Here is a 144,179-nt window from a genome sequence, read left to right on the forward strand (position 1 = left end):
CCCCTTCCCCCTCCCCAGCTATTATCCATGGTATTAACTATAGTCAGTATCAGGAATTCACATTCTTATATGCTGTCAATCTTTGGCCAAATATATGTGGTGTTTTAGTTTTCAGGTATATAATGCACAAAGAGCAAAGGGTAGCTAACAGGAAACTGTAGAGCATTTATTCAATCTAAGACTTCTGATGACGTCACAAAACAACAAGAACAAGCCTTAAATAAAAACAGAAAGTGCTGGAAAGACTCAGCAGGTCTGACAGCATCTATGGAGAGAAAAACGGAGTTAACATTTCAGCTCTATCTTTCTTTAGGTCACTGACCTGAAATGTTAACTCTGTTTCTCTCTCCACAGATGCTGTCTGGGTATTGCTAGCATTTTCTCTTTTTATTTCAGATTTTCAGCACCTGCAGTATTTTGCTTCTATATTAGACAGCAAACCTTAAGTAGCTTGTGAATGTCAGCTCAGCTTATCTGGGGTTTTCTTACCTGGGGTTCATATTCTATGCGTAGTAGAGGTTTTGCGATGTATATTAAACATAGTGAAAAACTGAAAATGCTTGAAATATACTGCAGGCCCATCAATATGTGAAAGAGAAAAGTTAATTCTGATGAAAGTTTACATCCCAAATGCTAATCTACATAACAAGGCACTCCTTAAAGGATATATTTTTGACCAAGCTTTTGGTCATCTGGCTTAATATCTTTTTATGTGGCTTAGTCAAATTTTGGTTTATAACATTCCTGCGAAACACCTTTGGACATTTTACTACATTAAAGGCTCTATATAAATACAAGTAGTTGTTGAATGGTGGAACAGGCTTGAGGGACCTTATGGCCTACTTCTGCTCCTATTTCTTATGGTTACAGTTAGAGTTCTTATGTTGTGCTGTTTTGAGCTCCACATTAGAGAATGGATGATAAAGCTGTAGCGCCCGTACAGCATAGATTCATCAGGATGTTAGGTGGATGGGAGCAGGAAGTTACAAATGGATGTAGACAGAATAAACGAGTGGGCGAAACTGTGGCAGATTGAGTTCATTGTGGGGAAGTGTAAGGTATTCCACTTTGGATGCAAGAAAGACAAATTTTAATATTTTCTTAATGGTGAGAGACTAGGTCCATGTACACAAATCACTAGTTAGCACATGATTATCAAGAGTAATCAAAACATTTAATGGAATGTTACCCTTTATTTGAAGGGTCTGGAATATAAAAGGGAAGAAGTTATGCTTCAATTGTACAGAGCCTTAGTCAGACCCCATCTGGACTAATGTATTCGGTTTTAGAAACTGAACCTCAGAAAGGATATATTAGCCTTGGATGAGGCCAGAATGACACCAGGGCTTAAAGACTTAAAATATTGAGGACAGGCTGCATACACTTAGGTTGTATTCCCCTGGGTTTGGAAGGTTGAGGGATGATCTAATTGAGGCATTTAAAATGATAAAAGGATTTAATAAGAGAAACTATTTCCCCTGATAGGGAAATTCCTAATGTTTGTAATAAATTGGTATTTCATGTCCAAATCTTAACAGTGCAGCTACCAAGGGAGATGACACTTAAGAGCACTTAACTTCTCATAACTAATTTATCTTTAACTGCCACTTCCAAATTAGAGCATTCAAGTCTGAAACTTGAAATCTTTCAGCAAAAGTGCAGGGAAAATTCCTGAAAAACAAGAGTCTCTCAGCATCTGGAACATGTCACAAACTTACTTACACTGCACCCAGAAGAAATCATCCCCACAAATCTCCATCATCTGCACAATCCCAACAGCTGTGAATATTTCTGGTATAGCACCACCACTAAATCTCCTAGATGTTGCTAAGTGCTATAGGACTGTTCAAAAGTCCTGAGGCAGTTGGCAGAACCTTTGTTTCCCCACTTTCGTCCTTATCCCTATTTATTCCCTTTGTTGTATACTTATAATATGGGTTCTTAAACCAAAGCTTGGCATCACCTAACTATTATTACTGGTTTACATAATCTTTCCTTCTATCCTTTTCAACCTTAGGTTTCTCAATATATATAGATGAAATTTCTTTTTATTTGTTTTTGGCATGTGATTGATGCCGGAAGCGTTGCAATTATTGGCCATTCCTAGTTGCCTAGTTGAGGTGATGGGCCTTCTCCTTGATCCTCAAAATGTATCATTTTTTGTGATATGATTTAACTGCTTATTTTCTGGCTAGTAGCACTGTACTCTTGGTATTTCTGCATTGTGCTCTGCTGAAACATTGAATATTAAATGCCCCAAATACATTTCTTTCAGTAAATAAACTATTCTGGATTCACTTGGGATCCTCAGCCATAATAGTACTAACCCAGTCTTTGTCATTTAATTGCCTTAATTTTCTGTTTCTTCGGGTTAATGGTTATTCATTCACCATACATTACATAAGCTTGTGTAAGGATACTGCCTTTCTCTCAGAAGAGTCATTCATTTCAGACGGTTCCCAAATATTTAATAATCCTCATTAACTCACAGTTTGTATTTGCCTTCAAATTTTATCCTGATCCTGTTTAAATAATGAAGGAATAGATTGTTGAGAGCATTTGGAGATTTCTTTTATAATTACATGTCATTGTAACTTTGTGGCTTGCTCACCAGAAGCTGAATGCGGGATGGGGAGGGACAAATGTGAGGTTTTGTTTCTGTGGTAATGCTGAGTATTCCCATCCTGCACTACTTGAACATTTTATTAAAATGTACTGCCATAAATTTTCATATTTGTTGATTCGGCACAGAAAGGAAATAGCCTAACTGAGTGGAGGGACATTAAAGAGACACCTTGGCATCAAATTTTTTTCTGAAAATGAGAAAAGACAAGTAAATAAAATGGAATGTAAATAAGAGCCAAGCCCTGCAGTGAGTGAACCTGGTGTTTCACAGCATGATAAAGTGTTAATAAGAACAAATACATTGAAAATGGCTAAACAGGCTGGAATATTATATTGAGAATAACAATCTGAGATTTTTTTTACATTTGGGATAACATAAAGGCTGAAGAGGACAACACACAGTTGGAAAATGTTAAAGGGGACAACATAAAGGATAAAAAGGTCTTATTTCACACCTGTAGAAAAAACTCTTAAAGTTTACACATTTCTGTTCATGAATTACATTTGTCCATTAAACTGGCAGGTAGACCTGAATTTCCTGTACTTAGATTAAATTTTTCATGATTTTGAAAATCTTGTCTGATAAACAGGCCAATCAGTGGGTACCTACACTGATTCGCATTTTCACATTTGTCAAGCAGTTAACAGACTGTCTAATCACTGGTAATATAGCTCTGCTGTGAGGAAATCAGAATGGAGCAATCCCCATTTTTCTGATTGGGATCTCAACAGCCTTTTTTTAAATAGTCTGCATGACAAATAAGATGACTTTTGCAGAATCAGATGTTTCAGATGCACCAACCAAATTAAGGTCCAAACTGCCTGGATGAAAATAATGAAGTATGTCAAAGCTGGCTCAGAAACCCAAAGGCATGAAGGATGTGGGGCAGAAGCAGCAGGACTTGAGGACAGATACCAAGGTAATGCAGAAATTAAACTGCAAACACTGCAGCATGGACTGCATTGTATTCATTGTGTTCTGACAATTTAAAAGTATTGGAAATTTTTTCAGCAAAAGCCACATTTAGCTTTGTACTGACATAGATATAATTCTGCTAAGACTTGGGAAGTATATTATCCTCCAAATGTACAATGAAAATGTAACTGTTGAACCAAACTGCCATTGATTTGTACAAGTTAATAAAATACTTTTCTCCTTAACTTTATACAAGAAGGAAAGACAGCCACATGTCTGTTCAAAAACTACATTCAGCTCTTAATTACTTCTACTGTTCCTTTCCAGGCACTAACTTGACATTAGTAAGTGCAAAGCAATTGTTTCCCATTTCCTTGCTTTTGCTATTTACATACTGTCATGCAGACCCCCACCTGCCAAGAATGAGGCACATTAATTTCACCACATGGACATTAAATTTCAAATTGTTTCTGGGAAGATGAGAAGGACTGTTAGAAGTGGTTTCCAGGCCCCCTGGATGGAAAGGCATTTTTGCATATTAGCAGACAGTGTTGGAAGAAGGAGCTATCCCCTGCTCCCAATACACAGAACAGACCTGGTCAAACCAGTCGGTCACGTGACTACCCTGTTGGTCAACTTGGGGAGTTTTAAATTGTAGAGACAGTGTTTGAACTGGAAGAAAGCTCTTTGCTCCTGGATTTAAAAAGATCTCCTCTCCTCCTGTCTGCTCCCATCTCTTTCTCACAGAACTCTGAAACCCACTGAAGACAAGTGAACTCCAAGAGAGAGAAAAGTCTCCTACAGTGAACAAAGTTTAAGAAGAATACTGGGCCCCAACGAAAAGCAAGATCATATCTTTAATCAAGGACTCTACAGTGAGCTCGAAGCACAGTAACAAAAACCCTCCTCAGAGATTGTCTCAAACTTTTCCACTTTATTTTTTCTTCTGCTCTTTTCTGTCCCTATCTGCATGTATGTATCGTATATGCATGCTAGCATGAGCGCATCATGTATCTGTAAGCCATTAACCGAGTTAGAGTTTAAGTTTAAGTTTTAATAATTTTCACTTTTCTTCTTTAAACCTAAGAAAGCCTGTTTGTGCTCGTTTCTTTGCCTTATAATTGGAAAGCAGTGAATAAGGATTCACCAAGGAGGAGCTCAAAACACAGTGTGTTTAAAAAATTAAACCCTGTTACAGTAAGACCAGGTGAAGGCTGAGAGGGACCCCTAGACGCCTTTCTCATCTGGTTGTAACAATGCCATAATTTCATGACTAGAAGAAAATCACCTTTAGGTGATAATAATATGGGAATGGTAGCACAGTGGGAACATTACTGGACTAGTAATTCAGAGGCCCAGACTAATTCTTCAGAGATGAGGGTTCAAATCCCACCATAGCAGCTGGAGGAATTTAAATTCAATTAATTAATAAATTGCTACTCTCATGAATAATGATCATGAAACCATCAGATTGTTGTAAAAACCCATCTGGTTCACTAATAACCTACTGGGGAGGAAATTTGCCATCCTGACCCAGTCTGGAGATGACTGCAGATCCACAGCAATGTGATTGACTCTTAACTGCACTCTGAAATGGCATAGCAAGCCACTCAGTTGCATTAAACCAGTACAGAACAGCACTGTGGGTGTACCTACACCACACGGACTGCAGCAGTTCAAGGGGCGGCTCACAACCACCTTCCCAAGGACAATTAGTGATGGGCAATAAATGCTGGCTTTGCCAGCAATGCTCATATCCCAAGAACAAATTTTTAAAAATATACTTTAAAGAGAATTTGCAAAAACAGATACATTTCCTCACCAGTTTGATCAGTATATTTATTTCATAACGGTGTATATCATCAGAAAAGTATGGACCTATGTTTTTCTTATGAGTATTTGGCTAATCTAGAATGGGTTTTCAGAGGACAGTGCCAGTTTTAATGTAACATGACAATGACAGGCACAGCATATGTTGGAAAGCCTTGCTTACTTCCCATGATGTAGCAGGAGGAGCATTGACAAAGAGCATACACCAAGTGTATTTAAACATGACTTTTCCTCAATATATTCTAATCTATCACAAATGCACTCTTTTCACTGGTGATATTAGATCCTGCCTCATTTCTGAAGAAAACTAATTGCTGTAGCAAGTTACAGATTTAACAATTGCAGTGACAGCTATTTCTGTTTGATACAGGAGGATATGTTGTACAAGTCATAACTATCACTTCTGCAGTTAAGGAACCATGGTCAACAAATGAGGTAAGGGACAGTATCAAGCTAAAAGAAAAGGCTTACACAAGTACAAAGAAATGTGGGAATCCAGAGGACTGAGAGAGCTAATAAAAAAAAACAAAGGGACGGAAAGAACGTATTGAGCAGTGAAAAAAAAGATTATAAAAAAGCTTGCAAGAGACATCACAGCTAACAATTTTTAAAATAAATATATAAAGAAAAAGAGAGTGGTAAAAGGGAATATGAGCCTATTAATGACTGATACAGGTGAGATTATAATGGACAATAAGGAAATGGAAGACTTGTTAATGAGTACTATGCATCCATTTTCACAGTGAAGCAAGAGGATTAAATACAAACAGTACAAGGGAACCTAAAATAAGTCAAGGGCAGGAATTTAGTGGATTTAATCTAACTTTTAAAATAGTAATGAAGAAAATAATAGAACATAAGATAGGCAAATCTTCAGGACCTGCTGGTTTCCACCCTTGTTCCATGCGAAATGAACTTTTAAAATTAGTTAATTGCAAACATTGCTTGTTACAGACTCTTAAGGCCTTGTGAACCCAATAGAATTACTCCATTGAGGGAGGCTGGGATTGAAGATAAAACTGAGTTTTTAATTCACTTCAGACCAGTTAGTTATGATGAAAGGAGGGTGAGATTTCAAAATATCAGCACATTTAGTACTTAATGTCTAAAAATAATCTAAATATATATATAGCACTGCCAGATGACTACACACAAAAAAGAATTTAACAAGGGACTGTTGAATATTTGAATAATTGATATAAAAATACAATGACCATTTGGAATTAAAAACCTAGTATGTAGAATAAAACCATATAATGCGTAAAGATATTTCCAATAAATTCCACTTGATTGTAATGTAAAAGTAGCAGCACTTTTGTAAAATTCAAATGTAATAATATTCTATTTTTTCACTGAGAATTAACTTTCTATTAAATATATTAGTAATCAGGAAATCTCTGGCTTATGGTTATTTTTGGCTAAGAGCTGCATTTTGTTCTACTTTTGAAAAAACATTGGGATTGATTTTGACTTTGTGCGTTGGTGTATAATGGCTGTTAACGACTCAACAGCCATTTTTACATCTCTCCCAAATTTTCTTTTGACTGAAGTCAATGGAAATAGAAACCGGGGAGAGATGTAAAAAGGGCTGTCGAGTCGCTATCACCTGTTTTACTCTGTTACGCAAAGTCAAAATATACCCCATTTTCTCTTTGGCACAATAAAAGAATCATAGACTACAAGATATATTAATCGTGGCAGATTTTATTATTGACTGAATACATGGGGTGTTTGAGTGCACATAATATTTGAGTACTTGTGGTAATTGCGTGCATGCAGTATTTGAGGGCTTGTGGTGTTGATAGCATGTGGCATAAGGACCCGAGATGCTTTGCTGAGGTGTTTTAAATTGCCCCTTGTGATTCATGTACAGTAAAAGCTTTGTTATCCAGCATGTGCCGGACCTGAGAGATGGCTGATAATCAAAAATTCCAATTAATCAACAGTTGTACTTACCAAGGCGGGTTGAGATCCAATGTTCCGTTCCAAAGTTATTGCCGGAAGACTGAAGGATACCCACGACTCAGCATTGAGAAAGCTGATTTTAAATTTTTCCTTAATCCTTCGCAGTTGGTGCACCAATATACCTGTAGTTCGAGTGGGAGACAGCCCTTTCCAACGAGCATCACTAACTAATGCCGAGAACAATCGATTGTACTCAGGAAAACTCAGCCAGGACAGCTTTGGGAGATTTTGGAAATTCCAGATAATAGACTTGCCGGTTGGTGAAATGCTGGATAACAAAGCTTTTACTGTCGTTTTATATGTTGTTTCTGCTCCATTCCTAAGTGCTCCCCCACTGAGGTAAAGCAGTGATGCTTGTCTGCTGAGTCACTGACGAGCTGGCTATGATTCAGAAGCCATGTTACTTGCATCTGAGAACAACTGTGATGCATGTGCAGTAATGCCATATATTTTGTATTCCAGTTACCGGAGGTGCAATGCTTTCTTAAACAGTGCCTGTAATCAATTGTACAGGACAACATGATGGCCCAGAAATGCCACTACCTCTGTCAGTTGAATGCTCCTTGGCTTTTTAAAACTATTTGAGGGCATTTCCTCATGAGGCACATATCTGTCTGAGAGTAGAACAGTAAATCTCTACAATGGGCTGAAGAACCCTAAAATGCCTCATCCTCGTTGACAAGTAATGGATGCTAAGTGTCTGATTCAACTGCAGCTGATGATGGTTCATATGCACTGTAACCTGATGGCCAACACGTTTTCTGAACTCTGTGAAGACAGCAGATGGGATATTATTAGTACCTAAGCACATTTCTCCATTTGAATACTGTACTTTCATTCATTCAACTATAAAGTACTTGTACAGAATGAGTATGGCACACAATACACAGTATGAAATATATAATATAATACATACCAGCACTCAACCCACTGAGAGTTTCCATTCCAACTGCACCATGTGCTAATCATGTTTTGACAAAGGCTCCTACCAGACAAACCTGCAGATATATTGCCCTAGTATTTTGGACAGGTTGGCCTTCAATCATAAGAACAATGTGAATTAGCATTCATTCATTTTACTGTGTGAGGACTGCTTTTCATAGTCATAGAGTCATTTATGGCACAGAAGGAGGCCATTCAGCCCATCGAGTCCATGCATTAGGACTCATGGCATTGCATTCATTTATTTGACTGATGTCGGTATTTATTTAACTCAATTTTTAACAAAAGACACCAAAAAGAATCCTTAATCTATATCCTTCAATGTATATTAAAATATGGTAATACTCTTGCATTACCTTTGTGCTTTTATCATGTTGTAAAACCTTTTCTGATTTCTGTCCAGACCCTGGTGCGCTCTTTGGATGCAGTGAAATCTTGTGGGTGTCCCACTCCTACCCTGAGCACCTTCAGCCTCGGCCTAAAAAGTTCAACCCTTTTTTCCCAGAAAGTTACCAATCATGACCTTGAAGTCCTGGTCCATGCAACAGTTTGTCAATACCTATTTTGCCCTAGTTGTACAGGGCTCTGTGCATTTTACAACTGGATGTGCCGAATTCTCACCGATTGTACAAATACCCTGACCTTGCAGATGCTTCTAAAGTGTGAATACAGTCATGATTGGTCACTTTTATTTTCGTCTCACAGTTGCATTCAGATGACACGGAAATGTTGAGCAAAAAATGGTCAACTGCCTCAAATGCAGCTCTAACTGGCACTAAATTAGCAATCTCTGTTCGAGCACATAGGTCAGATGGTGCAGGAAATATCATACCAATGAAGTAGGGGTGCTCTTCTGAGGTTAAGGCTAAAACACATCGCAAGGCAGAGATTTCTTCTACATCCAAACCTTTTAAAGGCAAGCTGAGAAAAACTACACAATATTCATTCAGCCTCATATTCTCCACTCTTCATTCCTGACTGGTTACTTTTTTTTATTCATACTCTTAGCACCACCATGTTCCATACATTGTTACATCGTCTCTGTATTTATCTCCTTATTTCTCAGCTCTGTTCTAATTCAGAAATTTGGCTGGATCGTTTTAATTACAAAACTATGGAGGTTATTTCAAATGCAACTATTGGAAAATTCCTACTAATTCTGAAAGTGGTGAAATACTTAATAATAGTTCACTTTTAATTTGTTTACATAACACTTCAGGGTCCAGCTGCCTTTTCCTCATGCAAGTCGTAAGCGAGTGGCAGTTCAAAATCATCCCTTTTGGGTCTGCTGAGGCCCTAACAAGGCTGTCGTTTAGTTCTCAGTTATTATCTAACAATACAATACAGTGCCCTATCCATATCACTTCTGCTCTTCTGCAGCAACAGTGTTTGTATTCTAAATGCAGACTGGCCAATTACTCATAAATTACTAGTAGACTTGGATCATATTGGATTTTACATGGGTTGAGCTGACCCCAGTGGAGATATGAGGAAGATCCTCAAAAAACTGTAAGTTGGATGGAGTGATAGGTGAGATTTGTTTTAGCGAGACGGGGTCTGGTTGAGAAATTTAAATTTTGTTACAATTTTAGTACAATGCAAATAGTTGGCCAGAATCCAAACCAACCATTTAATCTGTTCCGGTTATCTCTTTGCAAGTCTGATTGTGATTCATTGACCTATTCATTGGACAGTTGTTCACACAAGTCTTCTTACATTGCTTTTCAGGGTACAGAACATATCAATATTTTCTGCTGCATTTTCCTGATTTCCTGATCATTGATATAATTAGAATATGAATAATATATCATTCCCAATGCTACCAAGGCTTTGCAAACCTGACCAATGCCGATTTGTAAATAAAACAAGTACAATGCTTTCTTTGTGGTGTGTATCTGGGTTCCAGAGATTGCAAGGACACGCAATGTGTTACAGCTTATTTTAAATATGAGAAGAGTTTTCTCAGCAGGCACATTTTCTGTCATAAGGGAAAAGTCAGATGATGAAGGTTTGGAGAGCTTTTGAACAATATGGTGCAATCTTGATCTTGCTCTGAATCGTCACCTATTGGAAAGAACTATATAAACCTACCAGGAAAGACTGCAAACAACAAAAAACATGGGAAGAGGGAAGTACCTTTTAAACTGGGAGAAAAACTCTGGTAATAATAGATGCTTCCTCAGAAATGTATATATTTTAAGGTGACTCCTGCAGACCTTGAGACTCTATGTGGAGTGAGATGTAATGAATCACTCTGGGTATAATGGAGGTGAGCTGTAGAAGACACCAGGATGAGTAATCAGCCTTGGTACTCATTGTACATTTTCTGAATAAAATCAGACTGCCCTGATTGCCACTAAAGCTTTTTATTTATTACCTACTTTCACTGGTTTCTGCTAACCTGTTATTCATAATGGCTAAAGCACCCACCCCACCTGAGAAACCATTCTGCCTTGTGTTGACGCAAACTGTCCGAGGATAACCATTGGCAGTTTCTGAAAGCTGCTTCTGCAGGATGGCGAGTGACACCTTGTTGGAGGCAGTGAGGTCTCTCATGGAGATCATTTCCCCAGAGAGCCGCCTTCCCTCTCCATCACTGTCACATGGCCCATCTGTATCTGCCAAGACGTGGTTCCTACGGATACGAGATTGTCCTGGCGTGATAGCATTGCGCCGCCCAGTGCGCATCTTTCCTCGCCGGCACCTTGGGCAGCACCTACATTCTAGTTTCTTCAGTAGCCAATTGAGGAACTGTTTGATCACGATGGAGATGACATTGAAGAGCGAATAGATACAACACACCCCCAAGAGTATGAATACAAAATTAGCAAATCTGTACAATCCCTGATTTGTATAGGCTGCGTTCTGACTGCTGACCAGATCCCCAAAGCCAATAGTACTAAACGTGACAAAGCAGAAGTACAATGAGTCGGTGTAATTCCATCCTTCCACTGGCGTGTACATTGCGGAAGCACAGCAGGAGATTATAATCGCTGCAATGCCGAGGATCAGCATGACGTAGTACACAGACGGCTTCCATCCAGTCAAGCTAGCCGTGTCCGTGATGGCAGATTGCTGGCAAATGATGGGAGGCAGCAGGCCTTTACTCCGCAGCTGCCTCTGGTAGCATGCCTTCATGATAAAAGCCAGCAGGGTAATGGTGCGCTCCAGGAAGAGGTTAAAAAACAGAATGGTCCCTGCACATCCGAGTAGGCCATAAAATATCAGAAACACTTTTCCTGCCACAGTTGCTGGAGTTGTCATGCCAAAACCTAAAACAAAACAAAGAAAAAGGGTGGGTTACCAAAGCAAAATACTGCGGATGCTGGAAATCTGAAATAGAAAGAGAAAATGCTGGAAATACTCAGCAGGTCAGGTAGTATCTGTGGAGAGAAAAACAGAGTTAACATTTCAGATCTGTGATGTTTGAAAAAGAGTGGGTTTTATGACTTTGTCATTCATATGAACAACCCTTAAACATGTACTGGGGAACCATTTACCTGATATCCTAGCTGACCAATTATGTAAACCAAATGGACCTTCCAGCATGTCTTGTGTGGCTAATTTGTCTGTTGTACTGACTAACAGCTTCGATGCTGAATTAATATAACTTAAGGCAGTTCAGCACTTAATATATGTTCAGTTCTATAAATTATTCATTTATACAAACAAGGCTGTTTTCCAAACTGAGAACAAATTGCTTTCCATCATGTATTGTTTTCAGCTTTAACTGCCAAATAGGTTTATTAAACATTAAAAATGCCATTAATTCAAAATATATTTTTCACAGAAATAATTAAGCTTATTTGGCTCATCATTGTATAAAATAATTAATTACTCGCACCTTCTATGCTAAGCTGAATTTGAATTACGTTCTATGCTGTTGTTGTTCTTTTTATTTTCTCACGAATCATAGAAGTTTCTTACCAGCTAATGGTCTTTTCAAATTTCTGACAGATTTGCTTCAAAGATCGGGGCGGGATTTTCCTGAGGGCTTCAGGACATCGCTGTCAGGCCTCAAATGGGGGTCAGAAGCCCTCACAGAGTTGGGAACAGTCAATCACTTGTGATTTCTCCCGAATTGGCCACTTAGTGGCCATAGGGTGGGCTTGCCATCCAATTAAGAATGGTGGGTTGGTTCTCGAAGCTGGTGAACCAATAAGAGGTCCTCTAGTTTGAAAACAGCAGCAGGATGCCATGGCAGGTACATGAGTGAGACTACACTCCAAACTGGAGGGGCCCTCCCTCCAACTTTGTCAAAGGGATAGTAAAAAATAGATTCAGCTGCCTGGCCACCATTGTGGGGGTGTAGCCCTCCACAGGATGGCTTGCATCTGTAGCTGAAGGCAGCCAGGCAGGCAAGGCCTCTAAGCCAGACTGGAGCACTGGTCCCCCAGCAGGCCACCAGGAGGTCGCCTCAAGGCAGCTAAACTGTCCCTTGCTACCTGCGGGGATCTGGAGGCCGACTGGAAAATCCCATTTGGTCTCCGACAATTGGCCTTGGTGGCCACTACCTAGGTGAATTGGCTACCCACCTCCAAAAAAATGGCCTGAGGGACATATGGTGCCAGGGAAACTGGCGCACAGGTCAGCGGCGCAAAATTCTGTGCCTACCTGCCTCCATTCTCACCCCCAGCAGAGGCAAAAATCAGTGCCAGATGTCAGCTGTGGCTCAGTTGGTAGTACACTTGCCCTGAGTCAGAGGGTTTCAGGTTCAAGTCCCACTCCACGACTTGAGCCCACCATTCAAGGCTGACACTTCAATGGCAGTACTGAGGAAGTGCTGCACTGTCCAAGGTACTGCCTTTTGGATGGGATGTTTAACAAAGGCCCCATCTGCCCTCATTGATGGACATAAAAGAACCCATGGCACTGTTTTGAAGAAGAACAGTGGAGTTATCCCCAGTGCCATCAATCACCAGCATTATCACATTGCTGTTTGTGGGAACTAGCTGTGCATTTTATACATTTCAACAGTTACAACACTTCAAAAATACTTCACTGGCTGTAAAGCGCTTTGGGATGTCCTGTGGTCATGAAAGGCACGATATAAATGTAAGTCTATTTTCTTCTTTTTATTACAGGTAACCTCTTGCCTCTTTAAAAGTCTCATATAGACTTAGTAATTTGAAAAAAAACAGACTGATTTATCCTCTTATAAACAGTAACTACGGCCAAATAGAATTTAAATAGCTATTTATTAAATTGAAAAAGCTGATCAGAAATGTATTTGAACATATCACACAGCATGTTTATATTTGAATTGAATAGCTTGCCTCCTCCTTCAATCAAAATGCCTGACAGCAGACGAATTGTCACAATGATGCAGTCAAAGAGTCATAGAGTCGCACAGCATAGAAACAGGCCCTTTGGCCCACCAGGTCCTTGCCGACCATAATGTCTATCTATACTAATCCCACCTGTCTGCATTAATTCCATATCCCTCTATGTCTTGCTCATTCAAGTACCTGTCCAGATGCCTCTTAAATGTCGCTACTGTTCCTGCCTCCACCACCTCCTCAGGCAGCTCATTCCAGATACCCACTATTCTTTGTGTGAAAAATTTACCCCTTTGATCCCCTTTAAACTTCCTCCCTCTCACCTTAAATCTGTGCTCTCTAGTTTTAGTCACCCCTACCATGGGAGACAGACTCTCGCTATCTACCCTATCTATGCCTCTCATAATTTTATATACCTCTATCATGTCCCCTCTCAGCCTCCTTCGCTCCAGGGAAAAGAGACCCAGCCTAAACAATTTCTCTTTATAACTCAAGCCCTCCAAACCAGGCAACCTCCTAGTGAATCCTTTCTGCACCCTCTCTAGCTTAATCACATCTTTCCTGTAGTGCGGTGACCAAAACTGCACACAGTATTCCAAATGCGGTCTCACCAACGTTATGTACAATTGTAACATGATGTCCCAACTCTTGTATTCAATGCCTCGGCTGATGAAGGCAAGCATGCCATATGCCTTCTTCACCACCCTGTCTACCTGTGTTGCCACTTTCAGAGAACTATGTACTTGCACCCCAAGATCTCTCTGCTCAACAACACTCCCCAGGGCCCTGCCATTCACTGTATATGTGCTGCCCTGGTTTAATTGCCCAAAATGCAACACTTCGCACTTGTCTGCATTAAATTCCATTTGCCAATCCCTTGCCCACTTTCCCAGTTGCTCTATATCCTGTTGTAACCTTAGACAACCTTCTTCACTGTCCACTATACTAACAATTTTGGTGTCATCTGCAAACTTACTAATCATGCCCCCTACATTCTCATTCAAGTCATTAATATATATGACAAACAACAGAGGGCCCAGCACCGATCCCTACGACACACCACTGGTCACCGGCCTCCAATCTGAAAAACAACCCTCCACTACCACCTTCTGCCTCCTATCACCAAGCCAATTTTGCATCCAATTGGCTAGCTCACCCTGCATCCCATGTGTTCGAACCTTCCGGACTAGCCTACCATGCGGGACCATGTCAAAGGCCTTGCTAAAGTCCATGTAGACAACGTCCACCGCCCTGCCCTCGTCAATCCTCTTGGTCATCTCCTCAAAAATCTCAATCAAATTCGTGAGACATGATTTCCCATGCACACAGCCATGCTGACTATCCCTAATCAGACCTTGCCTTTCCAAATGCATATAAATCCTGTTTCTCAGAATCCCTTCCAATAACTTTCCCACCACTGATGTAAGGCTCACCGGCCTGTAGTTCCCTGGCTTATCCCTGCTGCCCTTCTTAAATAAAGACACAACATTAGCTATCCTTCAGTCTTCCAGTACCTCACCCATGGCTAATGATGATACAAAAATCTCTGCCAGGGCCCCAGCATTCTCCTCCCTTGCTTCCCAGAGCATCCTAGGTCAGGCCCTGGGGATTTATCCACCTTAATGTGCTTCAAAACCTCCAACACCTCCTCCTTTGTAATGTTGATATGCTCCAGGATATCGGTGTTCCCTCCCTTGTACTCACTAGCTTCCATGACCTTCTCCATGGTAAATACAGAAGAGAAGTATTCATTTAAGACCTCGCCCATTTCCTGTGGCTGCACACATAGATTACCACACTGATCCTTAAGGGGACCTACTCTCTCCCTAGCTACCCTTTTACTCTTAATATACTTATAGAATCTTTTAGGATTCTCCTTTATCTTATCTGCCAGGGAAATATCATGGCCCCTTTACGCCCTCCTAATTTCCTTAAGTGTAATCCTACATCCCCTATACTCCTCGAGGGACTCGCTTGATCCCAGCTGCCTATACCTGACATATGCCTCCTTCTTTGTCCTGACCAGACCTTCAATATGCCTCGTCAACCAAGGTTCCCTAAACTTGCTAGCCTTGCCCTTCAATCTAACAGGAACATGCCAGCCCTGAACTCTTCCTATCTCACTTTTAAAAGCCTCCCACTTGTCAGACGTCCCTTTACCTGTAAACAGCCTCTCCCAATCAACTTTTGAGAGTTCCTGTCTGAAGCCATCGAAATTAGCCTACCCCAATTAAGGACTTCAACTTCAGGACCAGTCCTATCCTTTTCCATAACTATCTTGAAGCTAATAGAGTTATGGTCATTGGTCCCAAAGTGCTCCCCACTGACACATCAACCACCTGCCAAACCTCATTTCCTAAGAGGAGGTCGAGTGCAGCCCCTTGTCTAGGAGGGCCATCCACATACTGCTTCAGAAAACTATCCTGGACACACTTAACAAATGCTTCCCCATCTGATCCCTTAGCACTAAGGCAGTCCCAGTCAATATTAGGGAAGTTAAAATCACCTACTATAACAACCCTATAATTCCTACACCTATCTGTGATTTCCCTTCATATATGCTCCTCCAATTCCCTCTGACTATTGGGGGGCTATAGCATAATCCCATCAAAGTGATCACCCCTTTCTTATTTCTAAGTTCTACCTATATGGCCTCACTGGACGTAATGAATGAACCTGTGACATGATATCTGTGAGTGAAGTTGATTTTCAAGTTTTTTGCGTACTGTGACAGAATTAAAGCCAATATGAACTGAATCTTAGACAGAAAAGGAATGAAACTGGATGCACCACCCGGCATTGACCTAGGCACTGGAAATGACAATGGTAAACCTAGTCTTGTCGATCCTGCAAAGCTCTCCTTACCAACATCTGGGGCTTATGCCAACATTGGGAGAGCTGTCCCACAGACTAGTCAAGCAACAGCCTGATATAGTTATACTCATGGAATCATACCTTACAGACAATGTCCCAGACATCACCATCCCTGGGTATGTCAGGATGGACCACCAGAGGTGGCGGCACAGTGGTATACAGTGGGAGGGAGTTGCCCTGGGGGTCCTCAACATTGACTCCGGACCTCATGAAGTCTCATGGCTTCAGGTCAAACATGGGCAAGGAAACCTCCTGCTGATTACCACCTATCGTAACCCCCCACCCCCCACCACACCATCACCCCCCCCCCACTCAGCTCGGCTGATGAATCAGTACTCCTCCATGTTGAACACTAATTGGAAGAAGCACTGGGGTTAGCAAGGGCACAGAATGTATTCTTGTGGGGGACTTCAATGTCCATCACCAAAAATGGCTCGGTAGCACCACTACTGACCGAGCTTGCCGAGTCCTAAAAGACATAGCCGCTAGACTGGATCTGCGGCAGGTGGTGAGGGAACCAACACGAGGGAAAAACCTACTTGACCTCATCCTCACCAATCTACCTGTTGCAGATGTAATCTGTCCATGACAGTATTGGTAGGAGTGACCACCGCACAGTCCTTGTGGAGATGAAGTCCAATCTTCATACTGAGGATACCCACCATCGTGTTGTGTAACACTACCACTGTGCTAAATGAGATAGATTTCGAACAGATCTAGCAACTCAAAACTGGGCTGCCAAGAGGCACTGTGGGCCATCATCAGCAGCAGAATTGTATTCAACCACAATCTGTAACCTAATGGTGCAGCATATCCCCCACTCTACCATTACCATCAAGCCTCGTTCAGTGAAGAGTACAGGAGGGCATGCCAGGAGCAGCACCAGGCATACCTCAAAATGAGGTGTAAACCTGGTGAAGCTACAACGCATGACTACTTGTATGCCAAACAATGGAAGCAGCATGCGATACACTGGGCTAAGAGATCCCATATCCAACAGATCAGATCTAAGCTCTGTAGTCCTACCACATCCAGTTGTGAATGGTAGTGGACAGTGAAACAACAAACAGGAGGAGGAGGCTCCATAAATATCCCTGTCCTCAATGATGGGGGAGCCCAGCACATAATTGAAAAAGATAAGGCTGAAGCATTTGCATCCATCTTCAGCCAGAAGTGCCAAGTGGATGATCCATCTCGGCCTCTTCCTGAGGTCCCCACCATCACAGATGCCAGTCTTCAGTCAATCCGATTCTCTCCACGTGAAATGAAGAAATGGCTGAAGGCACTGAATACTGCAAAGGCTATTGGCCCTGACAACATTCCGGCAATAGTACTGAAGACCTATGCTCCAGAACTTGCCGCGCCCCTGGACAAGCTGTTCCAGGACAGCTACAACACTGTAATCTACCTGGCAATTTGGAAAATTGCCCAGGTATGTCCTGTCCACAAAAAGCAGGATGTATGCAACCTGGCCAACTGCCGTCCTATCAGTCTACTCTTGATCATCAGTAAAGTGATGGAAGGGGTCGTCGACAGTGCTATCAAGCAACACTTGCTCCGCAATGACCTGCTCACTGACCCTTAGTTTGGGTTCCGCCAGGGCCACTCAGCTCCTGACCTCATTACAGCCTTGGCCCAAACATAGACAAAAGAGCTTAATTCAAGAGGTGAGGTGAGAGAGATTGCCCTTGATATCAAGGCAGCATTTGACCGAGTATGGCATCAAGGAGCAAAACTGGAGTCAATGGGAATCAGGGGAAAAATCTCCGCTGCTTGGAGTCATACCTAGCACAAAAGAAAATGGTCGTGGCTGTTGGAGATCAATCATCTCAGTCCAAGGACATCACTGCAGGAGTTCCTCAGCATAGTGTCCTAGGCTCAACCATCTTCAACTGCTTCATCAATGACCTTCCCTCCGTCATAAAGTCAGAAGTGGGGATGTTCGCTGATGATTGCACAATGTTCAGCATCATTCATGACTTCTCAAATACCGAAGCAGTCTGTGTCCAGATGCAGTAAGACCTGGACAACATTCAGGCTTGGGCTGATAAGTGCCAAATTACAATTGCGCCACACAAGTGCCAGACAATGACCATCTCAAACAACAGAGAATCTAACCATCTCCCCTTGATGTTCAATTGCATTACTATTGCTGAATCCCCCACTATCAACATCCTGGGGGTTACCATTGACAAGAAACTGAACTAGACCAGCCACGTAAATGATGTGGCCACAAGAGCAGGTCAGAGGCTAGGAATTCTGTGGCGAGTAACTCACCTTCTGTCTCCCCAATGCCTGTCCACCATCTACAAGGCACAAGTCAGGAGTGTGATGCAATATTCTCCACTTGCCTGGGTGGGTGCAGCTCCAACAATACTCAAGAAACATGACACCATCCAGGACAAAGCAGCCCACTTGATTGGCACCCCCTCCACCACCTTCAACATTCACTCCCTTCACCACTGACGCATGGTGGCAGCAGTGTGTACCATCTACAAGATGCACTGCAGCAACTCGCCAAGACATCTTCGACAGTACCTTCCAAACCCATGACCTCTACCACCTAGAAGGACAAGGGCAGCAGATGCATGGGAACATCACCACCTGCAAGTTCCCCTCTAAGCCACACACCATCCTGACTTGGAACTATATCGCCATTCCTTCATTGTCGCTGAGTCAATATCCTGGAACTCCCTTCCTAACAGCACTGTTGGTGTACCTACACCCCAAGGATGGCAGCTCACCACCACCTTCTCAAGGGCAGTTAGGGGTGGGCAATAAATGCTGGCGATGAACGAATATAAAAAAACATTCCTAACAGAGATTTTACATAGAAACTAAAGCACAGAAACAGGATATTTGGCCCAACGGGTCTCTTTATATTCTGCATAAGTCTTCCCCCACTCTAATTATCTTTTCCCACCTCACTCACATATCCCTCTATTCCACTGTCTGTATGTATACAAGCCTCCCCTTATATTTATCAATGCTTTGACCACTCCATGTTCTCACTACTCTCTGTAAGAAAACTCCTCTTAAATTCCTTATTCCATCTGTTCACTTTTTACCTTTAGTTAAAATTGAATTTCTGTCATTGATTTTTGTAGTGAAACACAGTTTTTCTTTAATATTAATTTTATCTCTACACCTCTCCCTAAATCATCATTGCAGTAATTATTCAGTCATAATGTTGAGAAGTGCTTCCTGACATTGGTTTTGTACTTGCCTTCTACAAGTTTGTATCTATGTTCCCTTGTCCTGCAGTTGTGGTTTGACATGAAAATTTGCTGAGAACTAATGCTTTAAGAGTAGCCTTATTGCTGTAATATTATGGTTTGTTTCACACTGTGAGTGAGCTGAAAACTTACAAAACTGATTTGTCCAGGGAGCCATGAATTTCCTTCAACCTGCCAACAGTCTAAGAGTTGATTGCATAATTTGTATAAAAAAATCCTCTTTTACATGATGGCTGAAGTCACATCAATTATTAAAGAGTATTTGCATTCTTGTTCAAGAATCCATGCTCTTTAATTGAGGCTCAGGGGTTGTGGGCATTGCTAAATGACAATAACTATTCTTAAGCATAATTGTATATTAAGGTAAGTCCAAAGCAGAACTACTGCCATGATACTGTATACATTACCTTCATGTTAAGTATGTAGTCATGGTCCTGTAGTATTTTTTTCCGAAATATGCGGTTTGCCTTTAAGGTTTGCAGAGGATCAGTATTGCTTTAAGAGCCGGCAAGCCCTAGGAGTTATAGGAAGGTGCATTTTCATTGCCTTAGAAACAGCCATTTGGAGACTGCGATTCAAAGGGTGCATTCTCGATACCATGGAAAGAGCCACTGGGAGTGAGCCTGATGCAATACATTTGTTTCAATTCAGTTTGAACTGGCTTTTAGCGAGACAGTTTGTACGAACAGAACACACAGACAGAAGGCACAGACAGCTGTGATGAGCACACCTGAAAAAGAGCTCTCAACCATTTAAACTGAAGGAATAGGAATTTAGTCTGTTTAATTATGATCTCTCAAAATTCTAAGAAAAAGTCAAGCCAAAACAGAGATCTCTGGTAATTTAAATTGAAGAAACAGAAGTTAGACTGAGGCAATCTTTGATCCCTCAAAAACTCTAAAGTCAGATTGATTCCATTTGCAAGTCATTAATTGTTGAAATTCGCTGGAGAATATTGAATTTGAATTAGAGATACAGCACTGAAACAGGTCCTTCGGCCCACCGAGTCTATGCCAACCCTTAACCACCCATTTATACTAATCCTACACTAATCCCATATTCCTACCACATCCTCACCTGTCCCTATATTCCCCTACCACCTACCTATACTAGGGGCAATTTATAATGGCCAATTTACCTACCAACCTGCAAGTCTTTTGGCTGTGGGAGGAAACCGGAGCACCCGGAGGAAACCCACACAGACACAGGGAGAACTTGCAAACTCCACACAGGCAGTACCCAGAATTGAACCCAGGTCACTGGAGCTGTGAGGCTGCGGTGCTAACCACTGCGCCACTGTGCTGACTTGGAGCAACATCCTGTGAGGACTTCAAGCAACATTGGACTGTAAATTTGCAAGGACTCTATTTTTTCTATTTTATATCTTTATAGTGTTTAAGAATTTAGTTCTTCTAATTGAAGAGTTAATTTGTTGATTTAAAGACACCTGGTTTGGTTAGCCTCATTCAGAGGGTTAATAGATGGTACAATTTGGCTGGGTCTTTCTTTAATTTGGAAAGTTTTCAATGATATGTTAGCTGATCTGTGGAATGACAGGATTGAATTAACAGTGCGTTGGTCCCACCACAATCAGAATCGTATATTGTGATTGGGGGCTTTGACAGGAGCAGTCGATCGTAACAATGTGCTAGCAAGTTTATTAGACTGGCACATTCCAAGGTCCAGGACTATGTGCTGAGGGACGCACTAAAAGTTGGAGCAGCTGCCGCAAAGGCTCGGTGGGGAAAGACACTGTGTAAGGTCCTTGCGCCATAGTATACCAAGGGTCTGGAACCCGTTGAAAACCCCTCGGGCTGTATGCACCAAAATATGTTTTTGCTGTGTAATATAAATGTTCGTTGCATGTAAAATGGAATGGCAGGAGTTGTGAGGAAACTCACGTTCTGTATTGAAGGAATCTGATCTCTATTGCACATTCTAAAATGTCAAGTTTGAACTGTTTTGTAATGTATTTTTTACATTTATGAATGAAGTATATTTTAGGGAAAAAAATTATTTGATATATTGGAGTACATGGTTGCAAAAGTCAATGGCCTGGATTTTGTGGGGGATTTTGATCGCAGATTGTCAGTGTTTACTGTCATTATCCCTCTGAAACTGACCACAACTTCAGGATTTAGCGCAAGGGCAGATTAACGGGGCAATCCTGAAGTAGCAGTCAGATATTCACTGCTCTGCCACAGGCCCCAACGCACCCAGCCCCAGTGCGGTTAGACGCTCACTGCTCTGCCACAGGCCCCAACGCACCCCAGCCCCAGTGCGGTTAGACGCTCACTGCTCTGCCACAGGCCCCAACGCACCCAGCCCCAGTGCGGTCAGACACTCACTGCTCTGCCACAGGGCCCAACGCACCCCAGTCCCAGTGCGGTCAGACATTCACTGCTCTTCCACAGGCCCCAACGCACCCCAGCCCCTGAACGGTCAGACATTCACTGCTCTGCCACTGGCCCCAACGCACCCCAGCCCCAGAATGGTCAGACACTCATTGCTCTGCCACAGGCACCAACGCACCCCAGCCCCAGAACGGTCAGACATTCACTGCTCTGCCACAGGCCCCAACGCCCCCCAGCCCCAGAACGGTCAGACATTCACTGCTCTGCCACAGGTCCCAACGCACCCCAGCCCCAGAACAGTCAGACATTCACTGCTCTGCCACAGGCCCCAACGCACCCCAGCTCAGTGCGGTCAGACACTCTCTGCTCTGCCACAGGCCCCAACGCACCCCAGCCCCAGAACAGTCAGAGATTCACTGCTCTGCCACAGGCCCCAACGCACCCCAGCCCCAGAACAGTCAGACATTCACTGCTCTGCCACAGGCCCCAACGCACCCCAGCCCCAGAACAGTCAGACATTCACTGCTCTGCCACAGGCCCCAACGCACCCCAGCCCCAGAACGGTCAGACATTCACTGCTCTGCCACTGGCCCCAACGCACCCAGCCCCAGAGCTGTCAGACATTCACTGCTCTGCCACAGGCCCCAACGCACCCCAGCCCCAGAACAGTCAGACATTCACTGCTCTGCCACAGGCCCCAATGCACCCCAGCCCCAGAATGGTCAGACATTCACTGCTCTGCCACAGGCCCCAACGCACCCCAGCCCCAGAACAGTCAGACATTCTCTGCTCTGCCACAGGCCCCAATGCACCCCAGCCCCAGAACAGTCAGACACTCACTGCTCTGCCACAGGCCCCAACGCACCCCAGAACGGTCAGACACTCACTGCTCTGCCACAGGCCCCAACACACCCTAGCCCCAGAACAGTCAGACACTCACTGCTCTGCCACAGGCCCCAACGTACCTCAGCCCCAGAACGGTCAGACACTCACTGCTCTGCCACAGGCTCCAACGCACCCCAGCCCCAGAACGGTCAGACACTCTCTGCTCTGCCACAGGCCCCAATGCACCCCAGCCCCAGAACGGTCAGACACTCACTGCTCTGCCACAGGCCCCAACGTACCTCAACCCCAGAACGGTCAGACATTCACTGCTCTGCCACAGGCCCCAAAGCACCCCAGCCCCAGAATGGTCAGACACTCTCTGCTCTGCCACAGGCCCCAACGCACCCCAGCCCCAGAATGGTCAGACACTCTCTGCTCTGCCACAGGCCCCAATGCCCCCCAGCCCCAGAGCCAGCAATCAGTAAAATCAGTTGTTGTGGCGAAAACATATCCTCTTCCGCTCTTACATTGCTGTTAGAAACTGCAAAGAAAATTGTACTGTTTGCTCAGGTGTAACTGGGATTTTAACAGCTGCCATTGCTGCATAACAGGCCTGGCCCTGAAAAAAATAATTCTGTATTTGTGGAGTATTGTTAAATGTTTCCATTATGATTAATTACTAGATTTTTAAACTAATTTTTTAAAATAATTATTTTTTAAAGTTTTTTTCATGATTTTTCAGCTTCTACTGTTACTCTGTGTTTATGTCCCAATCTTTATTTTGCTGTATGTAAATTTTTTTTAAAAGTGATTTGATTTTTGGTGCTTTTCATTTCCTGGTCTGTGAGAATTCTTTAATGTGATTGGCTGTTTGGACAGTTTGATGACATCACTGCAGCTCCACGCTGGGAATCCCAATTAAAGAACGCTACAATCAATGGCACAGAGGGAGGGGTAAAGTTCTTGCTACAGAGACTGCTAGTTCTTTTCAGCGAGGCTTTCTTCAAGGTTCGTGGTAAGTGCCCTTGCTGTGCTGCTGCCTGCAAAATCCAGGCCATTATACTTTAATGGGGTTAATACTCTTCTTGTGCAATACTCTTGCAAAAGGTCATGGATGTGAGAAGGCAGCAGAGTGATTACAAGGAGCTTGGCATGAACTGGAGTTCAGCACTGAAGTACAGTTGGCTTTCGGTTATATAATTATTTGAATCATTTTTGTAAATTTATTATAGCAGGACAGTGAAAAATGTACATGATGTGGGAATTTTTAGAAACTACAAGTGTTGAGGGAAGCTACAAGTGTAAGAAATGTTTCCAGGTGGATTTCTCAAGCTCAAAGTGACTGAGTTTGAGGAACAGTCGGAGATGCTCTACACAAAAAAGGATGAAGAAAGGTTTCTGGAGCACAAATTGTGAGAAGTGGTGATTGTACAGCTAGAGAAGAATAGTGAAGCAGAGAAAGGGAGCGAGGAGAGGAAGGAGAACACAGGTAGAGGCAGTGCAAGGAAACTCTTGGTGGTCTATAACTGCCTGATAGTAATGAAAATCACAAGCATTGTGGAACAAGATAGAATCTTCTGGAATTTGTGGTAATCTACTGCATAGGCTTGAGAATTGACAAAAAACCCACAGGCAGAAAATGGTTGTCAATGGATTTGGATCTGCTTGGAGACCAGTCACCAGTGATGTCCCACATCATTAGAACTTTTGCTATTTACTATTTTCATTAATGATCTAGATATTATGTTGGGTGAATTGTCTGCAGCTTTGCTGATGATACCAAGATATGTGCGAGAGTTAGGACTGTACAGGATTCTTGACCATTACAAACTGATTTAGATGCGCTGGAGGACTGGGCCCACGACTTGCAAATGACATTTAACTTAGAAGAGAGGATGTGGACAGGTCAGGCGGAACACACATACACCCTTCAGGGAAAAGAATTAAAGCCAGTGGGGAAAGAGAGATCTGGCGATTTTAGTGCATCAATCTCTAAAGGTTCAGGAACAATGCTGTGAAGTAATAGCTAAAGCAAATAGGGTGTTGGGTGTATTTACAGGATAATTCACCATAAAACAAAGCATACCATTACCTCTGGTGTTCCCCAAAGATCTATCCTTGGCCCCCTCCTATTTCTTATTTACATGCTGCCCCTTGGCGACATCATCCAAAAGCAGAGCGTTAGTTTTTACAATGGGCGGCACAGTGGCGCAGTGGTTAGCACTGCAGCCTCACTGCTCCAGGGACCCGGGTTCGATTCTGGGTACTGCCTGTGTGGAGTTTGAAAGTTCTCCCTGTGTCTGTGTGGGTTTTTGCCGGGTGCTCCAGTTTTCTCCCACATCCAAAAGACTTGCAGGTGATAGGTAAATTGGCCGTTGTAAATTGCCCCTAGTGTAGGGAGGTGATAGGGAATATGGGATTACTGTAGGGTTAGTATAAATGGGAGGTTGTTGGTCGGCACAGACTCCGTGGGCCGAAGGGCCTGTTTCAGTGCTGTATCTCTAAATAAAAAAATAAATAAATGTATGCTGATGACTCCTCCACTGTTGCTAAATTGTCAGACTGCTTATCTGACATGCAGTCCTGGATGAAAAGAAATTTCCTCCAATTAAATATTGGGAAGACTGAAGCTGTTGTTTTCGGTCCCCACTCCAAACTCCATTCCCTAGCTACCGACACCCTCCCTCTCCCTGGCAACAGACTGAGATTAAGCCAACCTGTTCACAACCTTGGTGTCACATTTGACTCTGAGATGAGCTTCCGACCTCATATTCACACCATAACTAAGACAACCTATTTTCACTGCTGTAACATTGCCCTTGTCTCAGCTCATCTGCTGCTGAAATCCTTATTCATACCTTCATTACCCCTAGCTTGACTATTCCAAAGCACTCCTGGCTGGGCTCCCACATTCTACTCTCCATAAACTTGAGGTCATCCAAAAGTCTGCTGTCTGCGTCCTAACTGGCACCTAGTCCAATTCCCCTATCACCCCTGTGCTCGCTGACCTACATTGGCTCCTGGTCAAGCAACATCTTGATTTCAAAATTCTCATATTTGTTTTCAAATCCCTCCATGGCCTCATCCCTCCCTATGTCTGTAATCTCTTCAGCCCCTCAACCCTCCAAGATATCTGCGCTTGTCTAATTCTGGCCTCTTGAGATTGCTGACTTTAATCGCTGCATCATGCCTTCAGTTGCCTAGGCCCTAAGTTCTGGAATAGCCTCCATATACCTCTCTGCCTCGCTTTCCTCCTTTAAGACACTCTTTAAAATCTACCTCTTTGACCAAGCCTTTGGTCATCTGACCTCATAGGCTGGGTTTTATTTTGGCAGAGGGGGTCCCGGCAATGGGCCAGAAGGCAGGCAATGACCCCGCCTCAGCCATTTGTCGGACCCCCAGGCGAATTCAACAGCAGGTCATGTAACTAACTGCCTGCCGTCGGCGATGCCGTCTTCTTTAGGAAACAAGATCTCCCCCCAAGATCTGCTGGCCAATCAGAGGGTCGGCAGCTCAGCAGGCTCAGCAACACCCCTCGGAGTGGTGGCCACTGCTGGTACTGTAGGAGGCCCTGGAAGACAGGTGAGTGGGATCGGGCTCACTGAGGCCACTCAGGCAGTGAGGGGGGGGGGGGGGGGGGAATGACGTTACTGAGGGCAAGGCAGGGTCTTTTAGTGGGGTGGGGGGGGGGTGGATCTTGCAATCGGGGGAGCCCTCCTTGGGTCACAGGATGCACGATCAGGAGGGCTTCCCCCACACCCACCCCCCCCACCCCAGCTTGCAGGGAGGCTGCCAGATACCCTACTGCTGTTAAAATAACAGTGGCAGTGGAAAGAGACCCTTAAGTGGCCCTTAACTGACCACTTAAGGGCTTCAATTGGCCTCTGGGCGGGAAGGCTGTCCTCGACCTTCCCCGCCCATGGTAAAATTCCATAGCATCAAGAAAGCAATGAGCACTTCACTCCGCGCCTTCCCTTGCTATTTTTGCTCTCCCTGCCTCCCAAACCATCCTTCGAAGGCTGATAAAATCCAGCCCAATATCTCCTATGTGGCTCGGTGTCATATTTTGTTTTATAATGATCCTGGTAAGCGCCTTGGGACGTTTTATTAGATTAAAGGTGCTGTATAAATATAAAACAAAAACAAGAAATGCTGGATTCACTCAGCAGGTCTGGCAGCATCTGTGGAAAGAGAAGCAGAGTTAACGTTTCGGGTCAGTGACCCTTCTTTGCTTCTCTTTCCACAGATGCTGCCAGACCTGCTGAGTGAATCCAGCATTTCTTGTTTTTGTTTCAGATTTCCAGCATCCGCAGTATATTGCTTTTATTTTACTGTATAAATATAAGTTGTTTTGTCCTTGTACAAGACATTGGCTAGGCCTCAATCCATATATTGTGTTCAGTTTTGGTCTTTGAGGCTTTGGAAAGGATCTGCATCAAGATCCTGCCACTGCCACAAGATTAATTCCCATATTAAAGCATCTTTAGTGATTCAGATAGGCTGAAAAGAGCTGGGTCTCTGTATCTTAGAGAAGTTCAGACTTGGAAGCAATTTGCTTAAGATTTATATAATGGAGGGACTAGATTGTGATGATGTGGTGCAATTGTTTCTACTGAATAGGTTATGGAAGACCATGGGTCACTCTTACAAGTTATGTAAGAGCAGAACTAGGTTGGATGTTAGGAGGTTCTTCTTTTCCCAGAGAATAGTGGACCTGTTGAACATTACTGGCTTGTGTGGTGTGAATGCCGATTCACTGAATTCCTTCAAGCAAGAGATGGGTCTATTTCTTGCTGGAACAGAGATCACCTCATACAAGATGTTAATGGGGTGATAAGTGTACTGAAATAAGACAGAAAGTGCTGGAAATACTCAGCAGGTCTGGCAGCATCAGTGGAGAGAGAAACAGAGTTAACGTTTCAGGTCAATGACCCTTTGTCAGAGCTGATAAGTCTACTGACCCCAGTTTCAGGCTGGTAGTGCCTTGTTAATGCCAATATGACCATTCAAAACTTCCCCTATGATTCTTTATTTAACATCTCAAGTCTCTCCTAACAGTGATAGATCAGTAACTAAATAAGCATAACCACTAACAAAATGATGGTAGCGACACCGTGGGCAGGATTTTGACTCCGGGGTCAAGAACCAGAGTCAGAACTATATCCAGGTCCTGACCCCACACCGGGGTGGGAGGGCTGCAGTTTTGTCAAGCCCGCAGTTTTGGCAGAGGCAGGTTGCTAATTGCCTTGAGGATGCCTTTTGCGGCCAATTAGCAGCGGTGGGTATGGGATGGAGGCAGGACTTTCGAAGTGTGGGCCCGATTTAAAGGCATCACAGCAGCCATTACTGTGGCAGCTGTTTCGAAGCAGTACCCACGATCCAGTGCAACAGGAGGAGAGGCAGAAACCTGGCACCCGGAGCAGGGCTGCACCTCACTTCACGGATACAGACCTTGAGGTACTACTGGAGGCTGGGAGAGAGAAGAGGGAGGAACTATTTCCAGAGAGTGGCAGGAGAAGGCCACCCAGCCAAACTAAGCAGGACTGGCTGGAGGTGACAGAAACTAAGCAGCAGAAGTGTTGTGTGGGGGAATTGGGTACAGTGCCACAAGTGGTTTAATGATCTTCTTTGCTGTGCCAAGGTGAGTGCAAAACAAGACCTTGATGACAGGCCTCTAGGTATGCAACCTCCAGCAGACACAGCAGCTGAGCAGCCTGAGAGTGCATGATGCTCCTTAACAATGGGAGGAATGTATCCATGAAGTGAGGTGCAGCCCTGCTCCGGGTGCCAGACCTCTGCCTCTCCTCCTGTTGCACTGGATCTTGCCTACTGCCCAGGGTACTTACTGACCCCTCAATAAGCGCCCTAGCACTGTCGAGGACCTGGCAACAATGATACATGCAGTTTTTTACGTAAATAAGCCACTGGCATTTGTCAGAGAGGGCAGCAGAGAGCTCTTTTGTCCTTGCAGGAGAAGAGGGCACATAATTCACAGGAGAGGGCTCACACTGGAGGAAGAGTGCCCCAGCTTGCTATCATGACTGGCGTGGAAATCGCCAGGGTGGCCCCTGGAAACCAAGTGGGGGACGGAGAGATAGGAACACCTGGATGAGAGGGTGAAAAGATATTGTGATCTGTAGATGAAGGGGATGAATGCACTCCTCCCCATCCAACAGCATGCCAGAGACTCAGCTCTGCAGAGATTTCTGCTCTCCAAGGCTGGTTCTCATGATCTCCTTCTTGTGTCTCCAACAGGGCCAGTTGTGGAGGGCGAGCGCCAGAGTACTTTCACATCACTGAGAGCATCTCAATCTTCCGAAACAACAGAGCCAGCACCATCACATCATACAAGCGTACCCTCCAGCAGCACAAATATACTCACATTGGTGGGTCCTCGCCTGCTGTTAGAAAGGGTGAAGAGCATGACACTAGTGTGCAGAAGGAGGTGAGAGAGGCAGAAGCAGCTGTGGACAGTTCTTTTCAGAGGATGGAGGACAGACACAGCCATGGTCAGCTGGGCACAGATGCAGGTTCTCGGGAGTCACAAGAAAGATGGCTCTACTTTGACCAGCAGAATGCAATGTGTGCCCACATGTTAAAGTTCCCTGAGGCAGTGTGGGGTCATGGGCTGAGAATGGAGGAGTCCATTCAGCACATGTGCACCACCAGGGCTTTGAACGCATGAGCTCCTCCATTGAGAGAGCGACCAACCTCATGGAGAGCCATTTGCGGCAGCACTCGGAGGGGATTCAGGAGCAGTGCACTGACATGCACAGAATACATGCAACACTCTGTAGTATTGACCAGTCAGTGGAGCTGCTGGAGCAAAGATACATGGAGTGGATGCCAGTTGCACTCCGGCTGGTGATTACCTGCAGCTATCCAGAGTGCCATCCAAGGGCTGAGGCTGTCGCGGAGGAGGATGAGGGTGCCACCCCTTCACGGCACATCATCATCATCCACCTCCTTGGCTCCTTTGACTGAGGGACCATTTGTGCAGCAGGGTCCAGTGATGGAGGCTGCCCCTGCATTGGTGCTGGCGGAGCAGTCTCTGGAGGTGCCCCCACTGGCCTCCACGATGAGGATGACCGCCACGGGCATCTCAGCCACAAGCAGACACAAGTGAGCAGGCTGCCTCCACCTCATCCGTGGCCACAAGGGGAGCAGCACATAGAAGTGGCCCAGAGTGGAGACCACCCCGCTGGTCAGAGCACTGAGTGGTTCACTGGGGTTTCTTTGACTTGTTAATGTGCACTTTGTTCCTTTTTGCTAACAGTGTATATATTGATACATGACTCCAGACATGTGAACTTCTATTCTTTAATGACAAAACTCGAAAAGAGGGATGAAGTGGTGAAAAGAAGCAAAGGACTTTGAACAGGGACACTGAACAGATGTGCATCATTCATTGGCGGTAAGAGTGGATCCATTCAAGGCTGCGTCTTCAGTGGAAATGTTCTCACAGGCAGCTCAAAGTGAGGGGTTAGAAGCGCTCAGGTGAAATATGCCTGGATCAGATCTTCTCTGGCATTGATGCCATCCTAATGAGACCTTTGACTCCTGTGCCTGCCCGGGCCATCTCCCTGGACAACTCTCTGCTCTGTATCTTCCTCTTCATTCTCCTCCACTTCGACCTCCTGCTTCTCTTCCTCCTCCTCTGAGCTGTGTCGTTCCAGGGCCTCATCCTCTTCAAGGTCCACTCCTCTCCAGAGGGCCATGTTATGGAGTGCGCAGCAGACCACCGCAACGCACGAGACCCTTGCAGAGGAATACTGCAGGGCACCACCCAACCGGTCCAGGCAACAGAATTGTATCTTCGGAAGCCCGATGGCCTGCTCAATGGTTGTCCTAGTGAGCAGGTGACTTTGGTTGTATCACCTCTGTGGTTGTGTCTCGGGGTCACATAAAGGGGTGAGTGGCCATCTCTTCAAGGGATTTCCCTTGTCCCCTATAATCTACCCACGTAGTTTGGGAATGGAAGGAAGAACTGCAGCACCCTGGACTGCAGGAGGAAGAAGGTGTCATGACAGCTGCTAGGAAAGCGCGTATAAATCTCTTGTGTGGTCACAGACCAGCTGAACATTGAGTGGAAGCCCTTCCTGTTGATGAATTCTCACTGGCAACTCACTCAGAGCCTTGATGGTCACATGGATGCAATCGATGATGCCCTGTGCCTGCGATGGAGATGAATCCCACTGCCCTTTGTACCTGCGAGGCCCCATCTGTTTGAAATTGTATGTACTGCCCAGCTTTCGCAAATAGGGCACCAGTGACCTGTGAGATACAATGTTTGCTGCTACTTGAGAGATGCCATTATGGTCTGTGCTGATCCTTGGAACGAGCCAGAGGGCATGACGTGCAGTACTGCGAGGTGTGAGGTCTTCCTAAACAAGGGCACAAATCTCAGTAACCATCTGCACAGTCTCCTGTGACACTGATTCTCTGACATGTCCGGGTAGCTTCTTCTTCGGCGGTACACATGATGCTACAGGCATAGCCTCCATTGCCTTCCTGGCCCTCATGCCTCTCCTCTGCTCCCCTCATGCCCAGGGCTCTGCAACTGCTCCTCAGGATGTTGATCCTCATTGCTACTCAACCCATCTCTGAAACCCTTAATCCCATGTCCTGCTGTTGCCTTGCTTACGTACAGTTTCACTCACAGTGATTTCTGGACCCTTCCTCCCCTTTTTTGGCCCCATGATCGCTGGAGGTCACGACGTGCTCCACTGCCCGAGTACGTAAAGACCACTCGCTCCTCTACCTCTGCTCACCCGATGGCATTTTTGTGAAAATGGCTGAGTGCCCCTCAGCCATGCTTCCTTTTATGGGTCCACCGAATTTCATGGTGCGGCCGTGTCTGGTTCCCTGCAGTGTTGCCACCTCCTTGCACCTGTACTGTTCCAGTTCCATCGCGTAACCCATGCACCCCTACAAAAATTCCAAACTGGCCCTCGACGAGCCGACAACATGCTTGTTAACAAGAATAATTGGCCACTTATCCAAATTGGGCGGACTGCCGGGTCCCGCCTTACCCTGTCCTGAGCAAAATTGCCAGCGGCAGGAACGGCAACGTCAAAGGGGCACTGCCAGCGCTAATTTTCACGCCCGCCTGCCTCCGCACTTGCCCCCATCAGAGCCTAAAAATCCTGCCCCATGTGTTCAATTTAATGGCGTTAGTAAATCAGATTTTTTGATTCACTTCTTTCACTAAATGGACTGATCAAGGTTTTACACTTTGAAAGGTGAATTCAATGGAGGATATCATATTTATACAGTTGAAGAGATTGCTCATTTCTCCCACCTCAAATAGTTCACACGGAGCAGAGGTGTCTTTACTTCCCTTCCTGCTTGAACAGCACCAATAGATTTCTGTACTTTTGAGACAGGTGAGTCAATAACTCCCAACAGCATTTCCAACACCTAACTGCATTATTTGTAACATTTCTAGTAATTGCAAGATACACAATGAAGCAGCTCCTCTGTTGAGCTGATGTGCCTTTGTAGCCTGCGGCACTATAAGGCACTTTGATCTTATAGGCAGGTCAGGCTAATTTATGACTCACTGCTGCTTGCTAACATTAGTCTGGCCTAATAGCTGAGGTATAAGAAAAAGCAAAAGAGAGACAGCCTTGCAATTCCGAAGAAGGGTCACTGACCCGAAACGTTAACTCTGCTTCTCTTTCCACAGATGCTGCTAGACCTGCTGAGTGGTTCCAGCATTTCTTGTTTTTATTTCAGCCTTGCACTTATATGTGGCTTGACTTCAGGACATCCCAAAATGCTTTACAGCCAATGAAATACTTTATTGAAATTTATTCACTGTTGTGATGTAGGAAACGTGGCAGCCAATTTGCACACAGTAAGCTCCCAAAAACAGCAATGTGATAATGACCAGATAATCTGTTTTCAGAGATGTTGGTTGAAGGATAAATAATGGCCGGGACATCAGGGAGAGTTCCCCTGCTCTTCTTCCAACAGTGCCCTAGGATCTCGAACGGTTGAATGTTTCATTTAATTAATAAAGGGACAAACATGGCTGAACCTTAAGTTTAAAGGGTGAGTCTCGTCATCAGGAGCTCCTTTTAAAGAGAGGCTCCCCATCCAAAACCTTTGTTTAAACATAGAGCAGGCAATTTTATCCCGTCCTGCTTGAACAGGGTGCCATGAAGTTAAAATCATCTTGGTAAATGTGAACGCTCTGTTCCTGCCCACTGCCTCTTTAACTGGGCCCTTTTATTAGGCTAAGTAATAGAGAAAACACATTACTACATGTGAAACCTGTCCCAGTGGGGGGGAAAAGCAGAGGGTCTAAAAGATAACTTATAACTGGGCCTTACAAGGAAAATCTGGGCCCCTAATGTCCGGGGGTTCCTCATCCACAAGATCCTGCTGTCACTCCCACACCCACTGGTGTTCTGGTGGACGGCCTCCAGGTCTCCTAATCGTCATTCGCCAGCAACTGGCCAGCTGCCTCTTTGCACCTATTTTGGGTGGGCAGCTGCCCAGAAAGATATAAATGATGCCCGGCAGTTAAAATGGCCCTGGCCTCAAATTGAAAGTGTTGGGGAAGGAAGGTTGACACCTGCCCTTGCCCACCTGAAACCCGCTCACAGTAAAAATTCCCCTAGTGCTCATCATTAGAGAAGAAATAACTACAAAATAGTCCAACTAAGTTTTATATCTTTTTTCCTGCATAATTCTGCAGCTTTTAAAAATTATTTGTTTTCAAAATCTGTGCTGTTGACATCATTGGGGAACTGATTTAAACAAATTCATGATAACAGTTGTGCTAATCAGCTAAATTAATGTTCATAGCTGAAGCAGCTCCTGGTTGGAGTTGTCCTTTGTGCTGTAAGTTGGTTACTTTGTTAAATCAATGGAAAATAGTTTCCTTGGGGTTGTAGGGGAACAAATCTACTATAAGCATCATGGGGTAGAGTTTCTGCTTTGGGCATAATTGGGAAATTGTGCCCAAAATGCGCTCAAAATTGTGCTGTTTAGGTTACAGTTAAAGTTTCCAATAAAATTAATTTGCATAATCACGAATTTAACTTTTTCCATGAACCAGTGCAATCGGGCACTGCAATAAAATGTAATAGTTTATTTTGTTTCCATTATGAAGTATTCCTTGATGTATTTAAGAGTGGTACCTGGTGTAGTTTTACTAGTACAGCTGAAAATGGGTTTATCATCAAAAATAAGCATTTCTACTCAGTTTCCAGTTCTCCACCTGCGAGTACCCTGATTAAAAATCACTGAAAATAACTTTAAAATCGATATTGAACCATGCACTAGTTTTGTAGTATAAGGTTATCAAAGGGTTAATCTTGAGAGAATGTAAAGATTACCGCCCACCATGATGAGGTAAGAGATCAAGTGGGAGAGACTCAGGAACTGTTACAGCGTGGCTTTTGAAGGAGTTACACAGGCTAGTGTGGAGTGTATATAGTTACTATACAACAAAGATTAAAGTTTAAATAATACAGTCTAAGAACTTCTCTGGCTAAACTTTATACAGTGGCCAGCATAAAGAACCAAATATATAACATGGTGAACAACGCTGGTATCGAAGTCCTCTCCCCAGAAGAGAAAATCTGAAGCAACAATCAACCTTCAGCCAGAAGAGAAGAAACTTTAAAACAAGTAGCTGAAGAGAAAAAACAAACTACATACCTCAAAAAACGAGAGCCATTAGCCAATTTCCAAGTCCTCCTTCGACCCATGATCGTCAACGGTTTCTTGGTATGGTCAACCAGTTGGCAAAATTTCTACCTAACTTAGCCCAAATTACTGAACCTTTGCGGCAAATACTGAGGAGAGCTCAGGCATGGTGCTGGGATGTACATCAGAAACAAACATTCCAACTTATCAAGGAGATGCTGATTTCACCGGATGTTTGAGCCCATTATAACCCTTCATTTCCAACTATGATTGCGGCTGACGACTCGTCCACAGGGATAGGGGCAGTCCTTTTTCAGGATCAGCCTGATAGAAGTCAAAGACCTGTTTATTATGTGTCCCGAGCACTACCTGACACTGAGATGAGATACGCCGTGATAGAGAAGGAAGTTCTTGCAGTCACTTGGGCTTGTGAGAAATTTTCAAACTATGTTATTGGCCTAAAGGTCATCATTGAGACAGACCACAAACCCCTTGTTCCCTTACTCAATGAAAAGGAACTCGCTCGGATGCCTCCATGGATCTAGAGATTCTGGTTGCAGCTCACGAGGTTCACCTAAGAAACAGTATGCGTACAGGGCAAGCAACAAACAATAGCACTAAAATAAAAGCAAAATACTGCAGATGCTGGAAATCTGAAATTAAAACAAGAAATGTTGGAAATACACAGCAGGTCTGGCAGCATCTGTGGAGAGAGAAGCAGAATTAACGTTTCAGGTCAGTGACCCTTCATCAGAACTGACAAATATTAGAAATGTACAAGGTTTTAAGCAAGTAAAGTGGGGGTGGGGCAAGAGATAACAAAAGAGAAGGTGCTGATAGGACAAGATCACAGAGAATAACTGACCAGAAGGTCATGGAACAAAGGCAAACAATCTGTTAACGGTGTGCTGAAAGACATAGCGTTAGTACAGAGAGGGTGTCAATTGACTGTAAAATGAACGGCCCTGGCTCCTAGCACAAACATTAAAAAAAAGTGGGTAGGCACAGTAGAAACAAACTAAACAAACTAAAATAAAATAAACAAAGAAAAAATAACGAAAAATAAAAAGGGGGGCCCGTCACGCTCTGAAATTATTGAACTCAATGTTCAGTCCAGCAGGCTGTAGCATGCCTAATTGGTAAATGAGGTGCTGTTCCTCGAGCTTGCGTTGACAATAGCAGATGCATTGTCTTGAGTGACAGTCCCCCATCCTACTCAACAGGATGTTAACTTTATTAATGAAATTGAGTCATTTTCGCAGGTCATTACATCACAGTGGCTGACAAGTTCAAATAGACTCCAACAAATTTGTTAGACGCAGATGCAAGATGACGAATGCATCTATGTCTGCCAAAATTGCAAACAACGAAGTCCCAAAGATAAGAGGATGAAAATCTTCTTCGAACACAGAAGACACTTTACCATAGTGGATGCTTTGCTGGTATATGATGAGAGCTTGTTAATTCCAGATTCACTCAGAGTAGAGATCTTGGACAAAATACACCAGCGTCATATGGGAATAACTAAATGTAGAGCACGGGCTCAGGCGTCCATGTGGTGGCCAAGAATCTCAAAGGATATTGAAGAACTGATTTCGAATTGTGACATATGTGCAGTTCACAGACAAGATCAAAGGGAACGTCTAATTTTTACCCAATTCCCAACTAGACTGCAGGAACGGTTGGCGATGGATTTATTCTTCTTTGAGGGAAGATCCTATCTAATTATAGTTGATTTCTTCTCAAGATGGATCAAGGTTAAACGGATGTACACAACAATAACTGAGCAGTCATCAGAGTTTCATAAGACGTTTTCGCAACACATGGAATACCTGATCAGATAGTATCTGATAGTGGACACAATTTGCAAACGATTACTTCACGCACTTTGCAGAAGAATGTGGATTTGTTCACCTAACAAGCACTCCTAAGTATCCACAATCAAATGGAGAAGCTGAGCGAGCACTCAGAACCATTAACTATGTTGATGAAAAATCAAGATTTCCAATTAGCACGACTGACATACAGAACTACTCCAACATTAAGCGGATTAGCGCCATCAGAACTCTTAATGACGAGAAAACTTCGAATACAACTTCCAATTCTACCCAAGAAATTACTTCCAGGATTGCAAAGCAAGGATTATCAGAGAGAACAAGACAAAGAAAAGCTGGATCGAAACAAACAGACCCATAATTATAACAGAAGATACCGTACAAGAAACCTACCAAAGTTGTCAGAAGGGCAAAAGGTATGGGTACGAGACCAAAATAGGGAAGGGGTAATTTTCCAGAAAGACGAGAATCAACAGCGATCTTATCTAGTATGAATTCAAGAAGGTTCTATATGAAGAAATAGAAAGAATCTTATTCCTTTATATCACAGATGTCAATCGGTCATACATTTAGACGACTCAGATGATGAACCGAAAATTCAAAAAGCATCGAATGCTACAAACCTCAACGAAGGCCATCCAAATCAAGACACATGGGATCAGAGAAAGACTACCAGTCTTTCAGATCTGACCACGACAAGATCAGGGAGAGATGTGAAGCCTCCTGATAGGTTGAATCTATGAAGTCAGAGACTTGGGGGGAGATTGGATAGCATGTAAATAAAAAAGTGAATGTATGTCAATATATATATTGGGATAAAGACTTGGGGGGGGGGGGCGGTAAGATGCAGTATAAGGTTATCAAAGGGTTAATCTCGAGAGAATGTAAAGATTACTGCCCACCATGATGATGTAAGAGATCATGTGGGAGAGACTTGAGAACTGTTACAGCGTGGCTTTTGAAGGAGTCACACAGGTTAGTGTGGAGTGTATATAGTTACTGTACAATAAAGATTAATGTTTAAACAAAACAGTCTAAGAACTTCTCTGGCTAGACTCTATATGGTGGCAGCATAAAAATATATATAACATGTTTCATTGGTGTAAACTGGTCAGTTTCTTAACAAATGAAAACATTTTTATATGAAAACTTTTTAAAACATGCCTACTGGTGCCCATGTGCCTAAGAAAATGAGCTCAATTTGAACCCGCGGAATCTCACAATGGCGATCTGGGGGAGCGGGGCCAGTTTTGTGGGCGGGGCCTGTAGGGGCCAATTGAATCTTAAATCAGCATGAAAGATCACAGAAAACACAAGCGTGAGTGGTTGTGGGCGCAACGCACATTTCAAATCTTTTCTGCTGCTTCTGCCAATTTCATTGGAATCCGGATGCAAAACTGGTGAAAACAAGCAGAAACTCTACCCCCATGGCACTCGTTGCATTTTGCACTATTAAACAGAGTTAAACATTGGTACCAGTGTAGAAGATTGCCAATACACTCCACTACTTATCATTTGAAGCGGCTTCATCAAATTATCTGTTTTCTTGCACTGCAGCCAGGTTCTGTAGACATTTTGCTTTGCTTCCTCTCTCCATATCTGCTAATTGGTCTGTGCTCCTATTGCCCGGGAGAGGGGGGGGGGGGGTGCTGGGGGGTGGTGCTGGTGAGGGTTGGGGCAAGGGTGAGAGGATTCCTTCCTGCTGCTTACTTGGCCATTGAGCACTCCACTAGTGCAATCAAGAGTCTGGGGGCCTGGTCGAAATAAGCCTGCCTACTGCTACACACTATCATTGTCTGCTATTCACCACTGAAAAAAGCAACTCCACATCAGGCTGCCTTTAAAGAGCAGCTGCAACATCAGATTTCCCACTGTCCCGATCAATGAGTTGCCCAAAGGGATTGCACTGGGCATGGGCTGCTTGCTGATTGAATTCAATTGAGGCCCCACCACAAAAATAACTCAGGCCCTATTCATACATCTTTAGGCACACACCGCACCCACTGCCTGATTAATACTGGAACCCACAAATCCCTACGATGAGTCAATCTAAGGTAACAATCCAATCTCAAAGTTCAAAGAAAATGACATACTTGAGTGTCACATTTCTGTGATGAGTGTCATCTGAAGTCCACAACTGGATTAATGGCCTGCAGTTCATAGGGATGAAACCATTATCCCCATAGCACTTACATTAGGAACCAGCCCTGCAAACAGCAAAGAGCAAGAAACTCAGAGTCTCAGAGCTCAAGCCAATTAACCAATACTTCAAGGTAGACCGAGGAAATTGGAAGAAAGCTCTTTCGAATACTGACACGTTACATTGCCTTTTCACAGCGTGACTTATACAGTTCAAGCTTCCTGATCACCCAGAACGGCTCCCATTTATCTCCCACATGCAGCACTGCATTGGGATTAAATAGACCATGTGTTTTTTTTGGGGTGTTACTTATCTGTAAGTCATTGCTCTATTTTTCTTTCCTTGCAGAAACTAGCAGGAAGCTGGGAACAAAGGTTAGGAATGGAAATGAAATCATATAACACAATCCAGGAATTATGGCCAGCTAAACAGCAGTAGTTTTACTCATGAATTCTTGGGGTGTATCAGTGGAAAGCACTGAAAAGTCATTACTTTAGATCAATCCTTTAACTGGTTAGGAGCAAACAGCTCGGTGAATATACTGTGGCAGTGGGGCCAATTGGAAGCAGCAGCACGCATCTTAGACTATCTGAATATGGCAGTAGGGGTCTGAGATTGCAGTTAGAGGTTTAGGGTTGGCATTTGTACTATGGACAGTGAATGTACACTGAGTTCTTAGCACAGGCACCTCAAGGACAGTTGGCACAAAGACGTGGTTCATTTGGTTTAGATGAAAAATCGACATTTAAAAATAAAATTCAGGTAATTTTGAATGCACTTTTTTTTTGGAATATAAGCAGTTTGAATAAAGCTTCCTTTACACTTCAATTCTCCTTCAATATTCACATGTCATATATTGTGGCTAGGATTCTTCTCTTCAGACCAGGGATCTGGTTGATACAGTGTCAGTCTTGCACTATGGGCCAAATTTTCCGGCCTCCCCCGAGTTGCACCCCCAAAAACGGTGGGGCAATGACCTACAATCCTGTCACCACCGTCGCTGTAGTCATGGCGATGTTCCTCTGGGCCTACCACCTGACTCACAGGCTGCTCTGGCAGCCCAGCGGTAGGCCCATTTATACTGCTACTTGGGGTCCGATGACGAACAGAGGGCCCCAATTGCAATTTTTGATCTGAACTGGGTGGAATGTGTGCAGTCCACACTCTAACCAGTATTAGCTGGTGGCCCTGTCAAAGAGGATCCCTTTCCATATTTGAGGAACCGTAGGAGCAAGACTGGACCGCTCCGGCTCTGTCATTGGTACGGGCACAGATCTTGCCTCAAATATCTGATAATCCCATTGCTGGGATTTGGGACTGGGTCAGTTGCAAGATAAAGGGGTGGGCAGAGGTTCCCCACCCCCACTGCATTTCTGCCCCCTTAAAAGGGTCCTTGGAATTTCTACCCTTTATTCTTTAGCGTATTACAAGACTTAAAGTTGTGGATGAGGTGCAATTTTCTTTAGCTGAAGGTCAGAAAAAACTGAAACCATCATGTTTGATTCCAGTAGCAGGACAATTGGTGCTGGTGCCATCAACTTCCTGACATTCTGATAAATTGAACCAGATGGTGTGCAACCTCAGCACTCCGCGCAACCTTCAGCTATCCTTCCCACCCATTGGTCATCTGCCAACAGTGCATTTTTCTACATCTGCTCCTGATCACCTCAAGCATAGATTTCTCTAATCCTCTGCTCACTAGCCCTCATCTTCCTTTCAACAAACAACAACAAAGAACAAAGAACAAAGAGCAGTACAGCACAGGAACAGGCCATTCGGCCCTCCAAGCCTGCGCCGATCTTGATGCCTGCCTAAACTAAAACCTTCTGCACTTCCGGGGACCGGATCCCTCTATTCCCATCCTATTCATGTATTTGTCAAGATGCGTCTTAAACATCAACATCGTACCTGCTTCCACCACCTCCCCCAGCAGCATGTTCCAGGCACTCACCACCCTCTGTGTAAAGAACTTGCCTTGCACATCCCCTCTAAACTTTGCCCCTCTCACCTTAAACCTATGTCCCCTTGTAACTGACTCTTCCACCCTGGGAAAAAGCTTCTGACTATCCACTCTGTCCAGGCCGCTCATAACTCTGTAAACCTCTATCATGTCGCCCCTCCACCTCCGTCGTTCCAGTGTAAACAATCCGAATTTATCCAACCTCTCCTCATAGCTAATGCCCTCCAGACCAGGCAACATCCTGGTAAACCTCTTCTGTACCCTCTCCAAAGCCTCCACGTCCTTCTGGTAGTGTGGCGACCAGAATTGCACGCAATATTCTAAGTGTGGCCTAACTAAAGTTCTGTACAGCTGCAGCATGACTTGCCAATTCTTATACTCTATGCCCCGACCGATGATGGCAAGCATGCTGTAAGCCTTCTTGACTACCTTATCCACCTACGTTGCCACTTTCAGTGACCTGTGGACCTGTATGCCCATATTTCTCTGCCTGTCAATACTCCTAAGGGTTCTGCCATTTACTGTATACTTCCCACCTGCATTAGACCTTCCAAAATGCATTACCTCACATTTGTCCGGATTAAACTCCATCTGCCATTTCTCCGCCCAAGTCTCCAACCGATCTATATCCTGCTGTATCCTCTGACAATCCTCAACACTATCCGCAACTCCCCCAACCTTTGTGTCGTCCGCAAACTTACTGATCAGACCAGCTACATTTTCCTCCAAATCATTTATAGATACTACAAACAGCAAAGGTCCCAGCACTGATCCCTGCGGAACACCACTAGTCACATCCCTCCATTCAGAAAAGCACCCTTCCACTGCTACCCTCTGTCTTCTATGACTGAGCCAGTTCTGTATCCATCTTGCCAGCTCATCTCTGATCCTGTGTGACTTCACCTTTTGTACCAGTCTGCCATGAGGGACCTTGTCAAAGGCTTTACTGAAGTCCATATAGATAACATCCACTGCCCTTCCTTCATCAATCATCTTCGTCACTTCCTCAAAAAACTCAATCAAATTAGTGAGACATGACCTCCCCTTCACAAAACCATGCTGCCTCTCGCTAATAAGTTTGTTTGTTTCCAAATGGGAGTAAATCCTGTCCCGAAGAATCCTCTCTAATAATTTCCCTACCACTGACGTAAGGCTCACCGGCCTATAATTTCCGGGATTATCCTTGCTACCCTTCTTAAACAAAGGAACAACATTGGCTATTCTCCAGTCCTCTGGGACCTCACCTGTAGCCAATGAGGATGCAAAGATTTCTGTCAAGGCCCCAGCAATTTCTTCCCTTGCCTCCCTCAGTATTCTGGGGTAGATCCCATCAGGCCCTGGGGACTTATCTACCTTAATGCTTTGCAAGACACCCAACACCTCCTCCTTTTTGATAATGAGGTGACTGAGACTACCTACACTCCCTTCCCTAAGCTCATCATCCACCAAGTCCTTCTCTTTGGTAAATACTGATGCAAAGTACTCATTTAGTACCTCGCCCATTTCCTCTGGCTCCACACGTAGATTCCCTTCTCTTTCCTTGAGTGGCCTATCCCGAGTTATCCTGCTGCTCTTTATATACGTATAAAAAGCCTTGGGATACTTCTTATTCCTGTTTGCCAATGACTTTTCCTGACCCCTTTTAGCCCTCCTGACTGCTTGCTTAAGTTCCTTCCTACTGTCTTTATATTCCTCAAGGGATTTGTCTGTTCCTAGCCTTCCAGCCCTTACTAATGCTTCCTTTTTCTGTTTGACTAGGCTCACAATATCCCGCCTTATCCAATGTTCCCGAAACTTGCCAAACTTATCCTTCTTCCTCACAGGAACATGCTGGTCCTGGATTCTAATCAACTGACATTTGAAAGACTCCCACATGTCAGATGTTGATTTACCCTCAAACAGCTGCCCCCAATCTAAATTCTTCAGTTCCTGCCTAATATTGTTATAATGAGCCTTCCCCCAATTTAGAGCCTTCCCCCAATTTAGCACCTTCACCCGAGGACTACACTTATCCTTATCTACAAGTACCTTAAAACTTTCCTTCCAGTTAATCCAGAATATTTTTAGCTACAAATCTGTTCCATCCAACCAACACGCTTGTTGATGCAAAATTTCTTTGGCTCCCTGTCCAACAGTGCATCAACGTCAAGATCCTTATCCTCATTTTAAAATCTCTGCACATTTTCAGCCTGCCTTCTAGGGTCATGGGCTGGGATTTTGTGTGGCCCCCTGAAGTGGGATTGGAGCTTAGGGGGGCATGGAGTATTGTGATGGGTGGTGGGAGGTGGCGGGGGGTTGGATGGCCTGTTACCTCCCCATCGCCAAGTGATCATCCCAGTGATGGGATAGGTCAACGACGGCCTTCCTGCCCAGAGGCCAATTGAGGCTCTTAAGTGGCCTATTTACAGCCAATTAAGGGCCTCTTCACCCCGCCGCTGTGATCTTCCCTACGGGCTTGGCGGGGGGGTCCCTCCTCTGTGGGCAAGCTGTGGCCCACAGAGGACCCCTGCCAGTTTACCACCCGGGACCCCTCCCCCTGGGCTACACGACCACCCCCCACCCCCTCTCACGGGTTCTTTCGGACTGGCCCAAGCGACTGCACATCACTTACCTTGGGTCCATGGTTTCAGCACTGGGCTTGGGTCCAAGGCCTCTGCAATACCGGCTATGGCCACTGCTCCCAGTGGCGCTGCCAATACTGTTGAGCTGCTGGCCCTCTAATTGGCTGGCAGCTCTTGGAGGCGGGATCCCCATCTTTAAAGGTATGTGGATCCTGGCTCCTGAAACTTTGATTTAAAAAGATCGGAAGGTCGCTTTTGGGGGGGGGGGCACAAAAATGCAGAGGCGGGCTTTCCCCCGCCTTTTCGTCCTGGCACCACAAGCCCTGCCTCCAGCACAAAGTCCAGCCCATAGAATTATTTATGGCATAGAAGAAGTCCATGCCGGCTCTCCGTGGACCAATCCAGTCAGTCCCACTCCCCCACTTGATCTGCGTAGCCCTGCAAGTTTATTTCCTTCAAGTGCCCATTCAATTTCCCTTTGAAATCATTGATTGTCTCCACTGCCAGCACCCTCGTGGTCAGAGAGTTCCAGGTCATTACCACCCACTGCATAAAAAAAGTTCTTCCTCACATTCCCCTTGCATCTCTTGCCCAAAACCTTCAATCTGTGTCCCCTAGTCCTTGTATCATCAGTTAATGGGAACAGTTTTTCCTTGTCTAACTTAGCCAAGCCTGTCATAATCTTGTACCCCTCTATCAAATCTCCCCTCAACCTCCTTTGCTCCAGGGAGAAAATCCCAGCTTTCCAACCTAACCTGTAACTAAAATCCTTGATTCCAGGAACCATTCTGGTAAATCTCCTCTGCAACCTCTCAAGGACCCTTCCTAAAGTGTGACCAGAACTGTACGCAATACTCTAGTTGGGTCATAACGAGAGCTTTATAAAGGTTGAGCATAACTTCCCTGCTTTTGTACTCTATGCCTCTCTTTATGAAGTCCAAAATCCCGTATGCTTTGCTAACCACTCTCTCAATATGTCCTCCCACCCTCAAAGATTGATGCACATGCACCCCCAGGTCTCTCTGTTCCTGCACACTCTTTAGAACTGCACCATTAAGTCTATACTGCTCACCCTATCCCTTCTGCCAAAATGCATCACCTCACACTTGTCTGTATTAAATTCCATCTGCCATTTGTCTGCCCATTCTGCTAGTCTATCTATGTCCTGTTGCAGTCGATTGGTATCATCCTCTCTGTTTGCAACGCCACCAAATTTGTTATCATTGGCAAATTTTGAAATTCTACTCTGTATTCCAATATCCAAGTCATTTATATATAGCAAAAAAAAACAGCGGTCCTAGCACTGACCCTTGGGGAACACCAGTCTCCACCATCCTCCAGTTTGAAAAACAGCCATGTACCAAGACTCATTGTTTTCTGTCCTTAAGCCATTTTTTAATCCAATTGGACACTGAGCCTCCTATTCCATGAGCCTCAGGTTTGTTAACCAACCTTTTATGTGGTACTTTATCCACCGCTTTCTTAAAATCCATATAGACAACATCCACTGCATTCCTTTCATCAACCTTCTCTGTTACTTCATCAAAAAATTCAATTAGATTCGTCAAGCATGATCTGCCTTTTATAAATCTGTGCTGGCTCTCCTTAATTAACTCAAATCTCTCCAAGTGTCTGCTGATTTTTTCCCTGATTATTGTTTCTAAAACCTTACCCACGCCCGATGTTCAACTGACTGGCCTATAGTTGCTAGGATGGTCCTTACACTCTTTCTTGAATAAGGGTGTCACATTTGCCACTCTCCAATCCTTTGGCATCTCCCCTGTATCTAGGGAAGATTGGAAGATTATGGTAAGCCCTTCTGCTATCTCCAACCCCACTTCCTTTAGCAACCTGGGATGCAAGCCATCAGAACCAGGTGACCTATCTACCCTAAGCATAGCCATCCTTTCCAGTACATGCTCCCTCTCAATTTTTACCCTATCCATTGCCTCTACTCTCTCCACTTCTACTGATATTTTATCAGGTTCCTCTTCCTTAGTAAACGCCGATACAAAGTACTCCTTGTGTATTCTAACCTTGCCCTGTGCCTCTAAGCATATATTACCCTGTTTGTCTCTCATAGGCCCCACTCCACCTTTTAATACCCGCTTACTATTTACACGAGGTAGATTTTTGGGTTTCCTTTTATATTGGCTGCCATTCTATTCTCTTATTGTCTCTTTGCCAGTCTGATTTTCCTCTTCACCTCCCCTCTCAACTTATTGTATTTGGCCTGGTTCTCACTTGAAGAATTCACCTGACATGCATCATACACCCTCTTGTTTAATTTCATCATAATCTCTATCTCCCTCATCGTCCAGGGAGCCCTGTTTTTGGTTCCCCTGCCTTTTGCCCTTATTGGAATGCACCTAGCCTGTACCTGAAACATCTCTTCCTTAAAGATAACCCATTGTTCTGTTACAGTTTTGCCTGTTTGTTTTGGTTCCATTTTATCCTGACTAGATCCCTTCTCATCACATTGAAATTAGCCTTCTTCCAATCTGGTCATTTTACCTTATCTCGTTCTTTGCTTTCTGCATTAGTAGTTTGAACCTTATGATACGATGATCACTCTTATCCAAGTGCTCCCCCACAGACTCTTGGTCCACTTGGTCCACCTCATTTCCCAGCATCAGATCCAGCAATGCCTCCTTACTAGTTGGGCTGAGAACATATTGATCAAGTAAATTCTCATGAACACAATCCAGAAATTCCTCCCCCTCCTTTCCCATTTCTCTAAAATTATCCCAATTGATATTTGGGTAATTAAAGTCCCCAACATCACCACTCTATAGTTCTTGCACATCTCTGTGATTTCCCTGCTCTTCTATCTCTCTCTCTTTCACAATTTGGAGGCCTGCCGAATACCCCCAGTAGCATGATCATACCCATTCTGCGTCTCAACTCTAACCAAATGGATTCTGTCCTTGCCCCCTCAAGGAAATCCCCTCTTTCCAACTCTACAATGTCTTCCCTTATCAGTACTGCCACCCCACCTCCCTTTTTTCCTCCTCTATCTTTGCTGAACACTTGCTGATCCTCGTATATTAAGCGCCCAGTCCTCACCATTTTTAAGCCACGTTTCTGCTATTGCCACTACATCATATTTCTATACTGTTATTTGTGTTTATAGCTCACTAACCTTCTTCACCACACTTTGTGCATTTACATACATGCATTGTAATCCTGTCTTTGCATTCCTCATAACGCTTCTCAGTCTGCTCCTATCTAATATGGAACTACTCCTTTCTATAGTACTGTCCAACACTTTCACATTATGCACCTTATTCCTCTTTTCTACTTCTATATGCTGGTGCCCATTCCCCTACCAATTTAGTTTAAACCTTCACCAACCACACTAATGAACCTCCCCACGAGGACATTGGTCCCAGTCCTGTTGAGGTGCAACCTGTCCCTTTTGAATAGGTACCATCTGCCCCAGAATTGGTCCCAAGACCCCAAGAATCTGAAGCCCTCCCTCCTGCACTATGCTTCAAGCCATGCATTGATCCTCCCTATCTTCCTATTTCTACTCTCACTAGCACGTGGCACTGGGAGTAATCCAGAGATTATTTTAGTGATCTCCAGCTAAATGTCCCGGCCTGCACCTTCCCCTCCACAATTAATTACTGCTCCCCAGAGTTGAGCATTCAGCCACTACCCTTTGAAACGCTCTCCCTAAAAGTACTTCAGCTTTTTACCTTTCTTCATATTCCTTTTAAGAACCAATCAGCTTGATTGTGCTTTGTGTTTGCAGTTTAATCCTTCTCATATCCCTATTTGTGCCTCCTGTAAAATACTTTGAGGTGGTCTATGTGGAGGCACTATAAAAATGCAACTTCTTGTTATACCAAACATGTAAAATATAATTTTCTCTCCTCACCTCACCTGACCACCAGGAACTGTTCCTGCGGGTTCCTAAGGGTGGCCTCCTGCCGCTCAAATTCCCATTCCCACCCACCAGCCAGAAAGTGATTTCTGCTGGTTTCGGGCTGGAATTGGAGCCTGAATACTAAAACGTGGCTCAGGAGCTAAAATCTCTCTAGGTCTTGACATGTGAGCTTTTGTTCGCCCAGGCCCATTGTACAGAACTGTGGGAACAGAATTTTCGAGAACAGAATAATATGGGGACATTTAAGGTGAAATAATTAATCAATCATGTATTACTAACAAACTAACCTTGGAGCTGCAGAGACAGTTTATCAGAAATAACTCATAGCTTCAGGGCTGCACAGACAGCTTATCAGTAGAAATAGACTAACAAGCAAAAACTAACAGGACAGCTGCAGCCTGCCGAATAGTAGCCTATTGTACAACAATCAGCCTAATGGTTCACAAGGAGATAAGGGGATGGGAAACTGGAGTAAGAAGTTAAAACAAATTGACAAGGCAGTACCCCAATCAGGCCCCGACACCAAGAAACTGCAGAAGTTTGTAGACCAATTGGGAACAAAGAGTAGGTGTTACTGATTTGTATGAATAACTATAATAAGGCTTGATTTGGCGCGAAGGGTTAGTTCGGGGGGGGGGGTAGTTCAGGGGTTAGTTTAGTGTGTGTGTTGCTATTAGTTTCAGTGTTAGTTCAGTGTATGTGTTGCTTTTAGTTTTAGTTCAGTTCATTGTGAAGTTTTCTGAAGATGTAACAATTAAGTACTGCAATAAAGTTTCTTAAAGCTACAGTCGGACTTCGTCTCTCTTTGTGCAACTAATGGGATCCAACAACTTGGCGTAGTCGGCAGGATCGCTGGAGGATAAAGACCAAAGCCCTGGACATCGGATCCATGATTCATATCGGGCCCCGGAGGTAAGGACTCCTCTTTGTTTTAACATCCTTGGCCGTTGTCTAGGCTTGATACTCCACCACGTGATCCCGAACCTTTCTGTTCCACAACTCGAGTCCCCTCGGGGGAAAACGGAAACCCCCTATATATTCAGGTGCCTTATTCGGCGGTATTTGGCGTAACACTGACCCACGGGCTTCGAAGGAAGCCCCCTCGGCTCGAGTTTATCTGTAAAAATACCCAGTTATACTGACCCTACAGCATTGATAAAATGACCGAAGAAGGCAACCGACAGTTACCAACTACCGTCAAAGGTGGGCGGGCCCCACTTGACGTTCCCGAAGATGAAATCCTTCGGCAGTTAAAAGAATATATAGAGCAACAGTTTGATTTGGCTAAAACATACACTGAAATTGGGCAAAAATATGGCACCACCATGGGACAGTGGTCCCTCGAAGATATAAAGAGAGTTTGGGTAATGATAAAGAATTGACCCAATGGTCCTTGGCTGCTAAAGGCCAGAGGGCTCCATGACAAAGTTTATGGCAGAGTGACATAAAAGACTATGTTTTAGAGTAAAAACAAGTTACTGTGTCTTTGATTTGAATGTGTGAATGTTGGAAGCTTCCAAGAATGAATTGAACGTGCCTGGGATGTACAGCTTGTGTTCTGTACAACTTGTGTTCTGTAGAACTGACTGTTGTTAACTCTTTGTTGTCTGGCTTTGATGTTGAAAGCATGGGTCTATTAAGTTGTTTGGAATTGAATGGGTGAGAAAAGTGATTGTTGAGTGTATTAATTTCGATTTAAGATTGTGCACCCAGGAATGGGATATAAAATTGAATTATATTTTAAGTTAAAGTTTTATTTTTATTTTAAAAGTTGGTTTTGCAACTGTGAAAAGGCAATGAACAATTTTCTAAGAGATAAGCTTCAGCCTTGAAGGTCTGAAGATGTCTGGCAAAAATCCAATTTGAAGTTTAAAACACTGCTTTAATTGGAAACTCTGCTATTGCTTTATTTTGCAGTCTAAACTTGAAGACATGTTTTACTGACTGTGTTTAAGTTGCAAATGTCAGGAATTGGATATTGGTTTAAGGGAGAGAAGGATAAACAAAGGAGATATAGGAAAGAAATCCTGTTTAAAGTTTGTGTAAGGAGTTGGTGTTAAATCTTTTGTGTTAAGAATGTTAAATAACTTTTCCTTTAGTTTTTGGTTTATTACAGGCCTTTGAAAAGGCACCTGAAGAAAGAACAAGAAAAATTACATAATTTACCATCTTAAAAACAAAGCACGTGCTATTCTGTTCTGTGTGTAGTTAATAAGTATTATAAGTTAATAAGTCTGAGTTAAGTTTATACGATTAAGGTTAATTGACCTGTTAAGTTGAAAAACTGGAAATTTCATTTGTGGCCACAATGAACTTTCAAGTTTATTATGTCAAGTATTGGAGGAGTCTTCAGTTCCGGACACAAGACTCATTCATATAACATTGGCAGTTTTGGTTTTTAAATATTTATTGCAGTGAATTGGAATTTGGAATCATCTTTGTTATAAAAAAAATCCCGGCATTAGAAACCTCTTACAAAAGATGTTAAAAGTTTGGTAATAATTGGACTTTAATCTAAAATGCTGTCTTTCCTGATGGAGATGCTTTCCTTTGAAGTTGATAATGTTACTAATGATTTTGTTGTTTTCAAACCCTAAGGATACCAAAAGGATTGAAAAAAGTTTAAAGTGGAGAGTAGTTCTTTTCGATCAGAAAAAAGGTTTCGTAAAGTGACGCAGCTGAGAATGTTTTGCTCCGCCCCCTTGGAGACAAACAAAGAACTTAACCCTGCTGCAGTTTTTTGCATTGCTGAGAGTAAAATTTATACATATTGGACATTGTTAAATTTTAAATTTCTAAATTGACAGATATAAGTGGACAAATTCACCCATTGGGCTTATGGGCAGAGCCACAATGGATTCTTTGTGTTTTTTTAAGCAGGTGACGGCAGGTTCCAAGGCCATGTGAAAACTGATGCCACAGCAAGAGATCCAGCAGCTTTGAGAATTTAAGAACTGAATTGCAGACATCAAATGTCACAGCATCTTTATCAATGAGGCAAAGTGCTTGAGAAGGAGAGATAGCTGCAAGCACTTCTGTCTTTAATGTACAATAAATACCACCAAGTCTGGGCATAAGAAATTGGAATCAATAAACAAAATTTAATTGATATGAGTGGTTATTTAAAGCACTCAAAGGGAAATCTATCTGATATTTAAGAGGACAATCCCAAAGTTTTAGAAAGTAAAAAACAAAACAGTCTAAGTGGTTTACTGTGTTGGACATTAGCAATGGGTTCTGGTCCATACCACTAAAATTGTATATGATAATATAAAGCTTGAGTTGGTACCGGTAATATTGAATATCTCAGATATCCAGCTACCTGGCTGGTGCCCTGAGAAGACCCGAAGGTTGTACAAGGTATTACTGTAACAATTGCTAAGACAAGAATTTGGTGATGAGGGAATATTAAAGGGAAAGAGACATAAACGTAGTTTAGTGAATGACGCAGCCACAGTCCTTAATACGGGAACTTCAAATGTCAATACTATAGATTTGGAAAATGTGGACCAGAAGGTTAGAACTGTTAGTGAGCTAGTAAAGGATATTTTGAAAAAGGAACAAAAGGGACAGAGTGGTGTAGCTAAAGTAGGAAAGGAGTTGATGAATACGGTGATAGGAAGGGTGATTTGTGAAGGAGCTGTGCAGGCAACTGTATGAGCTGAGGCAGGAGATTCTATAGAAACAGACATGAAAGAGGAACAGACAAAGGTGCCTGTTGTGGGAGACAAAGTAATGGTAAAGGGAAGGGCCGATGGAAACACTGGTCCCAACTGAAGGTATATAAAGTCAACAGCAAATGACAGACTCCAAAATAAACACCACCTGGTATGCAAAGAGATACCGGGAATGGAAGAAAATGTGATTTGTTACATGCAGAGCAACTGAACCAATTACAGGACTGATGAGAGTACTAGAAGGTCATGCTCATACTATTAACGATATCATAGAAAAGGTAAAGGAGGTCCACGATATTTCAAATAATGAAAGTGCATGTGATACATACAGTTCATGAATGTTAGAACAAACGAAGGAAAATTTGAGGCAAATTGATGCGGGACAGGTGCCAGTTTGGATAAATGACACCCAGTCGGAGGACTTAACTCGTCACACGAATGATACCAGGTGTCAAATCAGAAAATTTAAAGTATGGAAAGGTCAGGAATGTGTAAATACAGGATCTATGAGTATTGGAGTAGTGTTGGGAATACCTGTAATTCTGAGAGATAAGTTAGGGATGCAATTATACAAAGTAGAAAATATATGGGTGATAAGGGGAAAAGATTACATAAAATACTATGATATATTGCCCTATGTTATGGAAATGTTGTGGAAATTGGAAAAGAGGTAATTGGAACAACATTGTCCATTGTCTGAGTGTAGTCTGGAAAACCAGGTGGTCATATGTCCTCATCCTATATATAAAATGGCTGAATCAAAATGTGGATTTAATGCCACTGTAAATTGCACCATGGAAACTAGGAAAGCATTGTCAGGGCTAACCCATGTGGCCTATATGGGAAAGGGGAGATATTGCTTAACCACCACAGCGAAGGAGTACCAGTATGGACATAAACAGACTTGGCCGGTGAGCAACAGTACATTTTGGTTCAACCCACAAATACCAACCCGAGTAGGGAAGATGGAGTTGGTAGAGATACATAAACAAAAGACAGAAACGATAACTGTGACAGAAAGTATTAAGGAGGATTTGACAAATTACCTCCGGGAATATGAATATACTATTCAGCCATTGCCCACAGGCTTGGGTAAAGCGAGACAGCAGCTAGAAGTCATTGCTGTAGTGTACTACAATCTGGAACAACAGTCGAAGATGCTACAAGATGAGATTGACGAGATAAATGATTCTACCTGGCAGGAGGACTTATGGAATTGGGGGTCAAACGTGCAGATACACCCCTGGTTTAGAATTATCTCCCATGTCCTGATAGTGGTTTTGGGTATCATGGTGTTATATGTGACCTACTTAATTTGGCAACTTAAGAAATTAATTAGGCGATGTAAGAGGATGTATGAATACAGGTTGGACAGCTACACGAAAAGCAATTAGTGTTCGAACTTGCTCTAGAGAAGGAGAGAGAATTAGTTATGCCATAAAGGGGTAATTGTACAACCTATTCATATATACTTAAAATGAATTAGTGAATGATTAATGTACTTTAAGAATGGAATCGTATTATGTTTGTACAATCGATTATGTAATAGTGATGCTTAAATGAAATTGTAATTGTACAAGTGTACCACCTTTTATGTTGTAAACAAGTAACTGAAGCCCCTGCAATACTTATGCCTTTAAAGAGCTCCCGCGGGCCCCTCCTGTGGCACAAGCAGGCAACGTATTGAGTGTGACTCCTCCGGGTGTTGAAGGCTGTTTCTAAACAAGTAGAGACCATTAAAGGCAACTAGGGAATGATTCTTAAAAGTGTTTTGAAGAATCAAAGGGGGGACTGTGAGAACAGAATTTTCGAGAACAGAATAATATGGGGACATTTAAGGTGAAATAATTAATCAATCATGTATTACTAACAAACTAATCTTGGAGCTGCAGAGATAGCTTATCAGAAATAACTTCATAGCTTCAGGGCTGCACAGACAGCTTATCAGTAGAAATAGACTAACAAGCAAAAACTAACAGGACAGCTGCAGCCTGCCGAATAGTAGCCTATTGTACAACAATCAGCCTAATGGTTCACAAGGAGATAAGGGGATGGGAAACTGGAGTAAGAAGTTAAAACAAATTGACAAGGCAGTGCCCCAATCAGGCCCCGACACCAAGAAACTGCAGAAGTTTGTAGACCAATTGGGAACAAAGAGTAGGTGTTACTGATTTGTATGAATAACTATAATAAGGCTTGATTTGGCGCGAAGGGTTAGTTCGTGGGGGTGGTGGGGGGTGGGTAGTTCGGAAGTTAGTTTAGTGTGTGTGTTGCTATTAGTTTCAGTGTTAGTTCTGTGTATGTGTTGCTTTTAGTTTTAGTTCAGTTCATTGTGAAGTTTTCTGAAGATGTAACAATTAAGTACCGTAATAAAGTTTCTTAAAGCTACAGTCGGACTTCGTCTCTCTTTGTGCAACTAATGGGATCCAACAAGAACCATCCCACCATGTGATAAAATCAGGACTATGGATACTTGAAAGCTTCTTAAACAGTCAAATAGCCACTTTCCTGTTTAAGAAGCTTTAATGTATCGACGATACACCTCGAAGTGTTCCAGAGTTCATTAGTCTAACTGTGGAGTGTGTAATTTTGCTGGTAAATGGCACAATAAAAAGAAGGAAATCCACAATTTACCGACAAGGTCCTTCATGTGCCTAGGACCATATTGTCAATTCTGAGTTTCCTCCTTCAGCATGATTTGAATGACAATAAGCCATTGCCGCATTACAAGAGTCAGTCCAGCCTCTGATATAACAAAGATATCATGGGATACATTCTGCAGGTCTGCACTGGCACTGAAATAGCTTGCCTGCTGCTAGCTATATTGGAAAAATGTGGGCTATACACAGAGCTAATCAATCCCACAACCAATGAATCAAAACAAAGCTCTGTAGTTCTAGCACATTCTGTCGAGAATAGTGAAGCCTGGTAACTTCCCTTACATGCCCCTTTGATGTTGGGGGAGAGAAGTGAAGGCAGTCAGTTGAACCAATAGAATGAAAGTTGTATAAAGAACTCCAACTGGAAGCATGATAGCAATTATAATTTGAAACTTTTATCTTTTAATTTGTAATTAAAGTTTACTTTCTATTGTTATGTTAGGTTTTAAAAAAATACTCTGTCCAGTGGTCCCCAGTTCATCTCTTTAATTGAATACATAGCATCATAGCTACTAGTATATGGATTTTTACGGGACCACTGACTGGAATTTCTGGGATCTGTTCAAAATGTGGCTGAATCATGGTGTTAATGGTACTATTGGCAGTATTATGATCATGGATGCAAGATTACCATGAAAGTTTTCAATGTACTGTGTCATACTCATGTGAAGTGCAGCGATTGAAAATACAGAACCCAAACTGAAGAGTTATAAAAATAGACTTTTTCTTTAAAAAAGTGAATAAGGTGCCTCAAAAATGGCTGCCAAAGGTCAAATAACCTGGCCCTGTATATTCAAACTGTCTTACTGTCTGTTAAGGACAAAAGGATACATTACAAGCTAAGAGGTGCCAATTACACCCATCCTGAACCCATCAAGAGACATTTTTGAATTGAATGGGCTCTTCCGAAAAAAAGGTGTGATGTAGCCATATCCCGGTCCATTGCTGGTTACCACAGGGAGGGAGATCAGCGTCTCCCAACAGAGGCAACATGTGAGAGATTTTTGATCTTATAAAGTAGCTCTCTGGAGGGAGAGAAAAAAGAATCAGAACAACATCACCAAAAGCCTATCCAGCCAAGAGCTGAGAGATCCAGCAAAACCCAAGGAAGATGCCCTGCTGTGAACTCTACGCTTCAACTTGTGCAGTAGATTGAAGTGTCAACCACCAGGGAAATCTACAAACAACCCAGGCCTGCAACTTTAAAAGAGAAATTGTGAACCCCAAAAACCTATCTCACTTCAAACCACTTACCCTTTTCCTCTCTATCTTTCTATTCTTGTGTGTGTGTGTATGCGCGAGTGAATGCATATGTGGGTGCAGTTGTGGCAATTACGGGAATGAATATTGCTCAATAAATAATTAATCTGTTTTAAACCCACAAGAAAACCGGTCGCTGTCTGTTTATTTGCCAAATAAAACACAAGGGGTTAAAACCCTAGTAACAAAAACACTTGCTGTTGTCAATTAGGAGGTGAACAGTGGGAACCACCCACATCCTTTACCACCTGGCCTAACAACTGAATTTAATATATAACTAGCCTTCTCTGATGGGGTTGCATATAGTAAGTGGCACAGTCTCACTGTTTTTGTGTGTCAGATTCTGTCTTGCTTCTTCTGACTCTCTCCTTTCTCTGCTGCTTCTGACTCTCCCCTTCTGCTTCACTCTGCCTTTACCTTTGTTCTTTCATTCTGAATGGGAGGAAGTGGGTGATTTGGTGGTGTGTCATGGAAAGGAGGCATCGATGACTGCAAGCTGCATTTGGCGTGGACTAAATGTGGTCCCCAGCAGGTCCTTTCACATCTCTTCCTCAACATTCAAATTTCTCCCCACCTGCTGTCATTGTATCCCCATTCATGTTCCATTACCCAGTCTCCTTCCTATCACTTCCTTCACTCCAATCGTTGAATGAACCACTCAACCCCTGGATCCTCAGTTCCATCTTGCTCCACTATCTCACTTTACCACACCATCCACACCAAACCCTCTCACTCCCTCCCTCCTCCCAAGGATAGGTACTAAGAGGCCAAGGGCTCGATTGCCTGTTACCAGTTTCCTTCTTACCATTTCTACCTGCTTCCCTCAGAGCCTTTGTTGGCTTTCAAAACATAACCTCTTTTTAAAAAAAAAATCATATTAGAATAAGGAAGGAATCCCTGTCTGCCGTTCTAGCCATCTCTCTTCCCTTTTGTCTTAGAGGTGTTAAAAAGTAGAAACTGCAGGTGTATGTGGAAGGTGAAGATAATTGGTTTGTTACAAAACGTAACTAATTTTTCAAAACTGAAGTAACATTAAAATGAAGAAAGCACACTCTTTTTCCTGAAGCCCAGTCTCTTCCTTTCCCTTTCCATTATTATAATACACTTTTTAAAATTTATGGAACATAAACTACAACAGATGTGCATTTAGGGCACTGTCATTTCTTTTTCACTCAGCCAGACACATGTTGCCTCATTATTAAAAGAAAACGCAATGTAAATTTTACCTCGATAAAGCTTTTGAAATTTGTCCTCTTGTTTCTCAAACTTATTTGAAGAAAAACTACTGGGCAGAAAGCGCTAGGAGGTAAAGAAAAATATTCCATCAGTACAGCTGACTGAACAGTACTGATGCATCCTGTGAAATTAGGTATACTGCACAATGCTCAGACTGCAAAAATCCAAATTTAGCTCAAGAGTCACAGCACTAGGTAAAAATATCATCCCGGAATTTCCTGCAAGATGCGACACATGGTGTAAATCAGGCATTTTTAGGCAGGATTTGTGTTTTGGGTTGGGCCACGACATTGGGATCAATTGGGCGTCACAACCCTGCACTGTTTCGTGAACAGTCGCCCAGCAGTAGTTTTCCCTGAACTGGCCAATTAGTGGGCTTGCCGTCCAAATAAGGATGCAAGTGGGCTTTCAAAGCTGGAGGCCCAATAAGAGGCCCTCCAGTTCAGAAGAACCAGTAGGCTGCTGTTTCAGGTAAGAGATGCCTCAAGACGCAGGTGCCCTTTCTCCAACTTGTTAAATTCTTAAATATAAAACAGACTCAGCAGCCGGGCCACCAACAGGGCAAGCTGTGGCTCCAGCTGAAATCAGGCAGGCAGGGAGGGCCTCCAAGCCTGCCTGGAGCACTGACCTCCCGGTCTGCCACAGGGAGGCCTTCTCCAGGCAGCTGGCCTAGTCCTCAACACCTTGGGGTCCCGGAATTTTCCAGTCAGCCTCTGACAATAGGCCTTAAATGGCCTTTAACGACCCTTAATTGACTACCTGGTCACTTGATAGGGCCACCCCCTATCCGGCCTCTGGGAAAATGGCCTGGGGGTGGGATGATACCAGGAAACTGGCACACCATCTGGTGGTGTGAACCTCCATGCCTGCCCACCTCTGTTCTTGCCCCTACTGGGGACTAAAAATCCAGCCGGTGTTCTCTAATCTTGCACCGTACCTAAGTCACAATTTCCTCAAAAATTGATTGAACTTCAGTGCGGTGTGCTTAATGGTGAAGCAAGGACTTAACGGCGCAACCCATGGCTTACCCTGCAGATCTACCACATGGCACTATAAAAAGCTGAGAACATAAGCCATCATTTAGAGTAAGGCTTGGCCTTGAGTGGGAAATGGGTCATCTGTTGAACTCATCTTAAATCAATTTTTAAAAATTAAATTTGGTGATATTAAGAAATTGACTCAGAGCAGCCAAAACTGACACATTTTGCATATACCTCCACTCTTTAGTCCACTGTTCTGCACACACACATATCAATGAAAAGGCACAGTTGGCACTTCTCACACTGACCAGTCTCAGTCTTTATTGGACACAAAAAGGTGCAACTGCATATTTTTAGATGTTGGGGTTCTCTAAATAAAGTTTTATAAAGGGAATGATAAAGGTGTAAAATTGCACTGACGAACACATTGTGGATTTATACTGGCTATTTGAGATTATCGGCAGTTGACTGGTTGAAAAGCCTCTCATAGGCTAATTTGGCTGGTATAAGTCTGACCCCCAAATTGCACAGCTGGAGATGAAAATGTAACTTAGGTAAGAAATGTAAAAAAGATATAGAATAGTTAAAAGAGGTTACATTGAGAAAGGTAAGATCAAAAGTAACAAAACTAGGAGGAAGGTATGGAACGGCAGAATGAGGAAGGAAGGAAATATAGAACAAGTGAAAGTGCTGAAAATTTTTGTTTTATTTAAAATTGGTTTTAAGTTTTTGTTTTTGCCACATAGGGTTATGTAAAATGTTTCAGGCTAGCAGGAGGGAAGTGTAGCTTCCTTTGACAGATGAAGTACCTTCTAAGAAATTGGCAATCACCTGTCATGCAGTGAAAGCACTCTCAGAGAGAAGAAGTGCTTTGAACAGCAGTCTCTCAATGATCATGGTTGGAGCGCTTCAGTGTGACTGATCAAAGCCTTCCCAGCTTGTCAGTTTCACTGAAGAAGTTCTTCCCACTGTGTACTCGCCTCGGTCACCCTGGCGAGTTGCTGACAGGACAGGAAACAGGTTCCATGGCTGGGAAATCTAGCGTTCAGGTCTAAAGCAGCTCATAATTGGCTTTTTAACAACCTCAACAATTACTTAATTACTTACCCGACAAATCCAAGGGAGTTCCACGTTCGCCTTTAATGTTGCTCAGGGGAAAGCCGAAAGAAGGCAGAATCACGTAAGAATCCCAACCCAACGTCAATTTCCAGGACTTTCCCACCCCGCTCGCCCCGAACGTACCTCCAATGGGCTGGGAAAATTCTGCCCCATAATGCTGAATCAATGCCTCTATAAACAGAGGTGCTATTAATTATGAATCACTTTTAAAAATGGATCCACATTGTTGTTTTATTTATACCATAGTATTTGAGTATCACGATTGATTTGGGCAGCTTTTTGTTTAGGTATTATGATACATTGATCTAAAGAGTGTAATGTGTTAGCTGTGCAGAAAACATCTAACTTTCTTCTGTTGTTTAATTGCTTGCACAGAAGAGAAAGTTGGCGTTTCCTAGTAATAAAATGTATGACAGTCAACATGTTGAATCGGCTTTATCCCCCAGTTCTAAGTCTGCAATCGGGGTTCTGAATGGTCAGCCAGGCACTCATGATTGTATCCTTGTCTGTTATCAGGTTCGAACCCTGTGCAAGGTATATTGTTAGGGAGGGAAGGAAATCAGTAAGGCTAATTAGTTCACCAAGGCAATGGTTGATATTTCGGTGAACTGTTAAAATTGTTCCCGCCTGTGAAACATCAAAGAAAATAATATCTAATCCACCACTTACAACCCAATGATTATTGATCATTATAACTAAGGACCATCACAATAGGGCAAATGGGAAATGGATTTGGAAAGTAAGATTTGATCCCTATATTTGAATAATTATAACAAGCGATGATTTACGAAACTGAATCCCCCAGTGTATAAGGAATGTTTCAGTTTAACGGTGAATTGGGATTACATCACCACAACATCTGGCTTGGTGGAGAGGCCTAACATAAGAACATGAAATGCATAGAAGTATCATGAATTCTGAAGCTGTCTGAGTTAGTGACTGTTGGGCTCAGTATCCACAGCAGGTCAATGGGACCAATTTTTGTCCACAAGTGTTAGTCAGTTCTAAGTGGTTATGAACTGGTGCAAATCTTGTGTAAGAAGTCATAGAGTCATTATGGCACAGAAGGAGGCCATTTGGCCCATTGAGTCCAGCCAGCTCTCTGTAGAGCAATCCAATCAGTCCCATTCCCCTGCTCAATCCCCGTACCCCTGCAGGTTTATTTACCCCAAGTTCCATCCAATTTCCTTTGAAATCATTGATTGTCTCCACCTCTACCACCCTCGGAGGCAGCGAGTCCCAGGTCATTACCACTCGCTGCATAAAAAGGTTCTTCCTCACATCCCTCCTGCATCTCCTATCTAAAACTTTAAATCTGTGTCCCCTAGTCCTTGTACAATCAACTAGTGGGAACAGCTTTTCTTTGTCTACCTCATCTAAACCTGTCATAATCTTGTACATCTCTAGCAAATCTCCCCTCAATCTCTCAATTGATAGTCAATGGGAATAACAATCAAGAGAGATGGAAAATGGTCTGTCAACTCACTATTAGCCGTTTTACACTATTACACAAAGTCAAGATCTACCCCCTTGCCTTTACACCAATTCAAGGCCTTTAACCAACTTATCTCTTCAACTTCCTTGAACCTTATATTCCCTTGGTCCTTCCCCTTCCCTTTGGTCTTTTATGAATCCCCACTCCCTTTGCCCCACCAGTGGTGGAAGGGTTTCCACTACCTTTAAACCGCTGTCTGGAACTCCCTCCCTAAAAACTCTTCTGTAGAGAAAGTGGTTAACCCCCGAGAACAGGGGCAGGGATTGTGGTAAGCAATTAACCCACACCCGTTCATTGTGATGCAGGCAGCATGTTAACTTTGTGCTGCCTGCTGTTTTAAATGACTGCTGGGTGCAGCCAGCACTACCTGTGCTGTTCATTGACTGCATGGATCAGCAAGGGGCCCAATATTGCTAATGCCTAGAACTATTTAAAGGCAGCCTGCACATCTTAAAGGGGAGGTGCATTGAGGCAAGAATAGGCTGGGGGAGTCCTTTGTGAGCTGAATCTGTGCTGTAAAAGATTGAGGAATGGCTGAACATGGTAGAGAGTGAGCACCAAGGCTTTCAGACAATGCACTGGAGGTCTTAGTGGAAGAGGTGGATTGGGGTGGAATGTCTTGTATCCTCAGTACAGCAGGAGGCCCTCCAGACACACACTCAAGAGTCCGCCTGTAAAGTCTTACAAGAGACACTTTACCATTTACACACACAGAACAGGACACAAACACTCAATCAGATTAAGGCAATGATGTTATTGTGTTGTTGATTACATCTGGTGCCACACAATAATTTTATTTAATCAAAATTAAAGCAAGGTACTAAGATAAAAGTCAAGATTCACATTACAAATAATTACAGTACAGCAGAATTATCATCTAATGTAACAGTTTTTTTGGGTGGGGGGCAGGGGAAACCAGTATTGCTTTGAGAGGGGAATGCTCCTAATCTTTCCAAGTATAAGAAATTTTCCCAATGCACTAGCATTGGCCCTGTAATAAACTATTGTTTTCCTTCATGGATTACACCATATCCTGGATTTGCCTTAATTGTGCAAACTCTTAATGTGTTTGTATCAAACTATTCTCTCCTGCTATTTTAGCAGATCTATCAGAATGTTTATTTTACATAGGTTAACACCTCAGTTATGACAGCAGAGAGAGAAATTAGATATGAACACATGAAACCAGCTGATGATAATATATGCACATACAAACAATAACAGACAGTTAAAGACCCTCTGGTCCATCCAGCTTCTCCCACACTATTGTGATGCCTTGCGTACCACAACTTAAACACTCACCAAACCACCCAAAGCCATGTGATCTCCTAGGAGAGGCAAAGAAACCAGATAAAAACCCAGGCTAATTTGGGGCCGGGTGGCGGTGGGGGGGGCGGGGTTGGAAACAATCTGAAAAATACCTCTCTGACCCAACTAGGTGCTGAAAACTAGTCCAGGAGATCACTCTGGCCTTGAGTTCTCTGTAGTATCCACTTTTTGCCCCAGCCAGAAACTGGTGCAGCTCTCACTTGAAAGAATTCAGCAAATGGCGTCCACTGCACAAGCCGGCAACCTGTTCCAGAGGTTAACTATTCTCTGGGAAAGGAACCTGAAATCTAACCTAGATCTGGCCTTGTACAACTTAAAATGATGACCCCTGGTCCTCCATAATCTATTTAATTGGAACAAACTCTCAACTCGAACACAATCTATTCCCATCATCATCTAATAAAGCTCAATAAGCTCACCCTTAAGACTATGCTTCTCTAAAGTGTAGACGCAACTTTTTTAGTTGATGTTGATAATTGCCTTTCACTGAGAATTAGTCTAGTGGCCCTCCTCTGCACCCTTTCCAGAGCCTCAATATTAACCACCATGTAAAGAGACCAAAACTGGACATAATATTCCAAGTGAGGCCTGACCAAGGTCTTCTACAAGGAGAAAATGGTACACCTCATCTTATAATTACTTGTCCTATGAATGCACCTCAGTGCCCTAATCGCTCTAACCATCCCTTCACAGAATTGCTCATATACCTTTAGAGACGTATACACTAAAATATCCAGATCTCTTTCGTTCTCCACCTTCTTTAATGCATTTCCCTGAAGAGTGTATGTATGTTGAGCATTCGCCCTGCCCACATGCATAACACTGCACGTTTCCAAATTGAACATCATTTGCCAGTCATGAGCCCAACCTCCCAACACATCAAGATCCACCCCAACATGTTGAGCATATTTTACAATCCTAACACTCACACAGATCTTAGTATCATCTGCAAATTTGCAGATTGTTCCCCTAACACCTACATAGATTATTAATAGAAACAGTAAAGAACAACAATAATAATGATGACTCTGTGCTGCTTAATTGAGAACAGACTGGTTAGTCTGAAAGATGAGACTCCAGTTTTTAGTTAACCTCAGTTCCCATGTGCAGTACAGGGAAACTCCATCACCAGTTAACCACATTTCTGCTACATTTTGAGTTGCTCCATTTTACTGGTCTGCTGTCATTTTGAAAAATCCCTACTCTGGGCCCTGGAGGTGAAGTGTGTATGGTCACAAAGTAAGGAAGATGTTAATTCATGTATATGGTATTGCTACTGATAATACACATGATTTTGGCTGTATGATCAGGAGTCTTTTTAGCAGAGGCCACAGTGAAGAAAACTAGGAAAGAGGCAGGCTTTTTGGCCCAGGCAAAGTTGTGTATGTGTGTATGCCTAGATGTGAGGACCTTTTTTGTTGGCACCCTTGTTGCCGACCTAAAGGAAATGGATTAATTAGAAGCCAGGTTAAAGACAGTATTACTGCTTTCAGAATGCTCTCTATACAGCTCTCAGTAATCAATTTGCATTGAAGGAGACTTGGTCATGTGCCAGAACATGTGAAGGTACCTTCGAGCAGCCCAGAATGTTCTGAGCCAAATTGAGCCAGCAGTGATCAAATATAAAGTATTCTTGGAATAAGCAAAGAATATTTCAATCATGTTACAGTTTGCTTTTAGTGCTCCTAGTCCACCAAGGAAATGCTGGAGACATACTCCCTTGATCAAATGTACAATGTTACAAAACGCTAAGGAAATGAGAGTGCTCTTTGATTCTGATACATTGTTCTAATATATCTACCCATTGGAAAAACAAATCCTTCTTTTGACCGAGTTTTATGCAGATGATAACCAGCTCAAAGCTCAAACTAAATGACAGGCAGGTGGGCAGGTTCACACTGGGGCACGTTCCTCGCTAACTGGCCAGAGGCTGTTAGTGGCAAGAAACTCCTCAGGCATTGTGGGCCTGCTTGTGGAAATCTTCAACATTGAAGGAGAAGGGGCCTAGGGCAGCCTGAATACAAGCTATTTTGAAAAGAAAACACAAATACTTTACTTTATTTTTCCAATTTTCTTGGAAGTGTTTTCTTTTTGCAAGTTTCCTTTTTTAAGTGGATTCCCTCCCCTGCCCTGTTTGAGCAGGAAGACCAGGAGGGTCAGGAGGATGACTGCAGTGGTGTCAGGACACACAAGCAGCAGATGATTTTGAGCTTGTGAATAAGCCAACTTATTTTGTCCATCACCCCTATAAACCCGAGAAGGATAGAAAGTGAGAGAGTGAAAGGAAGGCAAGTAGCCAGAGACAAGCAGGAACAGCTCCAGGATCACCTCCTCAGGTCAGAAAGGAAGGTGATGAGGGTAGAAGTGAGGTTCGTAAGCCAAAGTGTCATCATTGCAACAAAACGGGTCATCTTCGGTCAGAGTGCTGGAAAATGTGAGGTAAACCCATAGGACTTGTTGCGGTATGCAAAGTTAATGCAGAGGAAAAGACTCTGACTGAGAATATAGCAGACCAGGCTATAGCTTTAACAACAGCTGTGAATGTGAAACCAGATACTAAAACCATAAGGAGTGTAGAGGTTAAGAATAAAATACCTGAAAGTTATAATGAATTATTGTCAAAGGGGGGAGTAAATCCATATCCTGTAAGTGAGGGAGGAAAACCTATCATTATACTCAGGGACACAGGAGCAACCCAAACACTCTTGCTGGGGAAAGATATGAGGTTTCCACCAGAGAGCGCCTTGAATGATAAGGTTTTAGTTAATGTAATTGGTGGGGTGTGTATACCCATACTTTTGTATAAAGTACACCAAGAGAGTGACTTAACATATGGGATAGTTACTGTAGGTGTTGTCCACAGTTTACCAGTGAAGGGAATTGATCTACTCCTAGGAAATGATTTGGTTGAATCAAAAATATCAGTTTCTTGTATAGTTACAGAGGAACCAAGTGAAATTAAAGAAACAGAGCAATTACAGGAACACGTTCCGGGAATATTTCCTGCGTGTGTAGTTACCCAAGCAATGGCTAAACAGGATCCATTGTCGGAGATAAAAGGGGCACCACAAATAGATAGCCAAGTATCTGAAACCTTATTTGGGGATTTAGATAATCCAAGTGAGATGTTTAACAAATCGTCTATTATTGCAGCACAGCAAGCTGATCCAGAGATGTACCGAATAGCACAGACGGCTCTGTCAGAATCTGAGGCGAAGAGAGTTCCGGAAGGCTATTATATGGCAAACGGGGTTTTAAGGAGGAAATGGAGACTGCCTCATAGACCTGCCGACGAAGACTGGACAGTTGTTGAACAGATAGTGGTACCACCTAAATATCGACAATGATTATTAAGGTTAGCACATGACATTCCTGTTGCAGCACATAGGAGAATTCGAAAGACCAAATCACACATAAGCAAACATTATTACTGGCTAGGTCTTACAAAGGATGTGAGATGATTTTTGTAGGACATGTCATAGCTGTCAAATGGTGGGAAAACCACAACCTACCAAAAAACCAGGGGATGAAGTATTAGTGTTGTTACCATTGCAGGAAGAGCCATTAAAAACATGGTTCAGTGGTCCATATAGAGTGATCAAAAGAGTGGGTAATGTAGATTACTTGATTGACACTCCTGATCGCTGGAAGAAGAACCGGTTGTGTCACATTAATATGCTCAAACAATATTACCACAGAGAGGAGGACAAGCCAGTACAGGTATGTCAGGTAATCGGGACTGTTGAGAAGGAAAAGGATAGTGAGGATGAGGCAGAAGTAAGCCTAGGAAATTCTAGGATTGAACCTCCAACTATCCGATTAGCGAATACAGAATGGCTAGGAAAATTAAAAAATAGGCTTTTACACTTAGAGGCAAAACAGTGTGAAGACTAACCAGGGTTTTCACAACATTTCAAAAAGTGTGTAGGGATAAACCAGGATGTACAACCTTAGCCACACATGATGTGGGTATAGGGGGAACCATTCCTTTAAAACAATATCCTTGTTGCTTAGGTCCAGACAGACAGGCCCAAGTGGAAGCAGAGGTACAATGCATGCTGAAGGACAGCTTAGTTGAACCTAGTCAGGACAGCTGGAATTTGCAGATGGTCTTAATGTCTAAACCTTGTGTAATGGCTCAAACTGGCATAGACTATAGAAGTCACTGTAGTAAAGAAAGCAGACTCCTACCCAAATTCTTATTTAAAGGGCTATATAGACAGAGTGGGCAATACCATTTGCCTTAAAGAGAAATGTGTTGGAGGAATCCTGTCAAATTCCTTTGACAGCCCAGGGTAAGAAAAAATCAGCTTCTGTTACACCGTACAGGGTTTTCCAGTGTCAAGTGATGCCACATAGGTTAAGAGGTACTCGAGAAAATTCTCAGGGAGTAGCGAACCCAGTAGTGGTCAGTGCTCCTATCTGTGCAGTTCACCTGGCTGGGGTGATGAACAATAGGGACACATGGAAGGAAAACACGAAACAATTGGAAGACTATGCTTGGAAATTTGAAATGGGTTAATTGGGATAATCTTTTGAAAATGTAAAGCCAAAATGTTCTGGTGGAACTTGTTGCTGTAGTCTTAACATTTTATAAAAGTGTATGCCTGTAAATGCGAAAAAAAAATGTTCGCATTTTTTTCAATTTGTATTTTTTACCCATTGTAATGAAACACATTCCAGGAACAGCATTTCATTCCACCAGGGGTGGTGGTGTTATGATCCTGTAGTTTTTTCCGGGAAGAGTGCAGTATGCCTTTAAGGCTGGAAAAGAAGCTGTACTGCTTTAAGGCAACAAGCTCTAAAAACTGAGTCAAAGAATGCATTCTCGTTGCCCTGGGATACAGCCATTCGGAGACTGTGAGTCAAAGAGTGCATTCTTGTTGCCCAGGATACAGCCATTTAGGCCCCGAGATCGAGAGATACAATGTTACAGTTAAATTTTGAACTGGCTTACAGTGGAAACAGACTGTTCTAACTCTCAGTGATACAGACAGACAGCTGGACCAGCATATGCTGAAGGAAATGACAGCTCTCTCTTGGTTTAGTTAAACCCTATACATTATACTTTCAGAATTCTGATGTCAAGCCAGATTAATTTCTTAAAAAGAAAATAACCCATTCCTTTAACTACTGAACTGTAATTGTTGAATTCATCGCTGGAAGAAGAGAATCATTTCAACTTCTGAACTAGACCACTGACTATCCTACTGTTGAAGAACCTTTTTTATCCCCCATTGGACAACTGTGAGGACTTCAAGCAACCTTGGACTATTCCACCTTGGAAGATTTAACTTCGGCAGGACTATTTTACTACATTTTCTATTTTAAATGTTGTTTATATCTTAGTAGTGTTTAAGAATTTAGTTTTTCTAATTAAATAGTTAATTTGTTGATTTAAAGACACCTGGTTTGGTTAGCCTCATTTGGGAGTTAATAGATGGTACAATTTGGCTGGGTCTTTCTTTAATTTGGAAAGTTTAAAATGATATGTCAGGTGATCTGCGGAGGGACAGGATTGAATTAACAGTGCGTTTCTCCCACCACAATCAGAATCGTATATTTTGATTGGGGGCTTTAACTGAAGCGGTCGGTCATAACACTACTTTGATCTGACGACCCTGATGGCTGCTATGCCTCATGTATTGCAGTCTAATGTACCTGAACTGCACTAGCAATGCAAACCTAGGAAACTCAAAGCTACTCCCTTCTTGATTCTCACTCGGAGATATGCTAATGAAGCTGCTGTGGATCCTCAGGCAGATGCTGGGAAAGCTCCACTAGAGAGAACTCAGCGGAAGCATTTAAAGGTAGCCAAAGGGAGGAAAATTACTCACTCAGAACATTTCATATGCTGTTTATACACTGTTAATACACTGAAAATAGTGAGGAAATTCACCCGCTGTACCTTGGACAGATGTGGGATGCAATTGCTGCTATAAAAATTCTTTATATATACTGGCAGTCTTACCACCTGAAAATGCTTTACCAGGGCCTAACTCAACAAAGGAGCATCAGTGAGGTCATAATATTTGTAAATGCCACCTGACCTCCAAGATTGAATTTCAGTTTGTTACTCACCACTTTTAATTGTCTGACATTGAATATATGGATTGTATTTCTGCCAGGGTCCTCATGCTCTTGATCACTGTGTTGTGAACCTTACTCCAAAACCATGAGCCAGATTTTCCTCATCAGCAGATTTACTTCTCCGAGTGCACTAGAGCATTCTTTTTAAATTTGGACATCTTTCCATTTAAATTGAAATTTCTCACATAAAAATCCCCACTTTGGTAATGAGGTTGTGCTGCTCCCTGCCTCTCACCCCCTGACAGCCATCCTACAATATTTGAGGCCAGAATGGCCATTCCATGCTCTCATGCCAAAATTTGCATGGATCTTCTGCCAAAGTTATAGCAAATGATTGGCACCACCCCTGTAGAAATGCAACCCGTTTATCTCTCAGGTATGTTAAAAATCTTTTATCTGCACACACTTCCTGTTGGTACCACTTCATTTCCTGCTGCTATGTTTTTGTCACACTCTTTGTGTCACTTTTTCTATTTTTAGATCTTTTGTCCATGTTTGACAAGCATTTTTTATGTTAACATTTCACAATGAATACACAATTATGTTGCCTCTGCAGCAATTTTCTGAGCTGTCTGTACAACCTGGGCTGCCATCTTGATCTTGGAGACGGTGACCATTAACCTTTCTGGTAGATATTTTCGCAGAATCACAGAATAATACAGTGCAGAAGAGGCCCTTCAGCCCATTGAGTCTGCACCGATGCATTAAAAACACCTGACCTGTCTACCTAATCCCATTTGCCAGCACTTGGCCCATAGCCTTGAATGTTATGACGTGTCAAGTGCTCATCCAGGTACTTTTTAAAGGATGTGAGGCAACCTGCATCTACCACCCTCCCAGGCAGGGCATTCTAGACCGTCACCACCCTCTGGGTAAAAAAGTTCATCCTCAAGTCCCCCTTAAACCTCCCGCCCCTCACCTTAAACTTGTGTCCCCTTGTAACTGACCCTTCAACTAAGGGGAACAGCTGCTCCCTATCCACCCTGTCCATGCCCCTCATAATCTTGTACACCTCGATCAGGTCACCCCTCAGTCTTCTCTGCTCCAGTGAAAACAACCCAAGCCTATCCAACCTCTCTTCATAGCTTAAATGTTCCATCCAAGGCAACATCCTGGTGAATCGCCTCTGCACCCCTTCCAATGCAATCACATCCTTCCTATAATGTGGCGACCAGAATTGCACACAGTACTGCAGCTGTGGCCTTACCAAAGTTCTGTACAACTCCAACATGACCTCCCTGCTTTTGTAATCTATGCCTTGCTTGATAAAGGCAAGTGCCCCATATGCCTTTTTCACCACCCTATTAACCTGCCCTTCTGCCTTCAGAGACCTATGGACAAACATGCCAGGTCCCTTTGTTCCTCGGAACTTCCCAGTATCAGGCCATTCATTGAATACTTCTGTGTCCCATTACTCCTTCCAAAGTGTATCACCTCACACTTTTCAGTGTTAAATTCCATCTGCCACTTTTCTGCCCATTTGACCATCCCGTCTATATCTTCCTGTAACCTAAGACACTCCACCTCACTGTTAACCACTCGGCCAATCTTTGTGTCATCCGCGAACTTACTGATCCTACCCCCCAAATAGTCATCTATGTCATTTATATAAATGACAAACAATAGGGGACCCAGCACAGATCCCTGTGGTACGCCACTGGACACTGGCTTCCAGTCACTAAAACAGCCGTCAGTCATAACTCTCTGTCTCCTACAGCTAAGCCAATTTTGAATCCACCTTATCAAGTTACCTTGTATCCCATGTGCATTTGCTTTCTCGATAGGTCTCCCATGTGGCACCTTGTCAAAGGCTTTGCTGAAATCCATGTAAACTACATCAACTGCACTACCCTCATCTACACACCTGGTCACATGCTCAAAAAATTCAATCAAATTTGTTAGGCATGACCTCCCTCTGACAAAGCCATGCTGACTATTCCTAATCAAGTTTTGCCTCTCCAAGTGGAGATAGATTCTCTCCTTCAGAATTTTCTTCAATAGTTTCCCTACCACTGACGTGAGACTCACTGGTCTGTAGTTTCCTGGCTTATCTCTGCAACCTTTCTTAAATAGTGGGACCACATTAGCTGTTCTCTAGTCCTCTGGCACTTCCCCTGTGGCCAGAGAGGAATTAAAAATTAGGGTCAGAGCCCCTGCAATCTCCACCCTCACCTCCCACAGCATCCTGGGACACAAATCGTCTGGACCTGGAGATTTATCCACTTTTAAGCCTTCCAAAACCTCCAATGCCTTGTCACTCCCTATGACAATTTGCTCAAGAACCTCACAGTCTCTCTCTCTACGTTCCATATCTACATCCTCATTCTCTTGGGTGAAGACAGATGTGAAGTATTCATTCAACACCCTACCAATGCCCTCTGGTTCCACCCACAAATTTCCCCCTTGGTCCCTAATGGGTCCTACTCTTTCCCTGGTTATCCTCTTCCCATTGATATACTTATAGAATATCTTGGGATTTTCCCTACTTTTACCAGCCAGAGCTTTCTCATATCCCCTCTTTGCTCTCCTAATTGCTTTCTTAAGCTCCATCCTACACTTTCTGTATTCCACTAATGCTTCCATTGATTAGCTCTCCTTGTATTTGCTAAAAGCCTCTCTTTTCCTTCTCATCATACCCTGAATGTTTCTGGTCATCCATGGTTCTCTGGGTTTGTTGCTCCTACCTATTACCCTAGAGGGAACATGTTGATCCTGTACCCTCCCCATTTCCTTTTTGAATGCCCCCCATTGCTCTTCTGTAGATTTCCCAACAAGTAACTCTTTCCAGTCTACCTTGGCCAGATCCTGCCTTATTTTACTAAAATTCGCTCTCCCCCAATCCAAAACCTTTTTTTTGCAACTTGTCTATTTCTTTCTCCACAACAAGCTTAAATTGTACCATGTTATGGTCGCTATCACTAAAATGCTCCCCCACCAACACATCAACCACCTGTCCGGCTTCATTCCCCAGAATTAGGTCCAGCACTGCACCCTCCCTTGTCGGATCCTCTACATATTGAGCTAAAAAGTTCTCCTGTATACACTTTAAGAACTCCGCTCCATCTAAGCCCTTAACACGATGACTATCCCAATTAATGTTGGGAAAGTTGAAATCACCTAATATAATTACCCTATTATTTTTACACACCTCTGCAAATTGCGCACATATTTGCTCCTCAATTTCCCACTGACTGTCTGGGGGTCTATAATAAACACCTAGCAATGTGGCTGTCCCTTTTTTATTCCTAAACTCTACCCATAAAGCTTCATTTTATGCCCCCTCCAAGATATCATCTCTCCTTACTGCAGTAACTGACTCCTTAACTAATATTGCAATGCCCCCTCCTCTTTTACTCCCTCCTCTGTCCCGCCTGAAGATTCTATATCCCGGGATATTGAGCTGCCAATCCTGCCCCTCCCTCAACCATGTCTCCGTGATGGCTACTATATCACAATTCCACGTGTCACTCATTGCCCTTAACTCATCCGTTTTACCTGCAATACTCCTGGCATTAAAGTAGAGGCCTTCCATCCTGATCTTACCCCCTTGAAACTTACTTCCGCTGTATTCCCTCTGACTTGTTTGCTTTCCTGTGCTTAGATGTGTCCCTATTCTGCTAGGAGTCTGCGTCCCCTCCCCCTGCCAAATTAGTTTAAACTCCTCCCAACAGCACTAGCAAACCCACCAACAAGGATGTTAGTCCCCCTCTGGTTCAGATGTAGACCGTCCCACTTGTACAGGTCCCACCTTCCCCAGAAACGGTCCCAGTGGTCCAAGAATCTAAAACCCTCCCTCCTGCACCAACTCTTAAGCCACGCATTCATCTGTGCTATTCTCCTATTTTTATACTTTATTTTATTTTGGACTTTTGCATTTTTAAAAAATACATTTTAAAATTTGAACATCTCTCACTGGGAAGCAAAGGAACAAGCCAAGTCACAATCCTTGAACACATGAAGATACTAGATGGCTTGTGGGCTCCAGGCCAAAGAATGTCCACCCCTGCCTGATATTTAATGGCCCCCGATCTGTTTTTAAAGATACACAAGCCTGCTCTGTTTTAGAACTGTTACCAGCCTCACTCCATTTGTTAAAAATTTTTGAAGACTGGCTGCAATGCATTCCAAAAGAATACATGGAGGGGAAATTGATTAATTTTTGTTTGAGGTGCTGGTATGGTGGTGAAGGCTTGCCTCCTCTCCTTCTCTTTCTCAGTTCGACTTCCCTCTCCTCTTTCACTTCTCTCCATTTTCCTTTTTCCTTCCATTGCTCTGCTCTGCCCTGCCCCTCCCTAATCCCCCTCTCTCCACTCTTCCATAACCGCCTCTGCTCCTCCTGCTCCCCTCCTCCTCCTCTTACCCCCTCTTCCTTCCTTTACCCCCTCCCTCCCTCTGCACAGTCCTCCTTCAGACCTGGTCCAATGATCCCCACCCTCTGACACACTTCAGCTGAAGACTACACTTGTGTGCAGTGCCATGGAAGATCGACAAGTAATGTATTCAAAATTTCACATCTATACACATTCTGTTATCATTCCTGTGCCCCCATTATAATTACACCCTCCTGCCAATGGTGATACTGCAGCTCTGCAGTTTTGTATCTTCCAGCTCCTCAGCCTATACTGTAGAGAAACTCTGAAGTTCCCACCCGTTCTATTTATCTGCTTCCCAAATCGCCATACACTTTGCTGTTAAATATAAATAAGAATATAATGTCAAAGTATTACATAAAAATAAAGACAGAATGTTTGTAGGTCAAATGGTGACTGAATTACAACTGCTTCAAGGCAATGCCATGGGACATTGTCTAGCAGCAATTTAATTGATACAATTTGTGGGTGGGTTGAATTATCAGTTGCGGAATTGACAGTGCACTGTAAACTTCATAGGACATTACTGAAACTTGGAACCTGCAAATATGCTGGATGACTGAGTTTGTAATATTACAAGGCTCCTTTTGGCATCCTCTTTACAGCTTAGCACAATGCATAAATAGACATTACAACTTCATATATGTGTGGAATTAAACATCATCTCACAGTGTGGAGCAACATGGAATTACTGCTGGCTAATCAAAGTCAGACTGTGCCTTTATTATTGCATTTTCAAACAAATCAAAACGTCTTTCGAGGTCTATCTGAATCAGGCAGTTTTTACAGAAGGCACCAAACCCTATTTGAACGGTCCACATACAGACTCCTTGGAGATAAACACCGTTATCTCCTGATACAGACAAAGGATCATTAGCAGGAGAAAATCCTGAAATTATTCCCTGACTACATCATTGTTGGTTATTTTCAAACCAAAGCTAATACTGATCTCTCAGTTGGAACTTAATAATTTCTGGGTTTTCTAAGAAGCATGAAAAAAATCAACCCAGAAGGAGGCTTTTTACCCCATAATGCCCATCTGTGTTGTCAACACTAATCCCATTACCCTGCTCATTCTCCACTGCAGTAGATTTTTTTCTTCAAATTCTCTCTTTAATGCCATGTTTGATTCAGTTTCAGTAGCCACTTGTGTTGATGCATTCTCTGATCTAATAAATGTTTCAATTAATAAAATCTATCACCTACTTAGTGCTTCTAGAACTTTACCTGATTTAATGCTTCTTGTTACTCCAATGCATTTCCTTACACTTAGATATATATCTAATTTTATGAAGGAGCAATAGTAAATTAATAAAACTTTTTTAAAAACTTAAACTGGTTTAAATTCAGACTCCCATCCTAGATGCCAGTGGCTATGCGGCTCTGTGAAAGTATCACCATTCATGTCATGATGCATCTTTTGTTGCCCATTATTAATTCAAATTACACCAAGAAAGTAGGACCAAAAGACATCATAGAATCATAGAAATGAAAATTAAGTTTCGAAGTTTAAAAAAAACCTTTGCATTCAAAGGGTGATAAATGTTTGGAATAATCTGCCAAGCAAAGCAATGGAGCTTTAATGGGCCAGATGGTCTTCTCTCATCTCTGAATTTCTTAATATTTTCTTATGAAATAAAAAAACACTTGGCTCATTAACCCTACTCCTTCCAATAACTATTTAGAATGTGCATTGTTATGCACTCAGCCCAGTTTATCTAATTTACTGGGAGGTAAATAACAGAAAGGAATAGCATAAGAATTTATGTCCAATTCATTTTGATAGATCAAGCCCCGTACTGCATTTTCACCATATTCCTGGACTATTGGTTCCAAGAATCCAATTCTTTATTTTAAATAGTGAAGCTACGGTCATCGTCATTAGCATCTAGAATCATTAATGAATTTGCTAACTTACAAACAAATTAAAGCTTCTTTCATTTCCATTCCTACCCTTTTTAAGTGTCATGAATGGAAGTTGTCTAGACCAGGTATTTGTCTATTTTAAAAGAATCTAACCTTTTCACAATCATATCCATTATTATTTGTCTATTAAACAAACCACAGATAAAACTTCCAAGACAAAACTGATACTTTTTCCCCAAATTTGCTTTGTGAATACTCCAGGATATCAGTCAAAAAGTTTAATCTGCACAATTTGACCATGACTGCTTCCTTTTACATATGATATTCTCATTACTGCATCAACAACAACTTGTCTTTATGTAGTACCTTTAATTTAGTGAAACATCCTGAGGTGCTTCACAGGAGCAGACAATCAGACAATAATTGACAGCAGGCCAGACAAGGAGACATTAGCACAGGTGACCAAAAGCTAGGTCAAAGAGATAAGTTTTAATGACAACATAAAGGAGAGAGATAGAGATGTGGACAGGTTTAGAGAGGGAATTTCAGGATTAAGGCCTAGATGGCAAAATGCACAGCCACACAAGGTTGTGTAAAGGAAGTGGGGGATGGACAAGAGCCCACCATAGAAAGGATACAGAGTACTCAGAAAGTTGTAAGGCTGGTGGAGATTACAAAGTTAGGGAGGAGTGAGAACATAGAGGGGTTTGAACATGAGAATGAGGATGTTAAAATTGAGGTGTTTCTGGACTGGGAGCAGATGTAGCTCAACAAGTTCAGTTGTGATGGGTGAATGGAACTTGGTGCAAGTTATGATGTGGCAGCAGAGTTTTGGATGAGCTTAAGTTTATGGAAGGTAGAAGATGGGAGGCGGGCTAGGAAAGGATTGAAATGCTTGAGTGTGGAGCTAACAAAAGCATGGAAAAAGGTTTCAGCAGCAGATAAAATGAGGCAGTGGCAGAAAAGGGGAATATTACAGAGGTGGATGTAGATGGTCTTTGTGGGGTTAAAAGCTCAGTTCAAGGTCAAATAGGATGGCAATGTGTGAACAGTCTGGTTCAGGTTAAGACAGTGGCCAGGGATGAGAATGGAATAGGGTGTTAGGGAATGGAATTGCAGGAACCGAAGACAATGGTTTCAGCCTTCCCAATGTTTAATTGGAGGAAAATGCAGCCTGTCTGGGACTGGATATATAATCTGACAATACAGAGGCAGTGGAGGGATTGAGTAAGGTGGTGGTGAGATAAAACTGGGTGTCATCAACCTATGTTTGGAACCTGATGTAATGTTTTCATATGATGTCACCAAGAAAGAGACAGAAATGGGCTAAGGATAGAACCTTAGGCGACTCCAGAGATAACAGTTGGGGTTGGGGGTTGGGGGGGTTGGGGGTTTTGGGGGGTTGCGGGGGGCGGTTGCAGGAAGAGAAGCCATTCCAGGAGATTCTCTGACTATGACTGGATGGGTATATGTCCCAACAGACCAATAGAACAAGTACAAAAGTGCTCTGGGAGTATTTGATCATCGGTCTAAATATTTTCTCCTTTGGCTCAGCATCAATTTTTTGATGACGCCTCTGTGAAGTGTCTTGGCATATTTTACTGTGTAAAAGCCATCGTATAAATGGGAATTGTTGCTGATGTCTTCATCTATATTTATTCCTACAACTTTGAATGCAGTTCTTAATCAGATAACCATCCAATTCCTTTATAAAGGGATTAACTAACACCATGTTACTTGGTAAGGATCAAGTCAACTGTTCTGCAGGGAGACAGCATTTCTACTAATCTCTAATCTTGCTTCAAGATTGCCAGTGCTGCACTTGTCTTCTAGTTCTGTGATCACAGTTTTAGTTAAGCATTCACATTATCTATTCCTCTCAGTATTTCAAACACCTTTCCCAATCTTAACTCTTGAGATCAAGTTCAATTCTATTACCTCATAATGGAATACTCCAACATCCAGAATCGCCCCTGCCATTTCTCTCTGAAACACTTTCAATGCAACAAAATTCTTTTGAAGAAAAAAAAGATTGGTTTGTGCATTTAGTAAAGAAATCGTCAAACACGGAAAACAATGCTGCAATTTTTTTTTGCATCCGAACTTTAATTGAAAATATGTGATGAAATGTGTCTCCTTGTATGACAGCTTTGAAAACTAGTTCATCAGACCCTGAGCAGTAATGTAGATTTTGGTGTTACAGACAACCAAATGAAAATAGAAATCTGGTGCAATGCTTTCCCTATTTAAGGGCAGATATTTGTTTTCTGAACCACTTTTAAAGACAAAAGTTACAATGGGTTATGATCAGCATTATAAACCTTTTATTTTGGTGTATACACTTTTGTGCTCTCATCGTAACCCTCAATCCCTTCGCCAGAAATGTGTCTAATTTTCTCTTAAGCCCATTTATATTGGTCCAAAATCTTGCCAGACAAATAAGAGTGAGCTCACGATCACATCGTTAATAACGCGCAAATCGGCTAGCAAGTTCAGGCGATTTCCATCACTCCGCAATTCACCTCACACAAATAGCAGCTCACCCTCAACTTCAAATAAATGGAAGAATTTGCTGGATTTGCACATTAATTGACCATTAACCTTGCTGCAGAAAGTTAGAGCCGGTACTTAACAGCATAACAACATGATAACGTGATCATTTTAATGCAATGCCAATAACCTCTTCGGCCCTGAAAGGGAAACACTTAAACTGTTGAGTGTCTTTCCTGTGTATGGCAAATTATTCTTAGAGATTTAAAAAATGTTAAATTTACATTTTTAATATCATTTCTTGCTTTTCCGTTCAGTCTCTTTTTTATCTCTTCACCTAATCTTCCTTTCTCTCTCTCTACTTGATTTGACTCTCATTTACCCTCTTTCTCTGTCGTTCCTCTGTTTCTTCCTCAATGCTTAAATATCATAATTTTTGGTCCCGCTGTAAACTAAGTTCCCAGAAGCCCCATTATCAGCTTGCACTTCCAGCAATTTTCAGGGCAAAAGGATTTCACGCTGGAGGGTGCAGATAAACATCTTAACAGTGTAGGCTGCGAGATGCCCAGCTCCAGCAAGATTTGGGCCATTATCGACTTGATTGGCCTTCCCTGGCACTAGTGCTTGGGCAGAAAATGTTTCTCCCAACTTTTATTCTTGCTCCTAACTTTGTCATTTTTAATTGGTTATTTGAACAGTTGTATAATGTGATTTGACTTGTAATGGCGCTGGATTTTATTTATTTAAGGAATAGGATTATTTCTATTTTAAGGCATTGGTCTCTGATTTTACCATATTCATTTTAAGGTATGTGATGCTCTTTATGAAGACCCACCTCGTTATAAACATGTAAATTATTAACCCCCAAGTGAATGTGATACAGTCAGTATGGTTCCACAAATTTTACAGGAAAATTAGTGTTACTTATATAAAAGTAAATAATCAGATTCAAATATTTTATGTTTTATCTGAAACTGAAGTAAATTCCTCAGGTAAAGTAAGCTATTTCCTTCCTGCTGCTGTGATGCATAGATAACCAGCCATTAGATGCTTGCCTACATTAGGATCCAGAGAGATGCTTAAGGGCTGTTCCTCTTAATAATCAAATCATCATTTTCTGTATATAAAACTCCTGGAACAAATACCTGAGAGTACAAAGTTGATTGGTCATTTTTCACCTCTGTGAATAGCTCATATAATGTTATACCAGTAAACCAGAGATTAAGAAAATATTTCCATGGCAACTCCTACCAGCAGTGAGACTAAAAAACAGCAAGGAATCAAAACTTCATCCATATCCCTATGGCATCACTCATTAGTATTCTAATATGTTGTGCATATTGCACTCTACGGGAAAGATCATTTAAAATAAAAAAAATGTGATTCTGGCTTAAATTTTTGAAAGTGAAAGCTGATAATCCCTGCAAAGTGCTCATCTCCATTCCTGACAAGTCAAACGAACGCACAGACTGAAATTCATTTAGCCTCTTTATCACTAATACAACTGTTCCAAAACAGTTACACAAGGTTGTGCTGCAGTAATCCCAGAGACAGACTAAGATCCAAGTTCTTTCAGATATTTGGAAACCTATATTTCCTCTCATTTTCACCTTCTTCTCCTGAAGTTGCCAACTCGCTGTGGGGCACTGGCCACCTTCCAACTTTACCCAAATAGCTGTTTGTCATGCACACGCCAAAATGGTGCACATATATGTAGACTTTCCAGCAGGAAATACTGGATGGTATTTGGAAGTAGGGAACCCTTATGATTTTCCCCCTCCTTAACCCAGGTACACTAATGACAATTGTGATGTCTCCTAGCACTAACATGCCTGAGATCAGCAAATTTAGCAAAGAGAAGAGATCGAATGTGGATCTGTCTGGTCTGTCGGGGAAGCCAGCTTAACACTCTTAAACTTCCTGGTGTTAATATTCAAAGTATTAAATTTACAAACATAGAAAGGAATGCACTGTGGCACCTGGTACAAAGAACTCTTTGGTATCTACATTCATGGTACAAATTTCCTTGAGGTGGAAACCCAACTGCAAATGAGATTGGTTAATAATAATGGATTTCAATCTTGAAGTCCAGGTACAAAGACCACCTTAATATAATAAACACATAATAAAGAGTCAATATTCTCAACTCCCCTACCTCATGCCATCGTGGGAGCACCATCAGCACAAGGACTGCAATGGTTCAAGGAGAAGGCTCAGCCTCACCTTCTCAGGGCAACTAGAGAAGGGCAATGATGTCGACTTGTCAGCATTGCCCAATAGCAATAGCAATAAGAACTTCAGAGAGAAAGTGAAAGAGAAGAAAGGGAATAAAAACAAGAAATGCTGGAAATACTGGAAATACTCAACAGATCTGGCAGCATCTGTGGAGAGAGAAGCAGAGTTAATGTTTCAGGTCAGTGACCCTTCTTCGGAACTGTAGAATAAAGGGGATTTAGGTTAAAAGAGATGGAACTAAGACAAAGGTGTAGTCTTGAATCCAAGGAAAGTTCTGGTCAGGAAGAATCTGAATTCAACCCAGGATCCAGCAAAAAGCTGTTTAAATTCATACAGGCTCTTCCTATGTTTGAGGAGAGGGACACATAGGCATTTTTCATATCTTTTGAAAAAATAGCCAAACAAATGAAATGGTCAAAGGAAAGCTGGACACTGCTTATGCAAAGCAGGTTGATAGGCAGAGCTCCTGAAGTTTATGCCATGCTTCCTGAGGAGGTTTCTGCAGATTATGAGATGACAAAAAAGGCTATTCTCACTACGTATGAGTTAGTCCCTGAAGCTTACCGTCAGAAGTTTCAGAATTTACGGAGATTGGCTGGGCAGATGTATTAGAATTTGAGAGGGTGAAGCAAATTAATTTTAACCATTGGATTAAAGATGGAAACCATTAAAGATGGAAACCACATCTGAGAATCTTGGAGAATTGATTCTCTTGGAGATTAAAAATTCAATTCCTTCAGTAATGAGAATTCATATAGATATCCTGAAAGTTTTGAAAGCTAGGCAAGCAGTAGAAATTGCTGATGATTTTGAGCTTGTGAATAAGCCTAAACCTTTTGTCTGTCACTCCCATAAACCCGAGAAGCATAGAAAGTGGGAGAGTGAAAGGAAGGCAAGTAGCTGGGGATAAGAAGGAACAGCTGGGAATGCCCCAGGATCACCTCCTCAGGCCAGAAAGGAAGGTGCTGAGGGTAGGAGTGAGGTCCACAAGCTAAAGTGTAATCATTGCCGCAAAATGGGTCATTTTCATTCAGAATGCTGGAAGTTGCAAGGTAAACCCATAGGACTTGTTGGGGTACACAAAGCTAATGCAGAGAAAGGGGCTCTGACTGAGAGTACAGCAGACCAGGCTGTAGCTTTAACGGCAGCTGTAAATCCAGATACAAGAACTAAAGTGAGTGTAGAGGTTAAGAGTAAGATACCCGAAAGTTATAACGAATTCTTGTCAATGGGAAAAGTAACTCTATATCCTTTAAGTGAGGCAGGAAAACTTGTCATTATACTCAGGGATACAGGATCAACCCAAACACTCTTGCTGAGGAAAGGTCATAGAGTCATAGAGTTATACAGCACAGAAACAGGCCCTTCAGCCTAACATGTCTGTGCCGGCCATCAAGCACCTAACTATTCTAATCCCAATTTCCAGCACTTGGCCCGTAGCCTTATATGCTATGGCATTTCAAGTGCTTATCTAAATACTTCTTAAATGTTGTGATGGTTCCTGCCCCTACCACCTCTTCAGGCAGTGGGTTCCAGATTCCAACCACACTCTGGGTGAAATGTTTTTCCTCAAATCCCCTCTAAACCTCCTTCCCTTTACATTAAATCTATGCCCCCTGGTTATTGATCTCTCTGCTAAGGGAAAAAGTCTCTTCCTATCTAACCTATCAATGCCCCTCATAATTTTGTATACCTCAATCATGTCCCCCCTCAGCTTTCTCTGCTCTAAGGAAAACAACCCTAGCCTTTTCAGTCTCTCTTCATAGCTGAAATGCTCCAGCCCACGCAACATCCTGGTGAATCTCCTCTGCACCCTCTCCAGTGCAATCACATCCTTCCTATAGTGTGGTGCCCAAAAACTGCACACAGCACTCCAGCTGTGGCCTAACTAGCGTTTTATACAGCTCCATCATAACCTCCCTGCTCTTATATTCTATGCCTCGGCCAATAAAGGCAAGTATCCCAAATGTCTTCCTAACCACCTTATCTACTTGTGCTGCTGCCTTCAGTGATCTATGGACAAATACACCAAGATCCCTCTGACCTTCTGTACTTCCTGGGGTTCTACCATCCATTATTTATTCCCATGTCCTGTTATTCCTCCCAAAACACATCACTTCACACTTCTCAGGATTAAATTCCATTTGCCACTGCTCTGCCCATCTTACCAGCCCGTCTATATCGTCCTGTAATCTAAGGCTTTCCTCCTCACTATTTACAACACCACCAATTTTCGTGTCACCTGCGAACTTACTGATCATACCTCCTATATTCGTGTCTAAATCATTAATGTACGCTACAAACAGCAAGGGTCCCATCACCGATCCCTGTGGTACACCACTGCTCACAGGCTTCCACTCGCAAAAACAATCCTCGACCATTACCGAGTTCCGAAGAAGGGTCACTGACCCGAAACGTTAACTCTGCTTCTCTTTCCACAGATGCTGCCAGACCTGCTGAGTGAATCCAGCATTTCTTGTTTTTGCCTCGACCATTACCCTCTGTTTCCTGCCACTAAGCCAATTTTGGATCCAATTTGCCAAATTGCCCTGGATCCCATGGGCTCTTACCTTCTTAACCGATCTCCCATGTGGGACCTTATCAAAAGCCTGACTGAAATCCATGTAGACTACATCAACTGCTTTACCCTCATCTACACATCTAGTCACCTCCTCGAAAAATTCAAACAAGTTAGTTAGACACGATCTCCCCCTGACAAAGCCGTGCTGACTATCCCTGCCTCTCCAGGTGGGGATTAATCCTGTCCATCAGAATTTTTTCCAATGGTTTCCCAACCACTGATGATAAACTCACTGGCCTGTAATTACCTGGTCTATCCCTGCTACCCTTATTGAATAATGGTACCACATTCGCTGCCCTCCAGTCCTCTGGCACCTCTCCTGTGGCCAGAGAGGATCTGAAAACAGCCTGGGATACATCTCATCTGGGCCTGGGGATTTATCCACTTTTAAGCCTGCTAAAATATCTAATACTTCCTCCTTTTCAATACTAATATGTTCAAGTATATCACAATCCCCCTCCCTGATCTCTACACCTACATTGTCCTTCTCCATAGTGAACACAGATGAAAAGTAATCATTTAAAACCTCACCTATGTCCTCCGGCTCCACACACAGATTGCCACTTTGGTTCCTAATGGGTCCTACTCTTTCCCTGGTTATCCTCTTGCCCTAATATACTTATAAAACGCCTTAGGATTTTCCTTTATCTTGCCCGCCAATGTTTTTTCATGTCCCCTCTTCTAATAACATATAAGGTATAACATTTCCATCAGAGAGCGCCCTGAACACTAAAGTTTTAGTTAATGGAATTGGTGGGGAGCATATACCCGTACCTTTAGATAAAGTGCACTTAGAGTGTGGCCTAACATCTGGGATGGTAACTGTAGGAGTTGTCCATGGTTTGCCAGTAGAGGGAATTGATCTACTCCTAGGAAATGATTTGCCTGGATCAAAAGTATCAGTTTCTCCTATAATTACAGAGGAACCAAGTGAAGTTAAAGAAACGGAACAATTACAGGAATAAGCTCCAGGAATATTTCCTGCGTGTGTAGTAACCCGAGCAATGGCTATACAGGATCCATTGTTGGAGATAAAAGTGGCACCATAAACAGAGAGCCGAGTATCTGAAACCTTATTTGGGGATTGAGATAATCCAAATGAGATGTTTAACAGATCTTCTATAATTGCAGCACAACAAGCTGATCCAGAGATATACAGGATAGCACAGATGGTTCGGACAGAAGCTGAGGTGAAAGGAATTCCGGAAGGCTATTATATGGAAAATGGGGTTTTGAGGAGGAAATGGAGACCGCCTCATAGACCTGCCGATGAAGACTGGACAGTTGTTGAGCAGATAGTGGTACCACCTAAATATCACCAGGAATTATTAAGGTTAGCACATGACATTCCTTTTGCAGGACATAGGGGGATTCAGAAGACTAAATCACATATAAGTCAAAACCTTAAAGCATCCCAACCCAATATGAAAAAATGGGCAGACAAGAATGCAAAGATCCTCAAGTTTCAACCAGGTGATGAAGTATTGATGTTGTTACCATTGCAAGGGGAACCATTAAAAGCACAGTTCAGTGGCCCATAGAAAGTGATCAAAAGAGTGGGTAAGGCAGATTACTTGATTGACATTCCTGATCGCCGGAAGAAGAATTGGTTGTGTCATATCAATATGTTAAAGCAATATTATTGCATGGAGGAGGATAAGCCAGTACAGGTCTGTCAGGTAATGGGGACTGTTGAGAAGGAAAAGGATAGTGAGGATGAGGCAGAAGAAGGCCTAGACAATTCTCAGATTGAACCTTCAACTACCCAGTTAGCAAATACAGAATGGCTAGGAATATTGGACAACATGCTTTTGCACTTAGATGCAAAACAATATGAAGACCTAATCAGGCTTTCCACAACACTTAAAAGAGTCTGTAGGGATAAGTCAGGATGTACAACCTTAGCCACATATGATAGGTTGATAGAGGAATCCGTTCCTTTAAAGCAACATCCTTACTGCTTATGTCCGGACAAACAGGCCCAAGTAAAAGCAGAAATCCAATACATGCTGGAAAACAACTTAATCGAACCTAGTCAAAGCAGCTGGAGTTCACCAATAGTCTTAGTGCCTAAACCTGATGGGTCAACCCGACTACAGAAAAGTCAATGCAATAACGAAGGCAGACTCCTACCCAATTCCTCATTTAGAAGACTGTATTGACAGAGTGGGCAGTGTTAAAACCTGGCTACCCGATCTGAACCCGACCAAACCTGACTACATGTGTTGGGTTTGGGTTGGGTCGGGTTTGTATTCTGCGTCCAGCATTTGGGCTCGGGTCAGGTCAGGCTGGACTGTACTGTTTTGTTTCGTATTGTTTTTGTTTAAATTCGATTTTTTTCTGTTTCAATAATATGCTTGTTATTTTCAGATCGGGTCGGGCATTTAAAAAAATTAAAGGACTCGGGCCCAGGTCGGGCTTGGGTTGGCTGTTGTTGGGTCGGGCCTGGGTCAGGTTTTAGTTTTATACCCAAGCCAGACTTTAGGCAGTGCTAGGCTTCTTACCAAGATTGACTTGTTAAAGGGATACTGGCAAGTTCCTTTGACTCCTTGAGCCAAAGAGATATCAGCTTTTGTCACACCAGACAGTCTTTATCAGTGCCAGTGTCAGGCAAAAAAATGCCCCAGCCACTTTTCAAAGATTAATGAATCAGGTGGTAGCAAGTGTTCCCAACTGTGTAGTGTATCTCGATGATGTACTAATATACAGTAACACTTGGCAAGAACAATTAAACCAGCTAAAAATTCTGTTTAAAAAGTTACAAGCAGTAAATCTGGCAAAAAGCAAATTCGGAAAGGCAAGAGTAACTTACCTCGGACACATAGTAAGGCAATGAAAAGTATTGCCAAAAACGACAAAAGTGCAAGCCTTAGTGTAGTACCTTATCACTAAATCTAAATGTGAAATCATGAGGTTTTTAGGGATGTGTGGTTTTTACAGGAAGTTTGTATGGAATTTTAATGCTGCTCCATTAACCGATTTGCTACAAAAACAGAAAACCAAAGTAGTATGGTCAGATCAATGCCGGGCAGCTTTTGAAAAGTTAAAGGCAATCTTAACTAATGAACCAATGTTGGCTGCTAGCGACCTGGGGGTTGGTGCAGTTCTATTGCAGGGTGACGAATTGAGCATAGAAATACCAGTAGGGTACTTTTCAAGAAAACTAAGTCACCACCAAAAAATGTATTCCACTGTGGAAAAGAAATATTAGGACTTTTGCTGACTCTCAAACATTTCACAGTATATGTCCACCAAGACTATAAAGAAACACTAATATATACTGATCATAACTAATTAACGTTTATGGAAAATTTTAAAAACAAAAATGCTAGAATATTTAGATGGAGTTTATTGTTACAGCCTTATCATTTGAAGATTGTACATATTTTGGGGAAAAACAATGCTATTGGCGATGCTTTGTCACAAATTTAACCTTGTTAAGGTACATGAATGGAAATGGTGCAAAGAAATATTCTGTTAATTATCAGTAGAGTGAATGGGGGCATGAATGTGAAAATATATCTAGAGTGGTTTTTCAGTTTCTGTTTTGCATTGTAATGCATTTTAAGAATGGCGTTTCAATTTGCCAAGGGCACAGGTGTCACGGAAGTGTAGTTTTTTTCTCTTCTGTTTTAAAACTAAGGGGGGGCTGAGTGCCTTTAAGGCAGAGAGAGAGACCTTTAGATTTCCTGGGCACAGTGAGCCAGCAGCAAGTCTGTTTCCTAGGCAACAGCAGGAGAGAGAGAGAGGGCCACCTGCTGTAAGGTATCAGTTAACAGTATGTATAAAGATTGGCTAAAACCAGCCTGATCTGGAGACCCACAAAGTGTGCTTACTGAAGGAAGGATCCTTCTCTCCTAGCAGAAAAATCTACTTTGGTCTATGGCTGTGTATTGCCTAAGGAGCGAAAAAAAATCCTGGAAAAGAACATTTGCATTGTTGGAGTGAAGTTTCTACTGAAAGACTGCCAAATAGACCTGTTGCTATACTCCTTGTTGAAAGACATGTGTGACACCTGCCGCAACCAAATTGCTTGCAATGCCAATCCCATTAAAGGCTGTTCGTCGAATTCGCCTGGACACTTCGAGTGTCTTCTGACTGTTCGGCTCTGGGACACCTCACTGAACTGGGAATGCAATCTACAAAGACCTACAACCCAGTGATTTATTTATTCCTAAGAAACAACTATAATTTTATTGAAACCGGTTAACCGTTGGTTTTTGAATGTATTTGTGTGTGCATGAAGGTTAGGATAAATAAGAAGTTATAAAGTCTTTTAGACATAGGTTTATTTTAATAGTGTTTAAGATTCAGTTTATTAATAAATAATTAAATTGTTGTTTAAAGATATCTGGTTTGGTCTGTTTTATTCTGGGGGGGGGGGGGGGGGTGGCGGTTAATGAAGTGTGTAATTTGGCTAATTTCTAGTAGGTGGGAAAACTTTAATAATAAGCTATGACCTGTAGAGTAATGAGACTGAAATGACAGTGCATTGCTCCCGCCTCAGTTGTAACATTAGTCACATCGAGAAATCATGGACACACTTTGCCATCAATACAAAGTAAGTGCACCATGGGGGAATGGCTATGCATGTTTGGAAAATCACTCCTTAACATTCCAATAAAACTATCTGTTCATGCATTCGCTCAGTATCCTGGTTAACATTCATCCCGCCACCAACATTACCAAAAGCAGATTAACTGATCATTCATTTCATTGTTAATTGTTGGGATACCTCTCTGCATAAAATGGCTGGCACTTTCACCTATATAACAACAGCGTCTGCACTACAAATTAATTCATTATACATAAAATCCTTACCGAGAAAAGTGGTAATTTGTTAAATAATGGTAAGTCTGGCCTACCACAATGCAAATAACAGGAGAAATATCATATGGTGTATTCCATCATTTGCATCTTAGATGTCTGCTAAAGAAATTTCCACTACATTCTATGTGAATTTTACCATGAAGCTGCTTTAATCTGAGTGGAAAATTCTGCTCACACTTTCTTATATACACAGTCACTTTTGATAACTCACACTTTCTCACATAGTCACTTTTTCACACATACAAGAACATAGTTGGCAATGCCAGTGCATTATCAGATAGCAGCCTTACCCTCAGCTCAAAGATTTGTCTTGAAATGTCCGGTGTGATTTGAGCAGTGAAGTTGTTCTGTTTCATACGCTTTTTTTTCTTTGCTTGCATTTATTACAAAACAAATAACAACAAAGGCAAATATAATACCTAATTTTCAAATCTTAAAAAAAACCACCTGGTGACATTTCCATGGCACCATAGAACCATACAAAATGTACAGCACAGAAGGAGGCCATTCAGCCCATTGTGTCCACGCCAGCTGAAAAAACTAGCCGCCCAAACGAATCCCACTTTTCAGCACCTGGTCCATAGCCCCGCAGGTTACAACACTTCAGTCGCATGTCCAGGTACCATTTAAAAATAATTGAGTGTCTCTGCCTCCACCACCATTCCTGGCAGCGAATTCCAGACACTCACCACCCTCTGGGTGAAAAGGTTTCCCCTAATGTCCCCTCTAATCCTTCTACCAATCACCTTAAATCTGTGTCCCCTGGTAACTGACCTCCCCGCCAGGGGCAGCAGGTCCTTCCTGTCCACTCTATCTAGGCCCCTCATAATTTTGTACACCTCAATTAAGTCACCCCTCAGCCTCCTCAGTTCCAGAGAAAACAACCCTAGCCTATACAATCTTTCTTCATAGCTGCAACCTTCAAGCCCTGGCAACATTCTTGTCAATCTCCTCTGGACTGTCTCCACAGCAATCATGTACTTTCTGTAATGTGATGACCAGAACTGTACGCAAATACTCCAGCTGTAGCTTAACCAGCGTTTTATACAGTTCCAGCATCACATCCCTGCTTTTGTGCTCTATACCTCAGCCAATAAAGGAAAGCAATCCATATAATATAAAAACAGGGAAAGCAATCCATATTCCTTCTTCACCACTCTATCCATCTGTCCTACCACCTTCAGGGACTTGTAGACATGCACTCCAAGGTCTCTCACTTCTTCTACCCCTCCCAATATCCTTCCGTTTATAGCGTACTCCCTCGCTTTATTTCATGTTTTATTATTTTTATAGACCAGCGCAAAACAGTGGAACTCAGCAGTCAGTGAGATTTACCATTACCATATGCCGACTTATAAATACATATACATTCTTTCTCACATTTAGATTCATTCACACACTAATTCACATAGCCAAAAACACAAGCAAACGCAAATCCGTGCTCCACAGGCACACACGAAACTCACATACAGACAACCAAGCATTAATCTATTCACACACTAACCTCATTCAAATTTTACAAATTTTCAAACTCACACCAGCTCATGTAAATGCACACAGTGAACCTTACACTCGGGAATTCACACTCATTCCATACTGGAACTCACAATCAGTCGTGCACACACCCATTAATACACTCCGGTAAGTGCACACTCACAGATAAACCCACATTATTGGAAGCCGCCCACTGATATTCTGACACTTTCATTCACTGATCCCGCTCACATTCACTGACAGTCCACACTCACATGACAGTCAGGCTCACTAACGCTCTCACTCTTTCTTTCTGACACTCGCACTCACCCTCACACTCAGCACTCTCTCTCGGGACTGTTGAGGGAGTTTCTTACCGATAGTGGATACCACAGTCCCCACGAAGTAAAATGCCCCAGTGAAGTCCCATCTGGGTCTCAGGGTGTCGGCGTGGATCCCGGCGGCGATGGCTGCCTCGTAGTCCCGCAGGAAGGCGCTCAGCTCCCCTCCGGCGATGCCGAACTTGTCGGCGAAGTTGCGCAGGGTCCGGTTCCACCTGGCCCGAGCCTCCAGCTCGGTGGGCCGCTCGATGGCCGAGAAGACGGCGGCCCCGCACAGCAGGTAAGCCACGATGAGGAGGGCCAGCAGCACGAAGCGCCCGTTGTCTTCGTTGAGATGCAGGAGAGCGCAGCCCCGGGCGCTGGCACTGCCCATCATCCGCCGATCAACAGCAGATTCCCTCTGCCAGGGGCAGCCAGCGCCCGAGAACTCATCAAGCAAACTTCGAGGGGGCAAACTTCAGCAAGGAAATATTCCCCCTCCCCTCTTCCAGCCTTTCAGCAGATCCAGGTGCCCAGCCGAACCTCGCACCTCCTGGGTCCCAATATTACACTTAGAATAACTGGTAGTAAACAGCAGGACTTCAGGCTACATTCGCCACCGGGCTGTAAATAGGAAGAATTTTAACTGCGGCTCTATAACATTTTTCCTCCAACATTTCTCCCCCCCACCCCCCGCCCCCAACCCCCCCCCCCCCCCCCAAATAAAACCGAGCTGGGATGTGTATGATTTTTTTTCTGTGATGTTTTTGTTTCCAACATTCGCGCTCACATACCCAGATCGGTCTGCGGTATTTAGATTTGCACTCTGATAGTCAACATCTTTGGTCTCCAATGCTCGCCGTCACTGTCGAATCGATTTTTAATCTTGAGATCTGTCCCCCCTTCCCCTTTCCCCCTCTCTCTCACTGTCCGCGACAGTCAGGCAATAGCTCGATCCGCTTTAGTAAGTCTGGAAGCCAATTTGCAGCCAGCTGTCAACGAGGTGTCATATTTCCAGAGTCAAAGTGAAGCTGGCAGGAAGGCAGTAGGTTGGAATACAGAGGGGATACCCGGGACACATTGGCACGGAGTGGGGGATACTGTCTGATGCGTCTCTCGGAGAACATATGAAGTCCATTCCAATGTGAAGTCTCCGCCGACTTTCTTTGGAAATGTGGTCACCCTGAAAGAGAGAGAGAGAGGTGAAGGCAAATGAGAGGCGGGTCCCTCTCCGGCATAACCAACCTGAACCTTCATTTCAGCACCATGGACAGGGCCACGGCTACCAGCTGCGGCTCAGCTAGTTCTTTCCTTTGGTCTTTTTCAACATCTTTCCCGCCCTCTGCACCCCGATCCCGCCCACCCCCAATACCAAAGGGAAAAAAAGTGCCCACACTGTCGAGGGCGCTGTCAATGCCCCCGAGCTTGCCCAGCTCCGGACCCGTCTCGCCACCCGCCCAACCCAACCGGATCTGGGCATCCCTGGGAATTCTCTCTTTCTCCGGAGTGTCAGCCAAAAGGCTTGTGCATGTCAGAGTCTACTCCAGGATGGCCTCGACCACAAACTTCCTTTCTTGTATCGATGGGCTTTTATTTTGAACGTACAGTTGAACTCTCGTCCCCCAGCCCCTATTTAACTGAAGTAATTGAGATGAGTACCGAGCAGTGCAAGGTAGAAGTTTAGATCTTACAACACCAGTCTGATCAGCATTTACCTCGCCATGGAAGTCCCAACTAAACTGGCATTACTTTCTCCATTATATATCGGTTCTTTTCAACGTTATAATATGATTTGCATTTCATGGAAAACATAGCGTTCCCACGGCTCTTTCTTCTCGCTTCCTATATATAACCAGAAAAAATTACACCTTTTCTTCCCCCTCTATTATCAACTCACGAGCTATTTGTGCTGCAATCCTAAATGGCTCCATTAAACATTAACCCAGGGAAGAACGAGCTACTGCGTTTCCGCTGAGCGGCGTTGCCCGGGAGATGGGCTAAGCATGACCATGAATTGTCGTCTTTTCTCAGGAAGAGCTGGTTGTCTGTAAAATCGGGGAGCACTTGGCTGGAACTAATCTGAGGAATCACAAGTAAAGTAAAAAAAAAACAGAAAGACAGTAGACAATAAAATCTAAACGACTACTTTATTAAAATGGTGCTTTGATACTGGTAGTTCAATATTAGGTTGACATTACAAAGTTAAAACAGAAAAATCAAAGGAGCAGAAATCGCAGAGAGGGCGAAATGATATTTAACCTGCTTTGGGACCCTGAATTCCAGGAGTTTCAACGTTTATTAAAGTAAAAATGGAACTGTTTTATGCTCAGATAGTCGGTATTTATTGGGTAACAAGATAATTTCGAATCAAGTGCCAATTTGTATCTTACGGTCCATCCTTTTCCCTGCGATTGTTTTTTATATGGGGAGGAAAATCAGGTCCTGTTAAACATCCCCATTATTGAGGCTCTCTACAGCAGCGAAGACCGCCAAGTTGGCAAAGGCCACACTGAAATACCAGTCAGACCTACCTGGAATATTCTCGCTTTGTGGCCAGACGAACGGAGATTAGATCAACGCTCTCAATTGAAGAAATATCCTAGTTTACATTGCTCGCTTTAGTGGAAGCTCTCCTGTTCCCCCGGAATCATTGCACAAGATGCTCATCTTCACTGTGATCGCAATCTTGTGACGATCTCCATGCTGTTCACAGTTGTAACGATGTTTAATTCCAATACTTGAAAATAATTTTTAAAAGTGGAAAGCACAACTCAGTAAAAACACAGATCTCTGACACATTTTCTGTAAATGTTCCAATCGGTCAGATTTCATTCTCAAATGTTGATTTTGCCATTAGCAGAGAATTGCTTCATTTTGCTGGAGAGTTGGGGCCTCTGTAATCGACCCATTGCTGCATTTAACCCTGCAGTCTGGGTTCCTCGTGGTTATATGTATGCATTGAGATCCCCTCCTACTTCTAGCAGTTCACATTTAAATGTTTATAGGATTCGAGCAGCCGTGGCTCAGCATTTAAATGAACTCTGTCTACGTTGCAAGACTTCTCAGGAAGTTAAGACATCTATCTCATGGGCGTTTACAATACAAAGCCAGATTTCACACCATGATGATGGAGTTGTACTCCATCCGATACCAAACCAGAGCAGCGTCAGATGACCCTCTCACTTCAGATCGACACCTGGATGTGCTCCACATGACCAGATTTAGTATCAATGCCACTTCACATCGAAGCGAAAGTCACAGCGTAATGCGTCCGATATTTATTCTTTACTGGCTGAAATTAGATGATACCATTTCTCTCGTTACTACTGTTGTTACCTTAGATGAGACAGGAAAAATCACCCAAGTAAAAGCTCATTTGGTGCTCTGGGCTACAATAGTGCGACTAAAGGGCTGCCTTCAACTGTTGGATGGCATTTATAACAAGTTGGTTCCAGTGCATTGGTATTTTTGAGTTCGTCGCAACATATTTTGATGTTATTTATTTTTAAATTTGCTTCTTAAATTTGTTAGTTTTATTCAAGGGTTGCCTCGAAGTGATGAATATACATTTGTCTAGTCCGATATGAAAGCCTGTAAGATTCCAATATAGAATAACAGAGTGTTTCGCATAGGGTTATAGACACCTAGAGAACGATACAAAGCCCAGAGTTACATAATGGTTTAGTAATGCCATTTTGAAACTGAAATTTGACGAATGTCGACAAAGAGCAGCACTGGACATGTTCAGCCTGACGCCACACTGACTCAGTAGTATTACGCAGGCTCAGCATGATCCCGTGAAATTGCAATATGATACTGCCAAAGTTCTGTATGACACCATGTAGAATCAGTATGGGAAGACATAGGTTCAGGATAGTGCTGGGGAAACTCAATGGGGCACCTGTGCAGGCTCAGTACCGAACAGCCCAGGCTCAGTGTGACATTGGAAGAACTCATTACAGCACTGAAGAGACAAGGCAAAGTTTCAAAAGTTTGAAATGTAGTTTATATTTTTCAAAATGTTAGTAGAAAGCTGGCAAGGCAATTGATTTGCATTTAACCAGAGGGTGACGTGTAGCCAGCAGTATAAGTAGGGTGTGTTAGCTTCACATTGCTGTCAGCCATTTGAAATCAGTTGTTATAATAATATATATAAAAAAAGCAAAACAAAAGCAGAAGCAAAATCTCGGATGAAAGGTCACTGACTTGAAACGTTAACTCCTCTCTCCACAGATGCTGCCAGACCTGCTGAGTGTTTCCAGCATTTTCTGTTTTTCTGTTATATGTTATAATAATATCCCTAAGTAAGACAAATTCACATGGTGCAAAACTGTAAAATCGTCTTACTCAATGTTACTGCTCTCACGATGCAAACCTTCAAACAACGTTTAATAATATCCCTGTTTCACAATTTGAGACCACAATTTGATGATCCATTCAGTATCCATCAGAATTTCCCTGTTGTATTTCTAATAGATTGGTGGGGTTCATAAAGTACAATAAACTTGGCATGCAAATCTCATCATCTGTCTCCTGAGACTGTGTCTTGGTCTCATGACACACTGCTTATAGAATATTATTTTTCTGATAATGTATTACAAGGTTGTAATTCAATCAAAGCAGGCTGATTACATCATTAGAGTTAAACTCAAGTCACAGTCCTCCAAATCCTCAGATTATGTAGTAGCTTTGCAACACGCCTTCTGTATTCCCGAGATAGGCTTCTGACCACATAGCCCCACCATCACTAATACCGTCTATTTCCACCTCCATAACACTGCCTCGCTCCACCCCTGCCTCATCTGCCTTTGTAACCTTGAGTCTTGACTATTCCAATGCCTGGTTGGTCTCCCACATTCTGTAAACTTGAGGTCACCAAAACTCTGTTGCCTGTGTCCTAACTCGCATCAAGTTCCCTTCACCCATCACCATTGTACTCACTGACCTACATTGGCTCCTGGTTAAGCAATGCTTCAATTTCAAAATCTCATCCTTGTTTTGAAATCATTCCATGACCTTGCCCCTCTCTATCTCTGTAGTCTTGTCCAGCTCTACAATCCTCTGAGCTATTGGTATTTCTCTACTTCAGACCGCTTGAGCATCCCCAAATTTAATTGCTTCACTGTTGGTGGCTGTGCCTTCAGCTGCCTAAGCCCTAAGCTCTGGAATTCCCTCCTTAAACCTCTCACCTCTCTAGCTCGCTCTTCTCCTTGAAGACACTGCTTAAAACCTACCTTTTTGAACAAGCTTTTGGTCATCTGCCCTAATATTGCCTTATGTGGCTTGGTGTCAACTTTTGCTTTACAATGCTCCTGTGAAGTGCCTTGGGACATTTTATTACATTAAAGGCACTATATAAATACAAGTTGTTTTTGTTACTGTTATTTTATAGAATCATGGAATCATAGAATGGTCACAGCACAGAAGGAGGCCAGTCAGCCTGTTGTGACCCTGACGGCTCTCTGCGAGAGCAACTCAGCTAATCGCACTTCACACCTTTTTCCCATAATCCTGCAAATATTCTGTCTACAGGTGCTTATCATTTTTGAAATTCACAACTTAACCTGCCTCCACCACACTCTCAGGTAGTGCATTCCAGATCCTAACCACTGGCTGCATAAAAATGTTTTTCTTCATGTCACCATTGGTTCTTTTGTCAATCACCTTAAATCATTGTCTTCTGGTTCTCGACTCTTCCACCAATGAGAACAGTTTCTCTCTATCTACTCTGTCCAAACGCCTCATGATCTTGAACACTTCTATCAAATTTCCTCTCAACCTTCTCTCCTCTAAGGAAAACAAACACAGTTTTTCCAGCCTATCCACATAACTGAAGTCCCTCTTCCCTGCAACCATTCTCATAAATCTTTACTGCACCCTCTCTAAAGCCTTCATATCCTTCCTAAAGTGTGGTGTGCAGAATTGTACATGTTACTTCAGTTGAGGCCAAACCAATGTTTTATAAAGGTTCATTATGGCTTTCTTGCTTTTGCACTCTATGCCTCTATAAGGCCAGGATCCCAAATGCCCTTTTCACCACTTTCTCAACCTGCCCTGTCACCGTCAATAATTTGTGCACATACACCCCCAGGTCTCTTTGTTCCTGCACCTGCTTTAGAATTGCACCTTTATTTTATATCCTCGTTTTTCTTACTAAATGTATCACTTCACACTTCTCTGCATTAAATTTCATCTGCCTCATGTCCACCCATTCCACCAGCCTATCTATGTCCTCTTGAAGTCTATCACTATCCTCCTCACAGTTCACAATACTTCAAGGCTTGTGTTATCTGCAAATTTTATTATTGTGCCCTGTACACCCAAGTCTAGGTCATTAATACATATCAAAAAAAGTAGTTGTCCTAGTACTGACCCCTGGGGCGCCCCACTGTATATCTTCCTCCAGTCCGAAAAACAACTTTTTAGCTCTACTCTCTGTTTCCTGGCACCCAGCCAACTTTGTATCCATGCTGCTATTTTCCATTTTATTCCCTTTTATTATTTTGTATAATATATAATAAAACCCCATATTCTGTGCACCTGTAAGCATTACAGATTAAAGTTTGTGGCTCTCAGCTTTTTTCAATTTATATATCATGTTTCTAAATTACTAATTTGGGTTAGTAATTTAGTGTCCATTTGTGGGTTATTGTGACATTTTTCCATTTGACTGAATTTCCTGTTACTTTGTGAGCTGTACTTTGCATTTTACTTCATCTGAGTCCTACCATACATTATGGTACCAGGCTGAATAGTTAGATCTTAAACCCGTCTAACAGAATCCATCTAATCATGGTAGGGGTTGAAAATCAGGGTTGGATTTTCTCGACTAATCTATGTGCCTTTGCTTCAAGCCATCTAGATCTGCTAAGGGAAAGTTTAGAGAGAACCAAGGTTGCATTTGTATTGACAGCTTTGTCACAGCAATTTCAAATCATTGAATTTGATGGCCTTGGGACAGATTGGGTCAAAACAGACAGCAGTTCTGAAAATGTGGGCAAATTGCATAAAGCATAAAGTCCAACTATGTACATTTCATGAAAAGACCACAGGGTGGCCATCACTAACTAATCTTCCGGTAAATTGCAATGCAAGTATCACAGAATCACACACCTGCTGGAATCAAGTTTAATCCCCTCAGTTCAAAAGCAGCTGTGTTTCTGCAACAGCCAGTAACTTTCTGGCTTTTAAGGCCACCATATGCTAATGCCCGAGCCTGTGACTCCATTCCCCTCCCTGACCAAAATAGGCGAAAGATTGGTGCTTCTCTTGGTGGCAGTATGTGCTCTTTGTGTTCTCCCAGTGGCAGGACTAAGTGAGGTGCCTGGCTGTTGGGTGTCCATGGAAGCCTTTTGGAACTGAGTTGACTCTCAATCTCCTTGTGCTGGGTCATGAAATCACCCTGATACTGTCCCAATCATATCTGCTGTTGTAGTGGCTGCCTGGTTGTACTCGTTCCTGGCACATTTATAGTCATTTGGAAGACAGGTTGGAGGTGCAGGCTGTGTATAGTCCTGGGAGACAGCAACCACATCTGTGCCTACCCCAGACATGCCCCTGTTGCTGCATACACTCCTGGCATGTCCAGTGGTCACTGTGAGAGCAGAGCTCTGGCAGCAGTGAGGACAGCAAAGCTGTGCATAATGGCTTTCTTCATCGGAATCCCCCAATACCTTGAAACCAGACAAAAGAGCCCACTGGAGATTGAAACTCAAGACCTCTTTGGCAGCTCACTGAGCAGCCTGGAGCAATACCTCCACATGGCATTGGATATGAGAGTTCCTCCGCAGACTGCCTTGCAATTGCCACATGCTCCATGTTAGACTGCAGTTTTGTCCAACAGTTCTGCATGACTGCAGTAGTGGACTTCTCCACGGTTGACATCAGATCATGCAGGGTCTTTGGCACATCCTCTAATGATTGGAACACATGTTGCCGCTCGCTTAACATTCTTTTAAATGCAAGGCACAAATCCAGTATTCTGCAGCTGTTCCTTTGGCCAGCAGGTTGTTGCAGCTCCTGTATCCACACCACCTGCTGCTCGTGTACTCTCAGTGCTTCACTTGATGTATCCATCTCAAATTGACAGTCTAAATCCCCCAGGGTAGATGTACTTGTGCTAGTACTTAATATGAGTGGAGTGAGTAATGCTGAGTGTTGTGAAGCTGTTTTGTGGAACTACTCAGGTTTACTTATTTATTGGGGATGCCTGTGAAATCAGAAGAATATATGTTGGAATGATGGCTTGGAAATTGTCATGAATACAGAATAAAAATTATTATAGTAATCTTATGAGGATAGGCAAGTGTGACTCTTTTCAGTGCCATGATCTCCCCTCCAAGGACATGTTACTTTAATAGTGGGACCTGAGAAAAAGAGCCCCCAGTGGGTTGGCATATATTGAATATCTCCACAGAAGATTACACCGCCGGAGTACGATATTTGGTTCTTTATATTTGAGCAAACTCCTTGCTAGAACAACCCCAAACTAATCCTACTGACTTGCTTATTCCCCATTCCTCTGTATATTCTACTGTTTCAAATTTTTATTGACTCTGCACTATTTCATTATGAACAAATTTGCTGCAGTCCTGTTGAACTCCCCAAATGTTGACATCCAGAAAGCACAAATAAATCAACATTGGAACCAACTCAACCAAACCTCCCATACCTGACCTGATGCTAAACAAAGTCTTCAGGAAACGACTACACGATCTTGGTAAAAAAAAATGAAGTGTTGGCTTAATTCAGGTAACAGATATGGAACACAATCTACCAATGAACAATACCATGAGAGAGCAACTGGTATAATGTTAAATGATATATATATATATATATAGTTATTTCAAAACACTGATACATTTTGTAGTTCAGAAGATAATACCTAAATACTTTCATGAAATATTTCTATATATTTAGTACCTGTCATTACACCTTTCAAAGGCATCACATCTGAAAGTGTTGTTTAAGAGAATCACAGCTTAAAGTACCACACGTCCTTGGGCAAAAGGCTATAATTGTCTTGAACAACCACTTTCCCATTAAATTACTAATCAAAACTCCAATTGACTCAAATGAATGAATCAGATGTAACAAAAGGTACTAATGAGGAACAAGCAAATTTCTTCTTAGTCGATCAGCATTAAATAGGACACCAAGCAATCAAATACTCATTTTTTAAAGGCTATCATTCACAAAAAGCTGAGCAATCAAATAGTCAACCATTTATTTCAGATTGCTTTCAGCCATTGTTTTCCCTTTTTACTCATACAGCTCGAAATAAAACATATAACATGAAAACTTAAACACATGAAAAACTAGATAACTCTTTTAACTATGACTAAGCATAACCATAAATATAATCATTTAATGTGAGAAATGTCAGCAAGAAAGTTTCCCCTCATGGGCCTGTCTGAGGCACCTAAGCTTGAGTTGGAAATTTGAACTGGGCCTAGGGTGTTGGGATTTCAACTTCTGTGACAAATTCTGTATGTGTGGGAGAAAGAAATACATCATGGGAGTTGCCATTTTTACTCAGACTCGACAATGTCCAGAATATATTGTGAAAACTAGATAGAACATTTACAGGTGACAACTGTGTGATGAATGGTGGAAAGATCAAAAATTGTGAACTGTTTCTTGGGATGTTTTATTTATTTATACCACTGAAGAGAACAGACATCTCTGCTGGGGCCAGAGGGAAATACTTATGAGGTGCTTTGATACTGATCTCAAACACTGCTGTCAGAGTTGGTCAGTCTAGCAGGCCTGGATATCTACCTTTCCAGGTAATGGTCATTGTATAGATGATGGTGGGGAAAAAAACCTTCTTGAAGTGGGTTAAACTAGAATCCAGTATTGAAAGCAAAATAGAGAAATCAATATAGCTGTGAGGTCTGTGTTTTTCTGCATCAGTAAGATATGCAATATTTTAGCCTTGAATCAGACATGTGACATATTACTTAACTATACTTGCTGCATTACGTTAACTGTTAAATCATTGCCACATGTAGGCTGCCAGGAGCAAGGTAAGTATGAAAACAACCTACTTCAGGCCCTGGACTATTCTTGTGCAACACTTCAGGAAATCTATGAATATGAATAGCAATTAGTAGAAGGTGCTATTTTCATGGTTCATGACTATTTTCATTCTATGCTTATCTTCCAAACTACTTAGATGCACAAGGTGTGATTCCATAATGAGGACCTCAGTTAGTGAGGTTAGCCACTTATATCTGGTATTTAAAAGGGAAACATGATCGCTATATTGTCAAGTGGCAATTCATGCAAAATATAATTTTAAATCCCCACGCAGAGAAGAAAATTTCTTAATGCAATTAGAAATTGTGGGCAGAACTTTGAACTTCAGCAAGACAAAACCTGAATTCAATCAAATGGAAAATCAGGTGGATGTGTTATGGCGGCTTATCTGCTACCACACATTCTGCACCCCCACTGATTACGCCCTATTTCAGTAATCAAAAGACCCTCATTGCCCATCATATTGGTGGCAGGCTACTCTATCAAAAATTGTGGCAAATAGAACATGAAAGAAAAGATGTAAACAGAAAATGCACAAGCTTCTATTGTACTTTGTTTTCTATGGGTAATGTGTGCAGAGTAGCTTAGAGCTCAGAGTGGTGCAGTGGTTCCGCAGTATCCTTTAACCTGTGAGACCAGGGATTTCAATCCAGCTCAAACCAATGTGATGAAAATCTCTTCATTCTGTTAAGTATAAGGTTTCTCAATATAATGAACTTTTACAGTCCAATTCTTGCACAGCAAAAATGCATCCACATTTTGGTACTAAATTGATAATCACATTCACACATTTCTTATTTAAAACAAATCTTCAAGACTGCCTGGTGATGAAGTGAGTCATGGTAATGCTCTGTTCCATTGAGTAGCAGAATGTAGGTATGATTTACTGCACAGAAGGAAGTGGACGATAGCAACTTACTTACAGGGGCCACATGACTGTTGAATAGAGAGCAGCATTGGAGAAAAAGATCCTTTGGATTAGATCCCCTGCCTGTTGTGTTGGTCAGGGAAAGGTACAGGACAGAGGGGGCAAGGGGGAGGAAACCAAAAATTAGGACAATAATAATTTTAACATGCATGTGGGAGAATCTAATTAAATGAAAATAAAAACAGCTGTTGTGATACATGTAATAAATTGGGAACGAACAAAAAAATGGTATAGCAGAGGCTGGCTACATTGTAATAGGAGCAGGTGCGCTGTAAAAACGGACTTGTATATAATAGGAATGTCTATACATTATTGTTAAGGGTTGCTCCTAGGCTGTATAAATAGAGGCATACAGTACAAAAGCAAGGATGTTATGATGCACCTTTATAAAACATTAGTTTGGCCTCAACTGGAGTAATGTGTCCAATTCCTGGCACTGCACTTTAGGAAGGATGTGAAGGTATTAGAGAGGATGCAGAAAAGATTTACGAGAATGGCTCCAGGGTTGAGGGGCTTCAGAGATGTGGATCGATTGGAGAAATTGGGGCTGTTCTCTTTAGAGAAGGTTGAGAGGAGATTTGATAGAGTTCTTCAAAATCATGAGAGATCTATACAGAGTAGATAAGGAGAAACTGTTCTCTTTGGTGGAAAGGTCGAAAACCAGAGGACACCAATTTTTGGTGATCAGCAAAAGAATCAATGGCAACATGAGGAGAAACCTTTTTATGCAGCGAGTCGTTAGGATCTGGAATGCACTGCCTGAGCGTGTGGTGGAGGCAGATTCAATGGTGGCTTTCAAAAGGGAATTGGTAAGCACCTGAAGACAATAAAATTTGCAGGGCTATGGAGAAAAGGCAAGGGAGTAGGATTAGCTGAGTTGCTTTTGCAGAGAACCGGCATAGACACGATGGGAAGAATAGCCTCCTTCTTTGTTGTAATAATTCTATGATTTTAAAGTTAGACTATGCATTACTGTTAAGGGATCAGGGCAGAAATAGGTCTCACAGATAACAAAGACTTGTACACAGAACAAAGAAGACGCTTTGGTTGTAGAATTGTTTTTAGCTCACATGCTGTAATTTATAGCAATTCATCAGAAGTCCTGCCTTAGTGTCATAAGCTCACTTCAGTGCTCATCCAAATTACTAAGCAGCTCTTTCCTAATTGCCTGATCTCTGTGTGTTGGCTGTTTCAGCTGGATAAGGATGAATAGAATTATATTAGTTGGGATACACTGCTCTGATCAAGCAATCCATTAACTGGTGCAATTGCAGCTACTTTCTCTTTTTAAATTCCCTTCCTTGCCCTTGGCCTTATTTAGTCTTACGTATATTGTGTATCTAAATGCACCATCTCACAGATCGACTATTCATGTTTAATGATGTTTCTTGACAATTATTTCTGTGACAAAGTCACAGTATTATATCTGCAGTGGAAGGGAATAACAGTGAATGTTAATATGTTACAAATACCTTTCAATTAAAAACAAACCTATCAGTGTTACATTGAGTTAATTGCAGCAATGGGACGACACAGTTGGCTTCAGTGTGGTAGAGAAAAAAATCAATAAACATTTGGCGGCTGAAAATCTGTGGGACTCAATCCTGGCAGTTATGGGTGGAGGGGAGTCATGTCTGCTCATGCCCTCCAGGGCTGATTCCACCAGAGTTTGCAGGAGCTTGCTGGAGAGCATCTCATTCATAAGAGGCTGGCTCCATACTGCTAGAATCTCCAGTGCTTGCTAGCCATCGGGTTGCGTGGAGAAGAGCCCAGTGTCCCCCTTCTAGAGCTGTACCATTCACAGCCCCCATCAGCTCCTGTGTGAGAGGGTCGATACTAGATGTTTTTTTAAAAAAGTGTTGCCACCTTTGGGGTCAGGTTGCCTCCCTAGCCTGGATTCTTCCCCTACCCCCGTCGAGCCCACTTGTGCTCTTCTGGAGGCTGCCGTACCTCAACTGACTTAGCATGCCAGCCTCCAGTCTTATGCTGGCTCCCTTATGGGCCAGGGAATGAGGAATTTCCAAAATAAAGAGCCCCTGCCCATGCACCTGACCCACCCCTATTATGTCACCTGCCTCGTAAGATTCAGCTGGAGGCTGCCTGACACCTGTTAGAGTTATAGTGGAGGTCTGGCAGAATGGTCGACTTAATTCAACCCCTTTGACTCCTGGTCACTATCCAATGATCCTTGCTGGAGAATGTGCAGGTGTGGATGTTGGGTGAGTACACTATTGGGCTCAGCTGTGACGTTCTTACATAGTCAAACAGCCTTAATGTTTAAGCTTATGGCCACTTGGGTAAGATATCTAAGGGCTGCAGCACCTGTGGAAATCTCCCCCAATGTGTACCAGTGCCTACAGGCGAAAGAAAGGCCTAGTTTTTGTGAATAAATGTAATCATCCTTATACCGATGTATGGTATGACATGAGATTCAATTTATAATTTCATTATATTGTCGATTTGTGATCAAGGATATGGTTCTCTGCATCACTAATAACCTTGTAGCCTTTGGCAAGCATTTCTGCAAATCTATTCTTTAGTGAATCATTTGTTATTGTCTGGCGCATCTCCAAAGCCATTGGAAGTATCTAGGACAATATCTAAACAAATTGTCATCATATGATTTTCAAGCAAAGTTATATGTCTGGCTGTCTAAATTCATCTCAAATTGTAGTATCTGTGTTGTAGTTGATAGCTTAATTTTTTTTTACCTATAACTAAGCAGCTCCCACTTTATTTATCACTGCTTCTCTTTCATATCAATAACCATCTTCATTCATCATCGAACTCCATCTACTTGTTTGCTGATGGTTCCCATCTACATTTATCAATTTGCTTCAGACTGCATGCCCTCACTGCATACTATCTCCATTTCTCTTATGATGCAAAGGCTGAATGAAAACATTGCTTCAAAGGGATAATGCAATTCTTGACTCTTTCAAGCATCCAGGCCTGGAATGATTCCATGGAATACAAATACATAAATATTTATCGTGCGCAGCTGAAACTCCCAGCTATTATTTTAACAGCATGGTTAAAAAGGTGTCTAAATGACCCCCATCCCCAGTGGGAAACTGAGGGGATCAGATCAGCTGCCCATTTTAGACCACGCCCAACCTAACTTCCATTGAAGTCAGGTGGACCATCCAATCTCATCAGATTGCCTCGGCAGCATTTCCTGCCGTGCAGATTATTAAAATAACCCAATATCACTTGCATTCATTTCAAGGAAGACTCAATAGTAGCAGCACAGGATCGCTGCTTTTACCCCAATGATTGCCCTGCACAAAAATAACAATAAAAACTTGTAATAATATAACTCCTTTAAAAAAAAGGAGTCCCAAGTATTTCACACAGGGGTCAGACAACATCAAGCGATGGTGGCAGAGGAATTAAGGAAGATGATCAAATGCATAATAGGTTTTGAGCACAGTCATAGAGTCATTAGAGACATTATGGCACAGAAGGAGACCATTCAGCCCATCAAGTCCATGCCATCTTCGATGCTTTGAAGTTGTAGTGAGAAATAGCAAGGCCAGGGCTTTAGGATGGGAATTGCAAAGTACCTGGCCCTGATGAGTGGAAGTTGTGGCATAGATGGTGCAGCAGGGCTGGGGGTGGGCAGTGGAGAGAGGAGAATACATGATTAGTCAGAGGCAGGAGAATGGAGAAGGCAAACTTGGACATAGGTCTGGGGGAGGTCACAGAATTAGAAAAGGGCGAAGCTATGAAGGGATTTGAAGGATGAGACTAAGGATTTTGAAGTCAGTATGTTAGGGGATGGAAAGCTATCAGAGGTCAGAGAGAACCTGACTATTGGGTGAGGATACAATTCAGATACCACAAAACTGACCATAATGTGGGTACTTAATTGGCACTCATACTTACAGAGGGCACAAGATGGCTGCAGTGGATAAAGGAAATACACTACCTTACTGATCTAACAGGAGACGGTCTTCTGAGTTTTGCATTGAAGAACTCCTGAAATTCTTGACTCTTCCAATTTTTGAATAATACAGGCCCTGGAATTATTCCATGGGATAGCGGTGTATAAATATTTAGCACGTTCAATTGAAATTATTGGGCTTGTCAAGGGAGCTTTAAATACCACTTGCTGCATAAAAAAGATTCTTCCTCACATCCCCCCATATGCCCAAAATCATAACTCTGCGTCCCTGAGTTCTCGTAACACCTGTGAAAGGGGACAGCTTTTTTTTGTCTTATCTTACCTTAACTAAAACTGTCATAATCTTCTACACCTGTATCAAATCTCCCCTCAATCTGCTTTGCTCAAAGGAGAACAACCCCCATTTTTTTTTGGGGGGGGGGGGGGAGGGTCATAAAAATGGAGACACAGATAAATATATAGAAAATAAATAAAGAGACCAGCAGAAGCATACACCAATAAACACATAAATACAGAGAGAGACTTAAAAACATATACCCCCAAACGTAAGAGATACACAAGCAGAAGAGCATGAGAGGAACACACAAAGCACAGAGAGGCATGTAGTGAGGGTTGCCAACCCTCCAGGATTGTCCCAGAGTCTCCAAAAATTAAAGCTGAATCTTCCAGGGAGAAAAGTCATTAGGGGTGTTAAAAAGTTGTGCTTTGAACACTTTCATTTTTTAGTTATAGAGATATTGGATCTGGGAACAAAGGCTGTTTGGCTGACGATCAAGGATCATCCAATCAGGTAATGAGTTGTGTTATATGTACAAGTGCATTTTAAAGTGCCAATATATATACTTATTGCTATATTTTGAAGCTGCTTCTACAGCTCTTTTGTTGGTACTCCGTAACTTTACCACGGATTCCTTGTCCCTTCCTGGCCACTATCTCAAGTTGAGCCAAACTGTTTGCGACTTGTCTCGACTTTGTGTCATATTTGATTCCGAGTTGAGCTTCTCCCCATATCACCTCCATTACAAAGGTGGCCTACTTCTGCTTCTTTAACAGCACTCGTCTCTATTTAGATGATCACTTGAAACGCCATAGCAAACAAGGCTACGGGCCAAGTGCTGGAAAATGGGATTAGAATAGATAGGTGCTTGATGGCCAGTGTGGACACGCTGGGCCAAAGGGCCTGTTTCTGTGCTGTATAACTCTATGACTCTACCGCTGCCCTAGTCCATTCCTATCTCTGTAACCTTCTCCAGGCCTATACCTCCCCTAGAACTCTTCATTCCTCTAATTCTGACCTCTTGCACATTCCCCACTCCCTTCACCCCTGCACTGGCAGTCATGTCTTTACCATTAGGCCTTATGCTCCAAAAGTTCTTTCCTAAATCCATCCACCTCTCCGTCTCCCTCCCTTATTTTAAGACTTCCATAAATCTCACCTCCTTGATCTTTTAGTCATCCCTTCTAATATCTCCTTATTTGATGCAGGATCCAATTTTGTCTGATTATGCTTTGTGGAACATTTTTCTCTTAAAGGTGCTGCATAAGTGCAAGATTTTGTTGTCTTTTTATTCTGTTCCTGTCAGCATATATTTACCCAGGAGCCTTTGTGGTGAGTGTTTTAGCACTCCCTTTATTCTTGTTGGAACATCCAGAACATTCTCTTCCCTGAATCTACCTTTACTTATGTTTTTTTTGGAAAAGATGAGCAGAGGAATGGATGGTCGGACCACACTAGCAAGAAGACTGTGGCCAGGACTTTTCGGGTGGAATCTTATCATTCACGCAAGGGCCACTTTGGAGGCAGGAGGTGGGAAATGGGAAATTCTGAAAATTGTGCATCAGGTTGTCTACTCCAATGCATTCCTGCCTCCAAGCGATCTTACCTGGGGGTTGGGGGGGGGGGGGGGGGGGAGGTGGGGGTGGGGTCAGACAGCCACCCAGCACTGGCAGCTAGCCAATTAGAATCAATTAAGTGTCCAATTGGTGGCAAATTGATGAAACCACTGGGATCTTCCTGACAGCAGATGGTTTTCCCCGCTGAGGCAAAAGCCCAGCAGGTGCCTGGAGGTGGCCTCCCAGCAGCAGGCCGGGTGTCCATCGATGCCTCCTTTAAGATCCCCCTCCCGGAGCTGCGGGTATCAAAGTGATCCAGCTGCAGCCGCAGGCCATCCTGGGGGGGAGGCGGGGGGAGGGTGGGTGGTCTCCTCCTCCACAGTGATGGCCTGGCTGCCGTGACCACACGTACTTTTAAACTTTCAAAAGTCTTCAGAGGGCATTGGACAGCAACAGCGGAGGTGGCCTGTTAATTGGCCGCCTCTGGGAAGGTCATGCAGGCGGGCAGACCTCAGGCACCGTCAGGATTGGGACCCGGAAATTGTCCCAGACGAAAACAATGTCGGCAAGATACCACTCTTAATTCATGTTGGAGGAAGAACTACATTTAACTGGAATTTTCAGAGGGGTGCAGCGTGCAGGTGCCCTAGATCACCATGGAGACATGGTCATACCTGCACCATCTGCTGCAAGGAGACCGGTAGTTCATGCGCATCATCAGCCTGGCATGGCCAGTGGCATTAATGGTCAGCTGGGTCCTCACATTTTTCTTGCCTCCACATGTAGTGTGCCAGCCATTGTGTTTTGCCAGGTACTTGCGGTGCCCAAATAGCAACAATTAATGTTGACATTTAAATTAAAATATTAAAACCCTTCATACAAGTTTTGACTCCATATACCGCCACTGGAGGTTAAATGACCACAACCCTTTAAAACTCAGCTGAGGAAAGAAGTTTGAGTCCAGAAGCTGTCAGATTATTTCCATATGACAATGTCCTGTTTCAAACATCCTTATTCTCTTAGGGAATTATTTAGGACTTGACTACTTTCATGTTGCCATATAATATCTTTTCCTCATCAATTCAGAAGCATTTAAATGTGCAATAAACTCCCCAGTTAACCAAATATGAAAAAAGACCTACTTGTTAATCCTCTAGTGTGGTATAAGTTCATTTTGCAGCTGCAGTAGCTAATTTGACATAACGTGGGATCTTACTTGCTTTTTCCTTTACCCATTTCCCCTTTCCCACCCAGAGTTACGATGGGACTCTATGCCATACATAGCGCTAGTGCCAGCTGTTAGAAAAACAACAACATCTTGCACTTATATAGCATTTTGAATGAACATCCCAAGGCACTTCACACAAGTGTAGTAAAATATTAGGAGGCAACAAAAAGCTTTGTCAAATGATGGGTTTTAAGGGAAGGCCTTAAAGGTGGAGAGGTAGACAGCGAATTGGAGGGTTTAGGGAGGGAATTCCAGACTGTGGGGCATAATCATCTGAATGCATGGCTGGCTATAATGGGGTGAAGGAAGGAGGATGCAGTAAAGGGCAAAATCAGTAGGACAGAAGGTTCTGTGGGAAGTGGGGGTGGGGTGGGGTGGGGGGGGGGGAGCGTTGTAGGGCTCAAAAGCTTACAAAGAGATAAAGGAAGAAGCAAGCCCATGAAGAGATTTAAACATCAGCATGAAAATTTTACATTTGAGGCATTGTGTGCCCAGAAGCCAATGTAGGTCAGCAAGGACAGGAGTGATGGGTGAGCTGGACTTGGTGTAGCATAGGACAGAGGCAGCAGAGTGTTAGATGAGCTACAATTTATGGAGTGTGGAGGATGGGAGGCCAGATATAAAAAGGCAATTGAAATCATCGAGTCTGAGGTGACAGAGGATCGCAGGAGGCTCCCAGCCGATATTCTTGCTTATACCAATATGGCGGATGGTGCAACTCCTGACCTGCCATTTTGGTGGCTCAGGTGCCCATTTAGTGTCTGGAAAACAGGTGTGGCCCTATCGAGTTTCGAGACCTAATTGTCTTAGGACAGCTCTCAGAAATGTCCCATAGCAGTTTACACACAATAGGGTAGATTTTGACTACCCAGCAGTGAAGAGGCACCGCCTCCTCCCACCCCGATTTTAAGGCTCTGACCTCATTTGAATTTGGCAGGCGAGCAGTAGGGAGTCAAGCAGGCATCCCAACGCAGCTCACCAGGTTGAAGCCTAAAAATCGAGCCAGAGCTGCCGTCCCCAAGGTACATTGCAGGGGAGGAAGAAATTGCACACACGGAGGCTGGAGGACTCAGAATGGAGGCAGCCCAGATTGTTTTTACAAAGATAATTCAAGACTTCCTTTGCATACCTCTTCTCTTCCATCGCCAATGGAACTGATCGGATTCTGCATGGCACAGGTTCGAACCTGATCTGACCTAAAATGGCAGTTGGGGTCCAAATGCCATAGAACTCCGAGTTTCATATTAAAAGGGGCCTATTGCCTGAATGAGGCAAGTGCTTTGGACATCTGGAAGGCCCCTTTTAAAATAGAGCCTAATAAAGCCAACCGCATTGCAGTGTTAACAGGGCAGTAAGGCTCTCAATCCCATTCTGAAGCCAAGTGGCAGGGAGAGAGGGAGACTGGTGCTGGGCTTTCCTACAATACAACAGCAACTACACTTCAAAACTACTTGATTGGCTATGAAGAATTTCAGGATGTCCTGAGGATGTGTAAGGTGCTACATAAATTCAAGTTCTTTCTTTACATTTTTACACATAGTAACTCTCATAAATAGCAAATGCGATGAAAGCAGTGGGGAAAAGTTATTAAAACCAATGCTCAGATAAGCAGGCTAGAGAATATTCAGCAGAAAGATAAGATAATGAGCTGAATTTTATGCCTGCCACCAAAATCGGCGGCAGGCAAAAACAATGGCTGTCCGCCCACACGGGCTGCACGTTGTGGAGCTGCAGCGATCCTAAGCGTGGGAGCTCATTTAAATAGCACGTGGAGAGGGCGGGCTGTCCGTACCCAGCAATGGTGTCAGCTGCCTGTGCGCAGGCACTGACACCATTTTTAAAGGGCTTTGAGCCCGACAATTAAATTTAAATATTTAAAGCAGAAGGACAAAAAAATAAATAAAGACATTTCTTCTGGCCCTCTCCCACCCCTAATAACAATTAAATTAATTACTTGCCCTCTCCTCCCCAAAATACTTGTCCACCTGACCTTCCCCCCGACAAAGTGCATAAACTTTAACCTCAAAACATTCCCACCATCCCCTACACCAATGATGTTACTTTGACCCCGTTCCCCACCTCCCACACTGAGAAACTTACCTGCTCCCCCCTCCCCACAAGTGTTCCGGACGGGGATCCGAAGGCGCAGGAGTGCCGGCCACTGGGCCGAAGATTGGAGCGGAAACTCAGGCGGGGACGTAAGTATAATGAATGCATTCATTTACATTTATTTGAATATGCAAATGGGAGTCCCATCGCCGTGTGGCAGGGGGGCCACCACGAGGCCTCGCCGCCGCTGGCAATATCAGGCTGGGCCCTCTTGGCATCGGGGTGTGTGGCGGCCCTCTCCCAGAGGGCCCCCCCACCATGCAACCCAACGTCGGGGCGGGGGGGGGGGGCGGGGGTGGGGTCTGAAAAATCCAGCCCAATGTTCCTGAGGCTTGTCTTGACATCCAGAGTTTGAATCTCTCTAATCAAGTTTCTGCCCCTGCCACAGTACCAAGACAACTCTCATTAAAGTCACAAATGACATCCTTGCTGACTATGGTAAGCTATCCCCCCTTGTCATTCTTGACCTGTCTGCAGCCTTTGATATGGTTCTTCCATCCTCCTCCAATGCATCTCCTCTGTCATCCAGCTGGGTGGGACTATACTCTCCTGGTTCCATTTTTATCTATACAATCATAGTTAGAGAATCATCTGTAATGGCTTCTCTTCTCCATTACCTTCACCATTACTTCTGGAGTCCCCCAAGCATCTATTCTTGGCCCCCTCCTATTTCCCATCTACATGCTGCCCCTCAGCGGCACCATCCATAAACAGAATGTCAGGTTCCACATATATGCTGACGACACCCAGCTCTAACTCACTACCACCTCTCTCAACCCCTCTGCTGTCTCTAATTTGTCAGACTGTTTGTCCAACATCCAATAGTGGATGATCAGAAATTTCCTCCAGCTAAATATTGGGAAGACGGAAGGCATGGTCTTTGGCCCGGATCAAAAACTCTATTCCCTAGCCACCCTCTCCCTGGCAACTGTCTGAGGCTGAACCAGATTGTTCACAACCGTGGTGTTGTACCTAACTCTGAGATGAGCTTCCTGTAGCATATACTAAGACTGCTTATTTCCAGCGATGTAACATTGCCCACCTCCACCTCTGCCTCAGTTCATCTTCTGCTGAAAGCCTTTGTTACTTCTAGATTTGACTATTTCAGTGCAGTCCTGCCTGAACTCCCATCTTCCACCATCTATAAACTTAAGCTCATCCAAAACTCTGCTGCCCATATCCTAATTCTCTTCAAGTCCCAATTACCCATCACCCCAGTGTTCACTGACCTACATTGACTCCCAGTTGAGCAAAGTCTTGATTTTAAGATTCTCATTCTTGTTTGCAAATCCCTCCATGTCCTTGCCCCTCCCTTTCTTTGTAACTTCTTCAGCCCTACAACCCAGCGGGGTATCTGCACTCCTCCAATTCTGGCCGTTTGCACATCTCTGATTTTAATCATGTCACCATTAACAGTCGTGCTTTCAGTTGCCAAGGCTCTAAGCTCTAGAATTCCCTCTCTAAACCTCATAGCCACTCTACCTCTCTTTCCTCCTTTAAGGCACTCATTAAAACCTATCTCTTTGACTAAGCTTTTGGTCATCTGCCCTTATATCTCCTTATGTGGCTCCTTATTTGATAATGTTCCTGTGAAATGCTTGGGATATTTTACTCTATTAAAGGCACTATATAAATGCATGTTATTGTTGTTGTTGGAGGTAAAATGGGGAGCCCCAGGGAGTTCAGGGGCACACTGCAGACAAAACAGAGATATTCAGCAGTGCAGTCACCTAAAATTCATGCTGACTTCTGACAGCCTCAATTACATAGATGGGTGGTCAGGCTGTGCCAGTCATCTCTTAAAGGCAAACTTACCACAGTCATTATCTTATTGAAACCTCTCTCTGTGACATATTCCGTCTGCTTCACTGTTATAAATGAATCCAAGGTTTTCCACATATGCAATTCGCACCTCAACTAGTTTCCAAATTATTAATGATATGATACTCAAAAGTTTTAAGAAAATAAAAGAATTTTAACAATCCATTTGTTATCATAAGATGCCACATACATTTCAAAACCAGTTCATTCGTGCACAACAGAGAAATACATTGATCTATTGAGGGAGATAAAGTAAGGGGTAGGTTTCCAAACAGAGGCACATCTATTTTAAGAAATAACAATCCAATCAAAAGGAATGTTTGGAGTGATAAGAATATAAAAACATTTATTTTTCAAAAGTTCAGTCTTCTAGGGCCTTGACAACAGATGGCAGTTCGAGGAGTCAATCAGGAAAGTGATACTTAAATGGAGTGAGAAAGTCTCAATATGTTCTGCCAATGAAACATCACTTACCTCATTACATTTAACAAGACAGCATGAGTATTGAATGAAGATGGCACCAGTACTCTGAATGGTGTTATTTTTTCAGATAGATTGGTTGGTGCTTTCTCCAATCACCTGCTCAAAAGGAAAATCTTATTTAAAAAAGACATGAAATTCATTGGGAACACAGCATGGAATGCAGCAAGATACATGCTTCAACCTGAAACTGAATAGCATGTTCAAGAGAAAGAGAATTAGAAAGGTCTAAAAATATATAGTAGGAGGCCTTGCCTCTCCCTGGTATTTGTCACCTCCTTCAGCCTTACAGTCCTCCATGATATCTGCACTCCTCCATTTCTGGTCTCTTTCACACTCCTGATTTTGATCACTCTACCATTGGTGGCCCTGCCCTCACTACCTATTGCCTTAAGCTCTGAAATATCCTCCCTAAATCTCTCTACCTCTGGACCTCTCTCTTGTCCTTTAAGATGCTCCTTAAAACTTCCCTCTTTGACCAAGCTTTTTGGCCATCCTTGCTAATATCTCCTTACGTCTCTCAATGCCAAATTTTGTTTGATAACACTTCTGTGAAGCATCTTGGAATGTTTTACTGAAGGCACTATATAAATGCAAGTTGTTATTGTTGTTGTTAATGCCTGCATATTTGGGTGGAACCTTTCATCAAAAGCATCAGGTTTCCCATCTCAAAAGGCAGTTATAAAGTGAAACAACAGGTGCAATTTAACATAATAAAAACAAGAAATGCTGGAAATACTCAGCAGGTCTGGCAGCATCCGTGGAGAGAGAAGCAGAGTTAACGTTTCAGGTCAGTGACCCTTCTTCAGAACTGGCCAAGGTGCAATTTAATTGTGTCCAGCCAGCAGGAATGGTGCAGACAGGAGTTAAATTGGTTGCCGGTTTTCCATTGCATTCTCATAGTGTAGCCGCCATCTGCAACTTTAACTCCTGGGTTTTCAGGAACCTGAAGGCTACCTGCTGCAAGCAGGAGAGGCCTCATCAATATTGAGATATGGGGATCCAATGGTGAACATTGGTAGTGATAAGGAATGGGCCAGAGGAGGCCCAAGCAAGTTTTAATTCTTAAAATGTTTGTCTGGTTCTTTGTGAGCTAGGAGTAGCTGGAGTGTTAGGGTTGTGCAGTTAGGATGGCACTGAGAGGCAGCACAATGCAGAAGACATATGTCAAAATGAAAATTGGTGCAGTCAAGGGCTCATTGTTTTTTGCTGAGGCGGTGCTACTTGTCATTGTCAGAGACCCTGTTTAGAGAAGCTCCCAGTCTCAAAATTGTTGTGGTGCACAGCTCTGGCTGGGTCACAAAGTTTCAGCGTGGCTGTTCCATCTGTAAGCACATCATGAGGTTGGCTGGTCCTCCCAGCTGGTCTTGTTCTTCTCTCTGCTGTTGTGTGAAACCCACCTGTGTTTCTCTGCAGCAGGTGCATTTCTAACTCACTGTGCAAGCTGTTCATCATATTTTTCTTGCACCCTTCAGTTTGAAATTTATTTGTGCCATAAGTTGCTGGAAGTACCAACTTACAAAGGTGTGGCAAGGGTAATGGGGCATCTGGGACCATAGTGAACAACAGGACCAACAGTCTATCTCCTTAACCAATGAGTTTTATCGACTGAGAAAGAAACTGAGGAACAACAGAGAAGGAGGGTGCATTAGAGTGAGTGAAGTAGAATCAAATAAGGTTCAGAAAGAAAAAAATAGGGAGGGAAAGAAAATTTGGATTAAAAGAGAGAAAAGAGAGGCAGAAAGGAAAAGGAAGAAAAAATCAAAACATTAAAATTTGACATTTTTAAAATCACTAACAACAATTTACTACATGTTGGAATAAGATTGAACACTTTCAATGTTTCGGCAGGTTGATAGGCATTGCATTAATTATTATCATAACACTAAAAGGGTACTTACGCTGTTAAGTTCAAGCCCTAACTTTCTCTGATGAATTCAATGAGCAGTTAATCTGCAAATCCAGCAAGTTCTTAAAAATAACAGAGATCCTAAGAGCAAGATGCTCTCTCTGCAAAGCAAAGGGTGGAGAGGCATTAACCGACCAGCAGGTTCTGGAGATTCGTAACTCACGTGTGTCTCTAAATTCCCTGAACTTGCAATTTGTACATAAATAACATGCATTGTCAACATGCTGTTATTTTTCCAGTAAGACTGGGTTCAATGTAGGAATGTGGAATTGCATGTTGTAAACAAAGAACAATTAAAATAAAAAAAGTTGGTTGACACACAGAAGGGTCTTTCATTTTAACACACCTGTTCGAGTAATTACTGTATAAACCATCAGACTTCGCTGTAAATACAGTGAGGGTAGAATGTTGTGTTAATGATCCTGCAAGCTTTTGCATGACTAGGGACAGCTGTTCCGGCTGTTAGTCTAAGATCCTCTCCATGGCTATTGGCAAGATCCTATTTGCACTGCATCAATAACAATAAGCAACATAATAGTGTTGCTTTCTTCTTGACAGATGGCTTGCAATGTAAATAAAAATGTTCAAATGAATGATATATTTACCCAAGTGAATCAGGCAATGGCTAAAGAAAGGTCTTCACATGGAGGGCCATTTCAACTCTGTATGTCTCCCTATTTTAGACTGATGGCCATTGCTTTTATTTCTGTGATGTTTCCTGTGTTTGTAATTGAATTACTGATTTAAGTTTTTGGTGATTCAACTCATGAATGATAATTACTTTAAAAAGCAGTGAGTCTTACCCTTTAAAAAATGTAAGTTACAAAGAATTATCATTAACCATCTGCAGCGCACTGTCGGCAATGCTGCATGCCTTTATCTAAACCACTGCAAAAAAAAACCCTTGGCAAATGTAATCACCTCTAAGTCTGCCAAATGATGCTTCACCTCCCGAAGGACGTGGATGAGCTTTCCGGACGTCGATGGTGGGCACTGAGGAAATGGCTTATTACCTGCACCAGATTCCACCCCCCCCTCCCCCCCCTTTACCCCCCTTCCACCCCCCCCCACCCCCGTCCCCTTCCCTGCTCCACCCTCTCAGCTCACCCCCTCACAACCCCGTCCCAGCCCGCCCCCACCTCGCACCATCTTCACCCCGCACCCCCTTCCCCTGCACCCCCCCCCCCACCCCCTCCCTCTACCCCTCCCCCTTGCATCCCCTCCTCCCACCGGCACCATCCTACACCTGTGTAGGGGCCCCAACAACCCCACTGCCTTGTGGGCGTCTCGGGAGAGACCAAGGCTAAGGGAGTAAACCCTAACAGAAAATCCGGAGCGGAACCCCGTAGGCGGTCATGTGTCACCTTTGGCATGTTTCCGGCAGTTCCTGCAGCCATACTGGTGCCAAACGTCGTGTCCTGCACTCCTTTGGACCCCACCAGAAAGGCCGAGAGGGGGGTTTTGACGACTGGGCAACTCTCAACCTCCATAAATTTGCCCAGGCATGCGCCATGGAGAGGTCACTCCATAGTTGCCTCACAGCGACTAAAACAACACGGAAGGCAGCAGTTACGGGTTATAAGTCCAGATAAATTGGCGTAGAAACTGGGCGCCACGGGTTGCCTTTGTCGGTGGGAGAGGTCATTGCACCTCACTGGACAGCTACCGCCCGCCTCAAACCGGGCAGCCCCCGGTCAATAAGGTTCTGTCCCGCCACAGTCTGCCTGCTTCAATGGGTGCTTGGAGCTCAGGGTCATTGCCCGAAAGGTGGACTGATACACCGCACCAAACAACATGAAAAAAGGAAAGAAGGTACCAGCCCTTCGCTTTGCAAGCTGGAACGTCAGAACTATGTGTCCTGGCCTGTCGGAAGACCTTACACAAATCAACGATTCTCGGAAGACCGCCATCATTAACAACGAGCTCAGTAGATTCAATGTGGACATTGCAGCACTTCAGGAGACTCGCCTCCCCGCGAGTGGCTCTCCAGCAGAGCAAGACTATACCTTCTTCTGGCAGGGCAGGGATCCTGAAGAACCAAGACAGCATGGAGTGGGCTTCGCCATCAGAAACTCCTTGCTCAGCATGATAGAGCCTCCCTCAAATGGCTCGGAACGCATACTGTCCATCCGACTGCTCACCACCTCTGGTCCAGTACACCTACTCAGCATCTATGCTCCAACACTCTGCTCCGCACCTGAAGCTAAAGACCAGTTCTATGAACAACTCCATAACATCATTAGCAGCATCCCCAACACCGAACACCTATTCCTGCTGGGGGACTTTAATGCCAGGGTTGGGGCCGACCATGACTCATGGCCCTCCTGCCTTGGGCGCTATGGCGTTGGAAGGATGAATGAGAACGGGCAGAGACTGCTTGAGTTGTGTACCTATCATAACCTCTGCATCACCAACTCGTTCTTTCACACTAAACCCTGTCACCAGGTTTCATGGAGGCACCCAAGATCACGTCGTTGGCACCAGCTAGACCTCATTGTCACAAGGCGAGCCGCCTTAAACAGTGTTCAAATCACACGCAGCTTCCACAGTGCGGACTGCGACACCGACCACTCCCTGGTGTGCAGCAAGGTTAGACTCAGACCAAAGAAGTTGCATCATTCCAAGCAGAAGGGCCACCCGCGCATCAACACGAGCAGAATTTCTCACCCACAGCTGTTACAAAAATTTCTAAATTCACTTGTAACAGCCCTTCAAAACACTCCCACAGGGGATGCTGAGACCAAGTGGGCCCACATCAGAGACGCCATCTATGAGTCAGCTTTGACCACCTACGGCAAAAGTGCGAAGAGAAATGCAGACTGGTTTCAATCTCATAATGAAGAGCTGGAACCTGTCATAGCCGCTAAGCGCATTGCACTTTTGAACTACAAGAAAGCCCCCAGCGATTTAACATCCGCAGCACTTAAAGCAGCCAGAAGTACTGCACAAAGAACAGCTAGGCGTTGCGCAAACGACTACTGGCAACACCTATGCAGTCATATTCAGCTGGCCTCAGACACCGGAAACATCAGAGGAATGTATGATGGCATGAAGAGAGCTCTTGGGCCAACCATCAAGAAGATCACCCCCCTCAAATCTAAATCGGGGGACATAATCACTGACCAACGCAAACAGATGGACCGCTGGGTTGAGCACTACCTAGAACTGTACTCCAGGGAGAATGCTGTCACTGAGACTGCCCTCAATGCAGCCCAGCCTCTACCAGTCATGGATGAGCTGGACATACAGCCAACCAAATCGGAACTCAGTGATGCCATTGATTCCCTAGCCAGCGGAAAAGCCCCTGGGAAGGACAGCATTACCCCTGAAATAATCAAGAGTGCCAAGCCTGCTATACTGTCAGCACTACATGAACTGCTATGCCTGTGCTGGGACGAGGGAGCAGTACCCCAGGACATGCGCGATGCCAACATCATCACCCTCTATAAAAACAAAGGTGACCGCGGTGACTGCAACAACTACCGTGGAATCTCCCTGCTCAGCATAGTGGGGAACGTCTTTGCTCGAGTCGCTCTGAACAGGCTCCAGAAGCTGGCCGAGCGCGTCTACCCTGAGGCACAGTGTGGCTTTCGTGCAGAGAGATCGACTATTGACATGCTGTTCTCCCTTCGTCAGATACAGGAGAAATGCCGTGAACAACAGATGCCCCTCTACATTGCTTTCATTGATCTCACCAAAGCCTTTGACCTCGTCAGCAGACGTGGTCTCTTCAGACTACTAGAAAAGATCGGATGTCCACCAAAGCTACTAAGTATCATCACCTCATTCCATGACAATATGAAAGGCACAATTCAACATGGTGGCTCCTCATCAGAGCTCTTTCCTATCCTGAGTGGTGTGAAACAGGGCTGTGTTCTCGCACCCACACTTTTTGGGATTTTCTTCTCCCTGCTGCTTTCACATGCGTTCAAATCCTCTGAAGAAGGAATTTTCCTCCACACAAGATCAGGGGGCAGGTTGTTCAACCTTGCCCGTCTAAGAGCGAAGTCCAAAGTACGGAAAGTCCTCATCAGAGAACTCCTCTTTGCTGACGATGCTGCTTTAACATCTCACACTGAAGAATGCCTGCAGAGTCTCATCGACAGGTTTGCGTCTGCCTGCAATGAATTTGGCCTAACCATCAGCCTCAAGAAAACGAACATCATGGGGCAGGACGTCAGAAATGCTCCATCCATCAATATTGGCGACCACGCTCTGGAAGTGGTTCAAGAGTTCACCTACCTAGGCTCAACTATCACCAGTAACCTGTCTCTAGATGCAGAAATCAACAAGCGCATGGGTAAGGCTTCCACTGCTATGTCCAGACTGGCCAAGAGAGTGTGGGAAAATGGCGCACTGACACGGAACACAAAAGTCCGTGTGTATCAGGCCTGTGTCCTCAGTACCTTGCTCTACGGCAGCGAGGCCTGGACAACGTATGCCAGCCAAGAGCGACGTCTCAATTCATTCCATCTTCGCTGCCTTCGGAGAATACTTGGCATCAGGTGGCAGGACTATATCTCCAACACAGAAGTCCTTGAAGCGGCCAACACCCCCAGCTTATACACACTACTGAGTCAGCGGCGCTTGAGATGGCTTGGCCATGTGAGCCGCATGGAAGATGGCAGGATCCCCAAAGACACATTGTACAGCGAGCTCGCCACTGGTATCAGACCCACCGGCCGTCCATGTCTCCGTTATAAAGACGTCTGCAAACGCAACATGAAATCGTGTGACATTGATCACAAGTCGTGGGAGTCAGTTGCCAGCATTCGCCAGAGCTGGCGGGCAGCCATAAAGACAGGGCTAAATTGTGGCGAGTCGAAGAGACTTAGTAGTTGGCAGGAAAAAAGACAGAGGCGCAAGGGGAGAGCCAACTGTGCAACAGCCCCAACAAACAAATTTCTCTGCAGCACCTGTGGAAGAGCCTGTCACTCCAGAATTGGCCTTTATAGCCACTCCAGGCGCTGCTTCACAAACCACTGACCACCTCCAGGCGCGTATCCATTGTCTCTCGAGATAAGGAGGCCCAAAAGAATCCTTTTGTTAATGTTATTCTTTTATTAATTTGTTTCGGATTTTTTTGTTTTAATAGTGAGCCCTGGGAACTGGCTGGCTGAGTCAGTAAGATGCTAACCTTTCATCTCTAGGATTTACAGTCAAATCCAGACTGATGAGATGAAAGTCTTCTCCATCAGCTGGTTGTAAGTGTCTTTTGTGAAATACATTTGGGTAGTTTCCAACCATTTCAGAATAGGCTTTTTTTGTGCTCCTCATTCCATTCTCTGCCCTCTTTAGCTTTTTCTTGGACTAGTCTCTGCTTCACTTTAGCAATTTTGTGCCTCTCAGTGTATTTTCAGCTGCTCTCTGCCCCTGCAATATATGTTTTGAGTTTCTTGACCCATTCCCAAGGGAGGATAGTGGAGCATGTGAGGGAAAGGAGTATAGGTGGACAGCGGAGAAGAGGGTAGAGGGGGAGGAGAATGCAAGAAGGAGGGAAGGGGTGGGGAAGAGGAAGATGGGAAAAGGAGCACGCCTGGTCATGTGGGTGCAATCTATAACTCCTGGGACCTTGAGGAATCCTGTCATTCTGTAAAATTCCAGTGCACTCTCAATGCTGCCACAAATTGTCCCTGGGAAGTGGATGAACTTGCTTGTTGTAGCAAAAAATTGCATCTGTTTCTTTATGCATCTGCCAGTTTGAATCATGTCACATTTTTGTCATTAACTCCTAATTTAAAAATGAATGTGCAAAATCCCGGAAGTGGCAGTAAACTCCAGAGAACAGGAAGAATGGCTCCCTAACCCATCTCCTGATCCTGAATAGCCCTCTCTCAGCCACTAGTCTTGCCAAAACCCAGCTCAAAGGATCCAGAAGTCCTGGATGCCCATTTACTGCAGGCAAGACTGTGATTCAGTGCGTGGTGGTGAGATGACATCACAGTGAGATGGTGATGACAGGAAATGGGACGTGTGTTGGTTCCACATTGTTGTTGCCTTATTTGAAGGCACCTGGGCCAAAGATCAGTGGGAACTTCTGTCATTTGCCAGAAGTGGCATTAGAAAATTGGGTGGACACTAAACTGGGTGGTGATTTAGCATAACCCGTTGACCATGCCCAGGCAAACACCACTGGAGACTGGGCAGTAAACAGAAGAAAACCCCAAGGTTCAATCTGCTTCTGGCAACAGATTAAAGCCATAGAACATAAGAAGAGCATTGAGGGAAAAAACCTGAACAATGATCCCACTGGAAAAACTGGCTGAGAGGTCTTACAGAGCTCAGTGGTGTAAGGCATTGAAAGAGATGGAAATCCAGGGGTGCTGGAAATATTAAAAAGAAACAAAAATGTTAGAAAGGCACCACAGGTCAGTCAGGATTTGAGAAAAAAAGATGGGGGAATATTTTGCACCCCCTTCATCAGATTTGTTTACAAGGCGCTATATTCAAACTGAAAAATAGGCTTTTGCCAATGAAAAGGTTAAATTGCTTTTGAATTAACCTTATTTCAAATTGGTTCTGTTTTTCTAGAAGATGAACAGCTAGATTCTAAGTAATAATTACATCCATTATGTACAGCAGTGTGATGGATGTGAAAGCTTGAGATGATTTGTAGCCCAGTGAATCCATTTGGACAGTGGCTTTATCTGAAGTAATTAATTTTAGCGGGCTATAGTTTTTTCTATAGTTATTAATGAAAAAGCAGGTCTGACTAATAAGCAACAGACACAACTTATTAGCAAGTTGAAACTTCATCAAGAAGTTGCAGTATCAATTTTAAGTATTATAGGGTAAATGTGGTGCATTTGCATCCTGAGCTTCGAGCTTCATGCACTGGGAGAGCACATTAGGGCAAAAGCACTGATTGCCACACTCCCAGCAGGGAACCAATGCACAAAGGGAATGTGGGTCGGAGTATTAGCACTACAGTGCTGTAGCCCAAACTGCAACTTGTGCTTCCTTTGAGCAGAGATGCCTGCCGGAATGTATGATAAGTGGGATTAAAATTCGCAATTGAAAGATTGGGCAATAGCGAATCACCAGCTCCATTTGGGTGTGCAGGTCATCAGGTCCTGCAGGCTTATTCCATCCTTTAAAACGAACAGACAGAAAATCCCGATGGACCTTTTGACCTCTACACTTCAACCCCCAAAATACTGAGAATGGGATGTAAATTTGTAAAAGGAGAGAGGAATAGAGAGATGTGAGAGGGACAGCGAGAGGAACTGAGAGAGAAAATTGGAAGTGGAACTGCTAAGAGTATTGAGAGAGGAACGGAAAGATGAACAGAGAGAATTATGAGACTTAGTAGGGAATCTGGGTTTCTTGAATATCGTTACTAATAACTTATATATAATCAAAGCAATGTTCTAAACTGTAAATCCTGCTGATAATGAATTAAGGATTTTTTTCAAATGCTCTTTCATTTATGCAGTGGTTTCTCCCCCATTCCCCAACACAGATTCTTCTCTTTGCATTCCTAAAGCAATGCTGCCAGATCACAATCATTTATTTGATGTAGAAAATGTTTCTTCTTTTGCATTTCTTCTGCTAACCCGTGGGAATTTTGTTGCTCATTGTTTTGCAGCTTGCCTTTAGCGCATTGCCTAACCTCCCTGCTCTGGCAGGTTCCTGACATGCACCTGTCAGTAAAATGGAAATGAGCAAACTTCCCCCAATCCCTGGAAACTCTGTAAGTGTGTGGTCTGGTGGGCACATTGTAGCATCTATGTTGGCATCACAAACCCAAGTATTTTCTGGGCCGATATTTTTATACCAAAATGAGTGGGGTTATTTTACTCAAATGGGTTACAATTACTGATTTGTTGAGTCAGGAACTGGTGATACTGGTCCATTGAGAGGCCAGTTGAGACTGAATTTTAAACTTACGCTCCCAAAATGCTGAGAGTCTGAATCTCTACGACTTTATGCTTGTTGTAAAGACATATCATATTCCTAACTTTTAAGATATGAATTTTATTGAATGTGAACTCCTTGAAATTAACTCTTCATTTTAAAAACATGGACAATGTGCTGCAAAGATGGCCACTGAAGGTCAGGTGACCTGACCTGTGTATTCAAAAACTGCTTCGCTGTCTGAAAAGAACAAAAGGATACATTCCAGATTAAGAGGTGTTAACTGTATCCATCCTGAAACCATCAACAGACATTCCTGAATTGAATGGTGGACAATAAAACAACTAACTGGAGGAGGTGGGTCCACAAATATCCCCATCCTCAATGATGGGGGAGCCCAGCACATCAGTGTGAAAGATAAGGCTGAAGCATTTGCAACAATCTTCAGCCAGAAGTGCCGAGTTGATGATCCATGTCGGACTCCTCCTGAAGTCCCCAGCATTACAGATGCCAAACTTCAGCCAATTCAATTCACTCCGCGTGATATCAAGAAACGACTGAAGGCAATGGATACTGCAAAGGTATGGGCCCTGACAATATTCCGGCAATAGTTCTGAAGACCTGTGCTCCAGAACTTGCCAAGCTGTTCCAGTACAGACACAACACTGGCATTTACCCGGCAATGTGGAAAATTGCTCAGGTATGTCCCGTACACAAAAAGCAGGACAAGTCCAACCCGGCCAACTCCCTCCCCATCAGTCTACTTTCAATCATCAGTAAAGTGATGGAAGGTGTCATCAACAGTGCCATCAAGCAGCACTTGGTTCAAACATGGACACAAGAGCCGAACTCAAGAGATGAGGTGAGAGTGACGGCCCTTGACACCAAGGCAGCATTTTACCGAGTATGGCATCAAGGAGCCCTAGCAAAACTCCCTCCATGACCTCGCTGCTCTCTATCTCTCTAAGCTCCTCCAGCCCTACAACTTTCTGAGATATTTGCACTCCTTCAATTCAGGCCTCTTGCACATCCCCAATTTAAATCAATCCATCATTGGCAGCTTTGTCTTCAGCTGGCTAGGCCCGAAATCTCTGGAATTCCCTCCCTCTGCCTTTCTATTTAGCTCTCCTCTTTTAAGACGCTCCTTAAAACTTACCTCTTTGATCAAGCATTGGGTCAGCTGTCCTAATATTCCCTATTGTGACTCAGTGTTAAATTTTGTTTTGATAGTATTCCTGTGAAGCACCTTGGCATTGTCTGAATGCTGGTGAATTTAGTCACACTGGTGGGACCCCCAGCGCCAGGCTTCAAAGATGGTGGGAACTCTGCCTCAGCCTTTTGGAGCTGTCCCCCTCCGAAGTGATTCAGTGGCGCTCAGGGATTTAAGTGCCCCACCCCTTTAAAGCCGGGGATCCTGCCTCCAAGAGCTGCTGGCTAATTAGAGGGCAGGGAGCAGTGGGCACTGCCAATACTACTGGAGGCCTGGGAGCAGGTCCAGTGCTGGAGACCGGGACAAGAGCGTGGTGAGGCGGGGTCGCTGGGGTCAGTCCAGCAGTCCCTGGCGATGAGAGGGGATGGGTGGGTGATGAGGGCAGGGAGAGGGTGTTAATGGAGGGGTGGCCTTTGCCATTGGGGGCCCTCCATGAGCCACAGATTGCCCATGGCTGAGGCACCCCACCCCCCCCAAGCCCACAGGGAGGTCACCTTGTTTCACTGGGTGACCTCCCCGCATGGGGTGGTCGCTTCTGCCGCTGGCTTAATTCCAGCGGCAGTGGGAAGTGGGCCTTAATTAGTTAATAACTGGTTACTTAAGGGCCTTAATTGGGCTCTGGGTGGGAAAGTTGTCATCGGCCTTTCCAGCCACTAACTTAACTGTGGTGCGATGGGAAGGTGACGAGGCCCTCCGCCCCCCTGCCTCCCGTCACAGTTCTATGGGCACCCCCCCCACAACCGCCTCCTAGCCCATCTCCGGGGGGCCCATTTAATCCAGCCCTCCCTGTGCTAAGGAGAACTAAGCGAGTTGTTGGTGCTGACTTGCCATGTTTTATCCAGGATGCTAATACTTTAAGCAATGCACAATCACACTCCACTTTAGAACAGGGGACATTTCAAAGGCTGAGTCATTGAAAATATTGAACAGATCTGTAAGGCCACAGTCGTTCACATCTGTCAATGATCAAAATCATTTATTTGCCTGATTGCCATCCACAAATAAGGTATAAATTGCCTTTCAAAAGATCAATAATTTTATTAACTAGGTTTCACATGTGACTGGAGCTTCTGTCCACACAACTACACTGCAGTCCCCATGACAAAGAGTCAGTGAGTTTACACTGGAGATGCCGCTGTCTGAAGTTATTTTTTAAAACCAATTCGGTCTATATGAAATTAGGTAAAAGCATATATATATAACATGGGAAGTTGGCTCTGTTTCCCTGGAAGTTTCACACTTGCAGAAAAGCTTGCAAAGAACAATGAACACCAGATAGTGCTGTTCAAATAAAATGATATCTCAGCCTGCCTAACTGGGCAGTGAACAGGAAAATAAATGCACAGAGAGACAGAGAGCTCAGTGCCTGAGATTGGATACTTGGAGATTTCTGAAGGTAGGGAGCAGTAGCGAGGCAAAGCGGTTTAGGCAGAGATTCCCAGTTAAGGTTGTTGCGACAGAATGATCAGCCTTCAATGATGGATGGAGTGATCGGAGAACATCTGCACAATGAACAACTTGGTGCATTTCTTCCATTTTGCGGCCAAATGAGAGACTCAGCATAAATGAATGTTTAGCGGGTGCACAGATGATAAAAGTTTCCATCACAAGACATTTCTTGTTAAAGTGCACAACTTAGTGAGTTTGTGTGTGTTGGGCTCAGTAATGCTGCCTCCCGTATCCACACCCCAAGTCAAATGGTCCGCCCAAAACTCATTGCCTTGGGTCACACATGAAGAATGAAATACCAAACAACTGTTGGAGCCCTTGGAACCTAATGTGGAGTCTTGCTCCATGGGACTGTGAATTGGAGAATTAGACCCAGAGATCAGTCTGCTCCATTCAGTATGCTTGCAAATTTTCTGGTTGGCTTCTAGTCATACTCGTGCTGATTGACATTCCAGGTACACACTGCAACCTCGATGAATGTACACTCCAATACCAAGAGGTGCCAGCACTGTCAGACAGCAAAAATGAAGAAAATTAAGAGAATCAAGGCATGAAATCTGGATCAGCAAAACCACCTCCATCTACACAACTGAAGCCTATCATCCTCTGGGAGTGCGCAATGCATATCACTGACCAAAGATCAAGTGTTCAGCTACAAGAGGGGCTCAGCACGAGCGTTATTTAAAAGGCCAGGCGCCCAACCTACAGCTAAGGTGAATTTGAAGGACTCTGTTATTGCCAGGTTTCTGGAATTCCTGTACAATGTTTTTGGAGGCATTGTGGTGAGTTCCTGAATTTGGCAGGAAGTGTTGCAGCACCCTCACAGGAAGGGCAGATCTATCGATGACCTGTCCACACAAAGGTTGCAATAGGTATGGAGGCTGCAGTTGCAGTGCGTCTGAGAATAGAGGATGACAGAGAGATGGAGCACAGGCTGCGGAGAGGGCAAGATCTGTGCGATGCCCTCTGCCTAGTTGAAGCCAGCCTCTTCCCTGTTCCTTGACAGTGACAGGAAGCTGTCTGACAGGCTAGCCAATGCACCCAGCATCTTGATGTGCATGCCCATCAGCTCATCCTGTATGCCACCCCATCGAATTCCTGAGTCTCCTGTAGCAGAACCCATTTGTGACCTTGCCCTCCAGTAAACTGGCAAATGAACCATTTTATGCTTGGCCTGGCTACAGCCCACTCATGTCCAGTGACTCACCATGTGCAGGTTCCATCTCTATACTAGCATCCAAGGTACGTGCAGTTCCCATTTCTGAGCTGGTGACTGCGAATGTCGGATCAAGTGGCAGGGCCTCTTCATCAGTGCTGTGCTGTTGCACTCTCTCCTCTTCCTGGAGCTGCTGGGGCGGGGCAGGTGGTAGCTGTTGGGTGACTGAAATCAGAAAATCAGAAGGAGAAGGTTGAGGAGAGGGAAGGGAGGTGGGTGGGAATTAAGAGGTCGATAGTCACACCATTAGCAGCTTGCGCATCCTGCCAGATAGCAAGATGAGGGTGAGTTCGGAATTGAGAAGGGGCATAAGGCAGGAATTTATATTCATCCTCAATGCTCTCAGTGATGCCAAATAGATCAGGCTCTGTCACAGCCAGCCCCACGATGCGAGAACCATCTCTTCTGTAGGGCTCAGGAGATGCAGGTGTCCTAGTCCTCCACTGGTTCTGCTTTGCTCCCTTCTATTGTGTGCCACCTTGTCCTGCAGGCAACAGGGCAGAATGTCATTGATTGTGGAATACCGTGTTTGGATGATGTGCCTGCCATAACCAAATAGTTAGAGGCATGTGGAGGCTGGGAGTGGTAGGTGTGTGGGGGTGTGCTGGAGTATCTGGATGTTAGGCATGAGTCCTGAGTGTCAGAGACTAGTGCTGGATAAGTGATGGGAGTGTGGTGCATTGAGCAGCATGAGAAGATGGTGAAGCAATGGGTAGATGTGTGAGGTCATTAGACTTCTTGTGGCACTGCTGCCAGATCCTTGGGTCCAAATGCCTGTAATTGATTTCCCTGGCTATCCGCTCCCAATCCCTTTGGAGGGTGTTCCTTGAGGCCTCCTAGCCAAGCCACAGAACCATGGTGTCTCTCCACCTGTTCACCTCCACCAGTAAGGCCTCCAGCGCCACATCCATGACCCTGGAGCCATCGCCCTGCCCTGTTGTTCCATTTTCTTTGTTTAGAATTGCAGCAATAGTATTCCACAGCAGCCTCCTCTAATTCAGTGCATCTTCCCTTTAAGACGGACAGACTGCCTTTAAAAACAGAAGACTGGCTACACCCCTTGCTATTCTCACAATGCTGCTCAGCCCCCTGCTGAATGCAGAGGCAGCCAACAGTGAGTTGCTCAGTCTAACGCTACTAAAGGGTAAATGAGGTGGCAGCACTAAATTTATGTGCTGCCCAACTCCAATGAAGCCGATGCGAACAGGTCACGAATCGTGACTCCCGGGCCCAAAAATCAGGATAAGCCAATCTTTAGCCAAAAATGTTTCAAAAAGACTTTGTTTGGTTTACAAAAATTGTTGTATAGACAGAGAATTAACCAGATTAAAAGAAGTGGTGCTGCACATTCAGTTCCTCCCTATAAATGCTCCTGCAAGGATTGCAGGGCTCTTAATGTTGCTGTTGTGTATATTGAGGGAGCATTATTGAATTAACTAGGTGCAACACAAACCAGCAGGTGCACTCTTGAATGATAGCTAATAATCTCCCATGATTTCAAAGACCTGCCATATCACTGAGGCTAAGCCCTGTTGTTCCTGCTTGTGTAATAACTCATGCAGCAAGCCATCTCTTGTATTGTTATGACCAGGTGAGAAAGGGGTCTAGGGTTCCCTCTCAGCCTTCACATGGTCTTACCGTAACAGGGTTTAATTTTAAACCAACCGTGTTTTTAGTTCCCCTTTGGTGAATCCTTGTTCACTGCTTTCCAATTATAATGCAAAGAAACCAGCACAAACAGGTTTTCTTAGGTTTAAAGAAGAAAGGTTGAAATTTATTAAACTTAAACTCTAATTCAGTTAACGCCTACACGATGTGCCTATGCTAGCATGCATACACGATACACACATGCAGATAGAGACTGAAAAGGGGCATGATTAGTAAGGGGCATGATTAATAAGTTTGCAGATGACACCAAAATTGGTGGTATAGTGGACAGTGAAGAAGGTTGTCTAAGTTTACAACAGGATATAGATCAACTGGGAAAGTGGGCAAGGGAGTGGCAAATGGAATTTAATGCAGACAAGTGTGAAGTGATGCATTTTGGGAAGTTAAACCAGGGCAGGACATATAAAGTGAATGGCAAGGCCCTGGGGAGTGTTGTTGAGCAGAGACACCTTGGGGTGCAAGTACATAGTTCCCTGAAAGTGGCAACACAGGTAGACAGGGTGGTGAAGAAGGCATATGGCATGCTTGCCTTCATCGGCCGAAGCATTGAGTACAAGAGTTGGGACGTCATGTTACAGTTGTACATAACGTTGGTTAGGCCGCATTTGGAGTACTGTGTGCAGTTCTGGTCGCCGCACTACAGGAAAGATGTGATTAAGCTAGGGAGGGTGCAGAAAAGATTCACAAGGAGGTTGCCTGGGTTGGGGGGCTTGAGTTATAAAGAGAGATTGGATAGGCTGGGTCTGTTTTCCCTGGAGCGAAGGAGACTGAGAGGGGACATGATAGAGGTATATAAAATTATGAGAGGCATAGATAGGGTAGATAGCCAGAATCTGTTTCCCATGGTAGGGGGGACTAAAACAAAAGGGCATAGATTTAAGGTGAGAGGGAGGAGGTTTAAAGGGGATCAAAGGGGTAAATTTTTCACACAAAGAATAGTGGGTATCTGGAATGAGCTGCCTGAAGAGGTGGTGGAGGCAGGAACAGTAGCGACATTTAAGAGGCATCTGGACAGGTACTTGAATGAGCAAAGCATAGAGGGATATGGAATTAATGCAGGCAGGTGGGATTAGTATAGATAGGCATTATGGTCAGCATGGATGCGGTGGGCCGAAGGGCCTGTTTCTGTGCTGTACGACTCTATGACTCTATAAAAGCTCAGAAGAAAATAAAATGGAAAAGTTTGAGACAATATCTGAAGGTTTTGTTACGGTTCTTCGAGTTCACTGTAAAATCCTTGATTGTAAGTAGATCTTGTTCTTTGTTGGGGCCCAGTATCTTTCTTAAACCTTGTTCGCTGTAGGAGACTTTTCTCTCTTGGGATTCATGTGTCTTCAGTGCATTTGGAGTTCCGTGAAAAAGAGATGGGAGCAGATAGGAGAGGTCTTCTCACTCCAGGAGCAAACAGTCTTTCTGTTCAAAACATTTTGTACAATTCAGAAAAAAAGGTTGCCAAGCAGGCTAGTCACGTGACCAGCTGGTCTGACCACATCTGTTTGGGGATTCGGCCATCCTAGCAGTCAACCTGAAATGTGAGCTCACTCACCTTCAATGTCTGGTGCCCAAAGTCCATTGTGGGTTAAATTGGATAAGGGAAGTTACCCCTTTCTCTCCACAAGCACTGCCTGATAATATGCAAATGTCTTTCCAGCCAAGGGCCTGGTGATTTTTTTTAAACAAGTCCTTTCTTCACTTCAGCAACAGTTTTCAAATCAATGTTCATGACAAAATTAATGTGCCTCATTCTTTGCAGGTGGGGGGTCGGCATGACAGTACGCATAACCACATAAAAATAAATTAAAAAACCAGTATAGCAACTGCACTATTTCAAGCTGTACTTGGCTCTTGCTTAAGAAAGTAGTGTAGGAGAAAAGATAGGACAGATAGTCCAGAATCTGTCCTTACTCCTACATCACCGATAAAAATGTAAATATTGTTTGTTACATTCACTAGGTTATGCAAGAAATTTTCTTCTTCTTCTTCTTTGGCCTCCTTGTCTTGAGAGACAATGGGTAAGCGCCTAGAGGTAGTCAGTGGTTTGTGCAGCAGCGCCTGGACTGACTATAAAGGCCAATTCCAGAGAGACAGAATCTTCCACAGGCGCTGCAGATAAAATTGGTTGTCGGGGCTCTTACACAGTTGGCTCTCTCCTTGCATTTCTGTCTTTTTTCCTGCCAACTGCTAAGTCTCTTCCACTTGCCACTCTTTAGCCCCGCCTTTATGGCTGTCCGCCAGCTCTGGCATTCACTGGCAACCGACTCCCACAACTTGTGGTCAATGTCACAGGACTTCATGTCGCGTTTGCAGCCGTCTTTAAAGTGGAGACATGGACGGCCGGTGTGTCTGATACCAGTGACGAGCTCGCTGTGCAATGCGTCCTTGGGGATCCTGTCATCTTCCATGCGGCTCACATGGCCAAGCCATCTCAAGTGCCACTGGCTCAATAGGGTGTATATGCTGGAGGACTTCTGCATTGAAGATATGGTCCTGCCACCTGATGCCAAGGATTCTCCTGAGATAGCGAAGATGGAATGAGTTGAAACTTCACTCTTGGCTGACATATGTTGTCCAGGCCTCGCTGCCATAGAGCAAGGTACTGAGGATACAGGCTTGAAACACTCGGACTTTTGTGTTCCGCGTCACAGCACCATTTTCCACACCCTCTTGGCCAGTCTGGACATAGCAGCAGACGCCTTTCCCATACACTTTTTGATTTCTGCATCAAGAGACAGATGAGATAGTTGAGCCTAGGTAGGCGAACTCTTGAACCACTTCCAGAGTGTGGTCGCCGATATTGATGGATGGAGCATTTCTGACTCATGATGTCCTGCTCCATGATGTCGTTTTCTTGAGGCTGATGGTTGGGCCAAATTCGTTGCAGGCAGCCGCAATCCTGTCGATGAGTCTCTGCACACACTCTTCTGTGTGGGATGTTAATGCAGCATCGTCAGCAAAGAGGAGTTCCCTGATGAGGACTTTCTGTAATTTGGTCTTCGCTCTTAGCTGGGCAAGGTTAAACAACCTGCCATCTGATCTGTGTGGAGGAAAATTCCTTCTTCTGAAGACGAACGCATGTGAGAGCAGCAGTGAGAAGAAGATCCCAAACAGTGTAGGTGCGAGAACACAACCCTGTTTCACGCCACTCAGGATAGAAAAGGGATCTGATGAGGCACCGCTATGCTGAATTGTGCCTTTCATATTGTCATGGAATGAGGTGATGATACTTAGTAGCTTTGGTGGACATCCGATCTTTGCTAGTAGTCTGAAGAGACCATGTCTGCTGACGAGGTCAAAGGCTTTGGTGAGATCTATGAAAGCAACGTAGAGGGGCATCTGTTGTTCACGGCATTTCTCCTGTAGCTGGCGAAGGGAGAACAGCATGTCAATGGTGGCTCTCTCTGCTCGGAAGCCACACTGTGCCTCAGGGTAGACACGCTCAGCCAGCTTCTGGACTCTATTTAAAATGGCATGAACGAAGACTTTCCCCACTATGCTGAGCAGGAAGATTCCACGGTAGTTGCAGTCACCGCAGTCACCCTTGTTCTTATAGAGGGTGATGATATTGGCATCGCGCATGTCCTGTGGTACTGCTTCCTCATCCCAGCACAGGCAAAGCAGTTCATGATGTGCTGAGAGTATAGCAGGCTTGGCACTCTTGATTATTTCTGGGGTAATGCCGTCCTTTCCAGGGGCTTTTCCACTGGCTAGAGAATCAATGGCATCACTGATTTCCGATTTTGTTGGCTGGTCGTCCAGCTCATCCATGACTGGCAAAGACTGGGCTGTATTGCAGGCGATATCAGTGACAACATTTTCCCTGGAGTACAGTTCTAGGTAGTGTTCCACCCAGCGGTCCATTTGCTTGCGCTGGTCAGTGATCGTTTCCCCTGATTTAGACTTGAGAGGGGCGATTTTCTTGATGGTTGGCCCAAAAGCTCTCTTAATGCCATCATACATTCCTCTGATGTTTCCAGTGTCGGAGGCCAACTGAATACGACTGAACAGGTGTTGCCAGTAGTCATTTGCACAGCGCCTGGCTGTTCTTTGTGTAGCACTTCTGGCTATTTTAAGTGCTACGAATGTTAGCTCGCTGGGGGCTTTATTGTAGTTTAACAGTGCAGTGCGCTGAAACCAGTCTGCATTCTGCTTCTCACATTTGCCAAAGGTGGTCATTGTTGAGTCATCGATGACGTCACTGATGTGGGCCCACTTCATTTCTGCATCCCCTGTAGGAGTGTTTTGAAGGGCTTTTTCAAGTGAATTTGGAAACTTATGTAACAGCTGTGGATAAGAAATTCTGTTAGTGTTGATGCGCGGGCAGCTCTTCTGCTTGGAGTGAAGTAGCTTCTTTGGTTTGAGTCTAACTTTACTGCACACCAGTGAGTGGTCGGTGGCGCAGTCCGCACTGTGGAAGCTGTGTGTGATTTGGACACTGTTTAAAGAGGCTCGCCTTGTGACAATGAGGTCCAGCTGGTGCCAACGACATGATCTTCGGTGTCTCCATGAAACCTGGTGACAGGGTTTAGTATGAAAGAACGAGTTGGTGATGCAGAGGTTGTGATAGGTACACAACTCCAGCAGTCTCTGTCCATTCACATTCATCCTTCCAATGTCATAGCGCCCAAGGCAGGAGGGCCATGAGTCATGGTCGGCCCCAACCCTGGCATTAAAGTCCCCCAGTAGGAACAAATGTTCGGTGTTAGGAATGCTACTAATGATATTATGGAGTTCCTCGAAGAACTGGTCTTTAACTTCAGGTGGGGAGCAGAGTGTTGGAGCATAGATGCTGAGTAGGTATACTGGACCAGAGGCGGTGAGCAGTCGGTTATGCAAGAAATTTTCTAGTGAAGGGAAAAAGGTTCTTTTTTGTGCCCTCCCTCTTCATCTGCTTTTTTTCTCTTTTCAGAGCTGTTGCACCTGCAGTGCTTAGCCAGCAAACTCTATTTAAATCTCAAGCCATAAGTGTAAACTTGATCCTCAGGTTTTCTACAAAGGCAAATTATTACAGCTGGAAAACTGAAACATAAATAGAAAATGCTGGAAATACTCAGCAGACCGGGCAGCATTTGTTGAGCGAGAAACAGATTTAACATTTTGGGCTGGAAAAAGTTCGAGATGTAGCAAGTTTTAAGCAAATACAGAGGTAGGGGAGGGGTGAGGAGAAGGGGAGGAAAGAACAAAGGGGAAGGTCTGTGATAGGGTGGGAAACGGGAGAGATTAAATGGCAGAAGGGATGATGGTGTAAGACAAAAGGAGATGGTAATGGGACAAGAAAGGCTTTCTATCTTTCCCATCTCGTCCATGTTTCTGCATTTTCCTTCGGCTTCTCATTTCCTTGACTATTTACATGCCCTTTGTTTCTTTAATGTTTTTAAAAAATTTCTTCCGTGCTTTTATATGTTACTTGCCAGAAATGATCTGTACATCATTCCACTGACACATTTTCTTTCTGTGGCTGTTTTTCTTTATATTTCTTTACCCTCCCCTCCCCCTTTTTCTGATCCAGCTAACATGCTTATTGAGTCTTGTATTTTTCAGTTCTGAAGAAGGGATTGAAGCTGAAATTAACTGCGTGTTCATTATAAAACACTGAATAACCTGTAGTGTGTTTTCAGCTTTATTTGTTTTTGTTTTGGATTCCCAACATTGGCAGTATTTTACAATTATTCAGATCACTATGATTTCTCACACATTCCTCTCCTCAACCCCCTACCCCAAATAAATCATGGAATTGACTTTAAGTTAGCAGCTGTGTTGGTTTCTACTTTTAGTGAAGATTGAACATACATGTGGTTGGTAATAGGATTGAAAGGTAGAATACAGATTGAAATAATCAAATGTTATGGTTCTTGAGGAATCTTCCCTCAGCATCAAGCAACTCGTCATCCTCAGTGATTTTAACCTCTCTCACAACTCACCTTGCCCTCTCTCTTCTGATTTCCCAGAGGATACACTGTTTTATAACAGGAGGGTTCTTATCAACCAGGTGCGATGGGGAAAATGTTGTAAGAAGTGTGAATTCTCATCCTTGTTTCTTAATCCTCCATGACCTCACCCATCCCTATCTGAGTAACCTGCTCCAACCATACAACCCTCTGAGATCTCTGTGTTCCTCCAATTTGGACCTCTTGCATATCACTGATTTTAATCGCTCCACCATTGGTGGCCATGCCTTCAGTGGCCAAGGTCCTAAGCTTTGGAATTCCCTCCCTAAACCTTTCTACCTCTCTACTTCTCTTCCTTCAAGAAACCTATCTCTTTGACCAAGCCTTTGGTGACCTGCCCTAATATCTCCTTACGCGCCTAGTATCAAATTATGTTTGATAACACTTCTGTGAAGCATCTTGGGATGTTTTCTACATTAAAGATGCTATACAAATGTAAGTTGTTTCTGTTGATACTTACAGGAAGTGCGCGCTATAGCTGTGATCACTCGAAGGGCAAATACATCGAAGGGGGATAACATCCAGATCAGTAAGTTAGAACCTGGTTGGTGTTGAGTTAGCTCAACAGTGTGTGCGTGTGCGTTTATATATGTGCGTGTGTGTGTATATGTGTGCACGAGTATGTGTGCGTATGTGTGTATTTTTGTAGCAGTGTATGTGGACATTTGGTGACGACAATAGAAATAGACAATAGAAAAGCAACATATTATTTAAATGGAGATTGCAGAACTCTGAGATGCAGAGGGATCTGGGTGGCCTAGTACACGAAACACAACAAGTTAGTATGCAGGTACAGCATAATTAAGAAGGCAAATGTAATGTTGCCATTTAATGCAAGGGGAATGGAATATAAAAGTAGAGATGTTTTGCTAGTTGTACAGGGCATTGGTGAGACCACATCTAGAGTATTGTGTACAGTTTTGGTCTCCTTACTTAAGAGAGGATATAATTGCACTGGAAGCAGTTCAGAGAAGGTTCACTCATCCGATTCCTGGGATGAGATGGTTATCTTATAAGGAAAGGTTGGACAGGTTGGGTCTGTATTCATTGGAGGTCAAAAGGATGAGAGGTGATCTTATTGAAACATAAGATCCTGAGGGGACTTGACAGGGTGGATGTTGAAAGGATGTTTCCCATTGTGGGAGAGACTAAAACTAGGGGGCAAAATTTAAAAATAAGGGGTCTCCCATTTAAGACAGAGATGAGGAGAGATATTTTCTCTGAGGGGCATGAATCTATGGAATGCTCTTCCCCGGAGAGTGGTGGAGGCAGGGTCATTGAATGTTTTTAAGGCAGAGGTAGACAGATTCTTGACAAACAAGGGAGTCAAAGTGTATTGGGGGCAGGCAGGAAAGTGGAGTTGTGTCCACAAACAGATCAGCCATGATCTTGTAGAATGGCGGAGCAGGTACGAGGGGCCGAATAGCCTAATCCTGCTCCTAGGTCATATGCTCACATGTCAAGATTTGAGAAGGACGTGAAGCACCCTCTGATCAATAGCTCTGCTGAGGTTCACTCTCTAGAATTACCTATGAAGAATAAGACAAGGTATTGAAGTACTGCCAGCACCTATAGAACCAAAACACCTGCAGGGGGAGGAGGAAGGGCTATTGAAAAAGTAATACTGGTGATTTAGCTAGACAATATCACACAATATATGGTTGAAAATTTTGGTTGATTTTGCAACACATCTGCCATCCTGGGAAATCCTTTGTCAATGAAAAAAATAAAAGTGGTTAAAAATATATGTTCCAGGCAAAAATGGCAAAGCAAAACAAAACAAAATCACAAAGTATTATCAGACATCTTCCACTATATGGAGCAACCTAAGGTTGTTGCAAATTGAACCCGGATTATTGCTTGAGAGCTATTTTTGACAATCTCATTATTATTAATTAACTGTGATTAAATCACCTAATAAGATGTGGCAAATTATAGCATTGGGACTAAAATGTTAACAATGACTTTCTAGACTAAAGTATTAAGGAAAATAAATACAAATATGGAATTACTTATTAAGTGAAAATATTGAGAACACTCTCATGGGACTATCAGCAGAAAATACTGCTGGAAAACACTGTAATTTAATAAAATTAGGTAAGTACTTGCATCTGTATTAAAATTCTTTCAAATTAAATAATTATATAGAAAACAGCAAACCTCGAGTGGTTTTATTGATGGTGGGTCAGAGGTAACAATATTGCGAGGGAATGGGAACTGCTGATGTGTGGTAGTTGGGGAGGAGGTGCACATCTCCACCAAAGAACTTTTGAAAGAAGTTTGTAAAGAGATCTGAGCATACGAACAATGACAGACAGGAAAAGACCCTCTGGTCCACTCAGCCTGTCCCACACAATTTTGATGCCTTGTGTATCACAATGTGTCCACTCTCTACTCCACCTGAAAACATGTGATCTTCTGGGAGAGGCGAAAAAACAGGTAACAGGCCAGGCCAGTTTGGAGGGGGCAACAATCCGGGAAATTCCTCTACGACCCCCTCCCGCTCAGCCCATCAAACTAGTCTAGGCGATCACCCTGACTCTGATAATTCTATACAGTACTACCTTTTGTAAGAAGTGATCTCCGCTCAGCCAGAAACAGGACCAGCTCTTGTTTGAAGGACCTGGAGATTCTCCCCAGAATCAGTGAAGTATTTTTAATTGGTTTCTCAAAAATAACTAACATTTTCCTTACAACTGCATGTGGATGAATAATTTGCTCTTTGACATACCACACTTGCATACATATGCAGATAAATCCCTATATGCAATATGGGTAACTTCTGTTAGCTTCACTGCCCATCTGTTTTGAAGAGTGTCTTTTAAAGTGAAGTTGAGTAAACTGTTACGACCGAGGAAGGAGGAGTGCACTGTCGTTTCTAGGTCCACTTCTCCACAGGTCACAACATATATTTAAATGTTTACCCAGTTACCGATACAGTCAATCATAGACTCTATTTTTATCCCAGAATCAAATATACCAACCAGGTTTCTTTAATAAACAATAAAATTATCCGTTTATTATCAAAACAAGACTTACCTAGTAATGAAGCAAAGCATTAACATACAGATTGAAATATGAAAGTTTCCCTTTTTAAATTAGCCTCTCACACACTCATACTCTGAAAAAAATACAGAAATTCTCTCTCTTCAGAGGTTTGTTACAAAAAAAGAATACTTTGGCCAAATACTTGCTAATTCTTGAAAAAAAAGAGAAGATATGGAAAGATGTTGGTTGTCCTTTTTTTGTCTGGCTGTCACTGGGACCTTTCTCTGGAGCAATTCATTGAGGCGGCGTCAAGGATTTATCCTGCAGGTTTTTCCAGCGCCTCAGGATTAATTCAACAACCAGGGTTTCAGGCAGGCCTTTCAGGAGGAATGCATTATCAACTTCTCTATTTTTTATACCGCTTCTAAGAGCTTCTCAAAGAGATGGAAAAACTGGCAGGCTTTTCAAAGAGATGGGAAAGGCTGAGCTGGGGTTTTGTCCTTCAGGTTGATTTTTAAATCTCCAACTGACTGTCCAAAGTGAAACCAAAAACAATCTCAAGAGTCAAGCCTCCTGACCCCTAAAAATCTTGACCTGTCACTTCTTGGTAAACATCTTCTCCAAGGCAAAAAGCTCCTGCTGGTTATTTATTTGAAGACAGGTGACTTCCCGTACTTGTTGTTTGCAAACAAGTCTAAAAGACCTTATGATGATATTTTTAAAAAAGAAAATACATAAATTCCAGCATCCCTGGAATCCTTTTTTCAGTTTTAAAATAAAAATCCTCAAAATTTAACAATAAATGGAAGTACAACCATACTTGCATAAATATGCAGATAAATCCCTGTATGCAATATGGGTAACTTCTGTTAGCTTCGCTGCCCATCTGTTTTGGAGTTTGTCTTTTGAAGAAAAGTTGAGTGAACATTTGGAACATTAATCTCTTATTTCCAGCTTTTCTTCCTTGCCAAAAATCCATATCACTGTATTTCTGTAATTCTGATGAATGGTCACAGACCTGAGCACTTATAAGTAGACACTTACTGAGACTGGGGGAGGTTTTGAGTGAGGAGGTACATGTTTATAATCCTTTTACTCTGTGCAATAAATATGAAACTGAGTACAGACAGGCTCCAGCATTATCCTTCCACAACAAGCTTTCTGGAATTGAACAACCAATTCTCAGGGTATTTTAACTTCATTCCAGGTAAGAACTCAGTGAGAAGTGGCAGACATTTGTGCAGCCCTGAGGCCACCTGCTCAGACCAAGTAGGTGGTGGGATCGGCTGCTAGGCTGTTCCCAGGAGTCTCTATGATTGGGAGATAGATGTAGATGTAATAGCATAAGGGGAGGCATTAGCTTTCCTTGTGGTTCTCAGAGTCGCACTCCTGCTATTCCTGACTCCACAAAGAAATTTTTTTAAAGTAACTTAAAACTTACCATTTTGGGTCACTTTTGGAGCAATCCATTTCCTCACTGGGTTGGCCTGGTAGGAAAACCATCATCATTTCTCTTTCAAGCCTTGAAAACTCAAGTCTTTGATGGTGGATTTGAACACATATCCTTCTAAGGCAAGATATCTACCACTAAACCAGGGACAGATTATGAAATAATAGTTATTCTGATCACAAAATTCCTGTGCTGTGTCCTGGAATTTAGACTCAAATTCAATTCTGACTAATTAATAAGTTATAATCAATTAGTTTTGCTACTACAGATTGTCACTATTCCAACCATTATACAGTACACCAATTAATTTGCATTTTACATGCCTGTTTATACTTACATTTATGCTTAAATTAATTTCAGAATGTTTCGGTATGTGAGTTCAAATTAATACCGTGTATGCTAATGTTTAAAGAAAGTTACACAAATTTACAAGTGCACACGATCAGTAAGAATTAGATGAATTGGAACCTGGGTTGAAAATTAAGTTTGACATTAACAGGATCACACATCACCTGACAAATTGTGCTGTTACTCAGTGTTATTAACAGAACAGTTTGTAATATCGTTTGTTACAAGATTATGAAAGGAATTGACAAAATTTGTCCAGGCTGTTTGTTCACTGTGACTGTACTGAAATACAGGGAAATGTGAGTTTAAAATGAGGAAGTTAAAAGACTAATGAGAAAATTTGGGAAGAATTTTCTGAATCAAAGGGTAATAGAACTATAGAATATGTTACCAGATATGATGATTGGTGCATGTATTGGAAATTCGGATTTGCACCACTCATAATTGGGAACATAGCGACATAGGAAGAGGAATAGGCCATTTAGCTCCTCAAGCCTTTTTGTTTTATTCGTTCATAGGATGTGGATGTCACTGGCTAGGCCAACATTTATTGTCCATCCCTAATTGTCCTTGGAAGGTGGTGGTGAGCTGTCTTCTTGAACTGCTGCAGTTCATGGGGCGTAGGGACACCTATAGTGCTGTTAGGAAGGGAGTTCCAGGATTTTGACCTGGTGACAGTGAAGGAACGGCGATATAGTTCCAAGTCAGGATGATATGTAGCTTGGAGGGGAACTTGCAGATGTGGTGTTCTCATGCATCTGCTGCCCTTGTCCTTCTAGGGGGTAGAGGTCGTGGGTTTGGAAGGTGCTGTCGAAAGAGACTAGGTGAGTTGCTGCAGTGCATCTTGTAGATGGTACACACTGTTGCCACTGTGCATCGGTGATGAAAGGAGTGAATGTAGAAGATGGTGGATGGGGTGCCGATCAAGCAAGCCACTTTGTCCTGGATGGCGTCGAGCTTCTTGAGTGTTGTTGGAGACACAACCATCCAGGCAAGTGGAGAGTATTCCATCATACTCCTGACTTGTGCCTTGTAGATGGTGGACAGCCTTTGGGGAATCAGGAGGTAAGTTACTCGCTGCAGAATTCCCAGCCTATGACCTGCTCTTGTAGCCACAGCATTTATATGGCTGCTCCAGTTCAGTTTCTGGTCAATGGTTACCCCCATGATGTTGATAGTGGGGGATTCAGTGATGGTATTGTCATTGAACATTAAGGGGAGATGGTTAGATTCTCTCTTGTTTGAGATGGCCATTGCCTGGCACTTGTGTGGCATGAATGTTACTTGCCACTTATCAGTCCAAGCCTGGATATTGTCCAAGTCTTGCTGCATCTGGACACGAGCTGCTTCATTTTCTGAGGAGTAGCGAATGGTGCTGAACATTGTGCAATCATCAGCGAACATCCCCACTTCTGACCTTATGATGGAGGGAAGGTCATTGATGAAGCAGCCTAGGACACTACCCTGAGGAACTCCTGCAGTGATCTCCTGGGACTGAGATGATTGACCTCCAACAACCATAACCATTTTCCTTTGTGCTAGGTATGACTCCAACCAGTGGAGAGTTTTCCCCCAATTCCCATTGACCTCAGTTTTGCTAGGGCTCCTTGATGCCATACTCAAGTCAAATGCTGCCTTGATGTCGAGGGCAGTCTCTCTCACCTCACCTCACCTCTTGAGTTCAGCTCTTTTGTCTATGTTTGGACCAAAGCTGTAATGAGGTCAGGAGCTGAGTGGCCCTGGCGGAACCCAAACTAAGCATCAGTGTGCAGGTTATTGCTGAGCAATGCCGCTTGATAGCACTGTCCATGACTTCCATCACTTTGCTGATGATCGAGGGTAGACTGATAAGGCGGTAACTGGACATGTTGGATTTGTCCTGCTTTCTGTGAGATCATGGCTGATCTGTGACCTAACTCCAAATAAAAGCAAAATACTGCGGATGCTGGAAATCTGAAATAAAAACAAGAAATGCTGGAAATACTCAGCAGGTCTGGCAGAAACTGCTGAGCATTTCCAGCGTTTCTTGTTTTTATTACCTAACTCCAAATACCTTCCTTTGCTCCATATCCCTTAATATCTTTGGTTAACAAATATCTTTGGTTGAAAATCTATCAATCTCAGATTTAAAACTAACAATTGATCTAGCATCAATTGCTGTTTGCGGAAGAGAATTCCAAACCTCTACCACCCTTTGTGTGTTATAAGTGTTTATTTCACTCCTGGAAGTTCTGGCTCTAATTTTTAGACTATGCTCCCTAGTCTGAGACTCCCCGACCAGTGGAAATAGTTTTTCTGTATCTACCCTAGCTGTTTCCCTTAATAACTTGAAAGGTTTTCCAGGTAGGTCATATGGTGTAATTAATCTGTGCTGATATAAACTAACTCAGCTTGGACAGTGGAAGGAATGTTCCAATTAGGCTTACTTCCCCTTAGTTCATAAGGAGACAGCTCAGAGTTTCTAATCCCAATCACTAGTCAGCATTGCCTGCTGGACAGTAAATGTTGGATTCAGATAGAATCTGCTTCCTCTGTGATGGTAATTCTTGCTCGTATAAATAGCCCAGCTAGTATCGCTGTTAAGACCATTGCATCAATATTGGTTATTCATGCAAGATACCAGAGAGCACCCAGTACCTATGAAACCAATGCAAACCTTGACACAAACCAACCTTCAGGAGAAGAGGGGAGGGGAGAAAATTGGTGAGAATATTTTTTTCAAAAACCACAGCTGTTCCTCTCAATATTGAAGCAGTGCTGTCCAAATATTTGGCTAACAATTTGCAGTGAAATGCAGCCTTGTATTCTTCAGACAGTGGGCTGCAAGGATTAAAAATTACAGCAGAATATGCAAATCTCTATCACTGTGGGAACAAGTCAGAAGGCAACAAGCTGACCCTGAAACACTTACTGGAAAATGTCTAACCAAAGCCATCTGTGTGTATTGATTGTGTTCAGGTTACCATACCATTATGTCTTACATTAGGAGTAACACTATTAGTGACAAAGAACTAGTACTTCAAAATGATCTGGCTAAATTAACCCTTTGAGTCCTGAATTTTCCCTTGTCAAGGAACTGACTTCTATTTTTAATGGTTTAGATAAAAAAAGCTGCAAATACTAACAATCGTAAATTAGAAAACAAAACGAGCATGAAATACACAGTAGGTTCTATCAGCAGCTGAAGAGAAAAATTACAACGTTTAAATCTGAACCTTTTGTCAGGGCCAGTTAAGGGTTTCCACTCAGATATTAATATTTCTTTTTTATATGCTGGCTGGAATCTTCTATTCTTATTTTCTATTTTTAATGTTCTGCCATCTGTAGGATCAAGAAACTTGCTACCTGAGAACGCTGTGGGCGAATCTTCACCACATGGACTGAGTAGTTCAAAAAGGCAGCTCACCATCACTTTCTCAAGGGCAACTAGGGATGGGCAATAAATGCCAGCCTTGCTAGCGACACCCACATCTGAGAATTACATTTCAAGAAAAATTCCTAGCACTTATTGATGATAAACATCTGAAACTGAAATTTGCCAGGAGAAAGAAAATCCAGCCAGCCCGTCTTTCTCTATTGAAAAGCAAATTCTGCATCAAGTTGCATGCCTCCTGTATGTGAAGAAATTCTGAATGTTTGCAGAAACCTTGCATCGTTAAAAGAACTTTGCATCGAATGTGTGAGAATTGAAACCTTTGTTGCTGCACACCTGATGTAAGACCTATGTGAAGCCTACTGTAGCTGAATTTCTTGAAAGCCTACCCAGACTGTTCATCAACATTGCCTGGAAGACTGGAAGACTGTTCTAGGAAGACTCCTAGTGGCAGCCACCTATTTGCCTTTGGAACACCTGACCAAAACAAAGTGCTTCCAAATCTTCTATTCAGTCGAAGTTTTTTTTAATCCTTCTATTTCTTTGTGACAACTGTAAACAAAAATCCCTTTTTTTCCTGGTTAACAGGTTATGTATGTGAGTGTGTGTGGGGGCTAGGATTTAAAAAAGGGCTTTAATATTTCAATTCGTGTATATGTTTACTTCATAATTGGTTAAGACTTGGTTTATAATGGATAATTTTGTTGTTCATTAAAGGAACCTGGTCGGTGTGCTTTATTCTGGGGACAAATAGAGTATCTGATTGACTGTTTCAGTAAGTGGGAAAATTTAAATATATATGTTGTGAACTGTGGAGGAGTGGGAATGAATTAACAGTGCACTCCTCCTGCCTTGGTCATAACAAATTGTAGAGAATTGTTGGAAGAGGCACATTGGGTTAACATGACGCATGTTAATCAAAGTCACCTGTTTTGATCTGAAATGGTCGGGGTTCCACTGGAACATCTTTGATAGTCCTTTATACTGGAAGTGGATGCTCAACATGGAAAGCATAGCATTCCTCACAATTACTATGACTCCCTTTGATGAGCAAGAAAACTTACAAAAAATAAATATTTTGAAAGTACCTAATTTGAATGGGAGGATTTAGAGAAGAATGACATGACTGAGCTGAAGAAGACTCAAAGGGTGGAATTTTATGCTATCCCCCGTGGCAGGTTTGGAGGTGGGGAGAGCATAAAATCAGGAGGAATGATGGGGGGGGGGGGGTGGGGGGGGAGTGGTGGGGATTGTCCATCTCCGCTGAAATTTAGTCCAGGGTGGAAAGGACTGTGAACGGCCTTCCCACTCTGCCACCAGTTGAGGTCCTTAACTGGCTAATTAACCCACAATTAAGGGCCTCATCCCACCGCAGCCACAATTACCCTTGTGGCGGGTGGCCATTTCGTCGCACGGAAAGCACGGTAGGAAAAGCCGCGCGGGTTGCTTCCTGGCTCCAGGCTGGTGGGGGGGGGGGGGGTGGGGGAAATCACTCATTCAAAGGCACTTAGTGCCTGAACGAGGGACCCAGCATTGGGAAGGGGGGGGGGCCCGCTGAGGGCCACTCCCCTGCCCTTGCTGCCGATCCCCCTCCCCCACGACCCCCACCCCACTATACCCCTCCTGCCCTGACCTATCTGAGGTCCGGCTCCAGCAACGCTCCTTGGCCTCAAGTAGGTGCAGATACTGCAGCAGCCACCGCCTCCACGGTAGTGCTGCAGCTGCCGGCCTCTGATTGGCTGGCAGCTCTCCAAGGGCAGGACTTCCAGCGACAAGGTCCTAAATCCTGTGGAAGACCCGCAGCTGTCCACTTAAGTGCTTGATTGGCACTCAATTCAGTGGGCCTTTCGGAAAAGAGGAATCTTGGCATCGATTTCCCCCGATGTCGAGACCCCTGCTGCCAGCATAAAATTCCCCCAAAAAGTGTTGTTATAGTCAATGAGTGGAAAATCTAAACATGATCTAGTTTTTCAATAGCTGAATGTAAGCAGGTTTTGTGAGGCCTGAGCAAGGCAGTCAAGTACACAGTGTAGATACTCGGAGCTGATTGAAGTTAATTAATGCTACATTGATTTATTCTTTTAATATTAAGTAGATGGAACAGATTGATGATTATGGCCTTGGAATGCTGCCCTGGTGAACAAGTGTTCCATTCATGCCTGAACCTTTATGGAAAGTGGAAATGAATACTGTTAGATCGATACGCTAGTATTTCAGTTCATTGTCTTTAGGGATCAAGGAGGTAATGTGGGGAATTTAAAATGGGTTTGGGCCAAGTGGGAAATAAAAATGTAAAAAAAATTTCAAATCCAAACTCAACCTGCCTTGAAAATGCTAACTTCCACCTTTAACAGAGGTGGGACTGGGGGCAGGCGACCAATCCGCACCCAAGAGGCGGGTCGCTCATTTAAATATTTTGATGAGGCTATGTGCCTTGGATTTATTTCTCTGTTCCAGCTTTAATGCCGCCCCATTCCCAATCCCCCACCCGTGTTACCTGGGCCTTGGGAAACACGGCAGCTAAAGGGATGCATACCGGCCAAAAATGTTTTCCTGAATGCACCTCAAGAATTCTGCTCCCTCAATTCCTTTCACACTAAAACAATCACAGTTAATATTGGGGTAGTTAAAATCCCCTACTATTACTGCCCTATTGTTCTTGCACTTCTCAGAGATTTGCCTAAATATCTGCTCTTCTATCTCCTTCTGACTGTTTGGGGGTTTATAGTACACTTCCAGAGTGTGATTGCCCCTTTTTTGTTCCTTAGCTCAATCCAATGGCCTCATTTGATAAGCCTTCTAACATATCAACCCTCCTCACAGCTGTAATAGTTTCTTTGACCAAAATTGCCACTCCCCCTCCTTTCTTATTCCCCTCCCTATTGCGTCTGAAAACCCTGTAACCCTGTTAAATTCAGCAGGACCTGAGGAAACCGTTCTTCTGGGTTTCCCAACTGCAAAACTTACCCCGCACCACCAGCCTCCTCCCCACCTCCCCAATCCCACACTAGCTTCCTTCCCAGCTCCATGTTGATATCGGGGCCCATGTCACAGTTTAATTCTTACATATATTTAAATGGGTTGGCAAAGTCCATGAAAGTGGGAGCTGTACTGGGCTTGTTGCAAGGAATGGATTTTAAAAGGTGAATGGCCCTTTCTTTTTAACCCTATCCACCCAGCAGAAACTGGACAGGGTGGGCAGTTAAAATGTCTCTGGTCACTTACCCACTGAAATGCCACTTGGATCCCACCTTGCCCAGTTTTAATCTGCTCATCTGAGCAGGCGCCAAGGGTACTCACCTGAGGCCGGCTGGGTCCTATTTTAAATATGCTAACTGAGATCTGATGATGTCAATTGGGCCCTGATGGCATTACAACGGAGGCCAGAGTGGGGAAACCACCACAGCTGAAGCAAGTCAGAAGAGGATTGGAATTGGAGAGGCCCTGAAAGGTAAGTTTTTCACTTTGTGGGACAGGCAGGACCAAGCCCACTACTCCCCTTTCCTACGCCAAGCTGTAAGCCAGTGGCTGGCCATGGGCCGTCCAATTTTCACCACACTAGCTGCTACTTATCGTCCATTTCCTGCTGTTTCACTGGGACTTAAAATTAACCCCTTTGGTTTTGAATTAACAGCAAGAAAAATGTTCCTAGATGTCACAGTAGCTCCATGTGCTGCAAACACTAAGACCAGACATATTGCTGTCTGAGTTGATACCAACACTGTCCACTCTTACTGTTCAGATCCTCTCCAGGCAGGGTATTTATTTATCCAATGAACCACTGGCTCAGCCTAAACACCAAAGTTCAAGGAAACTCCCCCGATCATGACACCACTGCAATTTTATAAGATGATATCAGGCTGGCCTAAAGGCCTGCTCGGGCGTGCAATTGACACCTGACCCGAGCCCGACAGAACCACATCCGACCGAGCCCAACCCGGCCCGAGTCCTTTGATTTTTTTCCCATGCCCTACCCGACCCGACCCGACCACCGGAATGAAGTTGGTTATATTAAAGAGGTTGTGCTCTACCTTGGATGGAATCGCTCACTGCAGACTAGTGTGGAGTCCGGATGCACGTTTCCCGCCTTGACGTCCTGGCTGTTCAAATCTGGAAGCTTTTCCCTCCCTGAACAAAAGGCAGCACTGTGTCCAACCCGGCCCAAGCTCGAATGTCGGACCCGGAAGAGAGATCCGACCCGACCCAAACCTGACACGTCATCGGGTCTGGTCAGGTTCGGGTCGGGTAGTCAAGCTCCAGGCTGGATACCTTGTCATTGCAGGCATCAAGTGGGTGATATTTTCCACCCTGTCCTTGGGAATTACCCCATCCCCAGGATTTGGATGGGCTCTGAGCCTGTTGATTGGGCAGACTTGGGTTCACTCTTCTGCTGTACCACTGATGGATCAGCCCTGCAGGAATCTCAGGTCCATGTTGTTTGCGTTACTGAGTAATTTAAAGAGAGGGCTTTCAGAAAGGCTACTAGGCACAAACTGTGGAAGGATTCGACTTGAGCTACTTTGCATTGCACAGATGATTATTGAGGATCAGTAGGAGGATGATGTGAAATGTGCAGAGGGTTTGAATTATTAAACATAGATTAAGGAGATTTTATCTCTGTAACCTATGCATCTTGAAGAACGAAAATATTATCCCTTAGGAAGAAAAAGGGATTACAAAATAAAAATCAATTAATGTTTAAAACCAAGCCTTGGCCATTTAGGTTATTCTTTATTATTTTATAGCCAGAAATGATAATTGTGATATCAGCGGGTGAATAATCTTCCATTAGCAAGTGGGAAAAACTGTAGCAATTGGAGTTTAATGTAGGAAATATGAAAACAACCACTTTGGATCTAAGAAAGATAGATCAGAGAATTTTCTAAATGGTGACAAGCTAGGAACTGTGGAGGAGCAGAGAGATTTAGGGTCCACATACAGAAATCACTAAAAGTGGTAGGGACAAAAAATAATTTGGAAGGCTAATGAAATGTTGGACTTTATTTCAAGGGGACTGGAATACAAAGGGATAGAAGAATTTATGTTACAGTTATATAAAGCTTTGGTTAGACCCTATCAGGAGTACTGTGTTCAAACCTCGGCACTGCACCTCAGGAAGGATATGTTGAACTTGGAGAGCGTCCACTGCTGATTCACCAGAATGAAAACAGGACTTTACCTTATGAGGCCGAGTTGCATAGACTAGGTTTGTATGCCCTTGAGTATAGAAGATTAAGGGGTGATCTAACTGAGGTTTTAAGATGATTAAAGGATTTGTTAGGGTAGATAGATAGAAACTATTTCCTCGGGTGCAGTCCAGAACAAGGGGCTTTATTTAACCTTAAAATTAGAGCGAGGCAGTTCAGGGGTGATGTCAGGAAACACTTCTTCATACAGAGGATAGTGAAAATCTGGAAACCTCTTTCCCCCAAAAAGCTGTTGAGGCTGGGTCAAATGAAAATTTCAAAACTGAGATCACAAGATTTTTGTTGTGCAAGGGTAATATAGGTCAC

The 144,179-nt window shown here is 43.3% G+C and overlaps 1 protein-coding gene across 1 annotated transcript; it reads right to left on the minus strand.

The window, feature by feature from the left end:
- Positions 1–10,651: 10,651 nt before the first annotated feature.
- On the minus strand, positions 10,652–87,303 carry LOC137376134 (potassium channel subfamily K member 12-like). Its single transcript, XM_068044147.1, has 2 exons — positions 86,964–87,303; positions 10,652–11,550 (listed from the first exon to the last, which is right to left on the minus strand). The coding sequence occupies exons 1-2, from the start codon at positions 87,301–87,303 to the stop codon at positions 10,652–10,654; spliced, it is 1,239 nt and encodes a 412-aa protein (XP_067900248.1).
- Positions 87,304–144,179: the final 56,876 nt, after the last annotated feature.

The sequence above is a fragment of the Heterodontus francisci genome, chromosome 13 (assembly GCF_036365525.1).
Source record: "Heterodontus francisci isolate sHetFra1 chromosome 13, sHetFra1.hap1, whole genome shotgun sequence".
NCBI classification, from domain to species: Eukaryota; Metazoa; Chordata; class Chondrichthyes; order Heterodontiformes; family Heterodontidae; genus Heterodontus; species Heterodontus francisci.

Bases quoted from the DNA above. Each gene is read 5' to 3' on its own strand.
- LOC137376134 (XM_068044147.1), bottom strand. From the start codon at position 87,303: ATGATGGGCAGTGCCAGCGCCCGGGGCTGCGCTCTCCTGCATCTCAAC. The intron at 11,551-86,963 runs GTAAGAAACTCC...GTTTTGTTTTAG, and splicing joins GACTGTGGTATCCACTATCG to GTTTTGGCATGACAACTCCA.